At 27.9% G+C, this 144,179-nt stretch overlaps 3 protein-coding genes across 18 annotated transcripts in view; 1 reads left to right on the top strand and 2 right to left on the bottom strand.

Moving 5' to 3' along the window:
- LOC100205121 (uncharacterized) overlaps positions 1-39,483 on the bottom strand; it is a 65,981-nt gene extending 26,498 nt beyond the window's left edge. For 2 of the 13 annotated variants that reach the window (XM_065793638.1, XM_065793644.1), the window contains exons 1-3: positions 37,870-37,998; positions 37,489-37,609; positions 15,118-15,206 (exon numbers count right to left, since the gene is read on the bottom strand). In XM_065793638.1, the coding sequence (XP_065649710.1) occupies positions 15,118-15,206; positions 37,489-37,601 (202 nt within the window). In that variant the 5' untranslated portion in view covers positions 37,602-37,609; positions 37,870-37,998. Of the gene's footprint in view, positions 1-3,479; positions 3,847-15,117; positions 15,207-37,488; positions 37,610-37,679; positions 37,727-37,869; positions 37,999-38,288; positions 38,521-39,364 lie in introns of those variants that run through there. The other 11 variants (XM_065793642.1, XM_065793641.1, XM_065793639.1 and 8 more) reach the window with 11 other exon arrangements.
- A 29,750-nt stretch (positions 39,484-69,233) lies between these two features.
- On the top strand, positions 69,234-107,798 carry LOC105850835 (uncharacterized). Of its 3 annotated transcripts, XM_065793635.1 has the most exons (18): positions 69,246-69,520; positions 69,839-69,996; positions 70,579-70,631; positions 71,584-71,635; positions 79,629-79,660; positions 79,882-80,238; positions 81,816-81,882; positions 83,728-83,856; positions 84,295-84,365; positions 86,954-87,048; positions 94,249-94,318; positions 96,248-96,348; positions 97,654-97,725; positions 97,811-97,998; positions 98,146-98,300; positions 98,392-98,433; positions 101,840-101,897; positions 106,550-107,798. In XM_065793635.1, the coding sequence occupies exons 2-18, from the start codon at positions 69,846-69,848 to the stop codon at positions 107,677-107,679; spliced, it is 2,823 nt and encodes a 940-aa protein (XP_065649707.1). In that variant the 5' UTR covers positions 69,246-69,520; positions 69,839-69,845; the 3' UTR covers positions 107,680-107,798. The 3 variants fall into 3 exon arrangements, with proteins under 3 accessions (XP_065649708.1, XP_065649707.1, XP_065649709.1); XM_065793636.1 differs by lacking the exons at positions 70,579-70,631; positions 71,584-71,635 and having other exon boundaries at positions 69,234-69,520; XM_065793637.1 differs by lacking the exons at positions 70,579-70,631; positions 71,584-71,635; positions 79,629-79,660 and having other exon boundaries at positions 69,839-70,005; positions 79,865-80,238.
- Positions 107,799-115,257: 7,459 nt separating this feature from the next.
- On the bottom strand, positions 115,258-130,078 carry LOC101238403 (myoblast growth factor receptor egl-15). Of its 2 annotated transcripts, none has more exons than XM_065793633.1 (8): positions 129,945-130,078; positions 129,510-129,875; positions 129,185-129,331; positions 128,710-128,860; positions 124,420-124,562; positions 120,041-120,148; positions 115,923-116,153; positions 115,258-115,780 (listed from the first exon to the last, which is right to left on the bottom strand). In XM_065793633.1, the coding sequence occupies exons 2-8, from the start codon at positions 129,583-129,585 to the stop codon at positions 115,584-115,586; spliced, it is 1,053 nt and encodes a 350-aa protein (XP_065649705.1). In that variant the 5' UTR covers positions 129,586-129,875; positions 129,945-130,078; the 3' UTR covers positions 115,258-115,583. The 2 variants fall into 2 exon arrangements, with proteins under 2 accessions (XP_065649705.1, XP_065649706.1); XM_065793634.1 differs by having other exon boundaries at positions 129,510-129,649; positions 129,945-130,049.
- Positions 130,079-144,179: the final 14,101 nt, after the last annotated feature.

The raw sequence follows: 144,179 nt of genomic DNA, 5'->3' as shown, positions 1-144,179 counted from the left end.
TAAAAAAAAAAAACGGAGCTAAACGAAAAACTAATTGTCTAGCTGCTAACTAAGGTAAACTAAAATGTTTTCCAACAACGTTTCAGTAGTGTTTCAGAGTTGACAAACTTTAGAGCTACCATTACTCGAAAAAATCTTACAATTGTATAGATGCTCTCCATTAACTTTGTCAAGAATTTTTTGGCGATTTTTACCTCCCCCTCCCCCCTCCTACTTGTAAACAACTTATCAAACTTCCAGAGATCCCCAACCCCCCTATAAAAAAATTCAATTACACTCTCCTTCCTAAAACTCAAATTTAAATGGATAAAAATAAAGTTATATTTTAAATAAACTAGTTAACAACTGAAACGAAAACGTGATTAAAAGTAAAATGTTTAGAAAAAAAAATTTATTCAAACTTGTGAATATATTTCAAAATTATTTTAACTTATGAACATTTTATATTTTAAAATTACAAATGCTTGCTCTGAAGAAAAAGTGAATAAAAGAAAAAGGTATAGAAAAAAGAATTTTTAAATTTTTAATGTGGGAACATATTTCCAGTTTATTACTACAAAGACTTACTTCGAACAAAAAAAAGATTAAAGGGTTCAAAAAATGTATAGAGTAAAACCGGGTCAAACCGCACACCATATCATTCCGCACACTGATCGAAATTATCAAATAAAAACTAAACGGATATGGCTATGAAAAAAATAAAAATAGATTAAAATACAGAACTATCTCCTCTATTCGAATTGATAAAACTATATGCCAATTTAACTCCATTTTTTTCTTTTTTTATACAACTTTAATGGGGAGTCAAAATTTTTTATATATTTTCGATCCGTTGCGAACAAAATAGCGCTTGAAACGAAACTGATGTAAAAATAATTTTAGCACTATCCTGTTGGAAATTTAAATTTAATTCTGATAGTATAATTTTTATGCAGCTAGAACAAAAAGTTAAATAAAAAATCAAAAAAGTAAAAAAAACTCCCTTTTCTTATAAAACCGCACATTCGATTAATTACTTAGTTTAGTTTTTCGCAAGTGACTAAGCGCCAATCTTTATCTAATTAACTTAATGTTAATTCCGGTTTAATTAAAAATGAACTATAATGTTATTTGTTAATATCAGCTCTTACTCATTAAAATCCAATTATTATATTATTTCTCAATATAATCATCACTCACTCAAAAAACATACAAGAAAGACGATATACAAGCCACATTAACTGATATGAAAGAAAGTAAAATATCACTGAGAAAAGCTGCATTCAAACATGGCGTTCCAGTCTCAAAAGTTCGCATTTTACCGGTTCACAGTTCTAGCTTTGCATTTTACAGAGTAAAAAATATTATTATTTCTGAATTTAATCATTTAAAAAAATCTTTTTTTTCAATTACGTAACCCAATTTTTATTGTCGTCATTGTTAAAGCTTATTTACAATTTAAAATAAATAAATTTTCGATACATCAATTTTGAAACAAATGTACATAAATCGACTGACACAAGGATAGGCTTAAATAAACGTTCCTAGTGTTAGAATCAGGGTTAAGGTTAGGGCTAAATTCAATTAGGGACTAATAGGTTTGGAATGTCCAAAGTTTGCTTTTTATAAGCGAGAAAAACAAGGCTGTTTAAGATTTTAAGTTTTAAAAAAGCGAGCATGCATTTGCATTGCCAAAGAAACACTGTATTGTCCTGAGATAAGGCGCATTATTTTTTTTAAAACCCGATTATCTTATTGATTTTTAATACAATACTTTTTTTTCGTAAAGTTTTAAATTTCATTAAAAAATTTTGTGCAATATTTGTTAAACTGTATCAAGTTAAGTAAGTTGATAGAGTTTGACAAACCTGTCGACTTAGTAAGTTGAAACTTAGTAAGCTTAAGACGGTTCAAAACCAAACAAAAAAAAACAATTTTCCAAATAAATACAACTTTTAAATGTGGGTTACTCAAAGAATTTTAATTAAAATAAGAAAAAATCTTTTTTTTTAAATTAGCTATAATGGTGGACAAGCTATCCAATAAATGCATTTTTAAATTAAATTTAAAACAAGGTATCTTGAGTTAACCATTGTCATGTGACTTAAACTTTTATTTCATTACTATTTTAATCCATCTTGGATTTTTGGATTGGTGGATTTTTTTTAAACTAAACGATGAGTTATGAGTGTCAGATTATAAATTTCAATTTTTTTTTAGATGTTTTATAGAGATCTTAACAAAAAGATTGACATTTGTAGATTATAAACAAAAATCCACAAAAAACCGCACCATGTAAACAAAAATGTCTCAAAGCACCCTTTGCACCATCAATGTCAAAATAATTGAATATGTTCCTATTTCAACTGATGATTTGAAAGCAAAAACACATTTTAATACATGAGCCAAAATAAACCCATTAGATACTTTGTTAGCATCTTGGTTATGCCATATAAGCATTTTGATCATCATTTATCTGAATAATGATTGGCAGAATTGAGCCTGTAATTGTTTTAATTTAGAGCCTAGTACCAACCATAAAATATGGTTGGTACCAACCAGATTTTCTGCGAGGACAAAATGGTTCTGGGTGTGGTAGTCAGACTATTTGGTGAAATAGAAAATTATGGCATAAAGCACTTTCTTTATTGAACGCAAGTTTACCTCTGGGTGGATTCTTTTTCCGCAGATGACCAAAATTAAGAGAATGAAAGTTTACTCGGTATACCTGGTATACCTAAAAATGATTATCGTATATAAACTCTAATATTAATTAATAAAGAACCACATTAATTCCATATTTGGCCGTGTTTTTTTTTCTTCCAGAAACTTGCATATAAATAAAAATAATAATAATAAGGCATTCAAAACGATTATTTTGAAAATATTTAAAATACTCTAAAATTAAATGCTTAACGCTTTTAAGATTCTGAAGCTTTAAAAGTGTAGAAAAAAAACTAGTATGATCTGAGATTTTAAATTAAATTACTTGCAATATTATTTGAAACTTATCCAAAATATAGTAAAAAAAAACCAAATAAAAAAATTACACCATAATTGCCCTATTTATTATTTGTGATTTTCAACATCAAAGTTAAAAATCTTTTTTTATTTTTTTTAACAAATCAAAAATTTGAATATTAATTAAGAATTGATTTCCTAAAACCTTTATAAAATACTAAGAACTTATCACAGTTATTATACGGTATCATTTTAAAATCTAATTGACAAAAAAGTAAACCTATACTTTTTATTAAATTTAAATTTAAAATTTAAAAATTCTTTTTTCTACTTTTTATGTCAATTTTGAATTGGTGTAAACATTTATCACCGAATTTTCAACTATAACAGAACAGAAGACTGTTTTAAAAACCTATTGAATTGAATTTAAATATAAAAATAGAAAAACTTTTATGAAAGAAAAACTATTTAACATTTTTACTACAATTTTTGTTGTTGTTTTTTAAAAAAAAATGAAATTTAAAAAAATCTAAATTAACCTTTACTTCGATACTTCGGCGTAGTAGCCATGGATGTAGAATGAGCGTGTTTTAACAGGGTTGCGTATGTGGCTTATTTAAAAAAAATATCACTTAATGCTTCATAAACAACAATATTCAATATTAAACTTTTAAATTTTTCTTTCCAGCAAAAAAATAAAATTGACTAATCTGAATTAACTTGCTGATAAATGAAAGAAGTATAAACGTAATTCATAACCTAAAGATCGACCTAAAATGACTGTGAAAAGTGTCACAAGCACTGTGAATAAACATTTGAAGGCTCCTTCCCAGGTATTATTTAAAAACATTTTTTGCCGTGACTTAAGTTTTTTATAAGGCTAAAAAACATAAAAAACTACCTAACATATAATTTTAATAATAGGTTAACAACCAAAATGTACACACAAATATTTGCTTGTAATTAGTTGAGTTTCATTGTTTACTAACGATCTAAGCATAAAAATATTTATAATAAATATTTACATTATTATTTATAAAGATATATTAAAAAAATAAAAAAGATAAAGAAAAAAAAAGCAAAAACTATTTTGAACATTTGTCTTTTTTTTTTCCGTTAAACGAAATGTTTGATTGCTTATTTTTTGTAAAATATTGTTTGTATTTCAAAAATGTGGAATTTAAAGTTAAAGAATTGCAAGAAAGCCTCTCACTTGAATTGGCTCAGATTAAAGTTTAAAGTTTAAAGGTAAATACAACAATCGTAATGCGATGAATGTATTTTCATAGTTGGATTGAAAATAGTTAGTGCTTTAAATTGCTATATTACGCGTCACTTTCTCATGTTCAACATCGATATTTGGAAATCGTAACATCAAATAGTAGATAAAACTTTGAAAAGTTAAGAGAAGAAAAATTTCTAAGAGAAGAAGAATTTCTAAAATTTTGGACTGATTATATAATACTAATCTTTTTATGACAATTTTTATTATTTACATTATAAAAATAAACACTTCTCTTCCTTCTCTTATCATAATATTTTTATTTGCATTTATCTTGTAACGTTGGATAACAAAACAGTGTCTTATAAAAGCTTTTTATATACCCCGTTTATCCTAACGTTAAAACAAGTTTTATTTTTAAACATGTTTTATATCTTTAATGCTAAAAACCGTATTAAACAATAAAAAATAGTTGTTACATTAAAAATAATGTAAAAATGCGTAAAAAAGACATGTGTGTGCGTCTATATATATATATATATATATATATATATATATATATATATATATATATATATATATATATATATATATATATATTTTTTTTTTTTTTTTTTTTTTTTTTTTTTTTCAGTTTTGAATACCGGTATTAAATGATTTAAATACCAGTGTTTCGGTATTTTAGTCGTTGTTGTTTTAATCATTATTCTAAACAATATTTGGATTTTTCATTTACTTTTTATATATTAGTTTAACAAAAATTTTATTTAAAGTGAAGCAACATTTATGTAAATATCTATATCTATATGCAGTACACACTGCTTAGTCGCATTTCAAACTATAAATTTCAAAAAGTCGTTTACACTCGTTGGTTATTATTTTTTTTTATTCAATCTAATATTTTAAACTGTTTGCTTGAGTAAAAACCCAAAATAAAAAATAGAAAATTTCAAACTCTGAATTTAACTTATTGATGAAACTCAGAGTTTAAATCATTCCAAAAATCATTACATTTAAAAGTTTAAAATTATTCTTTGATATTTTTTTTAAAATATTTACCGATCAAAATTTTGGCTAGTTTGAAGATTTAATGTATAAAAGTTTTAGATTTAATATTTAAATTCAATTAATTTATATAATAATCATTTATAAATTTTAGTTAAAAATCTAATTGATCCGATGAAGAGTGAGATAAGGAAGTTTATAAATCATTCAAAAGACGGAAATAAAAAATTCGGTTTTGCTTTTTCTTTCTCAAAGAAGCAAAGAGCATAATGCAAAGATAAGAAGTGTGCAAAAATTATAGAAATAGCAAGTAGCACGACAAGCGGCCATTTAAAAACCAAACACTATGTATTATTACGAAAACGACATGCTATTGAACTTCTCGGTAAATTTATTTCAAAATCTGATCCACCTCCCCAAATATTACTGAACATTTTAAAAACACTACAACAGACTAACTAGCAGAATCAAACTAGAATGACAAAAGTTTAGTTTTACTTTCAATGAATGGACTTCTTTAAGTAACTGGCTATACTTAAACGTGAATCGTAGTCGTAGTCAAAGTTTTGTAATTTAGGACTTCTCCGGATAAATGGAAGTTTACCTGTAAAAAAATGCCTCGCAATTTTAAGTAAAAAATTGAATTAGTATGGTTTGTTGTTGAAAAAGAATACCATTAGTTAAAAAACGACAGTGCAAGAGTTATGGAGAAAGTAAGAAAATTAATACCGACTGTTCAGTTTTTTGTTTGTTTCTTGTAGTTCAACTTGCAGTTGCAGATGTTTTATATAAAAAAAAAAAACAACTAAAGACAAATAGGTCAACTTAAATAAATCAACTGACATCGATTCATATTCCAATACAAAATTATTGAAAACTATGTTGCCTTTGAAAAAATTGTAAATACATATAAAGAAGGATTTGTAATGGATTACAAAATACAGGAACGAGGTACAAACATAACACAGTCAAATTAGTCCATTTATACAAAAATTTAAAAAAACTGTGCCAATATTTAAACGTTCGCCGTTTAAAAGTTAGGTACTACAGATTTATGTAAATCTCAAATTTTGCTTAATTGCAGGTAATCAAATTTGCTAAATCATTGCTTAATTGCAGATAATCAGATATTGATTTAAAACTAAGTATACATTTTATTTTGAATCAGTTCTAGCCACTATTGCAGCACTTTTGTTGGTAAAATTAGCCGTTTACTCACTTTGTTGCAAGGATGCTAACTTATTTTAAAAAAAGTTTATGTTTGACAAGCTGAGTAAAATTAAGCTATCACTGTACAAAGAATTTACTGCGTTAAAAGAACCATCAATGCAAAAAGAACGGAGTTAAGATGACATTAAAAACTTAAAAAATTTCAACTTTCCGTGATTATTCTTATTTGACTGTGTGGGTATTGTAAATTCAAAAGGACTCAGGGTTCTCAGGAAATTCTTCACTTTTAGGTTAGTGAAGTTAAGATTGTTTAGAGAGTAAATTCTAAGACGTTAATGAAAAAAAAAGATAAACTAACTCGTTCGTAAATGAACTAGATTGTTGGGAAACAACAAGAACGTGCCGGCAATATAATCAAGTGTCTACAAAAAGAAATGAAGCACTTCAATGATGAAGGTGTGCAAAAAAAATTTCCAACAGGTTTAAAATCTTCTTTTTACAGTTGGGCCAATGAACGTAGAATTTAGTAGAGTTTTTTCTGCTATTGATGTAATTTTAAACAAGTTGCGACGCAAATAGGTGACAAAACTTTGGATGCAGGGGCGGACCCAACATTTGTTGTTGTTTGAGATAGCTAACTTCCAGACATGAAGCAAACTCCAAACATTTATGTGTTTATACTTATATCAAATAAGGATGATTTGCCAAAATTTGTGATAACTAGCTGATTAGTTGTGATTAGATTAGCGAACAAAAAAGCCCTAAAATTTTGGCCGCAACTTCCCCAAATGTGAGAGCAACAAGTTTAGTTAACTTAATTTACATTCATCAATAAATTTTAAATTTCATACAACTATCTTCTAGCGTTCAAACTATGACCTTTTAAAATTTGTAGCCTCAATTTGAGAGGGGGGAGGGATGCGAACTTTATACATTCATAATTACATGAACGCTAAAAGATTAGTCTATGAAATTTAAAATTTATCAATGAATATGAATTAATTTGAAAAAAGTAAAAAAAAATATTTTTTCAACGTGTTGGTAACGTATTTTTTTTATCCACAAAAAATTAAAAAAAATTTGTATCTTAAACAACAAAAAATACTGCATCCGCCCCTGGGATGTAATGTTAACTTTAAAAGCAAACTCTTGAACTTTACTTGAATGCATTTTGAGTTCTGAAACAAAATCAGAACGTAATTCAATTACTCCTAAACAATCATTATTATTTGGTTCAAAGAGTTTTTTTTACTACAATTTCTTTAACATAAAAACAATAGCGCTTTTATGACACATTTCAAAATTAGTCGCCATCTGGGTTTTTCTTTATTGAACACATCTTCATTGAGATAATCCATTTCTGTTCTGTGTTTAATGTTGAAACTTGAAATTTACAAAAATTTGCTATTAGACATTTTTTCACGGCACATTTCTTTGTTTCTTTCTAATAGGTAAGTATCAAACTCACTTAAATATTGCCATTATATTATATTATTGTAATCGATTCTGACAATAATATAAATTATATCATTGTAATCGATTGTTCTGGCAGTTATATTTTCTATCGACAGTATTGTTAATCCTGAAAGTTTTTCCTATGACATTTTCATTTTGTGACAATTTTCAATAATTTTTAGCTTTGAAAAGGATATAATTTCTCACAATTCGCTCACAATAAGCAACAGTAATTTTTTGTTGAAACTATTCGATATATGATACAATAACTCTCTACAATAGCATAACTAATCTTCTAAAATATATCTCAAAATAGAAGGTTAATTATTTGCCTGTTAGTTTAATTTTTTCATTTGGTATACCATCAATATCGTCATATTTCTCATTTGCTTTATTTTTATGGTCTGTATTATAACAAGTCTGCCAATCATTTAAAATCACGCACTCTTCGTTTTGGTAAGGGTAAAGTGGGTACCGACGCTTTTCGTGCTCCTTTTATAATCTGCCCAAAATTATTTTTGAAATCATCAAACGCTAATACCATAGTCTTTGTATTTTGTAATGCAATATTATTAGCCATATATTTTTGCTGAAGCAATTGACTGAAAATGTCACGCTTTGATAACAAATGATAACAAATTGTTTGTGGCAACAAAATCATAAGAGTTTATTTATTTTTCTAAAGATGCAGCAAGAGTTTTGCAATCTGGGTAGTTCTTTTTAACTTTATCTAGCGCAAGACTAATTTCTTTATTCTTATCTATTTTTATACTTTTAAAGCGATTTTCCCATTAAATATTGCTTTGCGTCTTCTTTTTAAATATTTTACTTGATTAGCCCATCGCTTTGTTAATTCAGCAAAGATCTCATATAAATTGTCTAATACAATGAAATAAATTCTGACTTTTAACAGTGATTTAACACTATCATTTATAACTAAACTGATATTATATCTACCACACGGCTTATTCCATTCTTTGTTGTTGACTTCTAAAATTCGACTTTTTACTCCCATATATTCTCCTTTCATATTACTTGCGTTATCATACGACTGACCTCGTCAATCAGCAATTTTGATTCCTAATATTTCTCAATAAGGACGTTTGCTAAACTTTCTCCATATTTTTTTTACAAAGTTTAAGAAACTTTCTTGGGCACTTGGTTTTTGGTCCGCTATTTTACCGAATAATGGTGGACAACAGTTGTTTTTTTCAAAATCCGGTGCAGAGTTTATCGTTATGGAAAAGTATTTCGACGATTTAATATTATTGACTAATATATGTATAACTCTAGAATTTAGTTGTAAGATAATTTCGTTTTAAATTTTCACCGAAAAAAATGATGTAACACTTTTGTCCGTTTCAGTGATTGATTTTAAATGCATTTTGAGTTCTGAAACAAAATCAGAACGTAATTCAATTACTCCTAAACAATCATTATTATTTGGTTCAAAGAGTTTTTTTTACTACAATTTCTTTAACATAAAAACAATAGCGCTTTTATGACACATTTCAAAATTAGTCGCCATCTGGGTTTTTCTTTATTGAACACATCTTCATTGAGATAATCCATTTCTGTTCTGTGTTTAATGTTAAATTCTAGAATTGTCCATTTACACGCTGATTCAAGATGTCCCTTTGAAGATTCATGTTCGGTTATCATGTGATTCATGATAACCGTATTCCTTTATGTGCATAATCATAAAAAAAGGTGTCACTGAAACATCTTTCTTGAGAATTGCTTGTATAATGGGTATTTAAATACTTTTTTTCATCTTCAATATTTACGCTATTGGAAAAAAGTTTTTTTTAATATACAAGGCCTATAAATATAGGGGGCCCAGTGCGATTGCACTTGTTGCACTTGCGGTAGTATGGCTCTGCTCAGAACATTATGAACTTAGGCTCAAAACCGTACCGTCCATTTTCAAAACTGTCGCATTTTCAAAACTATTTTGGAAAAAACTTAAAAAAAAAAGTAAGAAAGTTCAAATACAAAAGAATATATGAAGTTTAAACAATTAATTGACATTACCTTACTCATCAAGACGTTAATCAACGCTGCTTAAGCTTTTTTTTTAAACAGTTTTTTTTAATAGCCAAAATTTTGAATAACTGAAAATCCTTCATAACGTAACCCATTTCAAATTACCATCAAATTTTTAAAAAACTTGGATATAAAAAAGAAAAAGACATTTGAAATAAAATGCTACGCAAGTCTTTTCCTCGTAAAATAACAAACGTTTTATTCACAATAACATAGAGTTATTGTGAATAACATATTGTTATGTTATTGTTGCAATGTTATACACAATAACTAAGCATCATTCAACGAAGTGTTGGTCAAACATCTTTGAAATAAGGCTTACTAAATGTCTAATTTCTCCAATAGTGCTATCAAAGAAGACCTTTTTAGGGGAAACATCGTTTGACTTTATACTAATTAGTCATTATTAATCGGAGACTTATTTACCAAAAAAGAAAAATAGGAGATGCGCGAAAATAATATTTTACTTTTTAAATGCTGAAATATATTTTTTATTAAATATTAAAAAAACTTTAAACTTTGGAAACAATCAAGATATGAAAACTATTTGTCTATTTCAATTAGTTGGAACTTGTATGGTGTGAATGTATTACAAAAGCTGTTTTAAAGTAAATTAAATCATAGTTTTTTTGTAATTTTCTGCGTTTTTAAACAATCTAAGTCATAATTTTTGCAAAAAACTTCCTATATCTGAAAGATTATTTTGTCAAAGAAAACAAAGAAGCCCTTCAAATTAACAAAATTTTGATCGCTGCAAGTTCGAATAACTAAAGGATATTTGCATGTGTTTGTTAAAAAAATCCGCAGAGAAGGAAAGTCGCTTTGAATAAGCAAGTACTTATAAAGAGTTCGATTAACAGGAAGTCTATTGTATCTGTTTTCGTATTTCTTGAAGTTTTTTTTTTTTTTTTTACGTTTTAAAAAAAATTCTCTTTAATTCTTCTACTTCATTTTATATTTGTTTTGTGCAATTTGTTTATTATTTATATTACTATAATATTGATTGTTGTCTTTAAATACATATATTTTTTGTTCTCACAATGTTATTTTTATTGTTATTATTATATTACCATTAGTTTGGTGTCTTTAATGTAAATACAAGTTCTTTTTTCTTCTTAACTAAAGTGAACTTTCCACTCTCCCAAAAAGGTGCTTTAAATTTTACATGGTAAGAACATTCTTACGCTAAAAGATTAGCTGAAATTCGAAACTGGTTGATAAATTTAAGCTAAAAGTAAGATTTATTTATTTACGTGTTTTTTTTTTAGTCAGCAGCACTGGCGTGAACACGTATTTTATTTTTTATTTTATTTTTATTTTATTTTTATTTTATTATTATTTTATTTTTGAAGGAAGGAGAGGGAGGGGGGAGGGGAGATATATGTAGTTTACTTGTGTTACTAAAGAACCAAATATAGGACTTAAAGAGCATTTGAAATAATAATAAGTTCTCAATTAAAACTTCTTTATGACGTCAAAAAATGTTTTTTTTCCTTTTGCGAAAAAGGAAAAAGAGAAACCAGAGAATTGATTCTTAATTCTTAAACTTTGATTTTCTATTGTTTCACTAAAGCCCATTTTCAACAATCCTTATTAAATCAATTATCTCTTACATATTTTGGTTAGTATTAAGAAGCATCAAGTTTTGTAGTCGATCAGTTAGCATTGTAGATCCGAAATAATTTTAATCACTTTTAATATGCTGAATGTTTGTTAATTGACATGACCCTTGGCGCCGCGGGGGCCGTAGAGGCCATGGTTTCCGCAGTTTTACACGAACCTTGAAAAACAATGCCGCTGCGCGGAGAAACAATGCCGCTGCGCGGTACTACCAGAGACGTGGCAGGGATCGAACTCGAGACTTCTCGCTCGTGAAGCGATCGCTCTACCACTACCGCATTCTGTACATGATAATTAAAAAAAATTTTTCCCTTCTGCAAATATTTTTGTGTTCCAGAAGCCCAGATAGTGTACTTATGGGTGCTGGTAATATTGATCTTAATATTTTGTTTATAGTTTGCAAAAGTTTTTTGTACATTTCTGATACAATAAAAGTTTATAAATTAAAAATGCCTTTACAACAATGAATCAACACTAAAAACTCAGAATAAATTCCATTATAATTACGTATTATAGAATTATCACAACCTGGAGAGAATAATTTTATAATTTTTTAAAAACTATCTATAATTTATACAAATTTTATACACTTTTTCAAATGCTCAGAAAATAATAAAAATAGAGTATCTAAAACATTTTTGAGTTCCGATCTGTAAAATGTATCAAATTTCGTCTGAAATTTTTGGATTAAAATCAATGTTTTTGAGCTATAGTCTTTTTCTATAAACTCGTTTAAAACCAGATTTAGGATAAATGGCTAATTGAAGCGCATACTTTATTGCACTTTTAACTAAATTATCCATGGCCAGGTTGTCAACATTAATAATGTTGAAAATCTCAGTTAAACTGTTTAGCAACATATGAGCACCAATTATGTCGTGGTCTTTAAATTCAAAACCTTCAGGTAAGATTTTTATTTTGTGCATGATATTTTTCATAAAATACAAGGATGCGAAGAAGTGTAAACATTTTTTTAAATAATCCTGAATCTTGAGTTCAAGCATTTTTATCTAAATATAGGTCAGTTGACGTTTCTACATGGGTATTTATAATTGATACTAATGAAACTGATACAGATTTTAGTGATTCGGCTCGAATTATTCATCTTATTTTAGATAAACTACTGATTTGTAAAGATTTTTTATTCAGCGATAAACTTTTTTGCAAACGTTTATATCTCTTTATACTGGAAGAAAAAAAAACATAAAATACAATTTAACACATAAAATAAATCTCCAACTGTAATTCTGGCATCGCAGCTGTGTTTAAAGAATGTATTAACCCTATGAAGCTGGCATGGTATAAATGGAATAAGGCGATTGAGAAGATCAGATTAATTTTTTTTTTGTGTACTGTTTGTTTTGCCAGACACATTACTATATGTTTTAAATCATATATACATACATATCATATGCATATATTCTTTTAAAATTATCGTCAAATATGCTATTACATAAAAGACTAACCATTTTTTTCCTTTATTAACAACTTTTACAAAAATCTCAAATCATTAGATAATTTTAATCTTATTGTATATTATATTCAACCAACTAAAATTAAAGCGCCTTTCACCTATCACTTTGATTAATACAAGAATACTTATAAATAATGTAAAATAGAAATAAATATAGGAAAGATTTCTTGTAATCCAATAGAATGAATAAAGTTTATATTATTTAACATTCAACCAATCTTGAATGTCAAAATTTAAACATCACTCCAGAACCTTTTGAAATGTTTCCTGCATTATTTAGTAAAGAAGGTTTAGAAAAGATATCTGCAATTGGCCCCGAATACCTATATATTTATTTCAGAAAAAAATAAAAATAATAAATCTTTTTTTTTTCTCCAACAAACTAACAACTAAAGTATTTTCTTTCTTTCTTCTATTATGGAAACTAATGCTGGGTTGTTAACACCTTATGGAAATTGGTCTAAACTAAAGTCTCAAAGTTTCTTTTTTCACATTTTGGACTCACTTACATTTTGAACTCACTTACATTTTGAACTCACTTACATTTTGGACTCACTTACATTTTGGACTTACTTACATTTTGGACTCACTTACATTTTGAACTCACTTACATTTTGGACTCACTTACATTTTGGACTTACTTACATTTTGGACTCACTTACATTTTGAACTCACTTACATTTTGGACTCACTTACATTTTGAACTCACTTACATTTTGGACTCACTTACATTTTGGACTCACTTACATTTTGGACTCACTTACATTTTGGACTTACTTACATTTTGGACTCACTTACATTTTGAACTCACTTACATTTTGGACTCACTTACATTTTGGACTCACTTACATTTTAGACTCACTTACATTTTGGACTCACTTACATTTTGGACTCACTTACATTTTGGACTCACTTACATTTTGACGGTTAAAACTTGTTGCTCTTGATAGGCTTTTATTTTTTGGTTTGTGCAAAGAAATCTTTTCGTGTCTAAACATAAACTCTTTACCGATTTAATCGCCGCAATTTTAATTTTAGTCTCATAGTTGAGGATATTTTTTTCAAAACATTACCAAATTAATATGCGAAATTTCTAGCTTGGTAATATGTTAACCCATTGTTTATTTTTGATGATCTCAACATATTATTTTATCATTCTAACACAGCTTCCGCTGCATTGGTGAAAAAGTTATCACTTTTTAATTTTTTATTACTTCTAAAAACTTTTATTCTATAGATCAATTTACTTTTAGAAAACCCAAACAGACCTGCAGCTTCTATAAGTATCATTACTTTGTCAAAAGCATTTTTTTCAGCAATTTTTTCTGTTTTAGTCTGCAAAAGTTCCTTCTTTATTAATCTTATTTTATTTTATAACTGCGTACAACTTTTTTTAAACTTAAATGTTATTTGCCGACTGTTTTGAGGCTACTGATGTACTGCTCGTACATCCTAATGTGTAATGAATTTTACGTCACATAGCATATTTCTTTTACAAAAAATGTAAAAAAAAGATTCTTCAAGATAGTAATTTTTTTTAAATGTTTACTTTAAAAATTGAAAAAATTAGAAAAACCATCAAAAATCATAAAAGGTTTGTAGAAAAGCTTGCACTAAATGCCTTGGTAAAAAACCCTGTGACGTTTGCTTATGAAAATAATTTCAATTAACTAATATATTTAACTTAGTTGATGAGTCGGTGTTTTTGAAATTTTTCGCATCGTCCTAAACTATCTCTCAGGCAATTATTGGAATAAAATGAGGGGTTGGGGAGGGGGTGAGGTGGGGAAGGGATGGGGAAGGAATTTTAATTTTTGTTACAAGCTGTCGCTTGCTTATCTAACAACTCTCATTGCTAAATTACTGTATTTTTATGATATGAGCTGTCACGAGCTTATTTTCTCACGGTGCTTAACCAGGGTGTATATATTTTTTTGAAAAAATGCAACAAATATTTTGCACCTTTGACCACTTTGCCTTTTTTTTAAATATTAAAAATAAAACATTTTCTTTATGTACACGGTTTTACGAAAATTTAATGCAAAATTGTTTGTTACTATATCTTAACCTTTACTTTTATTTTTAACTTTTTTCTACTTTAAATATAAAATCAAAACATTTAGTTTAAAGTTAAACTTCTTAAAGCTAACTTTCCCTAATAAAAAATCTTAGTTAAAACTCTGACCTTTCTGGGTTGAATGTGAAACATTAGTGCTGTATTCTAAATTTGTAGGTTCATTTTCTTTTTCAATGATAGACTCTCTTTTACTGCTCCTAAAAGGACAAAGAATTCGGGCTAAATAAAATTTTATATATATATATATATATATATATATATATATATATATATATATATATATATATATATATATATATATATATATATATATATATGTATATATATGCAAATATATATTGATTAGTTTCTCAATTTTTCAACATTTTTTTAACTTGCTTTTATTTTTCGTCGCAAGCGACTTAGGGAGTTATGTTTTTAATAATCAGTTTAAACATGCTAACCTTATTTACTAGTTTACAATTAATAAATATATATAATTAATTAATATGTATAAACAATTTCTATTTTTATATACATATAAATAATATATGCATATACATAAACTATTTTTATTTCTTAATAATCTAATTAATATAAGACACAATTTTTATTGTTAGATCAGTAAACTAAAAGTGCTGTGTCTGAGCCTAAATTTCGTAGTTAGTCAATTTTGTTTTAATTTTAACGTTTATAAAATTTCTACTTGCGTAAGTATTACAAGAAATTTATAAGATTTTTTTTTGGTTTTCACATTTTAGTATTTTTATTTTCTATTTTTGATAAAATAAACAATTTTTGGAAAGTTTTCAAAACCATTATGTTGAGACATTCTTTTGACAAGAGTTTTTAATGGAATGATCTTTATCATACTTTGAAAAATGTCTTTTAATAGAATAGTAATATTTCTTTGACCAGATGAATAAAAACCAATAAAATATTTTACAGACAAAAAAAAAATAATAATAAATAAAGATATTTTACAGACTGAAAAAAAAACACAATAAAGATGTAACCAATCAGGATGTATGTTTAAAAAATTATATATAAAACTTGCATGAGGACAACGAAAATATTTCATAGAAAAAGTGTGTGATAGTGGGGCTTCTTATAACTGAACTGCGCTGAAACCAACTTAAAAGTCATCATTATATACTTTTTAGAACTCATGTTGTGATTATTCAAGTAGCACTATGAATTCCCCAAAACAAACAACATATCTATTCAAACCATTATTCGAGCAGCATTATGAATTTTTTAAAGAAAACAATGTTTAAACCTTTATTCAAGCAGCATTATGAATTCCCCCCAAAAATCAACTGTTTAAACTATTATTCTAGCAGCATTACGAATTCCCCAAAATATACAACTGTTCAAATAATTCTTCGTTTAAGTAAAATTAATGATTTGAAAAAACTTGGATTGATATGCATTAGGCATTTGTGTTTATTATTTTCAGATTCATTTTTATTCATTTTCTTAAAATGATTTATATATTATATCTTACAATGACACTTTAGTAATGTTTAGTTACTAAGTGTTTTAGAATTGCACAATAATAGTTTGTAACAAGTAATTTTTAGTTATTTAATAGTTAATTTAGTAAGTTTTATAGAATTGCATAACAGTTTATAACGAGCATTGGCTTGTTATTAGAATACGTTGTTGTTGTGTTATTAGAAAACGCGAAAAAAATTTCAATAAAATAAACATTGATATTTTATAAGCTACAAGTTAAAGCTGTTTAAACAGCTATTAAATACTAAATATGATAAAACCACAGTCGTTATGTTTATTTTATCCCTAACAACAAAGTAAATAATTAGACATCATTAACACACTGTGTAAAAATTATTTAATTTGGTTTAGTTTATTTTAAAGAAAGTTCTGATTTTAGCCCGTGAATATTGACGGATCCAGTGAACGGGGGTGGTGATGTTGAAATATTTTTGTATTTTTTACCATATTTGCGTCTCTTAAAAAAAAAAAAAGAAGGTCTTCAATTTCTAAGATATTTTAGGACTTTCAAGTTCTGGTGGGGGAGGGGGTAATGCATGGATCAGTCACTGCCCGTGAATGACGTTGCTGTTCCACTTTGCAAAATAATAGATATATGATGTCGATCTTATTCCTTAAGTTAGTGTTTAACATTTAAAGTATGTTTAAATATATACATAAACACACACACACACACACACACACACACACACACACACACACAAACACACACACACACACACACACACACACACACACACACACACACACACACACACACACACACACACACACATTGGTAGCCACTCAAATTGGAAAATGAAATTCCATGACCTTTCCATGATTCTTCATAAACTTTTATGATAAATCACTAGAGTAAAATATTCAGTACTCGGCATGCACTAAGCATAGGTAGAAAGTTCTAAAATCTTGTCTAAAATAACTCTTTTCTTTTATTTCTCTGATAACTTACACGTTATCAGAGAAATAAAAGAAAAAGAGTTTTTTTTGTTTCTCTGATAACGAGTAAGTTATCGGAGTTGTCGTATGTTATGCCTATTTAAAAAAACGTTTTTAAATAGGTATAACATACGACTGTAAATAGAAACCAACAGCTAAAAAAAACATGAGTAAAATATCAATAGAGAAAATAAATAGAACTTTTTTTACTTTTCGTAAAAAAAAAAATTAGTTTCATACAACTAAATATTAAACTCAGCACGGTAACATTCATGAGCGTCAGATTGCTTTAAATAGTTTTTAAAAAACAAAAAACTTCGAAATTTAATAAGTTTCGAGAAAAAGCAAGTAAAACCTTGTACTGTTTGTTTTTAGTAACAAGAAAAAAGCAGCTTGTGCTACTCTTTGTCACTAAAAATAAGTAACCTTTTCTTAAGTTAACGACATTTAACATTTTATCTACTGTACAAATAAACGATACATGAACTAATTTTTGTTTTATAACAATTGCGTTAAAGGATACAAACTATTGTTTTAGTTACAAAAGAGTGCAAAAGCAAAAATGTTTAAAAAATGCAAACTTGTACATGCTCACTGCAGTTTTTAAAAGGTTTTTCAATTAAAGTTATTTTGACTACAAGTTTTTTTAACTACTCTTTCAAGTAGGTTGACATGAGATAAAATTATTGAAAGCAAAATTATTGGCGCAAAAAACCTTTTTAAATTTCCCCATGAAAGACAGAAGCTTAATTTGAGTGGAAAAAAATGTTTCGTTTCCACTGATACACACAAAACTTACATAAACAAATATTATAAATTGTTACAAATAATCTCAAAATTATGATTTAAATTAAGATTTTGTATTCTGTCAATACAAGTAGGGGAAAGAAGACTACATAGTACCACCTAAAAAAAAAAAAGTTAATAAAAACAAAACTAAATGTAAAAAAATGTTTATTTTTAGATAGAAACAATCGTTGATGAAACGAAAATAAAAAAAGATTTAAGGATGTAAATATTAAAATAAAAAGCACACAAATCAAACATAAACAAGTACTTATTACCAACAAGACTGTTCAAACTACTACTAGAGAGGTTAATTAGTACCATAGGGGATCGAGAAAAAAAAAACTCAGCGCTAATAATAAGTAATATATAAAAAAAAGCTGGTTCATTCTACACTTGCGATTACTATCGTGTGATCTATTTTGAGGTTCAGATGATGAGAATAGCACGCAACGATGCTTTACAAATTAAACACTGTATCATATCCTCCTCAATGTTCTCAATAAACACGACGCAGTATAAATCTTGCTCTTTTTTATCTTTTGGGGTTGAACTATTTTGATTTTGCTGCACCTTCAACCTACTTTTACTAGTAATACATTTATTTTTCTTTAAATTTTTCTCATTTGATTTTTGACCTGGTTTCTTTTTGTCATTGCCATTTGTTCTCTAAGTTTTGGGTGTACTCTAAATAAAAGGTAATTTTGTATAGACTGTTAATATCTGAAAGCTTTCTTTTTTTTTCTTTTTGCTTGCGTATTAAATAGCACAGGAATTGATGAAAAGTTTTCATAGGGATAAGACATTCTGCTGCTTTAGAAGTTAGCAGTCATAGCGACCTACTTTTTCCCCAACCTGGTAAAAATAAGCAGGATTACCCAGAGCTTTTATGACGTCCGGGGCAAAGAATCTAGTAGACGTCCCTCTAAGCATGAATAAAATTAAAAAGAATTTAAATTAAAAGCATATGCAATCATGCATATGTATGACTTCATACGCTTATAAAATGATTAATTTTTTAATGATGCATGCAGATGGAAAAATATGCTGTAATTTTGACCCTTTGAATGCATTTGGTTGAGAAGGCTCAAAGAGTTTCCGTAGGCTCAAAGAGTAAAAAGCGAAGACTCCTTCAAACAATTAAGAATTTCTTTCCTAAAGTTTTTTGATATCGTTAGTATAAAATTACGCTAATATACAAGTTTTCATTTCTAAAAAACCTAATTCCTAATTTTTCAACCAGATGAATAAGAATATTAATGAAGCAGTCTTAACAATGTCAAATCTTGATTGAATTTTTTTTTAATAAAATGGTTAAGGGTAAAATTGAAGATATTTATCGCAAATTGTTGTTCAGGGTTCTCGTAACTGAATGCTTCATTTGCAGGTTCATCGTGAAATTGTTTTGCTCAACTCTTTCGTTTTTTCAAAAGGTCAGTTTTAAAGACAAGTGGGCCTGCAATAGCTTTTGCTTTAGCCAAAATATTGATTCATGATGAGAAGATGCGGCCAAGATCACTAATTAACTTTTGAATAAGAATAACTGCGACATTGATAGTTAGTGAAGTTGATAGAAACAAACAACTTCGTGGAAAACTTGAAAAGTTTTGAACCAAAAGGGTAGAAGTACAATAGTTTTGAAAGATTTTAAAAACTTTATCAAGGGCTTAGCTTGATTTAGCATGTCAGTGATAAAGTCAAGATCCTCTATAGCACGATTGAGGAAAGCAATAAATTATCGTGGTTGTTGGTTTATTATCGTATATTTATTATTAAACTATCATGCAATTGGTTTAAAAGTAGTGATCTGAGCTGACCACTATGTATCTGAAAGGTTGTGAAGAGTGATTCCTTTAGATTCTTGAAAAATCTTTTACCTAGCCGGACTGCAGGCAATGAATACATAAAGAGTTTGGATGTTACCGAAAAAAGATCTCAGCGTAAAATTCAACTGCACGTACTCCAGTTTAACTAAGGTTATCGGCGCTAAAAAATACATAAAGTTAATGGATTCTTCTGTAAAATTAGAGCTTGTGTCCCAATATAAATTCCAAACATATTTGAGCCGTTGTCGCAATCTTAGCCAAAGTCTTATTTTATATGCATCACGATTCAGATTGGCAATATGCACTTCATTTCTTTTCTCCGTGTTTTTAATTAAAAGAAGGCGTTCTTTTACCTCCCAGCTTTTTTTTGTTGAAATTAAAGTGTACAAAGCAAAAAGTAAAAGTGATTTGTTCTGTGTGTGATACATCCGACGTTCCATCGGTAATGAACATGAAGTGCTTCACTAATTTCCTTTAAAAGAGCACACTGCACAAATGAAGCACACTCATTTACAAAATCATTCTGCAATTCCCATGGGAAGTAATAGGCCTGCATCCAAATTCCCTATTTTTGGTTATGAGGTTCATTTCCTATACTTGTTTTTTTATATTATAAATGATTTTTTTTTAATGTTTTGAACTCTTGAAATGATATGATATTTCAAGAGCTCCACGAAAATTGCAATTCACTTGCTCTCCTAGAGCAGAAGTTTGACCTGTTGCAATAATAATACATAGATACATAGATTCAATAATAAATAGAAAATAGTTAGCAAATAAAGAATATAGTTGACCTCTAAACGCCATATTTCGTAATTAATGAAATAATGTTATATCTTGAATACACCACAATATTTCACGCCACCTGGCTACCTTAGACTCTAAAGCTTGTTCGATTGCCGAATCAATCTCAATATCATCAGCAAAAGTTGTCAACAAAGTTTTCCAGGTTATATATATAATGGCTTCGGTAGACATGTTCTTCCAGTCGTCTTTGATTCCACTATTCCAACGGGAAAGACATCGATCAAACAACAAGTTCGTAGAATTGAAGTTATTGTTGTGCTCCAGTAATTTTTACTTTCAAAAGTAAGGAGAAAACAAATCATATTCTTCTCTTTAGCATTTATCAAGTTGTTTGACACATTATCCCTTACTACACTTCTACCTTAATACGACTTATGAGTTACCAAATGTTATATGAATAAATCTTTTTTGAAAAAACTGCGGCGTATAAATTCTGCTTGATTATTCATAGATAGCTGATTAATCCACGATAGATTTATAATTGTAAAATACACTTTATTTTGTAAAAAAATTGCTTAAGTTCCTCATCACTACTTCTCTTGTCATAATTGATAACTCTAATTTTAGTAATACCATCATCCCAAAAAAGATTGATAATTTAAATAGGGTTTTATCAAACCTTATTAAAATCATTTAATGGTTAAGAAAACAAATTCCTTGCAAATGTCATCGTTTACTATACACTATTTATTCTTGAAATTGGTATAAGACTAAAAAACCAATTTCTTTATCATCACCAGATAAACATAATATTTATGAGTGTGAAGGCAAGTTAAAGGTAAATGCACTTTTTTTTTTGCAGCAGTATATTTTTCAACATTTTGTTTTTATAATAAATAATCAATATAATCAAACAATAGCAATATACTTTTTAAAATGTCATTTTAAAATTGTGTACATATAAAAAATGTTATCGAAAAACGTTTTAACACTGTTAAGAGACACTGTTGCCATATAAAAATAAAATGAGCTATTTTATTTGTTGTGATAAAGTAACTTTTATTCTTTTTTTTTCGGTCATATTATGACAAACTTGTCATTATAATGATACATTTATATTATTACTATTTTAGAATATACTATTACTATTACTTGAATAACGAGGGTATATATAACCCCTAGAAATATTGTAATTTATTATAAGAAATTTACAAGGATAAGTTTACATACTATACCAGATGTTTCAACTTAATTAATTTTATAAAAGCTTATCTAAGATGTTAACTTTAAAAACTATTTTAGAAATAAACTTTTATATCATAACACCTTAATTTTGAAATTATAATAAAATAAGTGTATAACTTATCTACCAAAAAATTTTTTGTTTTATTGAAGTACAAATAGGAGAAAAAAAGTTATAAATAACTGAGTAGACTTTTTAAAACTGAAAAACAGACTATTATTACTTTAATTAAATTCAGAAGATATTATTTTTTATGCATTTCAAAATTACAATAAAATATTGTGTAAAAATTACGGAACATAACAAACTTTGAGAGCCAAAGATTGGTTCGTATATTTTGTTGCCATTTTACAAAAAGGTTCATTGATAAACTTAACACTGGTATAGAGTATAGACGCTATAAAAAACACATATAAATATATTTTTAAAATATGGTTGCGTTTATTTATTATTTTTTCTTCAGGCGCCCCATATTGCTTGGCGCCCGAGTTCTAATATTTTGCTACCGTCATGGCTCACTTAAAAGTTTAACATTACTGTAGAGTATTGACAAAAAAACTCAGACACTCACAAAATATTTTGAATATATAGTAGCACTTTAATAATTTTTTATTCGTTTTCTGGCGCCTCTAAATCATGGCGCCCGGGGCACGTATGCCCTTTTTTTACTCCTCCCCCTACCTGTGGCTCTGAACATAAGGATAACTGGTAATGAGGATGAAAATTTAATCATACAGCACTTTTATACAGCGCTGTGTTTGGAGTAGTAAACAACTATTGGTCTTTGAATAAGTTTGCTAGTAGAAATAGGTTTTAGCTCTCCAGACGTAGTCGTTGGGTTAAACATGTCTTCAACACTTTCTCAAGTTAATATATTTTTTATGGGGTGGCATGTAAGCGCAGAGAACTTCTTGGTCTAGTTTCTCATAGTCACTGAGATTGTGGCACATTTAGTTTATCACTTGTACACAAGTTAAACACTTTTCTTGGATCATTTGTTGGAAGTCTTTGATTATTCCACTTTTATCCCTGTCAGCTTTTTGAAGTGATTCATTAAGACTTATTGAAACTCTTCTAAAAAAGCATCGACCATTAGATATTAATTAAATGGTTTTAAATGTTTGGTGTGTCAGGTAACGTAGCAGATGTCTTAGTTTGAGCTGTTGGAAGTAAATTAAGTTAAATGGTCAGCGATGTCGCAAGTTCAATGTTTCGTGATGTTTTAAGTTGAAAAGCTTGCAATGTCTCCGGACTAAAAGAGCATGAGATTAAACTTACATTCATAAAAAAACACCAGTGGTTGTAACACCCTTTTCAGTACTGGAAAAAAACTAACTTGGCGAATTCCTTTTGCTGCTATGATTTTGTGTCTGGGCTTAGGAACTCTTATAAAGCTAGTTTTATTTATTTGTAAATGGCTTGAAGTGAAAATATAAATCCAGAACATGTTGTAGCTTTTCATAAATAACCACAGAGAGTTGTATAGTTAAAACCGAACGCTTTAGCAACTAATGTAGGTTCTGACTGCCACAAACTCAGTGCAAGGTGCTTTTTCATAAAAGAGTTGTACCAATCTTTACCATAAAATCTTTCAGTTTAATAACTTTATGTGGCACGTCGTTAGCCTTTGCTATCTGAAAAGCTAACTGCGATAGGTCATTTTTTGTGATGTTAAACATCATTTTTTTAAGCAGCAAGATATGCTTGACTAGATCCTCTTTGACTTCAGGTGGAAGGTGGAAGATTTGTTGACCTGCCTCACTTTTACTCCATGTTTTGTTCTGTCTCAACTTTTTTTTTTGGTTTAGAAAATGACGTTTTAAAGTGGGTTTAGAAATTTCATATATTTTGCATACTCATTTAATCTTTATAAGCAAGCATTATTTTTTTTTTAGATCTTCTTCAGTGCAAGTAGCTGCCAGTCTTCTGAAAACAAAAATGCAAAAACCTTCTTTTAATATCCAAAATGTGCGTCTAAAATTGAAAAAAAGTTCTACAAAATGTAACATAGCAAAAAAAAACAAAAAAACTAGTTAATCAATATTGCATTTTTATTTCTTTCAAAATGAAAATGCAATTAGACTTAGCTAGGTCTAGATAGAGAAGGGGAGGCTCTTAAAAACTAACCAATAATACTAATTAATAATCAAACAGATTTATTAACTCCCATTTAATAGAAAAAACAATGAGGGAAGGATGAGAAAGAGGAATAAAGAAAATAAAATTAAAGAAAAGAAGCAAGCTAGTATAAATATAGCTTACATCTAAATATAAATCTCTTTTAAAAAAGACATAATACTAATGTTAGTTTATATTGTATTTATTCATTAATGTTAGTTTATATTATATTTATTAATTAATGTTAGTTTATATTGTATTTATTTATTAAAGTTAGCTTATATTGTATTTATTTATTAATGTTAGTTTATATTGTATTTATTTATTAATTTTAGTTTATATTGTATTTATTTATTAATGTTAGTTTATATTGTATTTATTTATATTGTGTTTATTTATTATAATTCTACTGGACCTAAATAGTCTAGATAAAAATGGCGCAAAATCAATTGATTTCAATTTAACAACATATAAAAATAATATTTGAAGTGCCTAAAAGTACTACAGGTCTGGTAATTAGTACCACAGGTACTATATTCCTCATCATCGCAGGTACAATTTAGCCGACTTCGACTAAAAATAGTTTTTTTTCTTAAGTGTTTTAATCGATAATATGAATGAGAGAAAAACCTTTATTAATGAAGTAGAATGGGTAGACTAACACCATAAAAATTATAAATAAGTTACATATATCTATCCCTGGAGGCACAATTAGTAGCACAGTGTAATTATTACATCAAATAGTAAGAATAGTTGTAAAAAGACTTACCTGCTTTCATTTATGATTAATTCCGTAATTTTCTGGTCAGTATACATATTTCATTTTCTGCCTTGATTTTATTGCATTTCACCCAACTTTTACCAATCAATGACGCTGGTACGAATTGCACAGCGGTACTAATTACCTCCTCCTTTCCCCCATATTCTTAAAAGTCTTTTTACAACTTCATTGAATTGTTTTTAATAGTTATGGTAACAATAGCTCCTAAATAATATTTTTTTCTAACACAACAAATTTTTTAGTGTCTTGTTTAAATTATTATGCGCTGCTTTAGATATTTTATCTGATATAAAACTGAGAATGATATTCTTAACTTCTAAATAAACGCTTGGGCATCATAGGCATATAGTTTTTATTAAAGCATAACTCAATAAACTTATTTATTTTGCTTTTGTAAGATGTATTAGGTTTTAACAAAATTCAGCCACTAAATCAAACAAAAGCTAACCAAATTTGTGTCTCTTATCATTTTGTAAACTAGAAGTCTGGTCAATTGTTCTTTAGCTGTACAAAATTAAATAAAAAAAATCCTTTACAAAAAAATCTTAAAAGCAAGGGTCCAACAAAACTACCACAATTATAATCATGCCTGATAACAGTTTTCTTTTCAAGAAAATATACCAGATGGTTGTCAGTGAGGACAAGTTCATGAACTTTATTTACATGGTATTTATAGATGTTCATCTGAGGTTGCGGAATCATGTTGACTACTACCTTAGTTAATTCTAATAGACATGGATTAGTGACATTTTTGTTATACTGCATCTGCATATGAGGTTTGTCATCAAATTGATACTTTGCGAACTCATCTTCAAGTAATCCGAAAGTACTTGAAACATTTTTTTTTTGATGCGTTGGCCCGTCGCAATAGCAATATGAATATTTTCTATCGTGACTTTATATAGAAAAAAAACATTTTACTTACTTTTTAAAAATTAGAAAGACTTAGTTTATAACTATCCTGCCCTAAGAAGCAAATAAGAGAAAGCAGTTGTTATCGCTTCATTTATTACAACTTTTTAGCTTGATGAAAAGAATTTAACCAGGAAGTTTTGACAGCATTACTAATAGCTTTATCTTTCTGTTTAAATTATACGTTTATCTTGCAGCTTTCATAAATTTTAGTTATGTACAAACTGAACCTCGGGTTTACAAAAACGCGACAAATATTGAATACCGAAAAACCCCGGAATTATTTCATGCTTTAAAACAAAAAATAAAATTCGTATGTCTATTAATTCAGTACGTTGCAATAAAATAACCTGTACCTAAAATAAATTATTTCATCTTTTGAAAATATGCTTGTAAACTTATATAAAAAACTTATGCAAGCAGTACAAATTTAATTAAGTCAATTTGTCAAGTTAACATAAAACTAATATTTTAAATACACAATTATTACATAGTTACTATTTAATATGTAATTGTACTATCAGTACAATTACATTGTAATAAAAATAATTATTACAAACATTTACATTTCAACTTAAAACCTAAAAGACTTAAATACTAGCACACAACAAACAACATTTTCAAAGCTACAATCGAACTTCTATAATTCAAAAAATTATTTAAATTGAATAAATTGAATTTTTTTTTGAATTCTTTTGTCCTATCAGGAGGTTGTTTGTAGGAGTACTTATATAATTCAAAAACTCTTGTTTTTGAACATATTTTGAAACTTCGTATTTTACTGCAAACTAGCCTTTTTGCGAGAAAGGACCTTTTAACTTTATGCTACGTTAATTAGTTTAATGATCGTTTAAAAATTTTTTTCTTCAAAGTTTGGTTTATAAATTATAAACTTTCTGGAGATTCTGGATCTTCTCTATCTTCTGCAGATTCTTGATTTTTTAAACAATGACACTTTTTCATTACTATACAATTAATGATCTAGGGTTATTCAAATTTCTCACATATTTTTTAAAATGGTCTAACATAACCTTGCTATGTTGTTTAAACCATTATGCACGTATTTTTAAAAACTTCGTCATTTGTAGTGAAGACTTTGTTAAAAACATTTTTTTTTTACTTTATTTCTTTACTTTATTTGGAATTAAGACGTCTTTAATTACTCAATTATCCGCTATAAAAAAAATTTCAATTCCTTCAACATTGCTAACTGATTCGTAACTTTCACTAAATTAAAATTAATTTTCTTAAGATTTAATCAAACCATTAACTTCCTCTGCAAATTGTTTCTTCGTTCGGATTGATGCTGATGTCATAGATAAATCTTAATACCTAATTTCGACGAAATCTCGCAGAATTGTAATTTTTTGTTGAATTTCTTCGTGACAGACTTTTTAGCGTTTTGTTTAATTTCTGAAACAGCCAGACACCCATTTTTTACATATTCAGGTTCTGATGTTTGCTCTAACCAGTACTTTGCAACAATATTAGGTGTGGTTTAAAATTTAAAGAAGTATCGGTTATTAGATCTGTTGTCATTTGATCTATTGGTACATCTTTTTTTTGATCATCTCAAAACTAATTTAGGGTTTACTTTGTTTGGTTCCATTTTATTTAATTGTAAATTTTGTTCCATTTTATTTAATTGTGAAAAAAATTCATCAAATGTACGACATCCCGATAACTTTTGCTTGATTCTTGGCCCATGGTGTGACTTAAGCATTCCTGTCAATTTTACCCAATATTGAAATAGGCATTTAATAAAAACGCTACAAGAAATTCTTAAATGCTTAGTATTTAAAAACAACATAAAAACACATGTAAAATGATATTATAGTATGGTTTTACTTACCTTTTATCCAAAGTTTTACAGCAACAAAAAAACCAAAATGAGTTTAATTTATGTCCGTCGTATTGTATTGCATTATTTAAACTTAATATTATGCGGATATAAAAGTTATATCTGTTCATTCAATATCTGGCTGCAGTATCTGTTAAAATAATTTAAACAATAGTCAACGTGTAACAGGTAAAAGCATTTAATCTAACATGGCAAGTAGGTAATATATTACCTACATGTCTTACAATACTGTTTAACACATACCACATAACACATGCCTTACAATACTTTTTTGAATTTTTTTTTTTAGTTTTAAAGGTGCTCCAAGAAGTTTCAATGGTCTTATCACAAATAAGACCATTGAAATTTATATAAATATTTTAATAGACTTGCGTATTACGATAATAAAGATAATCCATTTTTTACTGTCATTCCTGCATCTTCCTGCAACTTTCGCATTTTTTTTGCCACGGTAAGTTTGCACGTTTTTGCTTAGGGATGTGTACTGAAATGCCTGGCAGTCAATTTTTTTTCTAAATTTTATTCTACTTTGTTGATACTTTATCTTGATGCAAAATAAAATAAAAGAGGTTATCATACTTTTTAAAATCCAGAGATTTTGGGTTTTTAAATCATGCGGCGTCCCGAGATTTCTGAACCTCGGAACTCGGGATTGCAAATCTAGATAAAATTTTTAAACTCTTTTATCAGTTTATTTAATGTTCTTCTTTAAAACTACTCGTCTTATCTAATTGACACAGATCTTGAATCAGATCTGTGTCGATATGAAACAGAAACAGATCCAATAATCAAATAATGTTTTGCTCTTTGCAAGCACATTTTAGTTTTTTTTGTTTTAAACAAAACGTTTTGTTTAACATCAATCAAAGAGAGCCTATAAAAATCAATCAAAGTGAGTCTAAAAACACCAATTAAAATCTAAATTGTTATTTCAACAAGTTGTTTTAGTTTATACAAATTATCAGTCAATAGACGTAATTTATTGAGACAATTTGTAAGAACCTTTTCTAATTAATCTCTAAATAAAAATTAATTTAAGAAAGAGAATAAAATATTTCCTTAAAGAAAGCATCTGCTAATCCCCATTTTGAGGTAAACTATTTTTTGTTTAAACTTAAATTTTTGTTTAAAAACTTTGTAAAAATTTGTTTAATCTTAAAACCTACGCTCATTTAATCTCTAGTATTTTGCTAGATATTTTTTCTAATGCATTTCCAAAATATATTGCTTGATATTTTAAAATGCTGTTTACAGGAAGTAATTCCTTTTAAATGCTTTAGGTCATGTTAGGTTCAGGATTATCTCAATCACCCTGCTACTGGTATCCCAGTACTACCTGCCCCATGCACTGCTGCCTTGTAGAGTTTGCTTTTTAGGCTAGGAAAAATAAACTCTAACTTGAAAATCTCCTGCCTTTGAGCTATTGATTGAATAAAGGCTAGAGATGGTGTCTCGATAAAAATGACAACTGCATTCAGCTACTGCCTTGTAAAAGGCCTCCTAGGCAAAGGCATAAGAAGTAAGCAGAATAATTCTGCAAGCCCGTTTTAAACTCTTTCTTTATCAATTAGAATGATGTAGATGTAAACCTGTGTTACACTGTTTTCTGCCTAAAATGATAAATGCTGGATCTTCTTGTGCCTCCTTGATAGTGGCTATGCAACACTTCTTGTTATCTCCTAATGAGGGTACAGCTCTAAAACTCAATTTAATGATTCTATGGCCGGCTAGTAATGTTTTTCCAAACCCTGTGGTAGCTCAGAGTTTGGGAAACCATTACTTACGGGAAACCAGCTGATTCCATCAACAGCTGTAAAATACTAAAGTATTAACAGTGCCATGTTGCGCATAGATGGTGTTCCTGTTGATGCTTTTGGGCCATGCTCTATCTATTAGTAAAGTTCTCTTTAAACTTAAATCAGGCTAAAAGAAATCCAAAATATTTAACATAAAAAACCATCCCTACCATCTAGCTTTTTTAGTACATCTTTTACAAACGTTTGTGGTCTGCAAAGCAACCTTCCATCAATTGAATCCTACCTCTAACAAAATTCTTCAGACTTGCTTGCTCTTAGAGAGACGAATTTAAATTCCGCTATTCCTTCTTCAGATGTCAGTGTTGATGGGTACTATTCTTTGGTTCACAAAGACCACAATTGTTGCATGCTTGGCTTAGGGTATACATATGCATAAACTAACTTTCACTGTCGTGAAATCAGGTTTGAATCCTTTGACCATTCTTTTATGTGCTTCAAGCACCTCTTCACTCTATCACCTTTCTCTTCGTTGTTTATCGTTCTCTTTCTTCCCAAGACTGCACTCTTAGATGTAATTTCTGATCAAATTAAACATGCCCTTTCTCTTAACTTCTCCGCCAATATTGTTATTATTGATGACTTTAATGCTAATCACATTGAATAATTCTGGCGCTACTGACTCTGCTGACACTAAAGCCTATAACTTCTGCATTTCTCAATCTCTTACTCAGATAGTTAACTTTATGACTAGTTTTCCTGACAACCCTAACCCTTTACCTTCACTCCTTGATTTATGTCTTGCCTCTGACCCTAGCTAATATTTAGTTTCTCCTTTTTCTCCCTTAAGTGTTTCTGACCATGCAATGATCTCTATAAATCTTTCATCTTGTACTACTTTTTTGGACCCAATCATTGCACTACTTACTACTACCCTAAAGCTGACTGGGATTCTAACTGTGATTTTCTTCGTGACGGTCCTTGCTTTGATGTCTTTTCTCTCACAGCTGATAAATGTGCCTCCTATGTAACCTCCTGGATTAAGGCAGGAATAGAAGCTTTTGCTCCTTCTCGTCGGTTTCAATTCAAGTCTCATTATACTCCATGGGTTTCACCTTCTTGTGCAGCTATTATATTTAATTGTAGCCATTACTTTTAAGCTTGAAAAGAATAACTCTCTTGAGAACAAACGGCTATTTATAAATGCAAGAAACTGATTTAAAAGACTGCTGTATGATGCTGAGCTCCATTATTCTTAGTTTACTAAACGTCATATCTCATCTCAGAAGTTAGGATCTAGAGACTTTCGGAAAATCTTCAACAGTGTTATTACCAAGGGTAGGTCTAACATTCCATCTCTTATACATGGAACTGATCTTATTTCCTCTCCCAAGGATAAAAAAGAACTATTTGCAAAGAACTTTTCTTTTAATTATACTTTCGAGTATTATGTCTACTCTCTTCCTTCTATTCCAATTAAACAGTTAAACCTATTTTTAGGCATTCAAATTACTCCTACTTCCGTTGCTAAAGTATTGTCTTAATTTAACTCTTCTACGACTTGTGATCCAGACAACATTCCTGTGAAAATCTTAACTCTCTCCAATTCTCTTTAAACTATTTAATAAGTGCTTGACTGAGTCTTGTTTTCCTGCCTGCTGGAAAATGGCATCTGTTATTCCAAATTTTCAAAAACTCCGGATAACATTCCGACTCTAATTATCATCAGATCAGTCTTCTTTCTGTTATTTGCAAGGTCTTTGAATCTTTGATCAACAAATTTCTCACGTCCCATCTTGAGTCAAATAACTTTCTGTCAGACAATCAATATGGTCTTTGATTCTCTCGCTCTACGGCTGACTTGCTAACTGCTGTAGCTGAAAGATTTTGTTGTGCATTAGATGGAAGCGAAGAGGCCCGGGCTATTGCACTTGACGTATCTAAAGCTTTTAAAAAAGTTTGGCGTGTTGGTCTTCTCCATAAATTTGTTTCATATGGTGTATCTGGAAAAGTTTTTGAGATTATCAAGTTGTTTCTTTCGAACCACTTTATTAAAGTCATCCACGAAGGCCAACACACTTCTTCATTTTGAGTAACTTCTTGGATATTTCAATGTTCTATTCTTGATTCTGTTTTATTTTTTATCTACATTAATTATCTTCCTGACAAACTTACATCTAAGTAGCTCTTTTTGCTGGTGACTCAACTTTATACTCCTGTCTTGACAAATAGTCTTCTCTTTTCGATCGCTTTGAATAGGCAGCCGATCTTAAATCTGATCAACACCAATCTGTAACAGATTGGTACTTGCAGTGGCTTATGACTTTTAACTTTAACAAAACTCAGCTATTTATTGCAAACAAATATCACTATACTGTCAGCATGTCCTGTCCCATATTAACAAATAGCAACCTTCTCAATGAACCGTCTGCTTGGATTACCGTTCATTGCTGGTCTCCCATAGAAGCCATATATAAAATCAGTTGGTGAATTAGCATCTGCTAATATTGCTTCTCTTTATTGTGATCGCCATTTTCTTACTCCTAATTCCATTCTCAACCTCTACAAATCTCATATTCATCCCTGTATGGAATACTGTAATCATACTTGGCTGGTTCTTCAAATGATTCTCTTTTTTTTTCTAGAAAAAGTCCAAAAACGCAAACGTAATTAGACCCGCTCTATCTGCCAAGCTTGAGCCTCTCTCCAATCGTCGTAAAGTTGCATCTCGTTTTTCTTTTCTACAAATACTATCATGGTCGCTGCTCAAAGAAGCTATTATCTCAAGTTCCATCAACTAAAACTCATTTTTGCTTGACTTGTCATTCAGCAAAGCCTCATTCTTTTACTGTATCTGTTCCCGCATGCTCTAAAAACTTTACTCGTCTAGTTTTTTCCCCCACACTTCCACCCTTTCGTACTTTCTCCCATCTTCATATTTTCCTGACTCATACAACCTACAACTTTTGAAGTCTTTCCTTGCTCTATAACTCTATTCTTTTTTATTCTAGTAACTCTCAACTTAATAGTGGTTGCTTGCAGCCTTGTTGGGCGTGAATCAAAATAAAATTAAAAAAAAAGGATTTATAATATAATTTGAAATTTAATTATAAAATTAAACTTCAAATTTTATCAAAACTTATTTTGATAAAGAACTATTCTAGCTTCATTAAAATAATGATAATTTTAATTAGGACTTGCAGATTATAGAAAGATCTATAGAAAATTATAGCGTTAATAAATAAACAATTACACCACATTAATAAGCGCATTATTATTTTTAATGGACATCTGTCCAACCTTAACTACATCATTAAATTTACTAACCATCATTAACTGCATAATAACAATTTTCATTGGATATCTGTTCAAACTTAAATAAACTTTCCCACATATCTTTTATATTTAGTGAATATTATTATTATTGTTATTATTATTAAAATATTCTTCAATAGAAGTTGTTAGCTTTAATGAATTGGACATTCAACAAGGCCCTAGTATAGTATATATACTTTCTTTTGGTGGAGCGACAAAAACCATTTTATTTGTTTTTAAATTCGTTTACAGAATGTGAGGAAACAAGTAGACTCGACATTCCGTTGAGATGCAATTCTATTAGGTTGGAAGTTATGTCTATGTGAGTTATTTGAAATTTCTGTGACAATGGCATGGTTGTGGATATTGTTTCATAAGTTTCCTGCAGGACAATTTGAAAAACAAGCATATGTTATATTTGGTATTAGAAACTTGACTTCATAAAAGTTTTTGTGGATTTTGAAATACTGAATCAAATTGCCTCTCATTCGTCTTTTGGAATGTGTAGTTAATCCCAAATTTGCCAACCAAGATTCGTATTTCATGTTTCTTACTTGAGAAACTAGTTTAGTTGCTCTGCGTTAAATTGTTTTGAGTTTTTCAATATCTTTCTTTAAATATGGGTTCCATACTAGAGCGCAAAAACTCAAGCAGCGAGTATACATAGGTAGTATATAGTTTTAAAAACATAATTGGATTCAAATCAATAAAAGTTCTTTTAAGAATATCAAGCGTCTGGTTAGCTTTTAATGCTTCATTATTTATTCGATCAGATTACTGAAGTTTGTTGTTGAAATAAACTCCTAGCGACATTTAAATATCGACGTTTTTAAAAGGAATAGGAGTGTTTGATGAGTTAAGAATACCAAGAGTAGTCTAAAACATTGAAACCACCATAAAAGCTCATTAATTTGCATTTATTTATATTAAATTTTATGCTCCAAATTTTAGACCAATGTAGTAAGACGCCTATATCCTTTTGGATTTGTTCTAGATCAGATAAGCTTTTGATTTTTGCAATTAATTGAGTGTCATCAGCAAATAACTTACAGAAATTAGATAAAAACTCAGGCATATCAATAATAAAAATTTAGATCAGATCATTTTTAAAATAATCTAGGAGATAATTATAATGAAGAGCGGCTAAATTGGAAAGACACTAAAATAGCAACCATCTATTTTTTATAGTTTTATTTGGACATCTGTCCAAGTTGCGTAAAAACTATACTAATCCTTTGCCTTGTTGTAATTACTTCTATTGTACTTTCTTCAATTTAAATTACCAGTCATTCACATCTGATAAAAATAACTTTTTTTTGATTCTCTACTCTTTAGACAAATTTTTAATATAAATTAAGTAAATACGTTTATCATACGTCAGTTTATTAACTGCGTCAAATTCAGGTTGGTGTGGTTTAAGTATTGTCAACTGGTTTAAGTATCGTCTTTAACTTTAATTTCTAGTCAACCTCAGTTTTGCAAATCGTTATGCACTGAACTTTTTAAAACGACCAAAATTATTCTCCTTAAATCTATTTATAAATAACCAGCTGATATTTTGAAAAAATTTTCTAAGAAATTTTTTAATCGAAACTAACATAACAAGAAAATATGTTTATAAATTAGGATGAATAAAGGTTTACTCAAACTTTCAAATTAAAAATAAAAACTTTATAAAATATATTTAAAACAGAAACCATGTAAAAATGAAATAAACTATAAGAAATTATCAAAATGCTATTAATAGTCTAAAAATATAAAAGTGCAGGTATTTGATAAAATTAGCATGAATGTAGTTAAATCAGTCTTTAATATTATTAAAACGTCACTGTTTCACATTTTTAATCTTTTAAGTATAGTATTGCAATCTTTTATTTAAGTATGGTATTTAAGTATGGTATTGTGCTAAATAAATCAAAAACTTCTGAAATTAAATTACAGACTTCTATCTTGCTTGTCAACAATACTTCTCAAAATTACTGGAGCGTAAAAAATTACGCGTGTCAGATTTTATAGCTATATTTTAGCTGTGAACATTTGCTTTTCAATAAACAATTTGGCTTCAAAAAAAACGTTTTAAACATTTAAAATTCTGAATTTTTTAACGGATCATGCTGAAATCAAACCGGATATTATTTAAAAAAATTTACCTTTTGGTTTGATTTTGATTTTTTTCCCTGCCAAACAGGAAACAATAAATAGTTTATAAAGCAATTAAAACAAATGATCATTATTAAGTGACTCGTGCGCGAATAGTGCACGATACTTTTTTTTTCAATGTCACTTATTCTCACAACTTTATTTATTAAAGAGTTTGTTTTTTTAAAATAAACAAAACTCAAAAAAAAAATTTATTTCGAGTACTATCTTTAGCGCAATAGACTATTTTTTTCATAAAAAACTTTTATTGGTTCTAAAAAGTTTTAAGTACTCATGTGCTTTTCAAAATGATTTTTTAAACTTGTTTTAAATTTACTTGTAAATTTAGATTATGTTTCTGCAATAAAATAATTACATACAGATGACCAATAGGAGACCGATCCTCACAAGATTTCCATCAGTTTTAGAGCTGTACTAAAATGGGAATAAGATTCGAAACAATAGGCTATTGTAGTGAGGTCCAATTATATTGCAATATTGAGTAGTATGGCCTGGAAAAATAAAAAGACGCATTCAAGGAGGTTTGTTGCAAAATAACGCCCATTGTTGAGCGGTGTTAATATAGGGCCCCTCAAAATGTTATTTGCAATACATTCCTAAGAATGGGGGATCATCATATATTCAATACTTTATTCTAATTGGCTATTTATTTTATCTCTACTTCCTCCTATATTCAACGTATTAATACAGTTATATTATATTTATGGTACTGAAATAATATTTAGTCAAGTTAGTTATTATTGTAGGGCGCTGGTGGTAATTTGTTTTATTACTTTTTACGAGCCTATTTAGTTTTTATAAGGCTAGCATAGCACTATTTTATACCATTTATTTTTCTCAACATTTTTATTTTCTATTTATTTATTTTCTTTCTTATTTTTCTTTTGGTTACTCTATCATTTTTGCAATCATATAATCAATCATAAGTTGCATTTTTAATAACTTACGTGTGACCTTAAATTTGTCAATTATTCCACAAATATTTATTTTATCTACAATGTCCTCAAGCAGTTCCTTATTTAATAAGAAAAAATATTACCACTTTTAGTAAATAAAAAATTATTTACATAAATTGTTAAACTTTTTAAGTTGCATTAATTTATCATGAAATTATTTGACTTAAAAGTATTATTTTAAAGGGTTTGGAAAACATTATATTATGTTAATAAGTAAAGTAGTATAGTAAACAGTAGTAAGCAAAAGTACACATTTATGTCTTAAAACTAAACAAAATTTTTATTCTTTTTTTTATTTTCTGACTGTTTTCAATAACTATTTCATTCCCTGATTTTTTCTAACAAATTCAGAAAATAAATTTTTTTTTTGTAAAATGATTTAACTTTTTTTATTGTAAATGTATTGTGGGTGAAGCGCTAAATATTAATATGATGCTCGGCGTTGTATGGAGTATTTATTTCTATCGCGTTTTCTAGCGTCTGAGACTTTTTGCCATTATATAAATATATTAAAATTTTAAATTAAAAAGTTGCTACATGTTGCTGGATGTTGTACTTTTAACTCATTTAAAACTTATCACTAAAGAAAAAGTAGAAAAAAAATTGTATAGATATAAAATAGGTTAAGAAAAAATTATGTAGTTATAAAATAAAATATTTTAAGTTTGGTGTTCAGTCTTATTAAAATAATTTTTTTTGTTAAATTTATTTGTCTATAGGTTCTTGAAATACCACCGAGAGGAGTTGATAATCACGAGGTGATCTTTATTAAAATGATATTTATTGAAAAAGTTTTTGCTGACTTTCTTGTCGACAGCGTTTTAGTCGGGCATCAACTCTAAATGTGGTGTGCATTGATAATAACTCAAAATAAACTAGCTTTAGGGTAACATATACAGTATAATACAGTGATAACATTTGGCAAAAATATAAGTAGGAGTGTGTGAAAAAAGCAATATTTTAAAAAGGCTTTCAAAATGTTTTTAAGATTTTATTTAACGCTTCAACATTTTAAAAGGATGTTTTGTTAAAAATGTAAGAGAGAGAGAGAGAGAGAGAGAGAGAGAGAGAGAGAGAGAGAGAGAGAGAGAGACTGATTGATAGACAAGTAGTAAATGGGAATGGGGAGGGGAAAATAATAAATAATGTGAGTTATATAGGCCGATTCAAGACTCTTCATATTAAAACCTGTAATTAGAAATATTACTTGATAATATAAGTTTATACAATATAAGTTTATACAATATATGATGTATTTTTTTGTCAAGGGGAGATTTTTTACTACACCCCCGGATTAAATGCTAAATTTAGGAGATCTTTTCGTATGTCTTTTATCTGTTTCTTTAAAATAAATATTTGTTCTAGTCAGCATACACAATTTTGTTTCTTTTTGAAAGAAACGTTTATATAGCAAACTGCAATACTTTACATAAAAGTTTTTAGACTTTTAAATGACCAAGCTACTCTATCGTAAAATTTTCAAAAATAAATAATATTTTTAAATAAATAAAACCTTTAAAAACAAATTTGAAGTAATATAGAAAAATTAAACTTAATATTTAAAGTAAAACAACAAAATCATACATGAAACGTTTGCTTCTTCGTATTACATTGCTTAATCTACTTTTAAAACTGCTCTGTGTCGGTTCATCATTCTGAATTTCTTCCTCCAAAATTGTATCTTGATTTGATGTCATGACTTGATCTAAAATCGACAAAGAAATACTAGATAAATGCGAATATATTTTTTTTTAAATAACTATTTCATTGCTTACATATTTCTTAAACTTTTATAAATAAGGTTTTTCTCTCCTCTACTTTATTTCTAACAATAATTCATAATATATATAATTAATAATATATTCACTAGTTTTAATCTTTAAAACCTGTTTAAACTATGTTTTACTAAATTGTTAATACATATTAAAAACTTAATATTTAAAAAAACAAATTCAAAAGTAGAACCTCCTCTTATAGGTTTAACTATATCACAAGCTTTGCGATGAAAGACAATGTAACATAAAAGTAAATTTTTGTACAATCAATAAAGTTTGTAAAGTAAACAAAAAATGCAAAACTTTTTTTTTTTTATTTTTCAATTTTTATCGAGCATATTTATTAAATTCAAAGTTAATACAGAGTTCGAATGTAAAAGAAACAAAACATAACAGTACGCTAAACTATAGGTTATTATTTAGCGTTTTTACTTGTAATTAAAATTAAAGAAAAGTCCAAACTTTTTTCAAAACTATTATTGCTTTAAGCACAAATTACTACAGTAACTACTCGCAAAATAGCTAATAACTATTTTTATTATTATTATCAATATTTGTAAGTAATTGTATAGCACATTTAGAGATTAAAACGTAATGATTATTTTTCACCTAAAAGAAATCTCGAATTACTTCTACCAAAAAGAAAAAAATTACTTTGAGTTTATACGGTTTAGTGGTATACGGAAACCATATCTTAATTTTTAATCATCTAGTTAAATAAACATCTAACAAACCTGATTTTCCGTAGTTACACTTTAAAAGAATTAGAAATTAATACTTTGAATACATACAATTCCCACAGGATAAAACTCTTTTTTATGTTTTTTAACAATTAACTTTACTACTAAAATAATTTAATAAATTGTTTAAGCTGTTTAGATAAAAGTTGTCAATACGCAAGTAACTCCTGAATATACATTTTTTAGTTTAAAGATAAATTATTTTATAGTGATGTACATGCATAAATTGGACAGTATCTGAACGACTGCGATAAAAATTTTATCTGGCGGTTTTTTAAAAATATTTCAAAACATTACCGCAAAATTTATTTTGCGGTGAAAATCGGTAACAGTTCTCTGTATTTTATAGCAATCTTAAAACGTTTTCTTTCAGCATGTTGTTTCAACAACGTTGTTTCAGCACATCTCCACAACTACATTATTTTATATAAAAAAAATTATATTCTTTTAAATCATTGCTTTTATGCAACCAAAACTGGATCAAATCTAATGATCAAGTTTAGCAAATGACTGTCAGCAACATTGCATCTCGGAAAAACCACAGATACACTGCGCCTGATTTTCACATGGGCGTAGACAAAAGGGTGCTTGAATACCCAAGCCCCCTACCTCACACACATAAACTCACACACATGCATAAATACCTGAGAACGCACTTTTGTTTGTTGTGCCCCTAAACTATTTTTTTTTTATATGAACAATTTTTAAATATCTAATAATAGCAAAATTAAATAATTAATGAATAATAAAAACAAAAATGTGCAGATAATTGTAAACGCATCTACAGAATAACATCAAAGAATAATAGTTATATTAATATAAAAACATCAAAGGAACACACTTTGTTAAAATCATTAGAACATTGCATTGCAACTAATAAAAAATTGTTTCCTTTACATAAATTAAATTTATGATTCAACTTATTTCAAATTAAATTATATTTACTCTTCTTGTTTCTTTGTATCGGAGGTTATTCTGAGTCGCTTTCAAGCTTGAAACAAGCTTTATAGAATTTTATTTTTAAAACTATATTTAATTAATTAATATTTTTTATAACAGTTTAATAATTAAAAACTTTAATTATTATGGTTTTTCTAATGTCAAAAGAATTATATTTATGACAAAGTAGTTTTTTGAAAAATATTTTAAATATGCTTACGTTTATAAGAGTCTTAAAGGTAAGCTCGTCCTAAAAGCGCTTGTAATTGCTTTATTTAATGCAATTAAAATCTCGTTTATGCATTCCTTAGTTTGAAATTTGTTTAAAAGAATCTTGTAATAATTGTAGTAACATTACGTAACAATATTTTATTTGTTTTACTCTAAATAACAAAATTTGTCTGGGAAATGTTCCAAACGACAGAAGGAAATTATGGAAAGGACATATAAACTTATCACTAAGGTTTTCTTATGCAAAAACCACCGTACTGTCTCAGAGAGTAATAAAGTGGCAAAAATTCCCAATTTTAAATAATGTAATTTTGCGACATTTTTATTTACAGTTCAAAATGATGTTCAGGCCAAAAAAAAAATATTTTCTCTTAAACTATCGATTATTGGGGATTATTTTATATCTAATAAAAGAACAATTTGAGAAATCATACAAAAAATATTTTTATTTGTATATATAAACCATGATTTAAAGACATGTAAAACTTGAGTTTTTTTATAAACTTCTCTGTTTAAAGTTTAAGTAAACTATAAAAAAAATTCCACGTTATTCTTCGGTGTTTCCAATTTTTTTTTTTTTTTTTCTGTTTACACTAACCAAAAGCAATATAAAAAAATCCAGCTGCACAAAATTGCTCCATTTTGTTTAATTCGCATTTGAAATTTTGACTGATTATTCAAAAAATAAAAAAAAATACAGTTTTTTTCTTCCGAAATACAGGTTTTTTCCTAAAATCCTTAAAAAACCATAGTTCATCTGATGCTACTCCTGCCACTTTTAAAAACTAAACTTTGTTTACCGAGCTATCCAATATAACGCTACGTAACTAATTTTCCGATTTAACATTACGTAACTACGTTTCCGATATAATGCAACGTAACATAAAATCGATTTTTTCTATTTTCTTTTTAACAACTGAGCAACGGTTTATTAAGTTAAACTATTGATTAAGTATTATTGTTAAATGTAGAAATAACAAGCTATACAAATAACCAACAAATAACTATAAAAAATAATCATTTTATGTGTTACCAATTATATGTATATAAAAATACTTAAAAATTTGAAGTTTTATTTTTTAAATAAAAAAACTTATTTAGCATAATTAACATCTTTTATTTTATAAAATATATTCCACAAACCAATGTTATTAAATATAAATGATTTAAATAAACAAGAGGCTCATACAAAAATTCTCTTCATTAATATTTTGTAACATTAAATATCAAAAGCAGACATGATTACTCATTGAACAAATCGTTTTAATAATTCAACAAACATATTATCCATGAATGAAATGAAAGTCATATTAAGTCTTAATACCGGCAAAGCTGAACTCGTTATTTTCAAATCAAGTTAATCTAAAATCTATAAACACCCTAAACTTCAGACATCTGGCCAAAATATTATTCCTGTTGTTTATTTGAATTTCTTGAAATTAAAATTGACACAAATTATTTTTTCTCTTATCTTAAAGACTTCGCAGTAAAACTGTGTGGATCAAATAGGATGCTAGCCAAAATTCGACATTAAGTTACTTATGAAACTTTATTCAATATATACCATGCAATTTTTGGATCACATCTCAGATATGCTTGTCAGGTTTGGGGATTGAAAGCCAGCCACATGCTTTTTTTAAGATTACCTAATCACTAAAGCAAAGCTTTGATAATAATATAGTTTTAACAATATCGTCCTAGTTCTGACATCCTTTAATTTCTATTCAAAAAACTCAAGTCATGTGATTTTGTTCATCTACCAAATTGTCTATTTAATCATAAACAAGTAAACCTACCTTCTTCTTTCTCTAATTTTTTACCATTAAAAAAAATTTCTAATTTCTACCATTATAAAGATTCTAAGATGCAATCAAAATAAGATGCTGTCAAAATGTTTTTATTTATCTCAGCCAGAGTAAAGTAATTGTAATCGAAGGTAACTGTAATACTGCTTTCAAACAACCGCTGAAAAATTGATCTGGGCAAAAAAAAAATTTAAGTAGTCTTTTTTTGTGTAAAAAGATGCTTAAACTTGGATTTCCTCATATTACTGATTCGATTCGTGATTCGATTCGATTTGCGAATCAAGTCCCGCTTCGATTCAAGATTCAATTTGAAACTAAAAATGTCGATTCGCAGGGGCCTATTATATATATATATATACATATATATATATATATATATATGTAATTCATTTTATTTTACGTCGAATAGGTTAAAAACCTGGCTTATTAAGTGTTAAATGATTGATATATTTTCATATTCGAGTTTATTCAGAGATAAATATATATTTGTAACTCTAAATTTACTTTTAATTCACTAGTTTATAAATTTAAAAGCCTTAAATTAATTTTAGGGAATTTAAAAAATCAGATGCACTTACTATTTCTTTTTTGTTTCATCTTTGCAATAATTTGCATCTTTACGCTTTACATGCCCAAATCACCTCAATCTTCTCTGACGCACCCAATCGTTGCACCCAACACTCATTAATCCTAAGAACATTTCTTCTTATTTTGTATTCTATAGTCTCACCACACAACTATCCAATCGGCATTTATTCTATACTTTCAAAACGCTTGATATTATTAATCTTTATTCTCCTTGTTTTACTTCCATAGATCTTAACACTCTGTGCATGTTTTACTGCCATAGAGTTTAACACTCTGTGTATGTTTGGTGTGTATTAATCTCCATTAATCTTTAATATTGCGCCTCTTTTCTGTGTTTTCATTTTCAACTTTTTAATGCATAACCTTTATCTTATTCATGATAAATCTAAGCCCTTTAGCTTCCCATCCATCTTTTTAACACTAAACTATTAGTATAAATTCTACTTTCTCTGCAATCAGTCACAAATCATCTGCATAAAATAGCTCCCATGGAACTCTTTAGAAAGAAGTATAATAAAATACAAAGAACACTAAGCACTGAACCCTGGTGCACGCCAAACTTCACCCTAAAACTTTCAAGCGTTTTTCTTGAGCCCTGCTGTGACATTTAAACATAGCTATGATTGGCATCCCCAACCATTCTTGATCACCTAAATACCACAAATACGTCTCCTCTTATATTATTCTGTCAAAAGCTTTCTCTATATTAACAAACCAACAACTGTCATCCACAGATTTTTTTTTCAAATACCTTTCTTGAACTTACGTCACAATATATTGCATCCGTTGTTCCCTTTCCTGGCCTATAAACAAAATGTTATTTATAAATATATTGTAAGACAATAAAACCAGCATTAAATCAATTTAAACATGTTATCAAAAAATATATTGCACCATATTTTATTTTTAATAAATTATTCCTCAATATGAACCATATTTTGTTGTATCTCCACCTCTTGTATCAATTGCAAAGATTGGAGACTCGGAACAAAAAACCCTTGGATTTCTCCCCCCCCCCTCCCTCCTGCCCCAAAATGTGAAAGTAATAAGTTAATAAAATATTTTTTGTACTCTTTTCAACTAGATTTATATTCATCGATAGATTTCAAGTTTCATAGTATAATCTCTTACCGTTCAAAAATTATGACCATATAAAACTTGTAACCCCTTTAAACTGAGGGGTTCAAACTTTATATGGTCATAATTTTTGATCGCTGAAATATAATGACATTTTTAAAATAATTTTAACTGTAGTTATTATTATTTTGAAAATATTGTACTAAACTTTTATAGTTCAATTCAAAACTTTGAGTTATCAGTTATTCAAGTTTTTAAGAATTCAAGTGAAAATTTGAAAATTAGACTAAATTTAAATCGAGTCTATATTGAGACTGAAGTCATTTATGTAAGACATTTTGTTACTTACAATTTTCTTATTATAATTAAAAATATGCAAAGATGTTTTTCAATATTCTAAGCTAAGAATTAAATTTAGTAAGTGTACTTGATTTTTTAAATTTAGGTGTAATGCAAATATGTTGATAAATTTAGGTGTAATGCAAATATGTTGATAAATTTAGGTGTAATGCAAATATGTTGATAAATTTAGGTGTAATGCAAATATGTTGATAAATTTAGGTGTAATGCAAATATGTTGATAAATTTAGGTGTAATGCAAATATGTTGATAAATTTAGGTGTAATGCAAATATGTTGATAAATTTAGGTGTAATGCAAATATGTTGATAAATTTAGGTGTAATGCAAATATGTTGATAAATTTAGGTGTAATGCAAATATGTTGATAAATTTAGGTGTAATGCAAATATGTTGATAAATTTAGGTGTAATGCAAATATGTTGATAAATTTAGGTGTAATGCAAATATGTTGATAAATTTAGGTGTAATGCAAATATGTTGATAAATTTAGGTGTAATGCAAATATGTTGATAAATTTAGGTGTAATGCAAATATGTTGATAAATTTAGGTGTAATGCAAATATGTTGATAAATTTAGGTGTAATGCAAATATGTTGATAAATTTAGGTGTAATGCAAATATGTTGATAAATTTAGGTGTAATGCAAATATGTTGATAAATTTAGGTGTAATGCAAATATGTTGATAAATTTAGGTGTAATGCAAATATGTTGATAAATTTAGGTGTAATGCAAATATGTTGATAAATTTAGGTGTAATGCAAATATGTTGATAAATTTAGGTGTAATGCAAATATGTTGATAAATTTAGGTGTAATGCAAATATGTTGATAAATTTAGGTGTAATGCAAATATGTTGATAAATTTAGGTGTAATGCAAATATGTTGATAAATTTAGGTGTAATGCAAATATGTTGATAAATTTAGGTGTAATGCAAATATGTTGATAAATTTAGGTGTAATGCAAATATGTTGATAAATTTAGGTGTAATGCAAATATGTTGATAAATTTAGGTGTAATGCAAATATGTTGATAAATTTAGGTGTAATGCAAATATGTTGATAAATTTAGGTGTAATGCAAATATGTTGATAAATTTAGGTGTAATGCAAATATGTTGATAAATTTAGGTGTAATGCAAATATGTTGATAAATTTAGGTGTAATGCAAATATGTTGATAAATTTAGGTGTAATGCAAATATGTTGATAAATTTAGGTGTAATGCAAATATGTTGATAAATTTAGGTGTAATGCAAATATGTTGATAAATTTAGGTGTAATGCAAATATGTTGATAAATTTAGGTGTAATGCAAATATGTTGATAAATTTAGGTGTAATGCAAATATGTTGATAAATTTAGGTGTAATGCAAATATGTTGATAAATTTAGGTGTAATGCAAATATGTTGATAAATTTAGGTGTAATGCAAATATGTTGATAAATTTAGGTGTAATGCAAATATGTTGATAAATTTAGGTGTAATGCAAATATGTTGATAAATTTAGGTGTAATGCAAATATGTTGATAAATTTAGGTGTAATGCAAATATGTTGATAAATTTAGGTGTAATGCAAATATGTTGATAAATTTAGGTGTAATGCAAATATGTTGATAAATTTAGGTGTAATGCAAATATGTTGATAAATTTAGGTGTAATGCAAATATGTTGATAAATTTAGGTGTAATGCAAATATGTTGATAAATTTAGGTGTAATGCAAATATGTTGATAAATTTAGGTGTAATGCAAATATGTTGATAAATTTAGGTGTAATGCAAATATGTTGATAAATTTAGGTGTAATGCAAATATGTTGATAAATTTAGGTGTAATGCAAATATGTTGATAAATTTAGGTGTAATGCAAATATGTTGATAAAAAGTTTTAGAAACAATAAGTATAGTAGTAAATACATAACATATTTAATTATTAAACTTTTCAATATTTATATTTATATATAAAAAAAATGCTTTAAATAATCCATTATCCCCTATTTATTTGTTACTTTAAATAATTATTTATTAATATCATTATAATCTAATTTTACATAGGTGTATTGCAAAGATGAATCCAGAAAAGGAAAGCACAATCAAAATAAAGATAAGCAAAGTACGTTGGAACTCATCCAAAAGTTTTGAGCTTTGTAAACAACCTGGGCCTGTTTGAATGGACGGAATAGCAGTGGCTAAAAACAAGTCGAAATAGATTTTGGATATATTTATTGTTTTGTTACAAATTTTTGTAATATATTAATTACATCAAATAGATTTTCTTTAAACTTTTTTATGTGTTTGGTTATTAAAAAAATATGGTTCTACAAAAAAAAAAGAAATTCGGAAACCGTATATTTTACGGAATCTATTTCGGTTTCCGAATTTCTTTTTTTTGTGGAACCATATTTTTTTAATAACCAAACACATAAAAAATTTAAAGAAAATCTATTTGATGTAATTAATATATTACAAAAATTTGTAACAAAACAATAAATATATCCAAAATCTATTTCGACTTGTTTTTAGCCGCTGCTATTCCGTCCATTCAAACAGGCCTAGGTTGTTTACAAATCTCAAAACTTTTGGATGAGTTCCAACGTACTTTGCTTATCTTTATTTAGATTGAAAGTGCTGTCTTTTTGCTGACTTGCTTTTTTTTTTTTAATTTGTACGGAATAAATTAAATACCGAACCGTGAATTTTACGGATATTGTCTTAACATTGACTGGTTTTCTTCATTGAATTTACGGCTAAATTTTTAACAGTGCAGCATTCTCAGTAAAATTTCTAATATTTGAGGGATTCTGATTATTTGCGATAATCTTTGTTGTATAATCAATATTTACAACTGCTTAGAAATCCCTACATAGAAGAAATACTAAAAAAAGATAGTAAACTGTCATTAATTAAATATATTATCAGTATTTTTTTATCATAGAATTTATTTATTAATCTGTGAGGCAAATATAAATTTAGTTGTTCCGTCTTTGGATTTATTGTTAATAAATGTTATATTCTTGTTTGAAAGTCAAATGTTTGGCCTAGGCATATACTTTTCAAATTTTTTATTTTTTCTGAATAGCTCGTCTATAATACCAATACCTAACTGACACTAAAGTCTAAGAAATTTTACACATAAATATAATTAACTTTCTACCCAGTTTCCAAAAGATCCTACTAAACCCTAAAGAACTAAAAAAAATCTTACTAAATCCATTACTTATTAAATTTTTTCTTTTCCAACCCAAGCTTGAGCTTAATTGCTCCCTATTCATCTATTTTATATCATCTATATTATATCATATATTATCTTCTATATTATATTCTACATTATATTCTTTTTGAGGTAGTTTAAGCTAAGCTTTAATCACATTAAAACTTTTGCAATTTTCTCATTTGTTATATTCCCCATACTTTATATAACAATCTTAAGGCTGACTGGAACTATTTCTATAATTTTATTTGTAATGGTCCATGCTTTCATTGTTATACTGATTAACTACGACAACTTTTAAACTTTTGTAATGGAAGATAAATAATATCACCGAAATGTTTTCTTTCCCAGAGTTTTAGTTCCGAATGATCTTCTTCTCATGAAAATCATTAGGAACTAATATCTATTTTCAGCATCAGCCAAAGAAGAAAAAGTCAAAATATTTTTACAAAAGTAGATAATCTTTAAAAAGAAGAAAATACAACAACCATTTTTTTTTGGCCTGAAAAACTAGCGCCGCATTTTGGATACCAAAAACCACATCGACCACCAACACAGAAACCACATCGACGGTTTCCGAAAAAAAATCTTCTTTTTTTGACTTAAATCATATTGCTACCAGTTCAAAACAGGCTTCACAAGGCAACCAAAAACCATACGTGAAATATAGATTATGCTTCCATTGCGGTGAAGATGGGCATATGATTTGAAACTGGATAAAAGAAATCAAGAAGAAGAGGTTCTGTTTCATGAGTGGAATAGATAACCACATAGCTCTGTTCTGCTTCAAAAATTCAAAAAATCAACAAATAAAATGGCTTTCCTCAAAGCTTATATTTTCCAGTTCTTTGTTTGTGCGTGTGTGAATGGAAGAAAAATAAACACATGTTTAGACTCTGGTTGCTCTAAATCTACTTGTTGCTACAAATTTAATAAGTTACGATATCGTAAATATAAAAAAAATTCAAACCAGCAAGAGAAGAGCAAAAGTTTTCATGATGAATGGAAAGTTAATTGAAGTAAACCACCAAATTGTTGTTGATTTATTGTTAAACGGAACCACCGGTCGTTTGGAATGCCTGGTCGTTGGGGGCGACTGAATTAATGCAAATTTCGTAACAGCGAATCTGCACAAGAGCGAACTGGCATAAATCCAAACTGGCGTAATTGCGAACTTACATTAGTGCAAATCGTAAGAGTAAGAGTAAAGCAGTAGCAAAAACTAGCATAAGTGCGAACTGACATAAGTGCGCCGAAAGAATCTCAAAACATTAGCATAAGTGCGAACTGACATAAGTGCGCCAAAAGAATTTCAAAACATTAGCATAAGTGCAAATCGGCATAAGAGCGAAGCAGTTAAAAAAAACTGGCATACGTGCAAACTGGCCTAACTGCAAAGCATAAATTGACATAAGTGTAAATTAACATATGTACCCCGAAGAAATTTAAAAAAACTGGCTTAAGTACGCCAGAAGAGTTTGAAAACATTGGCATAGGATTCGCACTTATTTTATTATCAGATCAATAAATTAAATTAATTGAATTGATTATAAATAAAAAACAAATTAAAACAAGAATCTATAATGTTTTTAGGAGTTATAATTGATCAAAAGCTCGGTTACCTCACATATAGTACATTGAATCAAAAATAGGCAAAACAATTGGCATGATGTACTTATATAGGCAATATATAAACCAGGGACTACTAAAACAACAAGACCGAAATTTTAAATCAATACTAAAACGACGACAGGGCCAATTGTAAATGACGATGCTAGTTTGATTTAAAAAAGAAGTTATGAAAAACTTGCATTAATCTAATTATATTCACAATTTAGATTACATTAAAGTGATATATATTTATATTTCACATATAATGTATTTAAGTGTAATATAAATATACATCACTTTAATGTAATCTAAATATATGCTGCACTGATAAAATATAGATTAATGCAATAGAAATATTGGAGATATTTACTCAAAAAAACCCTTTTTTTTTTGTGAAAAAGATTGCTATTTTTATTTAAAAATCTAAAGGTTTTTGATTTTTAAAAGTAATAAAATAAAAAAAATTGCATCAAGTAGTTTGTAATTTAAGTAATTTATTTTAAGTTATGAATCTATTAAATGTTACAAAATGTTATATCATACTTATAATAAACAACAATGGTGTTATTATTATTAGTTATAATCAAGTCAAGAAAATGTTTAATAGTTATTGTACTAGAAATTATTTAACATCAAGTTTAGAAGAAAAGCTTCATGTTTACATGTTTCCAAGTGACACACAAAAGTTGCAATATTTATTGTCATCAATTCCAAATACTTTTAAAAAAATGAATTCAAACATGGGTGTGTGTGAAAAACATGTGTGTGATAAATCTTACAATGACTAATCTTATTAATATCTTTTTTTTAGATTCTGACTGATCCCCCACTTATTTTTCCTGTATGCACATCTTCAATGATGCGCCGAACAGCCTCAACACAACCAAGATCTTCAAGTATAAATAAAAAATGTTTAACGTTACGAAATACAATACCTGATGAAATGGATGATTTCAATCAAATTGATTTAATTAGATTTTCTGATGTTGAAATAATTCTGTCTGAAATAAAAAAAAGTAGGATAAAAAGTTTGGAGGATTATTAAGTATGATGGGTTATTAAGATATTAAAGTTTGATGGATTAAGTTGCTCTTGCAATGTTAGAATCATAATTAATCGAAAAGCAACATAATCAAATTTTACCTCTAAGGAGGAGAATATAAAAGACTAGGTTTTAATAAGGTTCCTTGGTAACTGTTAATCTTTAAACTGTTTATCATAACATATTCCTTTATGCTTTGTTATCTGCGCTTTATGCTTCTGTTTCCAAGATTATGGATGTTACTTTCGTAAATTTAACGTTCAAAATATTCCATAATATAATCCTTCTTTTCATTTCTTTCATTTCTTTTCATTTCTTTCTTGTTGTCTACTCCGTTTTTTTATAGAATAAAGAAATCTCAAAATTAGTTTTTGTAATTTTATGTGATTCATCAAGCTTAAGGATAAATAATAAATGGTTTTTTATAAAGTTCAGTCAATTCTCATCAATTCTGAAATATTTATACAGCGGCTGTTAAAGTAAAATCTGAGTTGATATCTTTTTATTATTAAGTAAAACTAAAAGAAACATTAATGATTTCTCCTTGTTTTATGACATTTCTTTGTCTTGATGTAAGGTTTACTTGTTATTAAATCTATGTTAAATATCCTCAATACTTTGCACTCATTGAAAAAAGTCGTATCGTTTGATGTTTCTCAATCATGTCTGTCTGAAACAGTATTTTCTGTTGAAATTAATTGTCATTTACGTCAAGGTAATATTTATTGTAGGCATACAAAAGTTAACTGCTATGACCTGATCAGTTTTTCTCTTTTCTTACTCGCTGGTCACAGCTGAAACTATTGTCAAAAGAGCTTGTATTTTTTATTCAGGACTAGACCTGAAATAAAAAATGAGGTATTGATTACGTCAAATTAAAATTTTGATTAATTAAATTGAAAACAAATACAGTAACACATCTGAAAAAATTAATTTCTTTTTAGAACATTTACGCTTTATCACTTTTTTCTCCAAATGGACGTCGCTTTTCTATTTTATGTATATGTCGTTCACTGTATTTGTATTTGTCCTCCAGATGTTTTTATCGACATTTAAAAAATCTGCTTTGTTTTCCCAATTTAAAGGTTCTCATTTTAAAATTAGGAAGATTAAAAGAAGTTAGAAATGAAAAAGAGTGCAGTAATACAACCAAAGTTGTTTTTGAAAATTTTAATAGTTCTGAAACCTCATTGGATATAGTAAGGACAATCCCACTAAAATTAAAAAAATTTTGTTAGTCTTTATGATTAAACTTATGTTTGGTAAACCTTCCTTTGTTTGTAAAATTGTACTTATATTCAAATTGTCAGTACACTTTCTTTGCAATTTGATCATAAACACAAATAAACAAATAATTGATGCAGGCGGAGAACTATTGTTATTATCTTGTCAGATAATCATCCAACTATAGGGCTTCTCACATTTGAGGTATTCCATAAGGAAGTGGGACAGGCATGTAGACCACCATCTCAGATTTTCTTCATATTTGGTAAAAATGGTCACCTATATAACATAGACTACCTTGACAAATGTTAGCACTGATATCAAATGGAGATATTGTTTCATATCTAAGTGAGATTATAATAAACTATAATTTTTTTGATCACTATAAAAAGTTTTTACCAGCTGCTTACAACTGAACTGACTGTTAATTTGATTCTAGAAAGAAATGGCAAAGCCATTTTTCATTTATTCATGCAAAACCCAGGCTTATTTTTAGCAGTTTTTTTTGTTCGTTTTTTTTTTAGTACTGATCAACTGATTAAGCTGAAAATTAACACCAGTATGTTTTTTAGGACGAGGAATCATAATATGATATTTGTTTTTAATGAAAATATTTAGAATTATATCAATGATAAAAGTTTTATACATTTTATATAAATGTATTTATGCCTGTGCATTTTGTGTTTATTTATAGTTAAATAAAAAATTAAAAGAATAAAATGAAAATGATTTTGTTGGTACTCTATCAAATGATCAATGTCATAAAATGGTGTACACTAAATCCATTGGATTGAAAGGTTTATCAAGCCATTCAAAAAGAGATAGAAATTTATTATTATGGAGATCAATATTAAATCCTAATGTTAAAATCTGTTTACATCATGAGCAACTTTTATTTAACCGGTTTGCTAACTCTCAAAAAAAAATGCATTGACCCATTTAAAAGGCATAAAACTAATGTAAAAGGTAAATTTATATTATCTTTTTACAAAAAATACATCTACTACACTTTTAACTAGTTTGAAAAATTTTAATTTTTTTTAATTTTATTTCTAAAATTATTAAATTATCTAAATTATTATTTTGGCGAATTTTTTTTCATTTATAATATATTTATAGGTGGTGTGCGAGAAATTGATATTCAACTGGCAACGATATGTGTTCAATTGGTATTGAAACAACACCTGGTTTTAAAACGTGTCTTTTATGTCGAAAAGAAGTGGTAAAAAAAAAATAGAAGATTGGTCTACCTTATAGGACCACAATAGTGAAGATGATTTTCTGGAACAAACATTTTTTAAAAAAGATATAGAATTTGCACAAAAAAAAGAACTTGTAAACATCAGTTTTGATAAACTAGATGTACCACCAGTAAAATTTCATGGGGTTCCACAACATGTTAAAATTTCTTTAGGGAAAAGAAAATTAATGCAAACTACTGATGTTATGTCAAAAAAGCTATCAGTTATCCTTACTGTTAACGCAACAGACCTGAAAAATAATGTTACTGAGGATCCCAATGTTAAACATAACAAGAAAGCTTAAGATCTTGATAAATTGATACTTTTAATGCAAGAAAAGCTGAAAACGGCAAACAGAAGAGAAAAGATTCAGATTTTAACATTGGTTTTAGATTCATGATCTTTAAGGAAAGCAGCTGAAGTATTCAATATTTCAAAGTCAACCATACCTAAAGCAAGATAACTTAAATTTGAAAAAGGAGTATTAATCCGATTCAATTCTAACAATGTTATTTTTTTACTTCCAGAAAAAAACTAACATTGTTAGAATTGAATAAGATATCATTGATAAGGTGGAAAGCTTCTATTGTAATAATCAGTTTAGTTGGGAGTGTCCAGGTATAAAAGATTTTGTAAATGTATCCAAAAATAAACATGTATTAAAGCGATTACTTCTTTGCAATTTAAAGGAATTATTTATTGAACTCAAACTAGAGCACCCTCAATCCAAAATAGGATTTTCTAAATTTGCTTAGTTAAAGCCAAAATGGTGCATTTAAGCTGGTCAAAAAGGAACATGCTGTTTGTGCAATACACAAAAACCTAAAGCTTATGCTTAGCGCAGTTAAATTGGAAAAGAGTCACCAAGAACTTATTGAGAAGATTGTTTGTATCAGAGAGTCAAGGGAATGCATGGTCCATAGATGTAATCGTTGCCATGGAATTCAAAGTATTATCAATTATATAACTGCAAATCTATTGCAAAATGAAGTATCATTTGAAGAGAATGACAAAGTTTATGAAGATGAAATAATTGAATACAAAAAGTGGAGTACAACAGATAGAGAAGAAGTTTTAAGTTAAATATCTACAATAGGCAAATTCATTGAAAGTCTTAGTGAAAAACTTGATAGCATAACATCTCACTCTTATATTGCTAAAGCACAAGGTAAATATTTAAATACATTAAAGTCATCTATACCCATAAATGAAATTATTTTTTTGGTTGATTTTGCAAAAAACTTTAAATTTGTCATACAAGACCAAATCCAGAGTAATCCAGAGACACTGCATCCTGTAGTTATTTATGAAAAAAAACTGCTCAATTTGTACAAGAAATGTTTTCAAATACCACAAAAATTCACTATTTCTCTGATGGTTGTGCTGGCCAGTACAAAAATTGCAAACATTCTTTAAATTTATACTATCGTGTCAAAGATTTTGGAATGCAATGTGAATGGAATTTTTTTGCAACATCACATGGAGAGTCACCATCCCCTCCCCTATAACATTTTTAATGTACGTTTCGTATTATAACGTAAACGAGATTCGTTACGTTACGTGCAAAATGTCCGTTATTTTTACGTAACCGAGACGTAACGTTTTACGTAACAATTCGTAACACTGTAACGTAATGTTACATGCAAAATGTCCGTTATTTTTACGTAACAGAGACGTAAAATAACAGTACCTAACACTGTAATGTAACGCTACGTGCAAAATGTTACGTAACAACAAGTAACATTTTGACCTAATGACACGTGACATCGTACCCTTTGAAAACTTTCTATTTATTGTTGTTTTTTTCATGTGTCTATTTATATTTGAACGAAGAGAGAGCCATATATATATATGAAGAAAGCTATATAAAAAGAGTAAGACAGAGTTAAGGGAAAAGCATGACATGGTCGAAGAGTAAAGATATCAGAAAGATGAAAAACAAAGTGTAGACAGATATTGCACAGAAAGTGCAATCTATCATATTGTTGTTTATTTCTCTCCTCCGGCGTCTGCCTTGTAGAGATATTAATAATGAATACAATGGTATTAATTACAAGATGGTCCACTGTTCCATTACTAAGTCACATATAAAACTCACAAGAGGTAAATAAAAAGTGCAATCTATGCACTAACTTAGCTTAAGCTTATTTACGTATATATATACGCAGAAATATACGTAAATAACAATATATCACAAGAAAGGTTGACATTTTATATACATTTTTGCTCGCGGGTTTATAAAAACTCGTAAAGTATTACGCTTGTATTAAGGACTAAAAATAAACGTAATGTAACGTAACAAAATCTAGATATGAGACGTAGTTAAAATACGTCTCAAATATAGATTTTTTTAACGTTAACTTACATTTCAGTTCACACAATTTAAAAGTTGCACTTTTTTAAGTTTAAATAAAATAATTTAGACGTAACTTTGCGAATTGAAACATTTTTTTTGTGACAAATTAGTCACACAAAAAAAAAAAGTAACTAATTAAGAAGAATCTATTTTACAATTAAAATAAACGATGATAATTAGCAGTTTTAAAAAATATATCTTTTAGTTACTTAAATGTCTCGACAAATGCATTAATGCGTTTGTTTTTTCAATAATGAAATCCATATATGGATTTCATTATTGAAAATCCAATAACACCTAATAACTATTGTAATTAAAAAAGATTTTAAAAAATTTACCCACGCTTGTGGGTTAGTTTTTAAATAAGTTTTGAAGCTTTAAAAAAGTTTAAAAAATTTTTTTAAAGCCTTAAAAGTTACGCAACAAAAAACATAAAAAAAGTACCTATAAAAGTTAAAATAACAAACGGTACTTAAGCAATCTAAGCTTAAATTGTAATTGTAATTAAAATACGACTCAAACATAGATTTTTTTAACGTTACGTTACGTTATAATTTGTTATACTTTAAAAAAAAAAAAACGTAATGTAACGTCAAAAAATTTATATTTGTAACGTATTTTAATTACATTTTTATTCTTAAATGTTTTACGTTACGTCTCGATTGGTTATACTTTTAAAGGTATTAAGTACCTTAAGGTACTTAATACCTTTAAAGGTATTATAATACTTTTAAAGGTATTATAATACTTTTAAAGGTATTAAGTACCTTAAGGTACTTAATACCTTTAAAGGTATTAAGTACCTTAAGGTACTTAATACCTTTAAAAGTATAACCAATCGAGACGTAACGTAAAACATTTAAGAATAAAAGTGTAATTAAAATACGTTACAACTATAAATTTTTTTACGTTACAATACGTCTTTTTTTTTTAAAGTGTAACAAATTATAACGTAACGTAACGTTAAAAAAATCTATGTTTGAGTCGTATTTTAATTACATCTCAAATCTAGATTTAGTTACGTTGCGTTAAGTTTCAATTAGTTACACTTTATAAAGTTAAAAAAAAACAAACATTTGAGACGTAACGTTGCGTATTGAGACTATTTTTTTTTTCGTGACAAAGTAACCAATTGAGACGAAGCTATTTTACAATAAAAATAAAATATAAGATAGTATTTAGCAATACGGCAAAGATAAACAAACATATACTGCATTGTCAAGTTTACTATCTTAATATTTGATTAAAAGTTAGAGAATGTAACCTTTTACCAATTGTAACCGATTGAGACGCAACGTAACTTTAAAATGTTATAGGGGCTAGTTTTTTATTTAAAACTTGTATTCATTTAATTTTTTAGACTCAATATATTACATTTATTATGAACTTTTTATTTCAACAATATTTAACAACAATAATGCTTTTATTTTATTATAAACGTTTTCAAAATAAGTAATTTCTTAATAAGTAACAACCGATTGTACATTTTCATTATAATTCGTTTAATTATTTATAAAAAATCCACCTCTCAATTTTGCACCAAAACACATTTTAATATATCTACTTTAATAAAAACAAAAAAAAATCTAAAAAAATTAATGCTACCTGGCCTCCTTTCTGCCTTTGTTAAAATTTCAAAAATAGCTATAAATGAAGTACAATCCCCATATTGATATAGTACTTAATATTTTTATTAAAAACAAATATTATATTCTGATTCCTCGTCCTAAAAACTATACTTGTGCTAATTTTCAGCTTAATCACATGTTTAGTTGAACTGTAACTTGTAAAACGAAAACTATAGTAAAACCAAAATGGCTGCCGAACAAATTAAAATGAAAATAGCTGATTTTAAAGTCACAGTATCTCCAAAACCCATTTGATATTTGTGCTAGAATTTTGAAAAGTAGTCTATGTTTAGGGTGGCCATCAATTATTTTTTCAAAGAAACGGGAAAATTTGCAAAAAATACGGGATTTTTGCTAAAAATACGGGACATTTGCTAAACAAAATTTTTTGCAAATGTATTGAAGCAAAAAATAGTTTTTAATTTATTTTTCGAAATATTTTAAATTTGGTAGTTATATTTGAAAAAAATGCTCAACATTTTCAGATATAATTTATTTCTTAATGAATGACAAAAGTGCATTTAAGTAAAAAAAATTGGGGTTGCACAACCATATTGTACTGCAAACAATTTTTTGTTTTGTTTATTTTAAATTTGAAATTTAATTTAATGGCTAAGAAATTCAGTAATAACTGTGAGATACAGGGTGGGGCAGAGAAACTTGCTTATTTGAAACATATATTATAACAAAAGTATTGAATATATACAAATGAATTTTGTAATAGCATATTCAAGAACAAGTAAATTTTACAATTTGCCAGTTTTAAAGATGTTATTATGCAAATGACGTCCGTTATCGTCAATAGTGTCAGTCGTGTCCGGAGATTGGTGTCGACTCTTTCCAGCATCTCAATAGGAGTGTTGGCGACGGCTTCACGAATGTTATTCTTGAGATGGTTCAGGTTGTTGTGTCTGTCATGGTACACGACGGACTTCAGTTGTCCTCACAAGAAATAATCGCAAGGCGCAAGATCAGGGGGCCTGGCTGGGCACTGAAGATTGTCCCTCAAAGAGATCACCAGGAAAGGCTTCGTTCAAGAAAACCATGGATGCTCTTGATGTATGCGCAGTTGCACCATATTGCTGGAACCAAACATTGTCCAAGCCCATCTTGTTCAGTTTTGTCAGGAAGAAATCCTGTCACATCGTCACGTAACGCTCAGATGTCACCAAAACTGTTCTCTCATTTTTTTTGAAGAATCTGGGACCGATTATTCCAACTCGGGATATTGCGCACCAAACAGTCATACGTTGCGAGTGTAGAAGTTGTAGGTGAAGTTTTCGTGGGTTTTCAGCGCTCCAATACTGCATGTTCTGCTTGTTCACAGCCCCAGAAAGATGGAAATGCGCCTCATCGCTGAAGAACACAAGCGTGTCATCAGGCAAGTTGAGAAGGGCCCTCCACGCAGCCTCACAAGCATCGAAGTCCCAAGGAATCAGTTCCAGGGCGACAACAATCTTGTAGGGATGGAACTTCAATTCCTCATGAAGGATCAGTTTAACAGAACGAGCTGATAACCCAAGAGCTGATGCATGCTTACGGGCAGATTGTCGGGGAGACCTCAAGATGGTTTGCAGCACCGCTTCGATGTTCTGCGAAGATCTTGCAGTCCTTTGGAGACCAGGCTTCTTCTTATTCACATCTCCAGATTCCTTGAAGTTCTTCACCCACGAAACGATTGACTGTCGTCCTGGAACACGGCCACAAGGTTCAACATGGAAGTGCCGACGAAATGCACGTTGTGTGACGATGATTGATTTACCACAAGAAAAATATGCCTCAACCGCAAAAGCATGTTCCACGTTCGTCCATTTCATGACTACTGCAAAGAAAAAAGAAAATAAATTAATGCGGCTCATCATATAAACAAAACTTTACAGTTTGCACTCTTGATTAAACTCCTCCTTAAAGTTATCGTAGCAAATCACACTTCAGGAAGGCTAGTTCAAATAAGCAAGTTCCTCTGCCCCACCCTATATTTTTTTTAAAAATTAAGTTCTAAAAATAAACTTACTTTATTTTGAATATTTTTCTTTTGAAATAACATTAATAAGGAAAGAAACATTATCCTTAATTAGATTATAAAAATGTAGGCATTTAAAGTTTGAATTATATTTAATAGTTGTCAATGAAATTGATTCATTTGCCTCAATATCAAGTCGATTTTTGTTATCATCCCAAATCTGATTAATTATCAAAAACAATCTCTTAACTTCTGCTGATGAGCCAGCCAAAACAAAATGCAAACTCTGTTAATTTTTCTAAAATTGTTAAAGGTGTTGAATTTTCTCTAAAATTTATGAAAATCTTAAACCAAATGCTTTCTGGTGAAAGGTTTAAGTTTGACCAGCTTGATAAATTTTGTATAACACAATCACGCATTAAGCCATATTCATCAAATAGTGAATCAACATTAATAATATTATTGAACTTCTCTCCATATCTAATCTTAACATATTAAGTTGATAATTCAACATTATTCCAATCAGGAAATTTATTCATTATCATCCGTATAAAAACTTGCGAACCGTTTATTGAATTTTCCCATTACTGAATATAATTGGTTATAGTTTCATAAAAATCATTCACTTTGATCATTACTTGATTTTTTGTAGATTCACTTAGCTTTTAAAATTCAGATTTGGAATCAGTAGGTAGAAATTTAAATGCTTTTCTATTTATTATTTTTCCTTTCAATATTTTCATTTGATTTGCTGCTTCAATACTTGTTGTAGATGATGATTCAATAAGTTTTCTTGAATCAATGAAATTTTTAAACTGATTTGTAATAAATGATATCTAAAATTTATTTTTACTGTTGTCAAAAAATGGTTTGATAACTGGTGAACACTTTGTTAACGATGTAAAGTAATCCTTCCAAAGATTGTAAAATTCAATTAACCGAAAAATTGCAGGTTGAAGTGTTAAAAAGCGTGTGCTTGAATGGTTTAACAAAGGTTTATAATATAATCACAAAACTGTTGAATTTTTCTATTCTCAAATTTGTTTTTCTGTTTATAAATTTTAACAACAGTTGCTTCAATATCAATATCAAGCGTATCATATCCTGCATTTGAAGCATTATGTGTCATTCATCCATTTCCAACAATTTCTCTTTTTAAATCGTTTTGAAGCTTACGCTAGACATTATTGACACCATTACGATTGACTCCATTCAAATTTGTTTTGTCAGCTGTGAATGCAACTACTCTTTCCTTTAAATTTTGTTTTTCAATTATTTCTTAAATTAAATTAGAAATTGTTGTTGACTTTTCATTTGGAATTGTTTGGAGTAAAATTTTTTTGTTAAGAACACCAATGACTAGATTAAAGAATCTTGCAATTACAGGCAACATTTTGATGCTCTTATGATTGGAAGTATCTGTTACGAGAGCTATAAAATTAGCCTTTTCTAGTTCACTTTTTGTTATCACATCAATAAACAGTGCAATTACTTGTGTTATGACAGCAGTTGTTTTAGTTTTTCTAAGTGTAAACTTTTTTTCGTACTAATTTTAAAGTACAATCATTAGAACGAAATGACAAATAATGTTTAGCAGTATAATACGCAAATATTGCTTTCTTAGCAGCAATTTCAAGATTATTTGATGCATCTATTTTTTTGAGGAATTCGTTTACTTTCCTGTTCGATGATCCAGCAGCAATTGACGACTTATGCTTTTTAGTATCAATATGTTGAACAATATCACTTCAACCTCCAAATTCAACTAAAAATTCTGCTGAACATAAGTTGCAATATGCTTTACTGTCGTTTCCGACCACTTTTTTAATAAATTCAAATTCAGTTGCATATTTGTCACTATATTCAGTTTTTCGTTTCTTTTTCTTAGACATGATGCTATAAAGTCAAATTACTAATTAAAACAATATTAACTGTATATTTTTTACTTACTATCTTATTTAATATAACTAGTTTATCATATTAATCTTATTTAGGAATCACAAATATAAGTTTAAATATTAAAATAAATAACTTCTTGTCACTTTAAAAAACTTTCAACACAGGTTAAGATAATACGACAAAATTCGAAATTCGAAAGAAATTTGACGGCATCATTAATTGCAAATTTGTTTTTAAAAAAAACGTTAAAGTTTTCATTAAAAATTAAAAATTGAAATTTGTACTAAATAATTCAAAAATACGGGACATATGTGGTCAAATAAAGGACACGGGACATTTTGTAAAAATGCGGGACTGTCCCGGTTAAATACTCGCAGATGGCCACTCAATCTATGTTATATAGTTGACCATTTTTACAAAGTATAAAGAAAATCTGAGATGATAAAAAATTCAATTCGCGGGATTCCGGGACAAAAATGTTTCATTTCCCGGGAAATCCCGGGAATAGGTAACAGGCAAGAATTTATCCAATTAGATGAAAAAATTGTGTAAATTCAAACAAATACACAAAAAAGCATTGTTGATACTATTATCTTTAATAGGAAAAAGATAAAGAAATTAAGTACAAAATAGAAACTAAAACTCTCACAACAACAAAAGTATAAACTTCATTAACATTAAATAACAAAAAAAAAAAAACATATATATATATATTAGTTTTTAAGATAATTTTTTTAAAAACTTAAATAGTCAATAGCGCCATCACTTAACGATTACTGAATTTTCGTAATATAAAGACCTGCCAGCGAAAAAGCTCTTTCCGACTAGATTGATATCGGTGGGATAGTTAATAGAGCACTGTATAATTTGTCTTAATTATTTGTACCCATTTTCGTTCCATCAAAAATACCCGCTGCTTTTGTAATGCTGTTAACGTCATAAAATACATCTTCTGGACTCTCAATTTGACTAACATTCGTAATGGCAGCATCCAATTTTTGAGTAATTATTAATTTAGAAGTAATCGATAAATTTGATTCCACGATGAACAATGTTTCAGTCCCATCATTACTGCATTCTAATTTTTCAATATCAGCTTAAGTACTACCAACATCAATATCCTGATTCTACATTATTATTGCCTTCCATATCAGTTTTTCAAACTACGGCTAAAAATTATTTTCTAAGCTATTTGTTGAGGATAATCTTACACCAACAAATTTTGCAAAAAGTTTAAGAAAAATTTCAAAAATAACTATTCCTGATGATCTGATGCCGAATAACTACTTACTTATTAACAGCCCCCAGAACTAACTAACGTTTTCAAAATTCAATATGAATACAATGTTTTTGGTCTGAAGCCGACTTTTTATGATCTCGGATTTGCTAAGTCTTGAAATCAAATCGATAAGCAAGATGAAGTATGCATTCAAAACAACGAATTCAGGAATGCAAACTTAATAGACCAAGCTAAAGACTGTTTTATTAACTGTTTTTTTAATCTCGCGAAGTGCAAAGTTTATTTACTTCTGTGCTGCAAAACAAATATTGCACTACGCTGAAGATTTTGGAATACATATAGCATTAGCAGCTTTGCCTTCTATCATGGTAAGCACTAGACTATACTTTACTCTTAGTGGAATTAATTATTTTTGTTCATTTGGTACACTTACTATTGTGTCCTTTAATGATGTTATTTGGTTCTGTATACCCTCTTTATAAAAGAAATTTATTCAAAATAGTATTTATAAATAAACTACATATAATTATAAATATTTGTATTTATATTTGATGACAGCATTTATAAATGAATGACATTTATTTATAAATACAATTTATTAATAAAAAACAATAATTGATTTAAATAAAGAAACTCTTGTTTGTTTGTTTGAGTCATCGAGAGAACCCGAAATAGTGCTACAAATAGATGAAGAAGGATGAATAGCACAGTTTCTTGCAGTTATCAATTTTTAGAGTAAAATCGATTAAAAAACCCTTCAGCTAGTTGAACTCGCACATTAAGAAACGGGATCTGCAACGTTTGTATTTGATCACTTTCAATTTGTATTGGTTAATGAAATTAAAAAGACGCACTTCAAAAAGTTGATTTTCTTTTGAGTTAAGATCATATAGGACTTTTGTTTTTCTTTTGTTAGTAAAGTTCTGCATTTTTCAGCAATAACACTTCTTGAAAAACTTATATCATTTTTTATATGTTCAAATATTTCTAAGCAAGTCAATTTTATTAACATTTCTAAAAACTAAATAAGCTACTAAAAACTCTTATTAAAACTCGTTTTTATTAAAAGCAAAGTCATAGAAAAAAAGTCATAAAAGTCATAGAAAATCATTATTTGTATCTTTTTTGCTGTGGTTTCGGGGAAGTGTGCAAAACAAAACGTGTATATTTGGTTAAAATAAAAAAATTGTTTCTATTGAAATTAAAGCGACTCAAAAACCACCAAATGCGTCAACAGTTCTCGACATTAAAATAGAAAAAAATCATTAAAAAAATGCCTTTTTACGAAGACAAAACAAAAAATTTATACTAAGAAATTAAATTTAACCAGGCAAAAGTTACTTGGAAGAAAAAGTATTTGGTTGAAGAAGAAGAGAGTGATAAAGAAGAAGAACCCGATAAGGAAGAAGAGGCAGACGAAGAAGAAAGAGCTTTTTTTAGTGAATTATTACAAGACTTAAAAAATAGTGAAGTTGTTTTCCTGACTTTGATCGACCTCATTGACCTGAAATTTATAAATATTAATTTTGTCTTTGCACCATAATCTTATTCATCTTATATTTTTTGGGATAACTGATCGAAATAGAAAATTCGTTTCTATGGAAATAAATAAAGCGATTCCAATAATACTCAAAAACTTGTTAACAATCGCCAAATGCATCAAAAGTACTCGACTTTAAAATTGTTATAAAAACTATAAAACTTAATAATTTTAGATGCATTTTTTTAAGTGTGTTATATACCATTTGTAGTATAGGAAAATTAAAAAAATGCTTCTTTCCCTCGAGCGGAGTAAATAAAATACAGTCGTCCCCCGGTTAACGAACTTAATTCGGAGTACGAACTAGTTCGTTATCCGAAAAGTTTGTTAACCGAAACGCGTTTTCCCATAGGCCGCCATTAAAAAATTTTTAATTGGTGGATTTTGCCGAAATAATGGGGGAAAAAATTCAAAAAATTGTCCAACTTGATAAATAAAATAGGCAAAGGTGAAATGATTGAAACCTGAGATTTATGCACTTTTAAAAATTGAAACAAATTGAAATTGTGCATGAAAATTGCTTGTCAAAGTTTTAGAAAAAACTAAAAATTGAACATGAACACCAAACTCCTTAGCCAGGTCACTTTGCTTTTCACCTTTTTGCACTCTTTGAATGATTGTCTTTTTCTCTTCAAGAGTGAAAACTTTTCTGCTTTTTTTCGCAGGGTTCGACATTTTGAAAAATTGCAAAATCGAAAAAATCGCAAGTGGGAAAAAAACCTAGAAAAAAGCACAAAAATATTAGTGAAACAAGAAAAGAAAAAAATGAAACAACAAAAGCACACCCAGCACAACCATTCACCTCCCAGGCTTCCATGACACTCACAAAACTGAGGGGGAAATGCTGGACGGCGCGCCCGACCTTCACGCGCGTGCGCACGCCATTTGGCGGTCCCGGTTCGTTAACCGAGTTCCGGTTCGTTAACCGGGGGAGGATTTTGGGCAAACTTTCCGTTCGTTAACCGAAAGTTCGCTAACAGGGGGGTTCGATAACCGGGGGTCGACTGTACATCAAAAAAATACCTTTTTTTAAAAAAATTCACGATAAAAAAAATAACGTATGTAACCATTTAAATCAAAAAAGTAAATCTTTTTAACTTAGCAACATGAATTGGTTAATAGTATTTATAAAAAATTTTAAGTTTTTTGCATTTATGTATATTTTATACCAATTATAAACATTTAGAATATTAGAGCAAAAAAAAAAGGTTGCGTGTTTGTAGCTAAAAATTTATTATTATCCAGGAGTATATGCAGCTGAATTTTTTTAAGAGGTATTACAATAACCAGAACTAAAGATTGAGTTAGATTAGCTTGAGAAGGATGTCTTATAAACGAACAGCGAATTTAGAATTACATAAAGCTGTATTTTTACGCATTTTTTATAGTAATTTTTGAAAGTTTTTTTTTCTTTTAAGTAGGTGAAATCTTTTTGAGTAGAAGTTAAAGTATCTTAAACATACTGACAAAAAAAAAATTAATTTAATGAATAATTTAAAAAAAAATTGAAATTATAACTTCTGTACTTTTTAAATGAAAATTAGAAAAATGACGTCTTTTAAATCCGTTGATAAACATAAATAACAAACTTATATACTTTGAGATAATAAAAGCAGTATAATTCATTAAAAAAGAAAAACAAATTAATTTTTAAAAGGTTTTGAAAAATTCTGAATTATGGCCTATTTTTTGAAGTTTTGCACCACTGTGCAACGGCTCAAATATGGCTGAAATTAATATCAAGGGCAAGCTTCAGGCCCGCCCAGATAGGGGGGGGGGCAATTGAGGTATTTAGCCCCGGGCATCACAGTATATAGGGCATCACTTACTCCTAAAAAGTTTGCCAATAAGTTATAAAAAATTTATAATTTAATAAATTCAAACTCTACCTCGCATGCAAATAATGGTGAAGTTGTTATTTTACAATAAAATGATTGTACTTGTACTGAGAAAATATTGTAAATAAAAAAAAATATTCTAATTTGAAAATTAACAAATTTTTGCGCATTACTTTTTTTCTTTTTAACTTTGTTTACATTTAAAATAGTATAGTTATTACTTTACAATAAACCTTTACAAGGTTTTCATTTAGTTGATTTGAACGCTCGCGTTTTGGTCTTTTGTTTGCATAAAAAAGTGAAGATCGTTAAATTTTTGTTTCTTATTTTACGATTTGCATAAGCGCAACATCTTGTCATCTTTAATTTTTGTGTTTTTTGCTCTGCGATTAATAACACTTAAGTTATTCTAAATTTTTTAATTTTTTTCAATTTAAAATAAAAAATATTTTACGTTCTTTATATTTTCATAAGTTTTAGAATAAATAATCGTAGACCTCCAAGATTGAACCAGTTGTCTGAAGCTGCTGGGAGAAAAAGAGCGATGACGCGGAAAGAAAACGAAAGCAAAAATAGACAAACGCTTAAAGATTGCGTTCGTTGGCCCAAAAATGCAGAAAAAGTCAAGCAGGTAGTTGAATTATTTTTGAATCTTATGAAATTCTATAAAAGGAAAAGGAAAATAATTCTGTTAAATATTTCTTTATAGTTTGATCAAATAGATATCGATATCAATGACTCCAATGAGTTGCCAGTTAATCATAATTCGGAAAAATAATTTTTTGTTGATAACATCGATGAATCGCAAAAAACGTCATCACCTTTAAAACAAAATCACTTGGATGTAGTAGTTAATTGTGAAAATGACGAAAAAATATATACTAATGATCTTGGTACAACAACTATACCAACTTCAAATGATCCTGCTCTATGGAAATCAATATCAGACACTGATCACACAGTATCAGACACTGATCAAACAAATATAACTTTGATGGGACCTTCTCTAAATCCTAGAAATTTTCCAAGAGATCACAAGGAACGCAAATTTTCTACCTGCATCTTTATAGAGGAACAAGGAAACGGAGAAAAAGTTAGAAGAGATTGGCTTGTTTGGAGTAAGGCTGTAGCATCGTTCTTTTGTTTCCCTTGCTCCCTTTTTGGACCACCCAATTTAACTAGACCCGGTGTTCAATCCAGTTTGTTGTCCTGGAATAGAGGTTTACATGAAAATTGGAGAAAGCTTTCAGATTGTATTAAAAGTCATCAACAAAGCGACATTCACCGTAGCTATTTTCTCGAATGAAAAACAGCTATCATTCACTTGAAAAGTTAAAAGTCCATTGATCACCACTTAGAAAAAAAAATTGGAAATAAAACAAAGCGATGGAAAGTATTTTTACAGTGCATTCTAAACGTGACAATTTTTCTAGCTTCCAGAAATTTAGCTTTTAGGGGTGAGAATATTGCTATCGAATTTTAAACTATATTTGTCATTAATTTATTTGTATTTAAAAATCAAAACTGTAAGTTATAATGGGATATAAATATAGATTACTATTTTTATTATCTTTTGTTGCTCTAAGGATCCAATCAAAAGTTATAAAAAATGGGATCATTTGCATCTTGTTGCTACACACCAAGAAGAAGAAAAGCGCATGCAAGCTCATTACTTATCCTGGAGATCATAGAATGAATTTATCGAGGAGTGCGGCAAATTAGTTTTTGGAGAAGTTGTTCAAGAAATCAATATATTTCACCATCATTACTGACAGCACTCCCGATTCTTCCCATAGCAAGCAAATTACTTTCGTTTTTAGATTTTTGCATTTCAGTAATAATCAGCAGTGGAGATCAAAGAAAGGTTCTTTAAGCTAGAAAACCTTAAAAAGAAAAAGGGAGTTGATATAGCAAATTAAAATTGCTATAAGCTTGACATAAAAATTTGGGGTCAAGGTTACGACGATGGCACTAATACGGCAGGTGTCTACAATGGAGTTCAAGCTTTGATTAGACAGAATAATCCACAAGCAATTTTCATTCCTTGCTCTGCTCACAGTTTAAACTTATGTGGTGTACGCTGTTGAATCATCAGCTCTTGTGGAATCCTATTTTTGAAATATCCAAAAGCTATACAATCTTTTGAGCTGCAGCCCAGTTCGTTGAAAAAATCTTCTGGAGGAGACAGGGATATCATTACATAAACTTTCTGCTACACAATGGAGCTCAAGGATAGAAGCAGTCAAATCACTTGCGAAAAAGCCGATAGAGATCTTAAAATCATTACATCGTCTTAAGGACTTGGACCTTCCAGGCGAAAGTAGTAACGAAGTTCATTACCTAATTAAATTAATGAATTCTTTTAAACTTATTGTTTTCACCACTTTTTGGCTTAAATATTTGATGGCAGTTGACAAGGTGAGTCTTCTGCTTCAATCCACTCAATTTGCTCTTGATGATGAATTGAAGATTTTAAATGGTCTATTGATAGATCTGGATATAATTCGTTTATTTTAGGACAAAATTTTGGTAGAGGCAACAGAAGTTGCAAAGAATTTTAAATTCGATGAGACTATGTTTGCTACGAAGAGAATGCGAAAACGGAAGAATTTCCTCGATGAAACTGATGGTTACAACCATGAAGAAGCTTCAAAAAGCTTTGAATGTAATGTGTTCAATGTTGCACTCGACAATTTAACTAGTCAAATTAGATCAAGATTTAAAGTAATCAAAGATGAGTGTAACAAGTTTTCCTTTCTTTGATCTGGACAGAAATCTCTAACAGGCGAGGAATTGCAATTAAAAGCTGAAGGTTTGGCAATGCTTTACCCAGAAGACTTAAGTAATAATGAATTTTCTGGTGAAGTTCAGCACTTTTTTACTGCAAAAAAAAAAAAACTCTGACGAGTCTATTGATTTTAAATGAAGTTTATGCTAAGGGTTTGCATTCGGTATTTCCCCAAGTGTGTGTTTCACTTAGAATCTTTCTAACATTGCCTGTTTCAACATCTGAAGGTGAAAGATCTTTCAGCAAGTTAACTATCATCAAAGAGCATCTCCGTTCTACAATGGGCCAGGAGCGATTGTGCTATTTAATGATTCTTTCCATTGAATCCGATTTAACCAATAATGTTTCATATGATGAAGTCGTTTCAATTTTTGCCACTAAGAAGGCCCCGGAAATGTGTTCGTCGATTAAGACTTGATGTTATAGTTATTTTGTTTACGATTTCAACTAACTTATTTGCTGTATTTGATTTTAAGACTCAGAATAAGATAGGGCATTGTTTATATTTTAGGACCAGGCCATCACAAAACCTCTAGGCGGGCTTGGCGAGCTCTAATTTTACAGAAGAATCTATTGCCTCAATACATTTTTTGTTAGGCCCATAGCTTTAATTAGGATGGAGTACATGCAGTTTAATCTTGCGCTGAGATCAAGACTATAAAAGATTTTGACCTTACCGCTGATAAGTTAATCTAGCTAAATCTTTGATAAGGATTTTCAAATCGTTTGAAACTATTGCACTTGTAACCTTTCGGTACAAAACTCTCCAAATTGTTGACGAAGTAAGTTTGTCTCAGTTCACTAACTATCGATGATTATTCTCATTCAATAGCTAGTTAGTGATCTTAGCCGTATCCTCTCATCATGGATCAATATTTCGACTCGGCCGAGAGCAGTTCTCTTGGTTTCAAAAATAAATTTTTGACAAAACGATAGAAGAGATCATATCAAAACAGACGATTTTATGAAAGAGATTATGCATTTTTATCGTTTGAAGGATTCTTCGTTTTTTACTCGTAGAAACTCTTTGAAACTTCTTAACAAAATACATTCTTTGCAACAGTTAAAATGATTCTTGCACAGCAAAGTCCTCACTTAAAAATAGCATTCATGAAATTAAGATTTTACAGGTCTGTATCGAAATTCGTCACAATTATATTTTGACCATATTACTATGCAGAAAGATGCATAAAGCATATAACCCGATACTATTTTTATGATCATAATTTTGAATTTATTGAATAATGTTTTACTTAAAAATATATCCCTAATCAGAATGTTTTAAATTGTGAAATTAATATTTATTTTGATGTTTAAATTTAAGCATAAAAGTTTTGCTTATGTCCTTAATACACAGGAGGGGACGTTTATTAATTTTAATAATAATAAAATAATTTTTTTTTATTATAATAAAAGCAAAATATTTCAATCATAAAATTGTGAGATAATAAAGTTTTGCCATTTGCTATATGAAAACAAATAAAATGAGCTATTTTATTTGTGGTGGTATGGCACTTTTTTTGTCATTTTATTTTTGTCATATATTAATTTAATTTTGATATTGTAATAAGATAAATGTACCACTTATCTGTAAGAAAACCTTTGTATTATTTAATAATAAACAAAAGTAAAAAAAAGTTATAAATAAATGTATATAAAAAGTATATGGTAGTGTTTTGATAAGTTTTTCTTCATTTTGTGGCGCCCCAAATAACTTGACGCAAACTGACTGAGCAAAATCCTGAAGAAGTTTAACAAGAGACTATAGTCTTAAATTGTATAAACAAAAAAAAACTTAAAGAATTTTTTTTAAAACACAAACAGAAGTAGTTGAATTAAACAAAAATAAACTTTCATTAACTTCATTTTATTTAAAACCTAAGCTATAGACAGGGGCGGGTTTTGTCACTCAATAAGGAGGGGGCTAAAAGGGTTTAAACTAAAAAGGTCCGCATATAATTATTATATCATTTAAAATTAACTTTCTTTTTTAATTTTTGTACTTTAGTATGATAATCAAGTTCATATACCTACGTATATGAACTTGAATTACGTATAACATTATACAGAATGGGACTATTATTCAACATAATAGTCCCATTCTGTATAATAGTCAATTTACAAAAGAATATTTCTGAAAAAAAAGTCTCAAATGGGCTACTACGCCCATACCCCCCTCCCTTAAAACCCGCCGCTAGTTACAGATTGTCAAAAGATGAGATTTTTATAAAAACCTTCGATTTTAGTTTTACGAATTCGCTTTTACATTGTACAAGTTGCAAAAGTGGGTTGCGGAACTGAGTAATCTTGAAGAACTAATTTATAAATTCACGCTGGCCTTAAATTATTATTTTTTTCTTAAAAATTTTTAATTAGCTTAAAAAGAAAACACTTTAATCTATGTTCTTAATTATTTTGGGTATATATACTTAGAGTAACCAAATTCTTCATCAATTTGAATAGTTCAAAACGATTAAAAGTTTTATTATATAAAGAAAGGAAAATATTTAAAAAAAACATTCACGGTTCGTTAAAATTATAGACTATAATACTTAAAATTACTTATTATACTTAAAATTAAATATTTAAAGTTAATTAAAATTACTTATTATACTTAAAATTAAATATTTAAAGATAGTGCATCGAAATTTGAAGATAGTGCATTGAAATTTATAGATAGTGCATTGAAATTTAATATATTAATACTATAATATAGTATTAATATATTAAATTTCAATGCACTATCTTTAAATTTCAATGCACTATCTATAAATTTCAATGCACTATCTTCAAATTTCGATGCACTATCTTTAAATATTTAATTTTAAGTATCATACATTTAGCATCAAAATGGAATTTGGACGAGGAAGAGGATTATTTAAAAGAATTTTGTCTGATTCACCACCAAAAAATGTTGGCTACACAGATCTAAAAAATAATTTAGGCTTTATAAACTCTGGTTCTTTGCATGAAAATTATGAGTCTGAAAAAAACTTATTAAGTAAGTTAGGTATTTAATTTTAATAATTTTAAATTTAATTTTAAATTACAGGTTAATTATTAAATATAAAAGTGCTTTTAATAAAGCGATCTAAGTTTAATTAAGTTCTTTTGCGAATAATCTCTATTACTTATATGAAATAAGTTTTATTGCTACTTAAATTACTTAAATTTACATGGAGATGATAATATATTGTTTCATTGATAAATATTTAGTATGGTTTTTACATACCATTTACATCAAAAATCATTTTTATTTTAATTAATTTTACATTAAAATTTTGCATTATCATGTATAATAAAATAATTTTTACATTCGATAAACTTTGATGTTAATATCATGTTATTTTTTCAGTATTTAGTTTTTTGTTGACTTTTTTTCTCAATAAATATCATAAATGACAAAAGTTTATTTTTGGTAGTTGTAAATAGTATACAGTTGTAAAAAGTATACTGAAAAAATTGATCATCATTTATTTAAAATGTTTAAAAAGTCTTCAAATTATTCACACAATAGATTGATTCATTAACCAAAATATCATAATCAAATAAGTTTTTAATTTTTTTTTTGAATTTTCATTAGTTTGGTACCCACTAAAGCTTATAGACATTGGATACCAAATGGCTCTTTATCAAGTATGTATAAGGGAACCTTTTTTAATGGAAAGTTACTGCATATATAAAATTTTTTCCATGAAGTTCAATGACAATGTTACCTCTTGATAAATATTTATACAAACAGATCTTCTTACATATTAAATAATCATTGGATAATTTAGTTTCAATTTTTTTTACTTTGCATCTTAAACTATATTAATATAAGGTATTATATTAGTTATAATACATTAAAATGCATCAAATAAGAATTAAATTTAAGGGGTTAGTTTTTAATTTTTTTTGATATTTTATTATTAGTTATAACATGGTTTTAAAGATTATAGTTATAAAAGTTTTCTCAATAAGTCTAATTTTAAACATATTTAAACTTATATGATAGCTGAGAACAAATATTTCGTGTGAGTTAAAAATTATTTAACATGGACACTTATTTCAATTTTTAAAATTACTTAAATAATTTAAAGCAGGGATGTGAAGTTGGAGTACAGACTCAATAGTTGCTAGATGATATTTTCCTGGACTTTTTTGTTTGAAGTTAGGGAAGTCAAGCGAATAAAAGAGTAGAAAATATTCATATATTTTTAAATATGTAGATATTTTTTAAAATCAGTTACAATAATGTGGATAAACTTTATCTTATGTAGAAATTAGTTATAAAATGAATACTGATGTCACTGGACTAATGCTTGCTAAAATGATGAAAATAATTTAAAAAAAAAAGGAATAAATTTATTTTTTATAAAACAAGGTTACATATTCAAACCTCCTCCCCCCCCCTACCCAAGTGTGCTAGATAGATTCAATATTAAGTTTTCTTTCTGAAAATTTACCACAAACAGTCATCTGTTTAATTCTTGTTGAGACATCTTTGAAACATATTTTGAAAAAAAGTTTGTTCTTGATTATTTTTCTATTGACACAACATGGTAATCATGGAGTGTATTTGTATGCCTTATGTCATTGGTTTTAGGTCATTTCAATGGCTAAACTGTCTCCTGAAATGCTTTGTAAAGGCTATCCAGGTAATCCATTAAAAGAAATGAAATATAGTTTTAGAAAGCATTTTAATTATGATATAAAAACAATTTTTTTCTTTACAAAAATAACATAAAATAAATATTAAATTTGTTTTATACAATTGGTTTTATCTCTTTTAGTTCCATGGTATTTGATATTATTATAAAATATGTTTTAGTTCCATGTGTATTTGATATTATTATAAAACATGTTTTTTATCTTGAAAAAATGACCACTTAAATGACTAAACTTTACCGAAATTTACAAAGGTTTTCATAAGAGGGGGCTAGAATCTCCTTTCACAAATTCTTTCCTTATCATTGAATCTAAATCTAAAGTTTTTTAATAACAGCATTACAAAATTTTATTCCATTAGTATTTTTAGTTTATAAATAGCCATAATAACAATTTTCTCAACTTTGTTTTTATAGATTGTTATAGAATATACAGGGCCGACACTAGAGTATTTGGAACCCTAGGCGAATCTGACACACTGCGCCCCTACCCCCTACCCAACTTACTTTCACAATGGAATGCTTAAGTTATGTTATTACATTTTGTATTTACATTCGGAAGAATACATACATGCATAATCATAAAGAAGTGTATATTAGTGTAAATTTATAATATATTAATAAATAATTTCAAAACTTCTCTTTTCGCGCCCTTGTTTTTGCAAATGTAGAAACAAGTTCCGTCAGGGTAATGTTTATAGCAATATTATGTTCACTTGACAGAGTAGCTAATTTAGCAAGTCTTTCTACTGCATAGGCGTTCTCAAAAATGTTTCTATCAGTTTGAGTTTTGAGAAGCTTCGCTCACCGTTAGCCACAGAAACTAGAAGTGTCAAGAGGATTTTAAAAGCTTTAACAGTGTTGGGGACACAATCTGTTAGATTATTTTTTAATATAAAATTTAGTAAATCTAGTGAAATTGATTTCAGTTCACTACATAGATCAACTGTAACGATATCTTTGGAGTCTCCATGTTGCAAAGTTTTCTCAAGATTCAACCAATGTTCCATAACTTCTTTGCTAGTTACACTGTAAACATCATAGAGAAAACCAACAACGAACTTATTGTTTGTGTAAGAGTAAATCTTTCTTCAACCAATGGTATTGCTGTGTCAAGAATAGCAAAGTCAAAGTTTATTTTGAATTTTTCTTTTGGGTCTTGAATAGGTTCGTCATCTCCTTGATATGTAAATTGTTTATTTCTTTTTTCTGATACGGGTTGATTCGGGTTTAAAAAGTGCAGGTATCTTTAAACTGACAGCAATTTCAACTGCATCTGCTAGTATTTTCTTAAACTCCATTTTATTTCTGCAATTTACAAGAAATTTCTTTTTTTTTTTTTAAGATTTATGTCGCCATGCATATGTAATTCTTTTGCCTGAAGTTGCTTACTTGTCATATTAATCTCAAACAACACGTCGTACCACACAACCAGAGAAATGACAAACTTAAAACTAGAAGTAGCGTTTGCAATAAACCGTGCATCTACCGTGAATTACCAGATGCTCCAGTTAAATTTGTGTTGTTCACAATCTCTGCCAAGCATTGTAGATATCACAAAGTTTATAGCAGAGAGGTTTTAAAGCATCAATTTGGCTTTCCCACCTTGTTTCACTCTGTGGTTTAACTGTGAAATTAGAAACATGTTGCGTTAAAACTTCACAGCGACGAGTTGATGCAGAAAAGAATACACATACATGTTGCAGCAGATCAAAGAAGGCTGTTGCTTCTAAGCAACATTTAACAGCATCATTAACAGCCAAATTCAATGTATGGGCACAGCAAGGAATAAACAATGCTCGGGGATTGACATCTAAAATTCTTTGCTGGACGCCCTTATTTTTCCCCTCACATTTCTGCCATTGTCATATCCTTGACCACGTAAGTTTTCCATAGATAAAGACATTTTGCCTAACTGCTTAATGATAGTTTCAGCCATACCAGCACCAGTTGTCTCTTTTAGAGGCACAAAATCTAAGAAATATTTCATTATAGATGCTATTGCTGCAATGCCATTTTCTGGTTTTGAAATCACATCCAAAAAGCGAATGATCATATGTTTAACATGACCTGCATCAGGTGTGCAATCTATAATTATTGAAAAGTAATTAGCATCACAAGCAGATGTTATAATTTTTTGTTTGATTGCATTGGATAAAAGATGAATTAATTCATTTGGTAGTTCTTTTCCTTGGTAATGTACACGTGTTTCATTGTCTTTAATCTTTCAAAGATGCTCATCCATAAGTGGATCAAACAAAGCTAAAAATTCCACAAATTTCAGAAAGTTTCCGTTATCAGCAGTGTTCAGTTTCTCATGTGTTCCACAAAAAGCAAAATTTTGCATACCAAGAACTCTAACTAAAGCTATCATGCGTTTTAAGATTTGCAGCCAATACTGTTCTTTATTTTTAACAAAACGCAAATGTTCGGCATCAATTGTTTTATCGTTTCGCAGTCGCAGCTCAAACTCTTTCCATGACTGAAAATTTGCTAGATGTTCACAACTTTTCTCATGCCCTGACAGAATTGCGGACATGTTTTTCCAATCATGTGAACCATTTAAAGAAAGGGATGGCGCAGCTATTGTGCATCTGGTAAACAGTTTGCAGCAGAAGCAATGCACAGAGTTATTACTTACAGAATACTGCAGCCAATGTCTGCGAACTTCATCTCCATTGACAAGCCGGCGGTTGTTTTGATTTTTTGAAAATTTTCTTTCCATTCTGTCCTTACGAAAGTGAAACTGATCGACTTGTTTTGGTCCATGTTCTATCAAAAGTTGTCACATTTCATCATCAAATACGACCCAAGTAGCCGGATCGCTATAGTTAGCATATAGATCAGAGAATTTATCAATTTTATGCACTTAAGATTCTTTGTGTGTTACGTGTATTACATTATGTAATTCATTATGTAACTCTTCTGATACTTTCATCTCATCGGCTTCCCTGTCTGCTTCAACTTGATTTTTTAACTCATCTGTGCCATTTTTATTTCTCTGCGGTGAACATAGATACTTTAACAAAGAACCAGCCTGTTTTGTTACAAACCCTTCCTTTGCAGCCCGTCATTTACGATATTGCACAATTTTTTTCTCTCTGCCATCGTGGATTGAAATAACAAAGAAAACTGCTAAAAATAGTAAAGATGATCACCTCGTGCATCTATAATATCTTTAAATTAAAATATTATTTTAACTTCTTTATAAAAGTTTTAAAGATACGTTTTAAAACTTTTAAAGCTCCATAAATATAAATAATAACGCTCTATTAGTATAAAAGCACAATATAAATCAGTTAATTTGTTACTATACTACTTCGTAATTGCTATCATAAAATATTTAATTAAAATTAGTTTCTTACTATTTCTGAATTAACACGCCAGCAAAAACATATTTCTCAATAAAGTTAAACGTACTAAAATTTTCTATAAATGAGTAATGAAAACTTTGCATTGTATTAATTGCTTAAAAATTTCATGCATAAAAAGTATAAAAAGAAAAAGGAAATCCCGTCAAATGAAACAAAAGTATCAAAGTTGATTCTTTTGTTTTATTTAACGTGATTTAAAAGAGTATTTCTTCAAATTTCCAAAATTTAATTCAAAGAGATTTGAAAAAGATTTTAGCAATGTTTTTAATATAATTATTTTTTATGTAGCTAGTTTTAGTGCCACCCTAGAAAACCTGCCGCCCTAGGCAGCCGCCTAGTTCGCCTAGTTGTTAAACCAGCCCTAAGAATGTCTGTAATTTTAGTAAATGTATATAACAAAAAGTAAATATTTTACATATTTACAACTATTTGCATCAAAATGTTTCTGGTGTATATTTATTTACAATTTAACTTTGTCAATAGCAAATACAAAACTTATTTACAAATATTTTGATTGTACAATTAAAATTGTGAGTATGCTTTAAAAATATTGAAAAAATATTAAAAAAATATCTTACCTAAAAAAGGCAAAAGTAACAAATTGTGCGGGGAAGAGATCTCCTAAAATCTTGCTTAAGCAACCTGATACAGTACTTATCTAAAAAACACACTAAATTAAGGGAACCTTAGATACACGTTTAGCGCAAACAGTAAGCGTTTGAGGGTAGTTTAGTTGAGGGTAGGGTAGTTTAATATATGTATAATATAAGGTAACTTTAAAAAGTTTTTTAACTATTATAAGTTTTTTGTGCTTAAACTGATTTGTTTTGTATTTTAAAAAACAGCAAGATTGAAAAAAAAACCCAAAATTTTCTAACTTTGGCGGATTTGATCGCAAGGAAATGTGAGGATGTTAGCACTGAGACAGTGCACTTAACCACTGAGCTACTGAAGGTGTATGTCATGTCAAAAAACAAACCATTTTATAAATTTTTTATACCTTTTGTGCACTTTATAAGCAGATACTCTATATAAGTGCATCTATATTGCATAGCAGGTATTATATATAAGAAAAATATTTGAAAACTACAATACTTTTTTGGAAAAAAAAAAAACACTAATAAAAAAATTAAATTTTTAAATAGAATTAATTTTTTATTGAATTTTTATTTTTATTTTTTATTCCATTATAATATCGGTTTTATTTGAATGGATATCTGTCTGCTTTCTATATAATATCTTCGTAACTTGTCTTTTTCTGACTTCCACTCTACTATCCTTTGTTCTTCCCTAAACTCTTTTACTCATTGTCCATCAAAGCGGGTTATGATGCTCTTTAGTGAGCTGAACTCATCTTCGCAGGCCTTGGTATTTAGCCTCTATATGGCGATTAGCCGGAGGAGTATAAACCACAATACCATATCTGTATTTTATTTCTAGAAAATAAAGAACTACAAGTAAAAACATCATATAGTTTATATTTAAATGAAATTCAAATCATTCTATAAAAATTAATATATTTATTACAAATTGCATCATTTTTAAAAAAAGAAAATTTATTAATGCAGAGTCACAAGGAAAAACATCACATTTTTTAAATGAAATTGATATTTTTGTATAGAACATCATATTGTTTCAGTGTGGAAAATAAGGCGATCAATTCGACCGTCAAACTTAAGGAATTGATTGCTTTTATTGTTTAAATCTTAGTAATAGTTCTTCTTGAGTAAACTTTATAAATACAAAAATAAGTTAATGCTAGAAGAGTAATAAATTCATATTATTTTAATAATAACAGTTTTAAATAAAATCAATGCATTTTTTAAAAGCTCAAACAGGCAATTAATAATTTTTAATTTATTTAAGAATAGTTCATTTCATTGCAATGACTTTGCAAACAATGGGAAATGCTACGAAAAAAATAATAGAAAATATTGAATGAAAGTACAGTTGAAATTCTGTTCTTAATTACATACAATAGTTTCGAATAATAATGAAATAAGAACTTCTCTGAAGTTAAAGAAGAAAAGCTAGTGTGCATTTTATATTTCTTGCTCATCAAAATCATTTCAAAAACTGCTAATGTTAATTAGGCAATTATGTTATTAGCTCTCCTTTGCAGATACTATTTTAACTGAATATTTAATACTAAGAAGACGATTGTTTAATGAAACACTACTATGAAAATTACTTAAAAGTTACATAAAATGAGGTTTTTACTAAATCCTATTATAATCTTATTCAAAAAATTGCAAGCGCGTAATTAGTAATTTTTAAATCATCTATAAATTATTCATTTAATTGCAATTTTTGGCAAAACTTTTGAGAAAATAAATAAAAATATTTAGAGAAAAATAAAAGAAATTGACTAAGTGCAGATGAAAGAAAAAATATTCATAGTTAGATACGTAATTTATTATATATTATTACATTATTATTAAAATAGTAATAAAATAAGAACTTCAATCATTTAAGAAAAAAGGATTTTCACTATCAGTAAAATGAAATTAGTTTAAATAAGTGAAGCAAAAAAACCTAATAAATAGTTTATTTAGTGTATAATACATTTGTCAAGGAAACGAATTCATATGTTCAAGGTTGCTAAAGCAGAATATATATTGGTTTCTATTAATATGCAATAATTATTAAATAAAAGTTTTAACAACGATAAATTTAATATATACTTGAATATATTTCAAGTAATAGAATTAATAATATAAAATTATTAATAAATTGTAATAAAATTATATAAAATTGTAATAATAATAAAAAGTTATTATTAATGTAAAATAAATATAAAAATTATTAATAAATTAAAAATTAAATTTTAATTTATTAATAATTTAAATCAATTATATTGATTAAAATTAAGTTGTTAATTTTTTATTATTGAATTATATTGATAAAAAGTAAATTTAATGGAAAGTTTTTAAACAAAGATTAAAACCAGGTAGTATTGAAAAATAAACGGAAATAAGAAAAAAGTTAGCATTAACTTCTTTTCGCTTTCAAACTTTTTACTTTAACGACCCGGTAACAATTAAAGTTGGGTATCATAATCAAGAAAACTATTTTAAACGCTTTTTTTTTTTTAAATTTAAATGATTTTATGAAATTTTAGTATATGTATTTTCCAAATAACATCCTAATTATTGGTCAAACCTTGCTTTTAAATCCCTGATTTTTTTTTCACCTGGTGATTTCAACTATGGCCGGCAAGAATTCCTTTAGGAAGATTAGAATAGCATTTTTAGTAATTTCAGATAGTCGTTGACTGTTGACTGGCCGTTATTTTTCATGTTGGCATTATTTATAGGGTAAGATTGGGTAATGGGAATTGTAAAATTTGCAATAATTTAGATCTTCCTATATTTATGAACGGTTATGTACTCAATGAGTCATCTACCCTTCATCTTCTAGGATTAACTCTTACTTTCGATCTTTCTTTGAAACCATATATCAAATCAATTGCAAAATTAGTATCTGCTAAAGTTGCATCTCTATCGTGCTTGGCACTTTCTTACTCAGGATTCCATTCTTTATCTCTATAAATCTTTTTTATAATTACTATAATGGGCACTGCTCTAAAGAGCTAGTGTCTCTTGTGCCATCTACTAAATTCATTCCTGTGTTACTTGTTATTCTATTAAGTCTCATCTTTTTACTGTGACTGTTCCTAAGTGCTCCAAAAATTCTTATTCGTCTAATTTTTTTTCTCGAAGCTCAGTTCTTTGGAATTTGCTTCCTTCATCTTGTTTTCCTGATTCATATAATTTGCAATCTTTTAAGTTGTCTGTTAGTCGTTATCATGCTCTATAAACTTCATCTTTTCTTTTCCAGTAACTTCCAACTCTAGTAGTGGTTGCTTGCAGCCTTTTTGGAAGTGAAGATGTTAAAAAAAGAAAAATAAATAAATATTAAGAGAATAAATTTCTTTAAAAAACAAATTATTCAGATAATTTATTTAGAGAACAATTTTATAAGGAGAATAAAAAAAATATAATTAAAAATCAGTATAAATAGTATAAATAAATAAAATTGAATAGATAAAGTATAATAAAAACTAGATTAACTTATAAACACTGGATTATTGGTTTTATGTTGTAATAATAACACAGATAAACAGTAAATCTTTTTTTTAATTTAATTTTTCTGTTTAAATTAAAAAAGTTATTACATAATAACTTTTTTTTTTTTAATTATAAAACGTTTTCTTAAAGCTTTCTAATTTTGTGTTTTCTAACTAAACAAAGAAATAGTGCTTTGAAATTACTATTTATCCTAAGATTAAAGGAAATGTTTATAATAAATTGTAAAAGGGTACTTCCAGTTAACAGGGTTTTGTTAGGGATAAAAAAAATTTTATAGTTAAAAAAGATTTAGTAAAAAATTGCTGACTGATTTTTGACTTTTCAGGAGAAGTATTAATTTTTAAAAAATTGATTGTTGGCTGAAATAATTTATTTTCCATTTTATAAGATTTGCATTAACCCATACTACTGCTTTACACAATCAGTATGTGACATCATGTATTTAAGAAATTAACAAATAAACAACTGCAAACATAAAAGTATGCATAATTCATTAATATTTATCTTTTTATTTTTAAGATCAGTTACACCAATTCCATTTACAAACTGAGGTAAATTTAAATTTTTTTATAAATATTATTGTTATATTACTTTATTAAATTAAAATAATTTTGTTTTGAAATTATATTATTATTTTATAAAATGTTAGTCTTTTTCTCTTCTAATATCATTTTCAAAATAATTCAGTTATTCACAATTAATCTATTATTTAATTCAAAAGTTTATAAATTTAGATAAATATTTAATTACAATAGTTACTCTTTATGTGCAGCTTTTAAATAATGGTTTCAAGAACAAAGAAAATGATGGTATTCCAGTATTGAACAATTTTCATAGTTCCAATGGCTTTGAAATTAATACTGTAAGAAAAGAAATTGACAATGAAATAAACAAAGATTCAAGTAAAAATGAAGTAGTTACAAATTCAGAAATAAAAAAATATCCAAAAATTAATAATGGTTTCTTGTTTCAAAATGCTGAAAGTATTTTAAATGTTGATCAAACTGAAGAAGTTACCATTAAACAAGAAGTAGTTGACCATAACAATGATAAAGCAACAGTTGATGACAAAACTATCAAAGCAGAAGAAGAGTGGCATCTTTTTAAATGTGATCGCAGAATCAATAAGGTAATATAAAAATATATTTTATACAAAAGTTTTATATTTTAGATTTACACAGTTATTTACTACTTAGTTCAATTAAAGTTTTACCGCTCAAATGCTAAACTTTTTTTTACTAAATTTAAAGTTCCTTTAATTTCCATTTCAGCACAGGATTAGACTTTTAAAAAAGAATTCTCTAAAAATATTGTCAACATTAATCTTTAAATAACACATGTATTGTTGATTACTATATTTCAGAAGTAACTTTGACTACCATTGTTATTTGAAACAAGTTTAGTTTATGTTTGTTTTATTTGTGTTGCGTTTTTTCATCATAGAACATATTAAAATTATAATCGATCAAGCATACTTAAAAAATAAGTTAACCAAATTAAAAAAATTAGACAACTACCACAACTAAAGTTTATCTAACATTTTTATTTTTAAATTCTCTGGTGTTACTATTATTATTATTTTTCATTCCCAAAATTACCATGGTAATTGATCCTGTTACTGTGTCACTCTATAATTGGTTCACATGAAAATTAATGTGAATCTTATTATATGAATTGCAACCCTCTCACTGAGTCGTTTTCTTTATGCCTTATTGGATTATTGTTTGCTACTGACCTTTCATGAAAACCATATATACAATCAATTGCTAACTTAGCATCTGCTAAGATTGCTTCTCTTTGTTGTGCTTGCTATTTTCTTACTCCTGATTCCATTCTTTATTCTCTACAAATCTTTTATTCGTCCCTATATGGAATACTGTTGTCATATTAGGGCTAGTTCTTCTAATGATGCTCTTTCTTTTCTAGACAAGGTTCAAAAATGCATTGTAAATATAGTTGGACCAGCTCTATCTGCTTAGCTTGAGCCTTTCTCCCATCATCATAAAATTGCATCTCTTTCTCTTTTCTACAAATACTATCATGAACGCTACTATCATCTCTAGTTCCATCAACTAAAACTCATTCTTGTTTGAATCATCATTTAGTAAAGTCTCATTCTTTTACTGCGTCTGTCCCTGCATGCTCTATAAAACTTTTACTTGTCTAGTTTTTATTCCCGGCACTTCAACTCTTTAGAACTCTCTCCCATCTTCATGTTTTCCATACTCATACAACCTTCAACTTTTGAATTCTTCTGTCAATCATTTTCTTGCTCTATAACTGTATTCTGTCAATCATTTCCTTGCTCTTCAACTGTATTCTTTTTCTACTAACTCCCAACTTAGTAGTGATTGCTTGCAGCCTTGTTGGGAGTGAATCAGAACTAAAAAAATAAAAATATCTACATTTTATTTTAAAAATTAAATTAAAGTGATAGTTTTTGCAATAATTAAAAAACTTTTAAACCCAAACAACAAATGTTTGTCAAGCTTTGTGTAATTATTTATATTATAATATAATGTGTACACATTTCCAACTTCTTTTAAAGGGAAAGGTATTAAGATGCCGAGGACTAAAGTTATGTCATTTTTACACCATGTTTTTTAGACTTAATTAAGGTTTAAGATATACCAAAAAAATAATAAAAGTGTTTTTAATCTCATTTTAGTGAAAGTTTTTTTTTACCTTTTTAATAATTTTTTTTAGATTTTATCAGAAGTTACAGAAAATAACATAGCAACTGTTTTTGTTGAATTGGAACATTTGATTGAAGGTATGTGGTTGAAAAAGTGCGGTTAAAACAGTACAACTATTATTAACTACAATAAACTGTAATATAATACAACTATAGTAAAAGCAAATCTATGAATAAAAAAAAGTCAAAAGTCTCTCTAAAAAACTCTAGAGATTGTTTTAAATATTACCCAATCTAGTATTGTTGCTTTGTTACTAATGCAATATTGTTACTATGTTAACAATGTAGTATTGTTGCTAGTATGAGTAAAGTCTTTGAATCTTTAATTAACATCTAATATCTCATCTTGATTCTAACAACTTACTCTCTGACAATCAATTTTAATTCTGTTGTTTTACTACTGACTCGTGTTACAATTGTTAAAATAGATCTAAAAAACTATCTATTGTGCATTAGATGGAATGCTAAGGCTGTTGTTCTCAACATATCAAAGGCTTTTGTTAAGTCTTGCATGGCGGGCTTCTCAAGTTTTTTTATGTAGTGGTATTTAATAGTTTTTTTTCTGTATTAAAACTATTGTTTTTCTATAAAAAATTTTCTTTATTATTTATCAGTATTAAATTTGTTTTTGATGGACAACACTCATCTTCATTTTCAGTAATTTATGGTGTACCGCAAGTTTTTATTCTGTGTTTCTTATCTATTTTAAAATAATATCTGCTAATAATATCTTTCTGATAATCTTATCTTTAAGGTGACTTCTTTTGACGATGACACAACTCTCAAATCTAGTCTTGACAAAAAGTTGTCTCTATAAAAGAATATATAAAGATAAAAGAATATATATAAGATAAAAGAAAGTGATGTGTCAGCTGAGGGCTTGCAGTGGCTAGTAAATTTTGACACAAACAAGACTCAGTTGTACTAATAGTTATCGCAATATTTTTTGTTGGTATTTTTATAATGATAAAGAGCGACATATTTACTAAGTTGTTTTCTTTCTTCTAAGATTATTTTTCAATACTGACCTTATATGGAAGCAATATATTGAATCTATTGCATCTGTTAATTTTTTCTTCTTTTTTTATCCTCAAGCATTTGCAATCCCTGGCATAAATACAATCATGCATAAGTGTAAATTGGCACAGTGCTGAAGGACAAAATATTTTTATAACCAGACTTCAATTATAAAAAATTATGAATTTTTTTTGAAAATTATGAAAATTGTTAATTGTTTCGTTGAAGGAGTGCAGTAAAAGTAGGAGTTTTTTTTGTTTTGTTTTTTAATAGTCAAATGTAGGTAAAAAAATGTAGGTAAATCAACTAGCAAAATCACTCTGATTGAGGCAATAGTTAATTTATGGGAACACAATCATGAAATTAAAGAATCATGCTAAAAACCTGTAAGGGGTTGTCCATAAATTAGGTCACACTCTAATGGGGGGAGGTGTCTGTGGTTTTGTGTTCACTTGTATTGGACTTGTTACTAAAGAGTTACAATTTTTTTATGATGACCCCTAAATTTTAGAATACCCCTAAATGACATGCTAAAACATGTTTAATTAAAGCATTTAATTAAAGGCATCAGTTAGTCTTAAGTCTTAGTTACAGGTTAGACATGGTAAAGTCTTAGAGATTATCTTTTGTTTATTTGGCATGGTGGAGTCATAGTTAGAGGTTAGACATGGTGGAGACTTAGAGGTTAACTTTTGTTTATTAGACATGGTGGAGTCTTATTTAACACTTCTATTTAATTACTACTCAGTCCTTTAGTAAGAAACACTAGACTTATTAATAGGATTTGACATTTTACTTTAAAAATTAAAATCAACAAATTTATTTAGCCAAACAAAATTATATAGCCAAATATTAAATATATTTACTAATTCTCTTTTTAAATAAGCTTAAAATTTTATTTCACAGAGGGTCCATTGTCATCACGATATGTCAACTGTAGTGAAGTTAAGCAGTTAATTGATGTTTTGATAAAAAAAAGTATTCAAAATGAAGATTTTTTGCCATATGGACCATGTTTACTAAAGTTAGTGTCAGGTAAATCATTATAATCTATTGTAAATTTCTTCTAATATGTTATCAATATGTTATATGCATATACCTCAGCTGAATATATAGTAAATTAATATGATATTACTCATGCTTGATGATTAAAAACTTGGAAGATAAAATTCGGCAGACATTAAAAAAAATAAAGTCTTAAATTAACCAGTATATAAAACTAGATGATTTGTACCACATTTTTAGTATTTTTAAATATTTTTAATAGCTACTTGAAAATTCTTTATTGACTTTTCTTTTCTTTTTTTTTTCATTTTGTTTTATTTTTATACACTACTTGTTTTTAACAGTGTTTTATGCATTTTTTAGAGCACTAGTTTTGTTAGCAGTGTTTTTTTACTAATTTTTTTAATGTTTTTTTAGTTTTCTTTGTGCTCAAATATTGTTTTAACAATTTTTTCTGAATTTTTTTAGAACACAGTATGATAGAGTTTCAAAAGTACTTTCCAGACATTATACATGCACATAGAAAAGAAAATATAACAGTAAATTTTTGTCATTTACATGCTCTTGTTAAATAATGTAGTTGTAGATATATTCATATTAATAAGCTTAATGTCTGTTACTGATCTCTGTACATTTGTTATCCTTTAAGTAACTTGGTTAAATTTACATTATGGACACTAAAATCATGGACTTTTAAAATAAGGCATACAATCTGTGCATTAATTACTATTTATTGCTAGTTAGTGTTTTAAAACAGATTATAATGTAGCATAAATTTTGTATTCATAATATATGTAAATTGCAATCAACTTCTTTAGAAATTTAACATAGACTACATAAAAATTGATCTTCTTGTGAAGATGATATCATCATATGGAGACATTAGTGTGGGTTTTTATGAGGTATCTTATATGGAGACATGCTATATAGCTTGACTCTTTCACACCTATTTTTCTAGAAAAAAGATTTTGCAAAAAAAAGCAAATAAATCAAAATAAGTTTTAAAATAAAGGTTCAAAAAATTTACAAGAGTTTCATTAGATTTTCTAGTTTTTCTAAAAAGTTGTCTTTTGTTAAGAAGTGATATTTGTTTTACATTCGTCTTGTGCTGCTTCAAATATTATCAAAAAATGGTTTTGTTATGTTATTTAACTTTTTTTTGCTATGAATTCCTATAATGTTATTTTATTAATATTTGAAATAATCTATTAATTTAATAAATCTTACAACTTACCTAGTATCAACTTGTTTTTACAGAGCAGTATACTGAGTGTTTTTATTGTAGCATTACTGTTAAAAAGATTATTTATCAACATTCACACCACTAAATATTGCATATATGATTTCTTGGTTGAAATCATGTTTGCGATAAAACTGTGTATAGTTATTAGATATATATTCAATAAAGTCTAGCACAATCTATAAAAGTCATATAAGTTTTGATATTACAAAGTAACTTGTCAATAAGTATATAAAAGTTGTGAGCAGCTGCTATTAAAGTTAAGAGTTATTAGGAAAATAAAAATTAAAAAAAAAGAACAGTTCATAGAAAAGTAAAAGAAAGTTTGTAGAAAAGTTGAAAGAATTAAAAACAAAAAATTTAAAAAATAATTAAATATGATGAAAATTATATAAATCATAAAATTATGACAGAATGAGAGAATTTCATTACACTGATGTGCTCAAAAAAAAGCTAGATAAACAAGATTTGAAGTTTAAATAATCTGTGATTTTATTTTACTAATTATGAAGATAAAGTTTTATTAAGCGGAACAAGAGGTGAAAAATGCAGGTCTTGTGTTGAATAAAAAATACTTAACGCATTTGCATAATGGAGTTTTTGACATTATAAAACTATTTTTATTTGCTTTTCATATTTATCAACATGAACTTTTTTTGAACTATTGAACAATTTACTAAATTACCGCAAAACTAGTTGAACTAAATAGCTCAAAAGAATATAGAAATATTATTGAATTTTTTCTAAGGTTCTGGCTTTTTCAAAAATAGAAACATTTGTTATAAATATTTTCTTGACATTTGACAGAGTCATGTTTTGTCTATAACTGAATGAAGAAAAAAGATTTAGTTTTATTTCTTAAATATTTTTGCAAATAACAAATCAGCGAGTAATAAACTAAAAATTTTAGATTTTGCAAATGTGGCCAGAATTCACTTTTACTAGACAAATAATCAATTTAATATTAGAACTATATTCACTGAAATTAGCATGAGTACTAATATGATGTCTGCACTTCTTATAAAGGTGTTATTTTTTATTTTGTTGCTATGGATACCTAAAGTAATAAAGTCTTTAAATTAAGTCATGTCAATGTATCAGTACTTTGTGCACAGATTGAGCCATGTAATACCATGGCTAAAGATAAACACACATATATGTTTTCTGTTAACCCCCAACTTAATTGTAGTTGCTTGCTGACTTGTTAAAAATGATTATTTTTTTTAATGCAATGATGCGATAAAATAAAATTAAACATTTATTATTTTGGGTGTTATTTATGAAACAACATATTCATATTTATAAAATATTCATTAGGGTGGTTCAAAAAACAACTTTTTTTAAAAGAGTCTGCTGCACTTAACTAAATGTGTTCTAAATAATACAAAAACACTAGGTTTAAAATTTTTTTGAATAAAAAATATGTTTAGGGGTGCCTCAAGACCCTTAAAAACTTGACAGGTCCCTAATATTTTTTAAAAAAAAAGAAGTTTTTCTAAAGTATGTCAACCTGGTACTCAAAAGAAGCAAAATTTTATAAAAACTTCAAAAATAATAATTAATTTACATTAAAATATTTTTTTTAGATATAATTACCTAAAAACTATTGTTTTACCTAAAAACTGTTTACCTGTTTATTGTTATAAAAACTGTTTATTGTTTACCTAAAAACTATTGTTACCTAAAAACTATTGTTTTTAGGATGAAAATAAAAAAAGTCAATATTTTTAAGTTTTGTCAAAATAATTTTTTTTAAACATGTTTTTTTATTATTTGTTTTTGTATTATATAGAACACATTTAGTTAAGTGCAGCAGACTGTTTTAAAAAAAGTTGTTTTTTGAATACATAAAAATATTTTCAGTTAAATAGAAAATGCTTAATATAGATATGCTCCACAGACAACATGCTATCAACATGTGGCAAACACTTCTGTCAATTACTTGGACATATGCTTTCATTGCCTCGACAAACTTGTACTTTGTAAGTTACTTTTTTGATTAAACAATAACAATGATAAATGATACGATTCAATGTAAAAAAAATAATTGCCAAAACATTTTGTAATTTTTCTCTGCCTCCCAAATATGCCTCTCCTCCCAAATATGCCTCTCCTCCCACTCGCTCTGCCTATTTTATTGTAGAGTTAAAGTTTAAACTATGAAAAACTATTGCCAATAATAGTGATTATGTTATGTATAATAAGATATGTTTTATACAGCATTTTGTGATTAGTTTTACTTTATCATAATATCTGTTTTTTTTTCTTTTTTTGTTTTTTTTTCTATTTTTGTCAATATCATTGTATATCATATTTTTTTTTTTTGTGTGCAATTAAGATCATCTATAAAAAGAATAAACTAATCCAAAGTATACACCACAATAACATCAATGTCATATCTAACATATAAACTTTTTTCACAAAAATATATCTCAAGAATAAGTTAACACGTGCAAAAAACAATCCCAAGTTGCATTTGCTTTTTGCACTTTTTTAAAATGTGATCTTTGCACCACCTGTGAGCTGTGAAAATTCATGAATTCCAAGGTTTCTAAATTTAACTTTATCAATACTGGGATCATTACCAATCTCATAAATTTTGATAGAACTGAATTATTTATGACATTTTTGATTTAATATCAATATCTTTTAAATTTATTGGTAGATTTCTGAATCCCATATCAGTTTGTTGTACATAAGTCTTTAAAAGAATAAATAAAATTAGATTAAAGTCGCATCACATACTTTTAGACAAGTATGGCTGGGTAGGATTTTTTTGGGTTCCAAATCAAAAGTATATAATAGAGCTTTAGGTTTCTTTAAATAATTTAAGTAATTAAATAAGTTACATGTTATATATTTTAATTAAATAAGTAAAAATATAAACTAATATAGATATCTTTTTCAAACTTTTATTTTATATTGAAATAATACTTTTTGGATGCAATATAAAAGGTACAGTTTATGGTGTTAGAATATTGTATTATGTTCAATACTATATTCTAACACCCTATTTATTTATATTTAATTTGCATAAGTTATAAGGAATTAGCAAAATGTCTTAACAGTGTATTTTCTACAGATTTTTTAAAACATTTTTCTGATTTTTGCATTATTACATCATTAACTTTAAAGTTACAACTACAACATTAATTTTAAAACTTAAAAATCTATAATTAAAAAGTACAATTATAAAAAAAAGTGCAACTTTATTATGTGAAGATTTTTTCTTTCTAAACCTCAGTAATATAACAGTGAAAATGTAAATTAAGAGTTTTAAAATAACAATATTAATAATAGATTGATGTTATTAGTAATATAAATAATAAGTTTATTTAAGATATATAAAGTATTGCAATTAAAATATAAAAAATATATTAAAATATATTTAAAAAAAAAATAAGTGTACATAAAGTAATAATTTATATTATTATTATATTATTGAAAATAATTATAGCAATATTATTATATTATTAAAAATAGTATTATTTATTGATCATATTATTTAAAAAAAAACTTAATTTGTTGTTTGATTTTTTACTTTTTGAATAAGTTATCCAACATTAAATTTCAGAAGGATAAATAAAATTATTTTTCATAAATATAATAAAGTTGTCGGATGCAAAATAGAATATGTAGTACAATTTTGAGCGTTATATTACAATATTTTATGTTCTAGTTATGGGTCATTAAAAAATTGAAAAAAAAAAGGTTGATTTTTTTTAAAAAAATTGGAAGAACTTTGAAGCTTAAGTCTAAATAATACTAATCACAACTATCGGAGATGTTTTTTTTTTAACTTAAAACTATCAGAGATGTTTTTTAAACTTAAAACTATCAGAGATGTTTTTTTTTTAACTTTAAACAATCAGAGATGTTTGTTTTTTAACTTAAAACTATCGGAGATATTTTTTTTTTTTTAACTTAAACTCAGAGATGTTTTTTTTTTTGCAACAACAAAAATAAAAAAACCAATAGAGTGCTCAAACACCTGAAAATCCTCAAGATTTTAAAAATTTGGAACCATATCTCCCTGTTGAAATATGTACATTTGTTAATATCCTTTTTAATACCCTTTTAACAAGTAAAAATGTTAAAATTTCAAAAAAACAAACATAAAATAGGGATTTTTTCTTTAAATTGTGTATACATACTATTATATTTTACACCTATTTCTCACCCTCATACATTTAAGTACGCATTTGCAGAATCCCCTTTTCCTTTTATGTAACACAAATTTTAGTGACTCATGTAAAATTTTTTTACCTCGCTAATTTAGAACATAAAGTTATTATTTAAAACATGAACACCGTTTAATTAGCTGCGATAAATGCAACAGATAAAAGGTCAAACAAAAAAATGTTGAGTATGCAATAAGAAAACTATTTGCAAAAAATTGAAAACAACATGTTTGTCACCTTTAGCCATGTTGCCCATGTTGAATATTTATTGTAGTTTGTTTTGTTCGCATGGGTAGACTAAATTTTATTTTTCTTACAATTAATTTTTTGTTTTATATTACAAATTTTATAATTAAAATAAATTTATAATTAAATTTTTAAATATTTGTTTGTCAGATATTTTAGTAAAAAAGCGGTTGTCAAAGAGATATTCAATATTTTATGGATATTTGCTTCTTGTTTTAATCAATGCAAGGTTTTAAACTATTTTAGTCAGAAATAATTTTGAGTTTGGAAAATGCAGTGCAAATTGTGCAAGGAGTGAAAGGGTTAAGATATTGGCAGACACCCAGTTATTTATCTAATCATGATTTTTTGTTTGTTTGTGCATTCTATATTTTTATGTCACTCCATTTTATTAATATAGTCTTAATGGTGTTTTTCTTTTATAGTGTTACTGTTTCTTTTATAGTGTTGTTGTTTCTTTTATAGTGTTGTTGTTTCTTTTATAGTGTTGTTGTTAGTAAGCGACTTGGGCCAGGGCCAGGTCTGCAAAAACATACATCCTAAAGTATATTTTTTTAATTCAAAATTCATGTTATATTTTTTATATATAAACATCATTATGATCAACATGATCATTATAATCATCATTACCGTCATCATCATGATCATTTTCTGATCATCTTTACTTTTGGCAAATACTACACCACATAAATACTAATGTTTATATAAATATGTAAGGATATTGTATGCCACCATCTAAATAAATGGCAAGCATATTTATTTATATCCATAATATGTATGCATATAGCCCATCCCGGAAACTTTTTCATTCGGGAATAAAAGTTTGAAAGCTTTTATTCCTTGTCTTTAATTTTAAATCAAGACTCATTCTACTCCACATTTTTCACCATCTTGGGCAGTTGCTTTAAAAAACTTTAATCATTTTTACATCTTTTTTACAAGAACATTTCTCTTGAAAACAAATGTCCTAATTATTCTAAGAAGCCAATGTAAAAAGCTCCTGCCTGATGTTAAGTTCTGTTTTCTCAGTTTAATTAATCTTGTATCTTATCTCAGTTGTTAGGTTTTAGAGACTTTTGGTTAGTCTTCAACAGTGTCATTAACTAAGTAAGTCTAACATTAAACTCTAATTCATGGGTCTGATTTTTTTACTTCTCCCCAGAATAAAGCAGAGTTTTTTGCTTAGAAATCTTACTCTAATTTGACTATTGAATCTAATGGCCATACTCTTCCTGCCAGTTAAACAGATTAACCCATTGTTAAACATCCAAATCACTCTGGCTTCCAATTCTAAAGGTCTTCTAATTCTCGATTAAATTCTTTTACAGTTTGTGCTTCAAACAAGATTTCCATCATAGTCTAAAAAAAGTGTTCTCCAAAACTCTTTTCAATTTTTGGTAAATTTTTAAAAAGTACTAAATAAGTGGTTCAACAAATCGTTTTATTTTTAATAAATATCGACATTCGTATCTTTATTTATTGACGAACGTCTAGTTTAAGAGGTATATGTCAAATAAGGAAGTTTTATTTTAAAATAATTTTTTATACAAATTATAAAGAAGATTTATTTTCAAATAACTTTTATTCTGTTTAATGAATTATTAGATATATCAAACATGCTTTTGAATTTATTCAAGTTTTTATTATTTCAATACAATGTTTTATGCATTTGCAAAATGTGTGCAAATTAATGTTAATTAAAGGTTGTTTTCCACAAAAAGAAAAAAATCGCACAAAGCAAATTTTTTCGTCATGAAAAAATGTCATTTTGATTTACAACCTTATTTTTTGCGCTAATATTTTCGTTATCAATAAAAAATGGCAGCTATAAGTTTACACTGTATGCTTTTGAAAAAAATATATTTAAATATTAAAAATTGTTTTTGATATATATCTGTATTGTATTTTTTTTTTAAATGTTTAAGAAAATAAATGCTAACTTCTCATAGGAACATTTCTATTGAAAAACTGTTACTACAAGAAGTAATAGATGGTTCATTTCTGAAAGAAGATAAACCTTGTGAAGTGAAACTTTCGGAATTGACAGCATTAGTAAATTCATTTTTATTTGATGGGTTTGCCAATGCTTGCCAATTTTCAGAGTGAGGTCGAAGTAAATAAGAACATCAAGTTGAGCATTTTGTTTATTGTTTCAGAGTGAGGTCGAAGTAAATAAGTACATCAAGTTGAGCATTTTGTTTATTGTTTCAGAGTGAGGCCGAAGTAAATAAGAACATCAAGTTGAGCATTTTGTTTATTGTTGTTGTTTTTCATTGTTATTGTTGCCATTTTAAAGAAACAACGTGCTTTCGCTTTTTTTTAATGTTGACTTTATGTGATTTACTATTTAAATATGATTTTCCCACATAACCATCTTTGCTGCAGCAAATTGATTGACCAGCAATATTAGCAGAAAAGTTTTATCTGGGAATGCCTATCAATGAAAAAATCTTGTCTTGTTGAAAACGGCTTTAATAATCTGCAATAACTTAATGATTGCAAACGGTTTTCTATTAATACAAAATAGTGAATTTTTCTTAATTCAGTTCGTTAAATTTATTTACTCATAAAAAAAATGTATTAACTTGAGGAAATTAAAATAAAAGGGAACTAAAAATAAAATAGAAGTTATATTTACTTTTCTTTTTTTAAACCTTTAAAGATAATGTTATTATATTAAGTTATTACTAAACACGTAATATGAAATTATTATATAATTTTATTTATAATATGAATTATTTAATATTAAGAGTATGATAATACTACTATAATAATAAATTAAATTATATTAAACAAAAAAAAAATTTTTCAAACTTTTAACAGTGTTTTTAATATGCAAATGAACATTACTTCACTTAAATGATAAATAAATTTTTAAAAAAGGCACGCTTTTGAATAAAGCAATTTAGTTTCTTTTAAAGTAATAGCAAATGCATTTGTTTAAGTATTGGTTTGCAGGTTTTTGTAAATGGATGTAAAAACCACGCTAAAACAAAATTACTTTCTTTAATAGCATACATGTTATTTAACTTAAAAGTAACACTATTAAAAAAAGTAATCCTGTTTTAGCTTGGTTTCTTTTAAAGTTGTTGAAAATGCGTTTTAAATTTTAGTAACTATTTGTTTTTTTATTAAAAATAAAAAAATATCAATGAATTGGAAAAAAAGTTGCTAAATTTATGCGTTTGTTTTAAATTTTGATCAAACGTTTGCTTTAGTAAAAGTTAAGAAACGTGACATTCATTTTTCTGTCTTTTTTTTAACAAATGTTCGCACATTTGTCGATTTGTCGCACCCTGATCTAAAATAGCTCTATTTTTGATTGCTTAGAACAAGCAGCCAATTTTTATCTGATCTCTCTTCTGTAAGAGCCTAAGGCTTGCAGTGGCTTATGAATTTAAATTTGGACTTAAAATCCATGATTTTTGTTTAGCAACAAAACTCATTTATTTACTGCAAAAAAATATTGCAATAATGTTGGCATTTCTATATTGATGAATAACAACCCTTTTACTTTTAGACAAAGTCTAAAAGTAAATGTAATTAGACCTGCTTTATCTGTAAAGCTTAAGCCATTCTCCCATTGTTGTAAGGTTGGATTTCTTTCTTTTTTTCTACAAGTTCTACAATGGTCAATGTTCAAATGAGCTATCTTTATTACGATAAATCAAAACTCATTCTTATTTGGCTTCTTATTCAACAAGCTGCATCCTTTTACTGTATCTGTAAAACTTATATGCGGTAGTGGTGTAGTGTTAATGGTTCCGAGTTCGACCTCTACCACATCCCTGGTAGTACCGTGCTCAACTTGTTTCTTCGCGCAGTGGTCTTGTTCGTCAATTATAAAGGTTATAACCACATATAAGTAGCTTCCTTGTCTGTAGTGGCCTTCTCTACCTTGAGGTAACAAAATTAAAAAAATCTGTTCCTTCATGCTATAAAAACTTTTATTAATTCAATTTTTTTCCTCGCTCATCAATAAAACCTTACCTTTCTTTATGTTTTCCTTTTTTATACAGCCTACAACTTTTTAAGTCTCCAGTTAACTGTTTCCTAGTATTTTAACTTATTCTCTATTAAAAGTAACTCATAACTTAATAGTGGTTGCTTGCAATCTTGTTAGAAGTTATAATATATAAATGCCAGTATTTAATAAATAGTAAATGTAAGAATAAAATTTTAATATATAAAGTATTTATAAAATTTTTTTCTAGCTCCAGCTATCAACTCCTGCTAAATCTTATAACTTTGCTAGGGCCGGGGCCAGAACCAGGTTTACAAAAAGTCCCATTTTCAGCCAGGGTTGGGGCCCCAGTCACTTACTAGTTGCTGTTTCTTTTATAGTGTTGCTGTTTCTTTTATAGTGTTGCTGTTTCTTTTATAGTGTTGCTGTTTCTTTTATAGTGTTGCTGTTTCTTTTATAGTGTTGCTGTTTCTTTTATAGTGTTGCTGTTTCTTTTATAGTGTTGCTGTTTCTTTTATAGTGTTGCTGTTTCTTTTATAGTGTTGCTGTTTCTTTTATAGTGTTGCTGTTTCTTTTATAGTGCTGCATTTTTTTTATTTTAAACAAGCTGTCTCTATTGCATGCATTTCTTTCTTCATTTTTTTCAGTCAGTTTCTCTTTTTTTATGTCTAAAAAGTTAAAAATAAATAGTACTAAAGTTTAAAGCTTTATTTTTATATAAAAATAAAGCTTTTGAAACTTTCTAATTTATTAAAAATAAATTTTGAAACATTCTAATCTATGAAAAATAGATTCTACGAAACAGTTTCATCGGTTGTTGAGGAGTGTATCGAAAGATGGAGTTATCCTAATTCAGACGAGGTTAACATTTATAAACTTATTTATTATAATTTTAGTATTAAAATTTTTTATTTGTTTTTTTATTTGTTTATTTTGTATGTTGTGTTTTTTATTGTTTTGGTTGTGATTAGCATATGGGCAATTCCACAGCAGAAAATGAAAAAGTAGTCAAATTTTATTCTCTTTTTTTTGTTGACTTTTAGCAAATGAATATTGATGTAGATGCATAAAAGTTTATTTAAAATATGCCTTTAGTACTAAAGTTAATTTATTTAAGTCATTTTTATGCTTCCGAAAGTTACAGTTTTTCTAATTGTTGCATGATATATAATTGTCGCATCATTGTAAAATGTTATTTTAATCATGAGTTTATTTAGTGTGGAAATGGAGCTAACATGTTCAATTTGTTGTTGGTCAGATTTTATACTTTAAATAATATATATATATATATATATATATATATATATATATATATATATATATATATATATATATATATATATATATATATATATATATATATATATATATATATATATATATATATATATATTGAGAAAATAACAAAATAACTTTTCCAATTTTCATGTAACATTAACAAAAACATGATAAAGTTTTGTTTTTTCTAAAATTTAGTTAAAAAATTTAAATTTTTTAATAATATATGTGTAAGAATATTAAATGTTACATTTTTACGTTAAAGTTTTGAATAATGATGCTTAGTTAAGCACATTTTAATTTTAAATTTGTATAACATAAGTTAAAACTATATGCATTTACTAAAGTTCTGACACTTTTTTTGTAAAGATTTTGTTACTTTTAAAATAAACACTTAGGTTTTTATGTAATTCTTATTTAGTAATATTTTTGTTTTAGTAAACAAATCATTTGTAAATGCAATTAAGGGGGTCGTTCATAAAATGTCACCTTATATTTGTCAATTTTTGACCCCTTTCCTCCAGTCACAAACTTTCACATTTACATGCACCTTGTAAATGTAAACCTTCTTCCTCCTAAACTGTAATATCAGTTTTTACCTTTAAATATTAAAAAAAATTTAAATGAAAGTACTTTGCAGCATTTTAAAAACTCAATCTAATTAAAATACGGCAATACGCACAAACATGAGAGGTTTAAGTAAAATTTTTGACAAACTAAAGATTTTCTTGTTTAAATGACTTAATAAGTATTAATAAAGTTGTCATAACTAAATTTTTAAAGTTGCTCTTGGTCTTGCGGAAAAAAATGTTTTTCATTTAATAACTTTCATAAATGTTATAAAAAATCACTCAGGAGGAGAGTGCCACTTGTTACGAAAAATCAGAGTGCCACTAGTTTTTTAAAATTGACTTAGTTAATTACTTTTGATGAATGAGTTTAATACTTTTGCAATTCTTTTGTTATGTAACTTTAAAGAATCTAACTCTAAAAATAGATATAAAAAATCCATGATAATAATTGCTCGCTAATGTAAGTGATATAACATAAGTTAAATATATAGTATTAAAAAAGCAAGTGTATTTACCTTAGCCGGTCATGTCTGATGAATTTATATCTTTTTTTTTAGTATAGAATTCTCAACATCTTGCAAAAATTTCCAATACAATCCTCTTTACTGATTCACAGAAATTTGACCTAAAAGTTGAAACTATTTTTTTACCTTAATTTCTGCCTAGTGTAAGTTAAGTGGCATTTTCAGTAATAAGTTTGCCCTCTTTTGGCCAGACTCGAAACTTTTTAGCTTATTTTATTCTTCAAACTAACAGCTTTCATACAAAATAGCTAAAAATTTGATTTACAGTTTAAATAGGCGAATGTTTGATAAAGTTGTTGCATGTGTAATGTAAGTTAAAAATGGAGTTGCCCATATATTGACTAAAAATATAATTTTTTTTTTAATTTTTATTTGCATAAATTCTATGTTTCAAGCATGTATTCTTTGGTGTCTAGGCAGAACTAAATGGTTACCATGAAAATTTAGCAATTGTGTTTGGATTATCTATTAAGTGTTTGCTTTTAGAGATAATTAAAAGAATGATTTCTTGTGACAAGTATTTTATTTTTATATTGTTTTTATAATTTTTTGATCTTCTTTGTTATTTTTCCAGCTGTTGTCTAAATTTGAAAATTGAAAAAAAAAACTTTTTGTTCTATTTACTAATGGGTCAGTTCATTATATTTTAATCAACTTAAAGAAAACTTTGTATCACAAGTATCACATTTAAACTATAATGAAGGCCTCTAAATAGTTAATACCTCTTTATTTGTGCCACCATCCACTATAAAGTTTAGGTGAAGGAGGGGGAAACCAACCATATCTTTCTTTTTGTTAAAAAATGACATAGTTGGTTGCACCCCTCACACGGGCTAGTAGACAGGTTAAGAGGGCATTGGTTTCCAAAAATGCATTCAACAATTTTTTAATAAATAACAGGCTTATTTAAAAATCTTAATTAAATAATTGGCTTATTTAAAAATGCTGGTATTCTTGGTGTGAACGTGACAAGTTTATAATGCTTTCATTTTTAAATAGTTAGGTCTAATGATCTTAATTGCTGGTAATCTTAGATCAAAACAAAGTGATAGAAAAATTTACAAGCATCTCAAAATGGCTGAAAATTGGACATTTTAGATTTATTTGAGTTAATCTGAACTGCAACAAGCTGCTAATATTTTGTCCATTTTTTGCAGAGACTAGTAGATAATCAGAAAACTTACTTGTAGAGACTTGTGAATGAATACAAAAATACTACAGTTAACTTTATTTTAGCGATTTTCAGATTTTTTTAAAATTGATTTAGTCATAATTTTTTTTTATAATATGATGCAAGTTAATAAAAATCACTTTTTTAAAGAGAGAACTATCCAGACAATAGTTCTAGAAAAAATAAGACTATTCTAACTATTTTCTTTCTTTAAAATGTGAGAAAATAGTTACAAAGTTTTAAAGTAGTCTGTTTTGACTATTTGTAAATCAAGGGGGGCCACTGTGTTGTGTTTATAAATTTCTAAACTGTTGCACCGGGAAGTCTGAAATTTCAAATTTAAACTATTTACATGATTCACTTAAAAATCAGGAAATTCTGAGATGGTGTCCCATAAGCTAGTGGTTAAAATATAATGAACTGACCCTAATATGATGTTACTCATGTTAGTAAAAAGAGCAAAACTCATGTTCTCTTTAATAGACCATGTCTAGATTTTTGTGAAGTTTTAATAAACAATATCTACAACAAAGACTATGCATGGCTTTTTTTGAATTTAACATTAAAGATTTCTTTAACTAAGAAAAAGCATGGTTATTTAAGAATTTGCCATCAAAAAAAATTAGTTTATATATTTTTTTATAATTTCAGAGTGATTTCTAAACAGATGAAAAAGTTTGTATGGTTTTTACGCGAGAGCATACTCAATAAAATTTTATCTAGGTGTCAATAATTATTTTAATCTTTTTTTTCTTTTTTTCTTTTTTTTGTGAAGTTTTTTTATATTAATTTTATTTCATTTTTATAGAAACGTTCGTGAGGTTTTTTTGGATGCCCTGATTGAAGTTGAAGTACACAGTTTTAAAAAACATTTTGGTGAAAATGGAAGTAGCGAAGATGTAGAAAAACTGGAGATTGGAGATGAAGCAAGACATGATGGAGATAAAGCTAGACATGAAACAAGACATAATGAAGATAAAACAAAACATGACAAAGGTAAAGGATTTGTTGAAAGTTTACAAAACATTAATAAAAGTAAAACTTTAAATAAAGAAAATATAGATTTAAATAGATGAAATATATTTTTGAGGATTCTAATTTTTCAAGTCTTTTTAAAATTTAAATTTTTAGTTTTATTTTTAGCTACCATCAGTGCATCTTCTGAAAAGTTTTTATCAAAAAAAGATGATATTTTTCATTCAACTAGTACATTTGATCAATTTTTATGTGTCAAACAACTCCTCAGAGAGCAAGATGTTTCCGAATTGATCCCAATATTTATAAAACATGGGCTTGACGTAAAGTTTTTTGCTTTCTATATTTTTACATTATAAAAAGCAGGGGTTGCTAATTCAAATGTTTTTTTGCTTTTTTATATTGTTTATGTAGGATTATGCTATAATGTTACCTACAATCAAAGCCCGTATGGAGGTTAGTTACTTTTTTTACATACTTTTTTTTTGAGAAAGGTTCTGCAAAAATAGGTTTAAAACAAGTTTCACAAATTGTAACAGAAATATATTTTTGATTGCATAAAAATAAGTCAATAAGTGTAAAAACTGAATTTATTAATTTTATAATAATCAAATTTGGTATATTTTTTTGTATCATTATTTTGTTTATTGAATTTGAATGACAAAATATTTTTGTATTGCTTTTTTTTTATAAAATTGAGATTATTGTTATTTCTTAGAGATTATTGTTATTTCTTTTTTATGTTAATAAAAGATTAAATGACAAAACATTCAAATAATTTTATAAGTTAAAGCAGAGACCTTGTAAGAAAACAAACAAACATAATAATAATCTAATGGTATAAATTAAAAAAACAAAAAACTAATAATAAAAGTATAACAGACAAACACAACACAGCGATTAAAGGAACAAAAATAAAGCCATCTATATATAATAATAACATTAATAATGATAATAATAACTGATTAAAATAATGAAATAGGAAATAATGATATTTAATAGTATGAATAGTAGGAGAAAAAAAAAGAAATAAGGATAACCTCAAATTTATAAAAAAAAGGCAATAAAAAAATATTTTGTCATTCATGTTCAATAAACAATTAATGATACAAAAAATATACCAAATTTGCTTATTATAAAATTAATAAATTCAGTTTTACAAAAAAAAAAATGACAAAAAAGTTATTGAATAAAATAAGATAATAGGATGAAGAAATAATACTAATACTAACTAAATATATAATATAAATACTAATAAATATAAATATAATCATAAATACTAAATATAGAAATAATAATTAAATGAAATGTAGACATTAAGTATAGTAATGATACTATTTTATTTTATGAGTAGCTGTCAAGATAGCTTTGTTTAATTTTACTTAAAAAAGCAGATCTTGAATTCAAGTTTATAGTTTTTATGGATTGGGGGAGATTGTTCCACTCGTTGGTGGATTAATGCTTTTTAGAGTTTTTGCCATATTTTATTGTGCGTTCAACAAATATATTTTTGAATGATGAGGATCTAAGTTGATAAGAGTGTTTGCTACTTGTTTGGAAGAAGAAGGAAGTAAAAGCATTTGGGAATCTGCCATGCAGGTACATACTAAGGTACGATTCATAAGTTTGATGTTGTCATGTAGTTTTGAAACCTGTGATAATTTGTATAACAAAGAGACATTGTAAAAACGGTCATTCTGAAAGTGGGTATTTCAATGGCTTTATTTTGTTAGTAAAAAATTTTTTTTTAACAATTGATTTTTATTTCTACTACTGCTTTTCGATTAACATTTTTGTAAAGTGAATAAGACCATAGGTAGTTCAATGCGTGTCACATAGCTCAACCTACAAAAACTTACACCTACAAACTTGATCTGCAAAATAAAACATCTACTAAAAAGTGTAAATAATTTTTAGATGTTCTACTGAAGCCTAAATTGTTTTCAACCTATTATAGTCCTTTTATAATTCAACAGATTTATGACCCCCCCCCCCCCTCTCCCCTCCAGATAACCTTTGCAACTTTTAAAAAATTTGGGAAGAATCTTGTTATAAATGAGTTATTTATTATTTTACAAATGGGTTCTGCTATAATTTTATTGGATAGCTATAAATTATAGTAGGGATACTATTTGGGTCTCTTTTTGTATACGCTCTAGAGATATAAGTTTCGATCTCCTTTGTTGTTACTCCTGGAAGAAAAAAAGAGCTTTAATTTGGGTCCTTAAGAAACTCATCAAATTTACTTTTAGAAGTTTTTATATTTTGAACAAGATTATTGGCCATGTTTGAAAAGTAGTTATTTAAAAGAGTTAGCAACAATTTTATCATCACTAACTAAATTATTAGCAATATTGAAATTTTTTATTTGACTTCTAGGCACAGAATTGTTTATTTTTATTAGTTCCTTAATTTCTTTCTATGTGTTTTTTAAATTGTATTTAAAAAAGATATAATTTAAAAAATAATATCTAAATTGTAATCTAAAAAATGTTGTATAATAGTTTTTTATTTACTGATTTTTAATGCTGATTTTATTTCTCTACATTTTGAATAAATGAAACGTTTTATCTTTTAATGGAGTTGATGGACGAGTTAAAAAACTTTCATATAATTTATCCTTTACTTTTATAGACTTCAGAATTCCTTGGGTTATCCAAGGCTTATTTTCACTTGTTTTTAGTAAGAGGTTTAAATGGAACATGTTTATCTAGAATTTTCTAAACATTTTCTAAAAGTATGGTTGTTGATTGGTTATGATCATCAGTATCTTTGGTTATGTGGGATCAGTTTTTTTAAGATCATTTAGAAAGTTATTACTGTTGAAATTATTGTAGCACCTTCTATATATTTTTTCTGTTTTATTTTGTGAGTTTGAGTTAGAGATGAATTGAGCCAAATTGTCTGATATAGAAATAGTTAATAGTATTATAAGATAAAACATATATTTTGAGTTAACTCTTATTTAACTGTTTCTTAATATGTTATTAGTAATTGCTCATGTAGATAAGAAACAAAACAGGACTAAGAATAGAACCTTGAGGTACCCCAGAAGTTGGCCTTCAAGGATGACTTTAACAAAGCGGTTAGAAAAAAATAATTTGATAATCTCAAATATTTTCCCAGATACACCATATAGAGTAACTTTATGGAAAAAATCAGGATACTAGACTTTGTTGAAAGCTTTAGATATGTCAAGAGCAATAGCCCTAGCCTCTCCGAAATTGAGACTCAAGTCAAGCACTTATTAAATAGTTTTGAGAGTTCTGGAGAGTAGTTTTATAAGACTATGACAATTTTATAAGAGTTTAATTGAGATATGACAAGATGACATCATAAGCTGGAGTGATTTAAATATCTCACAATGGGTTAGCTCATTTAATTGGAATGGAAGGAAGAGAATGACCATAAAATTCAAGAGTTGAATTAAAAGAAAACTTATGCCTTTATAGTTTATTGTAAACCTTAATGATAGATAAATATTTTTGAATTTGAAATTTGTCTCAATTTGATGGCTTCGATATATAGTGAACATGCAAAAATGCTTTTATAAAAAAAATGCAAAAATATTTGCATTTTTTTTATTAAAACTTTTTCTTTTAAAAACTTTTTTAAGAGATTTCATAATTTGTTTTAATGTTTTAAATAATTTTACTTATGAGTGTGTGTATGATGTCTTGATACTAACTAAGATAAATTTAGGGGCACAATTTATTGCTAACCACACCTTTATGTATAATAAAGTATGTTTATACCACATATTTATGTATAATAAAATATATTTTACCACGCGTTTTTGTATAATAAAATGTCTTTCTTAGCGTATAAACCTCATATAATGTACTTTTTGTAATTTTTTTAGGCAGCCAATATAAAAAGATTAACAGCATTTCAAATTGACACTGTCATAAAAAAAACAAGTAAAAGTTTTTAATATTTTTGATTTTGTATTTTGAACATTTTTCTGAGTATTTATTTTTATGTTATTAAATTATTATGAAAGAAGCTTTTAAGACATTTTTCATTTTAGATTTCATCAGATAGTAAAATCTAACTATTTTATTATCTGATGAAATCTCAAATGAGAGAAACATTGAGCTGGTATTCATACATTGAGTGGGTATCTATTTATTAATCAGGTTGACCCAATATAGAAACAATAACCCAATTATAACCTGAATAACCTCTAATCTAAATAAGATATATCATGCTTAAAATAGTAAGCAAACTTTTATAAAGAAGGAAATGCTTTTAATTGAACTCAGTTAAATAACTTTAATTACTTAGTGATTAGTTTTTTTATATACACAGTTTTTACATCAAATAATTAGTCTCACACAGTTTTTACATCAAATAATTAGTCACACATAGTTTTTACATCAAATAATTAGTTACACACAGTTTTTATATCAAATAATCACAGAATAAACATAATTAATTTTTCACAAATACTAAAGCGATCCACAACGAATAATTGGAAGTATACACACAAAAAAAACATTTATATTTTCAAACTAACATCAGGATAAAAATCATTCCTATAAAGTACTAGTATCACATGTTTTCTTATAAGTTTTAATTATCAACCTGGTGCTAATCTATACCCTTTTCAACAGTTTTTTTTTGGGCAAAAATGATATATGCGGCAATGTTTTTGCCAAATTTCCTTACAGCAGGTGCCAAAATATTTTCCTAGAATAGCTGCTTTCAACCAAAAATTCCACAATAATTCAATCGCAATAAGCAACAGTCATTAAATATTCAGATGCACTATGCCAACATTAAAATTCAATGATCAAGTTCTTAAATCCTCCAAAGATGGCACACTCAAGTAAAAGCGTTAAACTATTAAAACAAATAAAAAGATGGCACATTAAAATTAAAAAAATTATTAAAACAATTAAAGCAGAAAATAAGTATGCAGATTAGCTTCTAATACTTTCTCAATTTTTTTCTGTGCTGCCAATAAAAATCTGAGCTTTAAACAACATTACACGACACCTTAAATCGATTACAAACACTTCTTAAAGAAAATAAATAAGCAATTTTGTAAAATAACTTCAAGAAGTCACAAATCCTTTTAACTTTATTTCTATTTTTTTAATTGACGATTTTTGTTATTTGAACTGCAACTAAAAACTGCACTAAAACTGCAAATGAAGAAATACAGTAGCATTAGTTGAATTACTTATTGTTTCCATTTTCTTATCTATGGGTACTTTTGCTTTCTACTTTGTGACCCCTTCGCATATTTTTCCGGGTCTCTTTATCAGAATCATCTTTCTCTTTCAATTTTTCTTGAACATTAAGGTATGAGCACAACAAAGAGTATAAAACAATTTGTCATCGCATAATAATACATCTTTCAATGTAAGCTGGCTTTTCAACTTACAGGTACATTATTTTTTGAAGCATTGTCATGTGTATTATAATTGTTTTTTCTTTTCTATACGCTATTCAATCAGCAATGTATGAATCTCATATATAAGCTTTCCATTGTGAAAGGTTGGCATTGCAGAAAAGTTTAGAATTTTCTTTTGTAATACTGAATTTTCTGAGTGAGGCATCATCCGTAGTTATAGGTGTTCACAAATTAAATGTTAAGCATTTTTTTCCTGGAATGGATTGCATTAAGTCTTTGAATTTGTGTTTCACTTTTTATACATTCTTAAATCATATACCTGACAATCTGTTTATGTGGTGGTATCAAGCTATTATCATGTTTGATACCATTTCATGCATAGTTTTTTTTTTAAACAAGTTCACTCCTAACATGTCTCCAAGCAACCACTAATTAAGTTTGAAGTTAACAAATCTCCTAGCAACCACTAATTAAATTTGAAGTTAACAAATCTCCAAGCAACTACTAATTTAGTTAGAAGTTAACAAATCTCCAAGCAACCACTAGTTAAGTTTGAAGTTAACTGAAAGCAAAGAAGAGAGTTAAAGAGCAAGAATGACAAAAAAATTAAAATCTGTATGAGTCAGGGAAAAATTAAAATCTGTAAGAGTCAGGGAAAAATTAAAATCTGTATGAGTCAGGACAAAATTAAAATCTGTATGAGTCAGGGAAAAATTAAAATCTGTATGAGTCAGGAAAAAATTATGACAGGAGAAAATTTTGATGTACCGATGTATACTACGCAGCACCTATGAAACAAAGTATTTTAAAAAACGTTAGAAATACTGATTAGTCAGTTAAAATAATAATCACCTTGAATTGGTTAAAAATTAAAATATCTGAAATCAGTCAAAAAAACAAACAAATAAAATCTAACAAATAAAAATTTATAAATGAAATCAGTCAAAAAAATTTTTCTTATAAAAACTTCATATATCGAAAATAAAAATCAATGTAATTAATCAATGCGATTCTTCATAAAATATATATTGACATGGCAATTTATGCTTAAGAATCATTAATGATATGGGTCAGAGTAACAACATTAGTTTTTACCATGTCTAATAACATCTGTCCAACAATATCTGTAAATATAATGAAGTATAATAACATCTGTCCGACAAAATCTAAAATTTCATTGATGTCTAAATAACATATGTTCAAAAATTAAATGAATATTACAGATGTAGTTACATCTTTTAAATTAATTATTTTTAAATTATTAAGTATACAGCATCTGTTCAACTACATCTGGAAATTCTACAGATGTAGTTGAACATCCATAGCATCCATATCCAAGGTTTTGATTTGAGTATGACTTGGTTTTTGGTCATTTCTTTTGTACGGGAAACGACAATCAAGAATTGTATTAGGGTCTTTAAAAAGAAGTTCATAGATTTATTGACAGTATCAAAAATAATCAAGTTATTTAACTCAAAAGTTAGTTTCCAACCTCCATCAAAATATTCTACTTATTATTTTTTAATAATTGCAAAATTATGCAACTGAAATACTATTATGCATTCCAGTTTTTAATTTTTTTTTCCATCCGTCTCAGATACTTAACCGTGTATTATTAAAAAGTAACCGTCTCAGATACTTAACCGTGCATTATTAAAAAGTAACCGTCTCAGATACTTAACCATGCATTATTAAAAAGTAACTGTCTCAGATACTTAACCGTGCATTATTAAAAAGTAACCGTCTCAGATACTTAACCGTGTATTATTAAAAAGTGCATTAAAAAACTAAGCTAGTTTTACTAGTTGCATATTATTCCATTGTCAACAAAATAATATTTTTTTTAACTTTCATTGCTTAATATCGACAATACAATATTTCATAATTTTTCAACAACAAAACTTTCAACAACTAAACTTTCAACAACAAAACTTTCAAAAACTAATTTTTTTAAAAGTATTAAACCAATTAAATCGCAATAACTAAAAAATACTGAAAAGTTTTTTCTTGCATAGTCATTTTTTTTTCAAATAACAAAATGATAATAAATAATGATAAAATTAGGCTATATTTTTTCTCATCTTTTAAACCATGAAAGTGTAATAACATCTGTGCAACTACATCTGTGGATTTTACAGATGTAGTATGCAGAAAAATACTAACTATTAACGCATTATTTTAACCAGATGTTGTTACATATAGGAATTTTTTCGGATGTAACTACATCTGGAGAAAATTCTTCCAGATGTTATTATTCTTGGGGAAAAGTTACCAGATGTAGTTACATCTTTCTAAAGATGTATTAGGGGTCGTTGAATTTTCAGATGATATTGGACAGATGTTGTTAGAGTAAAAGAAAAATACAGGTGATCTTGGACAAAGGTGTATATTATTATTATTATTATTATATGATATTAGACTACTCCACATATGTTGTTAAACAGATGTAGTAATCTTTTACCATTGATACCAATTTTTTTTTTTTAAGATTTTTTGAGATTAAAATTAGAAACTTGTTAAAACATAGTTTCTTTGGTTTTGCAAGAAGAAGTTGACATCTTTAGTTTTCAACTTTGCATATACATAAGCATATGACGTTTCATATTTCCAGTGTCATATTTTTGTGTATGTATCATACATGCATAAAAATATGGCACTGGAAATATGAAACGTCATATGCTTATATATATGGAAAGTTTAAGTCCCTTTTTGGGACTCTGCATCCTTGACATACATTGTATGTCGAGGATGCAGAATCCCAAAAAGGACTACGGATTTAAGTCACAAATAACTACTTCTTCCTAGTTTTTGGTATCCAGAAGTTCTAGAAATATAAAAAAGCCTGTGAACTACTAATGAAAAAATTAAGACTTTTATGTTAGAGGAACAATCAATTTTTCAACCCGGAGTACTTAGATATAACGACGGCAAGGACTCCGGGACTCCAAGCTTAAAAACAGTACGTTCCAAGTCATTAAATCTCATCAATTTTTTTTTTATAGCAGATCAACCAACATATTTAGAGCTTCTGGATACCAGAGACCAGGAAAAAATAGAGATATAAAGTCGGAATCCTTTTGGGACTCCGCATCCTTGATGTATTTGTATTAAATTGGTTCTTAAAATATTTATAAAAAAGGTTGTTTTAAGCAAATAATGCACAAAATTTGTTCTATAATAATCAGCAATAATTTATGTATATTTATATAGATTTTCAAAAACTTCGTGAACGAGCAGTTTCGTCAATTACAACAAGTTTACCACATTCTCCAGATAATCTCGATCCGGCTAAAGTTTCATTTGATTCCAATATAATATCCGATCGGAATAAATTATCATTCGACCAAACTAAAATATCATCCGATTCGAATAAATTATCGTGTGATCCGATGAAATTATCACCCGGTTCGAATAATTTATCATGTGATCCGATGAAATTAACATCTGATCTGACCAAATTATCACCAAGAAAGCAAGAGAATTTAGAAACTTCAGATACATTAATTCCTTGTTTAGTAAATGACGGTAATAGTGCATTGTTAAACAAAACAGCATTAACTTGTAATTCCACTCGAAAAATTGCAATGAACTTTTATAAATCCTTATGTAAACCATCAGATACATTGTCTTCTGATTTGAGTGAGTTGAACTCACCCAATACCGTGAATGAAAACGCAAATGATGCAGAGTCTTGTTTTATTAATAAAGAAGTATGCGCAGAAATAAAAGTTTCAAATGTGTTTAAAAATGTAAATGCAATCCAAAATATTAATGACAATTTTCCAATAAGTAGTACTTCAGCTAATATCGATGAGAATAATGACGATGAACCTGATGTTGTCATTGAAGATGAACAATATGAAAATAGTTGTTTGGATAACTCAACAGTTAATAGAAATATAATGGGGGTCAGCCATTCGCAGTACGACATAATAGGTCGTGGTTTTATAAAACGACCAGAGGTAAGCACGAGTCCTTCTATTCATCAAAATAAATATGTCAATGGTTCTAATTATAATGTGTATCGTGGAAACCCAAGAGATCGATATTTACATAAAGGACAAAGAGGATTTAATAGAAGCAAAGGAAGCCGAGGATACAATAAAGACTTTCAAAAACCAACAAACAGTTATAATAAGAGATTAATGAATAAAGATATTGATAAAAAATTTACTTTATTTGAAAGAAAGTTTGAAAGTGAAAGTGATAACTTTGAACCTAATATTGAACATAGTCAGCCATTTGCGTTTGGAATGCGTCGACCTAGGGCATGTTTAAGATGTCAGTCAAACTCTCATCAATCAGATGATTGTAATGTCAACAACCCCTTTTTTACATAAGGATATTGTAAAGTAAAGCGTTTTTTCGATTTTTTCTTGCAAGGAAATAAGGTGACAACGAGATACTATTTCTCTTTTATTGTATTCTTTTATAAAAAAATATAAAAAAATTTGTTAAATTTTTGTTGAATTTTTTTTTTATACAGGAAATGTTCTACTCATGAAGACGTGCTGTTTTAATAACTCTTAATTTTTCAAATTTGTTTACACATGTATTTTTTAAGATTATTATTTTCTTAATCTTTATGATTATTTATATCTGAATTATATTGGGTTGGGGAATATATTCGTAGCGTTTTTATCAAAGACTTTTATTTAAGGGAAATCTTTACTTATAATAATAAATTAATCGATTATGTATTCGCCATCGCTGTTTACGACCTCCTCCCACCTCTCGACCAATTTGTCAATGCCTTTCCGCCAAAAATCGCCCGGTCTAGTATCGAAGAAGTTACTGACCCAGTTTTTAAGGTCCTCTTCATTATCGAAGGTAACGCCCCTCATATGGTTCGACAGAATCGGAAAAGATCTGTGGGTGCAAGATCCGGAGAATACGGTGGATGCTGAAGGACCTCCCATTCGAGCTCTTGGAGTGTGGCTTTGACGACTTGTGAATATGGGGTCTGGCGTTGTCGTGAAGGAGTATGGTTTGGCCTTGTCGATGAGGTCTTTTCAGTTGAATAGCTTCATTTACGTGGCATAGCTGGGCTATGTAGAGCTCCTTGGTGATCGTGACATTCCTATCGAGCATTTCCTAGTGCACCATGCCTTCCCAGTCCCACCAAACACATATCATGATCTTCTTTGGATGAAGGTCACGCTTGACTCTGGGCTTTGGCGTATCTCCTGGTGCCACCCATTCCTTCCTTTGCTTCATATTAATGTATAGACACCATTTCTCATCTCCCGTGACGATTCGATACAAAATGCGCTGTTTATGACCACGTGTTGCTCGATGGCGGGCGGGACGTTAAGAAGCAATTTGAAGGCGATTTTCTTTGTTTACTTCGCTCAACTCGTGATGTACCCAGGCTCCCAATTTTTCAGCAAATCCCATTGAATAAAGATGGTTGAGAATTGTTTAATGATCACAGTTCATTTTTTCGGCCAATTCACGACTTGTTTGGTGACCGTCCTCTTTTAAAAGTGCTTTGAGACGCTCTTCGTCAAAGTTAGAAGGTCTCCCGCTGCGAGGTGTATCGTCGATGTCAAAACCGCCATTTTTAAACTTTGCAAACCATTTTCGTGCAGTGGACTCACCTATGACACCGTCTCCGTATACGTTGCAAATGTCCCGGGTGCTTCAGCAGCCTTTTGGCCTCGATGAAAAGCGAAGAAAAGTAGGTGTCGAAAATGTTGCTTTTTACCTCCTGGATATTCCATTTTTAAGCCTTAAAAGTAAAAAAAAATTAAATTATTCCAAAAGAAGATTAGGACAGTTTTGTAGAGCAGAAAGAGCTCTATCGAATGAATATTTTCATTTTGTCAAACAGAAACAAATCGTTGTAAAATAAAATATAAAAACGCTACGAATATATTCCCCAACCCAATATCAAGAGTTTATTACAAGAGTCTCATGCGGGTCGGTAGTTTTTCAAACCTATGAGACAATGCAAGTCAATATTTGCTAGAGTTGACGTAATAGCAATTGGTAAACGAACCTTGCGTACAAACCCAAATATTTTCAAACCTCGTGGATATGGATAGAGAGATACTGGCAAAACTTGCGTTTTATTGAATGCTCACTCCACCTCAAAAAATGTTTTGCAGTTAACTTTTTTTGCGTGCTGAAAGTCATAATTTAAAACACGCGTTTATTTTTGGAACTGCACAAATTGAGTTGTAGGGCCTTGTGTAGTTATTTAACTCGTAAAAACATAATTGATTGGAATGATGTTTTAACTCAATATTGCTCGATTTACTCCAATGCAAGTTCAAGCTTTTCTAAAACTTAATATGTATTTTTTGTCGATTTAAAAATGTAGCGGATGATTTAAACTTGATTTAAAAAATGGCAGAACGACGTCCCACCTCAATTTGAAAACGAAAAAGCACAATTTGTCCGTGATATACGTGACTTCATCAAATTAGACCTTCGAGCTAATTGGTTTTTTTAAGTTGAAATTTTAATAAATTTTTTATGATTTCTTCAGAATGCTGAACCTGCCGTTATAGTATATTTTTCTTTATATCGCGACGTCATCAGTACCCTTACTGCCCATAATTTGACCTTTAATCGTTTTCAAAAAAACCTGGTAATTTTTTATGATTCAGGACGTCAATCTTAATCTATTAAGTCTAAACAGCTAAAATTAAATACGTTAACTAACAGTTCTTTAATAGAATAAATTAAAGTTTGATAAAATTATTTAAATTAAAATGGGTTATATTATGTTTTGATACATAAAGATTACATTAAGTAGAGTTTTTCAGAATTTAACTCTATAAAAACTACGTATAGTTTTCTAAACAAATACATGTTTTATGTCTCTACCAATTTACGAGCGTAAGTAGGCCTGTAAATCGAGCCGAACGAGCCAAGCTTGCCAGGGCTCGGCTTGGCTCGTTTACATATTAAGAGTGTTCAGGCTCGGCTCGAGCTAGGGTTGAGCTTTTACCGCAAATTTACCGGTAAATCGGTAAAATTGTATTACCGATTTACCGGTAAAATGATGTCAGTAAATTTCGGCAAATATTGTTTTTTTAATAACGTTGAAGGATGCTTGAAAATGTTTTAGAATGCTTGAAATGGCTCAACCAATAAATTAAAAATTTAATTTTCATTTTCCTGTCAACAAAGCTGTTGTTTGTTATGCTTGAAAAGTGATTTTGTTGGTTTAGTTTTGTCTATACACTTTAAGAAAAACGTTTTTACTTTCTTGAGACTTATTTATCAATCAATGTATTTTGGAAAACGATATTACATCCACGGTCATTTACAAATAGTTATAAACTAATATTAAGTAAATACTTATAAGTTGATATAAAAAAATAATTTTTAACACAAATAATAATAAAATGATGAACAATGAATTAATCTAAATATTAATACGCTAATGAATATTATTAGTGCGCATAGTTACGCATAGTTTCGCCTATTGTTCGTATTGTTACTTACGGTTCTGTATTCTGTAAAATACACTATTTCTTAGTTTTTAAAAAGTTTCTAGACTTTTTATGCGGCGTTACATATGAGACATGCGGTTATTCGAGTCAGGTCAGCAAGCCAATTAGAGCTGTTACACTTTTATATTTAAGAAGAATTGATATTGTTCATTGTTTAAAATAAAAATTCAAATAATCGTTTGTTTATTGTTGTTTGTTTTTATTTTTCTAATTTTTATAGCCTGTTTTCATTTTTTAGAAGAAGTTAGATTACTTATAGATTAAGATTATTTTTTGTAGAAAGAATAATAAGAATAAAATATCTATGTATTTAATATGAAAAGTTAAATAAAATAAGACTGTTGTTTGTGGTCATGTAAGTTTATATAAATAAGTTTGCGTTTATTTCAACCTATTTTATATTTCTCTCTATCTATACGTATATTTTATATTCTTAGGAAAAATAATGAGGAATAGAAAAATTTTAATAAATTCTTCTGGAATTTGTCAAAAGAATGTTGTGTTATGCTTCATTTTAAGGTATCTGTATTTTTATTTATTAGAAATTTTTGATTTTGTTCTTTAATGGTTTCATCTTTTTCCTTCAAATGTTGTGAATTGTAGTCTGCATTCTTTGTTAAATTAAAAATAATTGATGCTAATAAATGTTGTTTTATAGTTGTTAAAGGTTTGCATATATGTTTTTGATAAATACGTGTATGTGATGATATATGTTACATAGTTGTTTTATAAGTGTGTTTATATAAATGTTTTTATAATAGTATGAAATGTATTTTATCTAATGTGTACATGATTGTTAAATGAGGTGTTTTTATATGTTATATAAAACTAAAAAAAATATTGTGTTTTATAGTTTGTATAACTACAAAACACAATATATTTGAGATTTAGATCTAGAGCAAGATTCGTCAACCTTACCAGTCAAGCAGTGTTACTGCTTTAGGTCTAAGTGTAGTCTAGCAGTAAGCAATTCATAAAGTCATGACCTTTTATGGTACGAGTAAAAACCTGTAAAGAAGTCATGACCTTTTATGGTACAAGTTTAAAATGTTTAAGTAGACATAAGGTAGATAATGTTTAGTAGCTTGAAATGATAGGTAATATAAAATCTTTTTAAATATTATTAAGTAATTCGTTTATTGTAATCTTTTTTTAAATTGTACTTTTAAATTTAAAGCTTTGTGTTATAGATGTTAATATTGAAAATATAAGTTTCTATAATTATTATATGGGGTCTAGCGTTAAAAGATATTTATGAGTAGTTTCTTGCTTTCACATGCTTTTAAAAATCGGGATAAAAGCCATGACAATATTTTGTTATAAATAAAATTTATCTATAGTTTTGTTAAAACCTTTGCTCTTTGAAAAAAATGTTTCTGGATTTTCAATAAATGTATAAAAATTTCTCTTGCATGATTTTAATAAAGAACTTTCTAGGCTTTTCTAAAAGCATTTCTTTACTCCACGTGGTCTTTCAAGCAAGGCGATTAGAGCTGATACATTTTTAGTTACAAGTTGAGTTGATGTTGTTCATAGTTTAATTTTACAATAAAAATTTAAATAAATGTTAGTTTGTTGTTATTTGTGGACATGTAAGTGTATTTACATAAATTTGAGTATATTTCAGTATATTTTATATTTCTCTGTATCTATATGTATATTTTCTTTAGATAAAAAAAAATAAGGTATAGAAAATAGAAAAAGTAGTAGAAAGTAAAAAAAAATTATGTTATTATATATTATGAAGTTGTCAAAAGAATGTTGTGCTTTGCTTCTTTTTAAGGTATCCAAATATATATTTAGACTTTTAAATTTGTTCTTAAATGTTTCCATTTTTTTTACTTTAGATAAAAATATACTAACTGACATTGTCATATATGTTTAGAACATATATATCATATATGTTCTAAAGTAATTGCATTTGATTTTTTTTAAATACATTGCTTAACATGAGGCATTTTGATTTTGTTTTTTGTTTTTTTTTTCTCTTTTAAGTTGTTGAATAAAATTGTTTTATAGATAGAAACTAAGTAAGATTCAACATTGTGTTTTTGTTTTTATTACCAAATAATATCTTTGTTATTAGGATTTCAGGTTTTTGTTGATTTTTCTTTTTGTAGATATGTTTACTACTTTGTAGATATGTTTACCACTTTAGACTATTTTTGTAATTTTTATTTAATTATCATTGCCAGCCAAGAGATCTTACTAAGTTGTGATATTTCTTGGCACTATATAGTGCTGGGTGGTCTTGATTTATGTTAATTATTTTTTAATATCAGTATCAAAATATAAATACTAGAATTTGTTAAGCTACATATCTTTTTCTTTTTTTTTTTCTTTCAAAGTTACCAATTATAATTTCTTAGACCCATCAGATAAGTACTATAATTTATATTTTAATTAAAATTCAACCTTATGTAAATCTACTTTTTATTATACTCAACTTTGTTTCTCAATAATTTCAGATATTTTACGATGTCACAACTGATAAGGTAAAAATTATAATAACTTTTTTTATGACTGTAAAAAATTAGACTATTATCAGATCTGTTATATATATTTTAGTTCTAACATTAGTCACCGCATTTTTTTACGAATAAAATTTTATTATATTTTCAAATAATTGGTTATGATTATCCTAAAATTAAATGATTTTATATATTTTTTGAAGTTCAAACATAATTGTATTTTTTTTTTTTTTAGTTGTCATTGCTTTATCAGTTTACTTACTGTTGAAACATGGTTTTAATTTAGTAAATTCATATGATATGAAATTTACTGTGTTAATCATTATTCACAGTTAAGAAGAAGTTGGGATTCTAAACTATTGAGGTAAAAAAATTTGTTTAGTGATAACATTAAGAAGCCTTTTTTTTTTAATGGTTAATTGTGCTATAGCTATTTTGGGGTATTATTTTTTGCCGATGCCATTAAAAACAATAACTAATTTATTAATATAATAACTTATTAAAACTTTTTTTCAACACAGTATTCTCCCTCTGTTTAAAGGAAGTTTATTAATAAAGGACATCACTATTGGAACACTCTGATATTACTAAGCTCTAATGTTTTTTTTGTTACCATAATTGATTTTGACCATGCTTAACAAATGTTCTACGAGTCGCTAATTCATGAACACAATTATAAATCTGTAAAATAATGCTTTTGTAGTTTGAGATAATCTTTTTTTTTTCCTTTGGTATTGGTAAGTTGTACTTGGCTTTTCTTTTCTGGTGCTTGCTGTTATTAAAAACAACCTAATATTTAAAGTTACGCGGTCTTTACTAAATGCCAAGACCAATATAAGCTTAAGGCTGCTATTGTCCCTATTTTTACGGAGGAGAGCACAATGCTAAACTAATTAAAACTTTTATAGCGTTCTTCAGTGAAAAAACCGGGACAATGGCAGCCCAAATAGATGAATTTGTATTATATTTTTCAGATAATATATCAAGTCAAATTGTTATTTATTTATTACTAACCCGTATTACGGGTTGCTTACTCATAAAAAATAAAATTACAAAAAATTATTATAAACAACAACAAAAAAAACAAACAAGTGTCGAATCTGAGCGTGTCTTTTCTGCCGCTGGATTATTTGTGACAAAAATTCGATCCAAAATGAGTGACGACTTACTTGATACACTTTGTTTTCTCAAAGCTCATTTTTTATCCAAAAATAAATCTTTTTTTATGTTTTACATGTTGCTCGAGCTCGACTGGTTTAAAACTCGAAATAATTATTGTAACCTGTTAGTTTAAAGCTCGTTAAAACAAGTTAAAAAATGGCTCCTTCAACAAAATCATTGTGAAAAGAGTTTAAAAAAAGTTTTATATATTTACTTTTCTGTTTTGCATAATTTGTACACTCTTAAACCCATTAAAAATGGTCTAAAACATATTGGGCCTATTGGCAAATGACAATAGTCAATAGCAGCCTCACGTAATTAAATTGTTTATATTAATCAATTATTTAGTGTAATAAGAGTTATATGGGTCATATCTCATATGGTTACACTAACACTATATTTTTATTATATGCTAATATATATAGTATCACAATTTTATTTATTACATATATATTATTATAATATAAATATATATATATAAATATATATATATATATATAAATATATATATATATATAAATATATATATATATATATATATATATATATATATATATATATATATATATATATATATATATATATATATATATATATTCGAGCTTTAATTGAGCCTATATGAACGAGCCTATGATGTTCAAGCTCGGCTCGTTTAATAAACGAGCCTAATTTTTTGTTCAAGCCCGGCTCGTTTACCATTCGAGCCGAACATGAACGAGCCCTTGTCGAGCCGTTCACAAGTCAGGATTTACAGCCCTAAGCGTAAGTAGAATCACTCACTTATTTAATATTCAATGTTCAATATTAATATTCGAAGTATAAACTGAAATCTTGAAAACTTTATTCTTCTTAAGCTTGAATTAAATCAAAGTTTTAAAATAATTTGTTTTTCAGAGAGTTAATGTAAATACGACAAACATAATTTACAATTTAAATTAACATATGACATAAAAACTCCATTAACCACGAAACTTTCCGTACTGTAAACAAACCTTATATTTGCTCCATAACTAAACATCGAAAAAACGCTAGAGAATTTAGTTAAACAAAAACTTTTTCCACTAATAAAATGGAAGCGTTAATGTTAGTCTAATCATAAATATTTTTGATTTAATATCATAATTAAAGCAAACTTCGTTTCGAAACTCATGATTTTGGCATCAGTGTATCAATATTATGCCCTTCATAATGAATCGAGTGCGACCGCCTTTTTGATAACTTTTTTTTTCTTAAACGAGTAACTATTATAACGATCACCACTAAAACCACTACAATTATGCAAAAAAATGTAATCAGTGTAATATAGATGCTCGATAGCGTTGCTGATGATGGTTTGCCTCTTTCTAAAATAAAACTTTGCTTGTAAGCGATGATTATAGTAAAAATTAGTTTAATAATTTTTAAATTTTGTCTTCAATATCTACTTTGTTCTTATTTAAATGAATGTGTTTTACTTTGTTTGTATACAAAGACAATGTAGTTTACCTCTCACTGCAACAATTGCACTTTTAGTTGCAAATGTATTTTTATTAAAAACAATGCATACGTATTCACCAACATTTGAAGCGTTTGCTTGAAATACCTTTAATACACTTTTACCCCTGCACGCATCAATTTTGAGTGTTATCACGTGATATTTTACACCTTTATGATTAGTCCAGTTAGTGGTATCATTGCTTAGGCGTCTATGATCCCAGCGAAAAAACATGGGTTGATCTGCAACATAATAGTTTTATATTATACCCTTCAAATCAATTTTTTAATTTGGTAAAAAAAATCGGGCATTTTATAATATTATATTTATGTGTTTATATATATACATATACACAAATAGATATACATTTATACAAATATATATATATATATATATATATATATATATATATATATATATATATATATATATATATATATATATATATATATATATATATATACACATAGAGGCGATTTTACGGAGGTGGGTGAGGTGGGGGGTGCGCTTTTTTCAAGTTGTAATTGTTTTTTTTACAAATTTAGTCGGCTAGCCGGGTATTAAACACGATTCAGTCGGGTAAACTTTTGCTTTGAGGATTTTTTTTATAAGCGAGTTGTTACTGTTTGAGGATTCACCTCCCCTCAACTTTTTCTTAGAATAGTCTTTTTCTCTCTCTCTCTCTCTCTCTCTCTCTCTCTCTCTCTCTCTCTCTCTCTCTCTCTCTCTCTCACCTCTCTCCTCTCTCTCTCCTCTCTCTCTCTCTCTCTCTCTCTCTCTCTCTCTCTATATATATATATATATATTTATATATATATATATATATATATATATATATATATATATGTATACAGTGGCGACAACATAAATAGCACACTTTCATGACCAGTTGGTTTTACTTTTCGATGCCAACATTTTTGTATTTATAGCAATTGCTGTTATTTTCTATAGCATCAATAATGTTCACCTTTTGGAACGGAAGTACTCATTTGACATTTATAGCTGTCAAAATTGCTTGTTTTGAGCATTTAAGCGGTTGTGTTTACCTTTTGACGGTCATTTTAAATAGCACACATTTACTTTTTATTTAAAAAAAACTTAAATTCTTTTATTATATCAAAAGATAATCATTTTATTCAGTATTTAAAGAATATTCTTGTAATTCATTTGGCAAAAAAAAAAAAATTCATTATCTATCAACTATGGGACGAGGTAAACATGAAACAGATGTCTTTCGAGGATAAGTACAGGCATTTTGAGATCTAGGATTGAACAATTCTGAAATAGCTCAAAGATTGGGTTGTTCTCGTAAGAAAGTTATCAATGCTATTAATTTATTTAACGATACTGGTTCATTAAGCAACAAAAAACGCAAGTCTCGCGAACGAAAGACAACCCCCAGAGAAGACGCAGACATTGACCGTATTGCTAAGCTGAATCATTTTGTTGGCGCACCAAAATTTTCAAGAACAAATTGCTCAAAATTTAAAACTTGATCTGTTTGTCGGCACTGTTAAAAGTCGCTTACGCGAAAACGTCTCAAAACGTAATCTCGTCAGCCGTTTGAAGTTTGCAAAACAGCACGTACACAAAGATTTAAGATTTTGGCAAAATGTGCTTTGGACTGACAATTCTAAGTTTAATCGCTTTGGATCCGACGGAAAACAATATGTTCGTCGTCCCCAAAACCAAGAACTCAGCCCTCGCTATACTCTTGAGACCGTAAAACATGGTGGTGGCAATGTGATAGTTTGGGGCAGTTTTTCATGGTGTGGTGTGGGCCCGTTGCATAGAATTCAAGGGACTATTGATCAACATATGTACAAGGAAATACTTGAAAACGTCATGTTGCCATATGCCGAGGAAAATCTCCCTTTGGTTTGGAAATTCCAATAAGACAATGACCCTAAGCACACTGCCAAAAGTGTTAAAATGTGGTTTAACGCTAAGACGATTAATGTATTGGAGTGGCCCGCACAGTCACCAGACCTAAAATGATAAAAAATTTGTGGGAGGAAGTTGACAGAAACATAAACCGGTCAACTGCAACAAATTTAGACCGACTTTGGATCGAAATAAAGGCTGCTTGGGACGCCATTACGCATGAACGATGCCAAAAGTTGATCTCGTCAATGGGCTGTCGTTGTCAAGCAGTTATTGACTCAAAAAGATACCCCACTAAATATTAATTTACCTCTAATAAAGTTTTCTAAACTATTTATACAAAGAACCTCCATGATTTTGGTAGCAAAAGGACGAAATGATAGTTTTGTACAGGGTGTGCTATTTAAATTGCCCCCTTATTCTGTACTTCTTAATCATTTATACGATTGTACTTTTTTTTAATGAAGTTACTCTCTTTTCTTACTCAGTAATGTTATCTTCTAAAAATAATATTATATTTGGCTGAAAAAGTTTAGATCTCAAAAAGTCAGATCTCTTGAAAACATATCATTACATATTGAACATCAATCTGTGCTATTTATTTTGTCGCCACTGTATATATATATATATATATATATATATATATATATATATATATATATATATATATATATATATATATATATATATATATATATATATATACAGCGGTGGCCAAAAATTAAAGACCACTCATTTTTTTTTCAAAATTTATTTTTAACCTTAGTATAATTTTATTTTGGAATAAGGTATCAAAAAAAGAAAAACATTTTTAGAAAGAATTTTTATTGTATTTCATATTTATTATAAAAGAATTTATAATTTTTTTACAAAATAATGTTAAAAAATTAAAAAACTTACTAGTAAAAAATATAAATGGGAAAAAAAATTGGACAAAATTTTAAGACCAGTTTCAAAAATATTTCAAAAAGCAATAAAAAAATAATTTAGAAACGTGTTGTTCCTCCATTTGTTTTCAAGCACTCTTGTACTCATTCTGGCATTGAATTCATTAAAGTTTTGATTACTTCATCAGGCACATTTTTCAAATGATGAGAGAGATTTCAAATTTTCCAAATTATAGAGTTGTTTTTTACCAAGCTTTTGATCAAGCCACGACCATAAATTCTCTATTGGATTCAAGTCTGGATCCATGGCAGGCCATGGAAACACTTGAATTTTATTAGAATTGAACCAATCGCTAACAACATACGCTTTATGACACGGTGCATTATCTTGCTGGAAAATAAATCTATCTTGCAACTGCCATAAATCAATGCTAGGAATAAGCGAGTTTTACAAAGTTTCGATGTACCTTTCTTTGTTGAGTCTACCATCGAATAAATGAAAAACGCCAACTCCACAGGCACTCATACAGGCCCAAATGCCTACTGAACCACTGCCTTGTTTTGTTCGTTTCAAAATGCATGATTCATCGAACCGTTCGCTTGGAAGTCTACGCAACATTATGCGACCTTTTCTGTTGTCTACCTCAACGTTCATTTCATCACTAATGACCACACGGCTCCACTGATCTGTTGACCAATTTTTATGTAGTTTGCACCACTCTTTCCTGGCAAATTTTTGTTTTTTATTTAAGCGTGGTTTTTTTGCAGCAGCACGCCATGAATAATTTAAATTGTGGAGGACCCTTCGCACAGTTCTAGGGCTTGCTTTCAGACCGTTTGACAGTGTCCATTTCGTAGACAAGTCTGTCGATGATGCTTGTCTGTTTTCTTTCATTAATCAATGTCAATTAGAATCTTCTTAATTTTAATTTAAAGATTAAGAAACCAACTAAAAAATGAGTGGTCTTTAATTTTTGGCCACCGCTGTATATATATATATATATATATATATATATATATATATATATATATATATATATATATATATATATATATATATATATATATATATATATATATATATATATATATATATATATATATATATATATGTATATATATATATATATATATATATATATATATATATATATATATATATATATATATATATATATATATATATATATATATAACTAATGTATATATATATATATATATATGTATATATATATATATACATATATATATATATATATATATATATATATATATATATATATATATATATATATATATATATATATATATATATATATATATATATATATATATATAACTAATGCTAAAAAACAAACCTTCGTCACCAGCCGCTGTACAAGTAATCTTAAAGTGTTCTCCATTATTGACGGATAACTGATTTGGAATGAGAGATGTGATATGCAAGATCTCAAAACGATGACGTTCTACAAATAGATAATATTATGTGCACTATATATTATAATACTATGCATGAGGGAAAAGTCACTCTTCTTCGTCCAAAAATCAAACCTCTTGTCACATTTTCTTTTTTTTTTTCTTCCTATTTAGTAATTGAATAGAATGATCTTAAGGTATCAAAATAAAGCATGACGACATTGCTTTACGCTAAAAAAAATAAAGTGAAAATTTTTTCGTGATTTTATTATTTACACATTTTATTTGTCACTTTATTTCTTCTATGAGTTACTTTATTAGGCCTAAAATTGTTTTTGTTAATTCAAAAGTTGATCATGTAGCTTATATTATTTTTGTGTGAGGTATAAAAAAAACTTTGTTTATTTATGTAAGCTAATTTTTATTGATTAAAAATTAAATACACAACAAAGAATTTTCGATTTTAGATCTTTTTAGCAAAATATTTTCTTCATATATGAATCACGTTATTTATCTAACTTTTCTAGGCCAAATTTCAGTTTCTTAATAGTATTTATTCTTTACCTTTGCATTTTATTTTAAGAAACCTTTTTTTTACAGGTTTTTTTAGAATTTGCAGCACAATTTTAGTGGATTTTTGGGAAATATGTTTTAAATTTGATACTAGAAAATATTCTTTTTACTATATTAAATTTACTTGAATTTCAATCGATTAATCAAAAGTAGCGTTCGAAGTTTCACATTCCAGCATTTTCACATTCCAGCATATTGATTCTCAAATCTGTCGGCTTTGTAGAAACATTATAAATCAATATTTTAATAATTATCAATTCTCTGCTTAGGTCAAATGATCCGCTCCTAAAGTACAATTCATACGTATATTCTCGACATCAAGAGGAGATATTCCGGTTTCATTGAAACCGTTTTGAATGAATTCTTCTGAGAAAACATTGTCTGAGAAAACTTTGAGCAATTTTGCAAATGCTGGGTAATTGAGTGTCTGATTGGTCAATCCCTTTCCATCTGTTAATTTTTTTTTGCTTTTACGTGCAACACTTTATTGTAATCAAAAAAAGTTTCGATTATCTGCCATCCTTTTTCCGCGTGTTTTGCTTTGGCTTGTAAAAAATATTCAATATAAATAAACCATATATGGTTTATTTATTTATATATTACCGCGAAAAAGAATATAAATGCCATAATTAAACACAAAAACAAACTTAAAATTAGCAACAAAAGATGATTCTTATTGGTAAAAAATCACCACTAAGAGACATCATGCAAATTACAATAAGATGATTTAAAATATGATATGCAATGTTATTTTTCGTCCGTTTTCACCAAAAGAATAAGTCACCGTTAACAAATACTTTGAATTGGTATTTTCAATCTGGTATACAGTTTTTGCACTTTTTTCTGCAAAACTTTCTTCGGCGTAGTATTTAATGGGTAACACTTCTTGTCTATGTTGTACCAAGAATTATAGTGTTTCATTATGTTAGCCATTTCATTGCTCTCAAAGTGCGTATGTAATCGATTAAAAAACACCTCAATATTCTGATCAAAAACTCTTGATCCAGCTTGATTTATTGCTTCCGCTGTGCGAAAACCTATATTTTGATGTCTCTGCATAAATTTAAAAACCTATGTATGCGAAAAAATTTCATTTGCATACACAGCAAGTTGTTTTCAAAATAAAATAGTTTCACCTTAATGTTACTTCAAAAAAGTGATACTGACATTTTTTCAAGTATTAAGTTTTCAAGTATTGACGCTTTGCTACTATAAGTTTTGAACTTTTGTTTCTCTAATACAAATTTTTTCTGAAAGACTTGAGCTGTAACTTTATACTGTCCTGATAAGAAAGATTAAAGAAACTTAATTTTCAATATAATTTTATTTTTGGATAATACTATTCATTATTATTTTCTTGACCTGGTGTGTAAATAAACACACCGTATGTGATATCTTAGTCTCTGTTTTAGATGTTGTAATTTGACAGTATCTGCAGGAAATATAGCCAAACTTCGTAAGGAAACAGTAATTGTGCAAAATGGATATTTTGCAGATACTGTGTTTTTTTTAATCAGCGCAGTATAAATATCTTATACAATTAGCTCAAATACTGTCTCCAACTGAATGAGAAAAAAATCTAAAAAAAAAAAAAAATATATATATATATATATATATATATATATATATATATATATATATATATATATATATATATATATATATATATATATATATATATACATATACTGCAAGCGGACATCGACAGCGTTTTAAATTAGTTCCACATCTGTCTTGTGGATTTCAACATTGAGAAGTGCAAAGTAATGCAATTTGATTGTCGAAAAACTAACTAATAAAGCCATGGTTGACATTGGCGTTAACGAACGTAATTTAATTCCAACATTAATTAAGCGTGACCTTGGAGCACTAATATTTAACAACCTCAAAGTACGTGTAGAAGCAGTAGCTTGGTGGCAGCCAAACGCTTGGTTGTCTCAAGAAGTCATTTCGGTGTCGGAGCTTTCAAGCTATAGAAAAAACTGTACCAGCGGTACATTAAGCCGCATCTAGAGTTTTGTATTTTGTAAATTGCTCTACTTAAACGTGTCCAACAACGCGCGATATCACTGATTAAACATTTTAGTTATAATTAAAAACTAAAATACTCGGTTTAACTGCACTCCAAAAACGCAGTGAACTCATACTGCAATACAAAACTGTTTATTATTTACAAACATAATTGGGACTGTAAAAACTTGTTCTTTAAGATTCTCATTCTTCTAGTTGAAAGATAAAGAACCGGTAAAAATTTAAAAAAAAACTTTTTAAATAAAAGACAGTTTTATGAAAGATAATTTGCATTCTAATAGCTTGAAGGAGTCTTCATTTTTCACTTGTGGAAACACTTTTGACTTTCTTAATTAAATATTCTCAAAGGGTTTATAGTCTATTTTTCAGTTTTTATGCATTCTAATTCGAATTTTTAAACGCATTGCCAGCACTTGTAGCAGAAGGTGAACGACGTTTAAATAAACTAAAATTGAGTTTTAAAAAAATGATTTTAGGGTCACAATAGAAGAGGAATTTCTATCGGAGATAAAACTCTATTGGAAGATGAAATAAAAATAATATTGATTTTGGCTGGTAAAAAAGCAAGGAAAAAGTGTTTTCAATATTAATTTCAAAGAATCTGTTTATTAATCCTAATCAGTGAATGTGTTGTGTATGTGTTATTTAATCCAGATGCGGTTCTTGAAAATATGGATGTAAATTAACAGTATTACAAATAAAAAAGAGTCATTAATTTGTATAGCTAAAAGATTGATTTCTGAAAACGAACTATATTTATATTCTAATATTTAGTCTTAGCACCTTTCAATAGTAGAACAGCAATGCATCGACATTGAATTGAAGAAACCATGCGTTGAAGTAGACTGTTATCAATTTCGTTCCAAGCTTTTTTAACTAAAATAGTCAGTTGTTTCTCAATCCAAATTGCTTCCCAGAGGCGTAAACCTTTCGAACAATGATCCCCACAGATTCTCAATGGGATTCAGTCAGGGAATTTAGATGGCTAGTCGATTATTTCAGTATTCGTTTCTTCAAGACACTCTTTCGTTACTGATGAGGAATATATGCTTGCTTTATCCTGCTGGAAAAAGAACTCAACACAATAGTTTAAATGAGCAAAGGGTTGCAAATACTCAGAAAAAAATATCAATTTACTTTTCCTTCTGCGCAAAAACCACCCCAAACTCTGATTGGAAGAAACTGCTTTTTTTGCCTTAAATCGTGCCAATAGCTTTGTAGTCCATCTGGACCGAACAAATTAAACTTTTTTGTCCAAAAAGATAACTTTGCCCTGCTTTTAATTGTCCTAGGTTGCATGTTTTTTTGCCACTCAAGACGGTTCAATTTATGGGTCTGAGTGAGTATCTGAGTGAGCATCTGAGATTGCCTAAATGGCTGCTAAAACTAAAACTTTTCTTTTAAAGCGTTTCAAAAATCTGCTTTGGTAAAAGACTGTTGTGAAAGTCTTTTTTCAAAATGGATTGTATCTCAAGTTTCTTTTCGCAAGTCATTGTTATGGAATTTAAATTTTTTTAACTTTTGTAAAACGCTTTACGGAAGGTGAATTTTCGCAAATGTAAATTCCGTAATAGCATTTGAAATACAGTAGATAAAGATGCAAACTTTTTGCAAGTCTTGTATTTCGCCGAAAAACCCTACACTTAATACTGATGGGAATACTTAATAGTGTAAAGTACTGTTAAAAAACCAATACAATAACAAGTAAAAAAGTTACCTTCCACTTTTAACGAGAACAACTTTGAAATTTGTGTTTCATTTTTTTCACCCACTACGCATTTATAGTTTCCATTATCAGTAATCAGTAAAGAATCAAAGTTTAAGATGTATAAATGTTCAAAATCCAATTCGTAAAAAAATCTATTGATTAAAAAAATCATAATAATAGCTATTCTACAGATATTTCAATTTTAACACATTATTATTATTAGCTATTTTAAATTCAGATTTTTTTAGCCCACAATCTAGCAGGTCCACATGATATAAAAAAACGTTGAAAATGAATTAAAAACCGCATCTTTTTTATTTTTTGACCTTTTTACTAAAAAATAAAACCTTCAAAAAATGAAGGGTTCCTTTACTTTATGTGGCTGTATCTTTTGAGTACCAAAACATATTTTGATAAAAAATGAAACCTAATTATAATTTATAATTGGATTTAAGATAATGATTTTTTTTTAATTAATTTTGCCCAACAAGGAGAAATCACGTGTTTTGTGCTCAAACCAAAATTATTTTTAGAAATTTAATACAAATAAACTAAAAACAAACTAATGGCATAAATACGACAAAACCTTGGCAAATTAGTCTCAATAAATTACGTCAATCATCTGTTAATTTTTTTAAACTAAACAATTTGTAAGAATACTGATTTATCATAAAAAAATAATCCTAATACAAAAAATACTAAACAAAAACGTTTTGATACAAAATGATCATTTTTTATTTCTCCTATTATCTGAATAAAATCTTGCTTTTTGCAGACTCGAGTCTGCAAAAAGCAAGATTTGATTCAGATAATAGGAGATAAACTTATTTATATTATGTTTTTTATATTGTTTTGTATTGTGTATGATAAACGTGTCGATTAAGACAAAAAATGTCTATCTTTGGAGAATAATAGTTTATTGACTCAATAAACTATTATTCTCCAAAGAATTTTTTTTTTTATCTTTCGCTTAATTTATTACAAATACAATCGGCAGGACTTCCTGAAGATGATATGATCTTATCATGAAGTTCATTACAATATTAAGTATAATAAAAGATAATCAAAATAAATCAATAAAAATGAGCCAACATAAACAATATATATCAGTGTATACAAAAAGTGTATATAGGGAAGTTCGTATGCCTAGGGCCGGATTTTTTTAATGCCCAAAATTTGGTTTTTATTATACGCAATATTTTAAATTGTTTAAAAAAGTGTTTAGTTCTTCAAGGTCAATAACAGCTTCGTACAATGTTTTTAGATTTTTTGTTTATAATTTTAATTTTTAAAAACTCTTGAACTCCATCAGAAACACTCATATCGCGTCTAATATTAAAAGGATATTTTCTTTTATATAAAAAGAAACTCTTCCTCCTCGCTTATTAATTTTTTTCTGAAAAAATTTTTAATTAAAACCTGGGAGATTCTTTAGAACACCACATTTCCATAAAGCAAATTATTTTTAAAAAACTATCTGTTTCGCAAAATATCGGATTCATCTTCTAAATTTAAATAGCTACATTGAAAAATTTTGAGTGTTTTTTTCAAAGTTATTGTTATTAATTTTAGCTGTCTTCGTGACCAATTATTTTGGATAAAATAGAAAAGTAATATATCCTTTTAGGATTTTGTGATTACTTTATTGTAAACTACTTTAACGTATTTACATATATATATTAATGTATACATATTCGTTACAGAGTTTCACTTTTTTGCATTTTTAAAGAATATGTTTACGGCAATTGAAGTTCAGAAATTTCACGACAATGGTTCATTTCCTTAGATTTTTCTTTCCCGTTATATTATTTTCCTGTACGGTGTTCTCTTTCGATTTCGATGGTATACTTCTTGTTTAATATCAGTTTTTTTCAAATATATAATTTTTAATATTGTCTCATTTTTTCCATATCTCACATTCAATTTTGTCAATATTATTTTTAGAAGAGACAGTTGGCACTTTTAAAAGATTTTGAAGGACCTTCCATGTCGTTTTGTTTCTAAAATTGCCACCTGGATCATGAATTGAATTTGAAACCAAATTCTTATCTTTTTGGTATTTCCGGAAGCTGCAAAATAAAGTTATATTAAAAAGATAAGAGGTAAAATTATCAGTGATAGTGTGGAGACTTTCTTCATTTTTCAAAATTCATTTTATTTAGAATGCTGTCAAACTGTTGCTCCTGGTATTCGTCATCCTCGTAACAACTGTTACTGTTAACTGTTATAACTAAAATAACTGTTAACTGTTGTAACTAAAATAACTGTTCAAAATCTACACGCCTTATTTACTTCAAAAAACAAAAATTTTGCTCACAAAGTTGTTTCTTGTTCGCTAAAAGAAATATCTGTGGTTGATGATTGTAAAAATATAAAATTCTAACTGTGCAGTGCTAGGAGCAATAAAAGAGATAAAAAAAGGTATTGGAAGATCTAGAATACAGGAGAACACCTTTGAGTAGGTTTTACAATTTGATAAGATGTTAATTTAAAAACGATTTAAAAATTTGTAAAAAAGATATAGTTTATATTACTGATCTATCTATGCTGGGAACTGAAATTTGTTCCTTTAGAAAATTGTATATTTTTAATTCTGTCGTACGTGTTGGTATTGATAGAGGACAAAGATCTCTAAAAATTATTATAAATGTGTTTGACCCATCAGCATTAGATTTATAACCAAGGAAACTGAAGTACACTGGTGTTAACAAAGCGATCATACTCGGCATCGTATAACCCTATCTTAGGATTACCAATAGCTACCTTTAATCGTTACCAGAAACCATGATGCAATGTAAATTTTAAATTAGCAATTCCTAAAAGTTTTTCATAAAATATAAAATCACGGTAAAAAATACTAACGATGTTGTTGTGAAGAGCCAATTGACGAAAAAAGAGCTCAAAGAACTTTATTATTTAAAATACTGTTTGTAGCATTTCATTTGTCTGAATTTATTATCGGAGATTTATTTATGTTTTACGTGAAAATATTTTGCATTCCAAATAGTTTTTTGAAAAGATGAAAACTGCATTAAAAACATTGAAGTCATAACATTTTGGAAAAAAATTCCCGAGCACAGGAGCAGGAATACCCTTAAACAAATCCTCATTGCATCTCCCTGACTGAGGGAAATTAGTTTTTGAAAAAAATTAATCCAATTGAATCCAATCATAATAATTATAATTTGAAACCTAATTAATTATAATTAGGTATAAATTTTATCAAAACATCTTTAAAGCATTCAAGAGATACGGCCACATAAAGTTTAGAACCTTTTCATTCTTTCTAGGTTTTTAATTTTTTGAAAAATGGTTAAAAAATAAAAAAAGTGGTTTTTAATTTGTTTTTAAGGCTTGCTATTTTATTTGATCCTGCTCGAAAGAGCGGTTAAAAAAAGACTGAAGTAAAAATAACTTTAATTGAAAAACTCTACTCTTTTACGGGTGGGGGTGGGGTGGGGGGTGTTACACCCCTCCCCTCCCCCTAAGAAGGTAATTTTCAAGTTATAGTCGGTTTTTTACAAATTTAGTCGGCTAGTCGGATATTTGACACAATTCAGCCGGTTAAATTTTCGTTTTGAGGATTTTTTTTTTTAGAAGCCAGCTGGTACTTTTTTAGGATTCACCCCCCTTATTTTATTGGTCAAAGTATTGAAGTATTATTTGGTATTATTTAAAGTACAATCTAGTAAAACTATTATTGATAATTTATTAATTTTGATTACTTATTCTTTTCAAAATAAACTAAAAAGCAAAACATACAAAACATTTAAAAAATAGTTAAAGCATAGCAAAATAAAAAGCAAGATTATTTTTATCGAGTAGTTTTATTGAATAATTTTATCGAGTAGTTTTATTAAATAATTTCATTGATTAATTAATTTTAGTAATTTTAAAAAATTTTAATTAAAAATTTTTTTTATCGAGTATGTTATTATAAAAGTTATTTTATTAAAATTTTGTAAAAACTTTATTTTCAATGAAAACTTTGTTTAATTTTCATTATTTAACACAACCAATATATCGAACAGAAGAAAGATTTAATTCTTTAATTAAACCTCTTTAAATAGAATCCGGTCATTTTTCTTGACAATGATGTTATTCTATTACCTGTCATTCCAATCAAATTGAAATTATCTGATCCGAAATAAAACAAAATATAATCGATTAGTTTAATCAATGTTTAAGAAAAATTATTTGCAAAGTATTGCAAGGTTTTGTTTTGTATTTAGCTTTTAGAAACTATAAAGTATTTAGATGTTCTTATACCTTGATTTATTTGTATATAGTGTATTATACCTGTAACTTCTTTCTTTTAAAATTTTATCATCTTTAAACCATGTAATAGTTGGCTTCTCATTTGTAGTTATTTCGCAATTTAAATAGACGCTTTCCCCAATATCACCATTAATTTGATATTTGCTTTCACGGCTGAAGTACTTGAATGAATCTATTCAAACACGATGAAATATTTTAACAAACTTATATCTTTAGAAGTTTTAAATTTTAAAAAATAGTGAATTTATTTGATAGTTAAACGTATTTCCTACAAAATGTTTTGGCGCAATGAAGCGACACAATTTTTCTTATTATGAAATTTATGATATTAGCTATATAAAAATCAAAAAACTGTGTTGTTCTTTGGCTTATATTTACACTTAAATTATTCTGTTTATATTCATATATGAATAATGTTTTAAGATCTTTTTTATATATAAATATCTTTTTAATTTAAAAAATTAAACAAAAAATTTAAAGAAAAAGCAGAAAATACATTTAATGTTCACTTTTTCGGTTTGAGTTTCAGCGTATGACGGAACTGGCGAGATACCGATACTTGAGTGTGAGATATTGATAGGTGTCAATGTAAAAAAATTTTGCGAATTATATGCTTCAAGAGGTGTGGAGTTTGTAAAAATTGCTAAAAAACATTTTAAATATATATATTTTTATTTATATCTATAAAATATTTATACCTTTAATAAATATTTATACTTTTATTCTTTTAATGCTGTAGTTTTTTTTCCTTAAAAAAGTTTTGCCTAAAAATAAAAAAATAATTTAATAGCCGTGAAAACCCAACACAATGTTTTACTTACTAGGTTTCCAATTACTGCAAAATATTGTAAAACCAAATACCAAAGTGTTAAGTGATTCAAACATTGTTAGCAACATAAATTGTTTTGACTTGAAAAATGATTGCAGAGATTTTTTGCTCACGTAAGGTCTGCAAGTGGTTCTGTATAAACAACGGTTACAAAACTATTATTGACTTTACGAATAAAATTTTGAAAAAACGAAGTTTAAAAAACGTTTCAACAATCTATTGATAATATCAAAATCAACGATTCTACTTATCTTAGACCATCAGTAGTTTAATTTTTTGTGTGCAAGTAGCAAAGATATTTTTTGACAGAAAGTGTTGTTGACTATTGCGTCACTATTCAAACCAACCAATTTCAAGACTAAGAAATTATTATTATGTCAAGATTTTCCTATTCAGACAAAAACTTTATTAAATCAATTAAACTCACCACTTATAAATCGCTAAGATATTAGGGATTCATTAATGTGTTTTTTGTAGGTTTTCTCAGCAATAGGTGTATTCTAATTTATATTAAAAAATTCTTAATTTCTATAAAAAATTATTATTTACATTTTTAGAACTGTTACTAAATTTTTGGTTCAAAATTTAATTTAATATTGTATTTTCAACAAGCTGTGATAAATACATAATCTTGTTTAAATATATGTAATATAGATTTTTTAGCAAAAATATTTGAAAATAAATTTAGAGAGAAATTCAATCTTATAAAATACGTTTGCCTTTTTTTTTTAATGTTAAATAAAAAAAAAAAAAACATTAAAAAAAAAATTGCTTGTTCAGTTAAATATCTTAAAACTTGTTTATTTATTATCGGTTTAAAAATAAAGCAATCAGATCGTTGCGATAAATAACTAATCATTTTTAAGGGTTCTGAACCCTTTTTTACTAAAAAGTTTTTTTCGTCTTTATATATCAAGTTTCATATTCGGAATTTAAGCAACGAAAAATATGAGTATGAAAAAAAAAAAACACTTTTTAAAAAAAAAAAAATGACATTCTAACGCAAACACGATCAAGTTGTTCACTGAACAACTGAACAATGCTGAACAATGTTCAGCTTAAACCTTTGCTCAATCTTACTAGCGTTTCCTCTATATAATTCTTAACAAGTCAAAAAAACTATTCAAAAATAAATTTTATCAGATGAAAATCTTAGATAATAAGTTATGATATCTATTTTATTATTTTATTTTTTTTTACACTAAAATATATTCACTTAAGAATTAAAAAATGTTATTTTAAAATTCCACTTAAACCTATTTCTAATTTAATATTTTAAACGTTTGTTTGTTTTACTAAAAAGTGTTTTGATGAATTTGTCTATAAAGTGTTTTTGTGTTTGTTCTTGAGGTCATTAAAGAGTAACCAAATCAGTCGTAAGCGTACGTTAATGAGTATTAAAAGCTTATCAACACTCCCCCCCCCCCCCCACCCCTTCCTCAAAATTTAAGCATTTCAAATTTTTTTTTTAACTACGTACATTCGCAATACTTGTTTTAGTAGTATCATTACCAAGGTATGTCTATTTAAAATTTGTGTAATTTTTACTACCTCCATTTCCTAGATATTGAAAATATCTTAACAGGCATTTGTTAATAGAACTTTCCAATGCACGTTTTGCCTAATTTGTCCCATACCTCAAACAGAACCTTGGTAATTGTATTTGCAAATTTTTGTTGTGTATCAGACTTTTTTTACACTTTTTATGCTCTAAAAATCAGATATTTAAAATATCGTAACTTCCTGTTACGATATTTTCAATATCTAGGTAATAGAGGTAGTAGTAGTTACATAAATTTTAAGGATACATACCCTTGTATAGAAAACGGTAAAGTTGAGTTGCGTTGGTCATTACTAAAAAAGAGTTGAAACTCGGCTGCAAACTTTAAAAAAAAAAATTAAAGGTGGTAGATGACAACTTACAGATGCATCAATTTATTTTTCACAAATTGTTTTTCAGATAAAAATTAGAAAGAAATGAAGTAATTATAATAAACATCATTATTTCATCATCAAGAAACATGGCGATTCCCACAATATCCCTCTGGCGGTTCCCACACGATCTCTCTGGTGTAGAAGGCTGGTACAAATACAATGCTGATAAAATAAATGAAACAACAACGTATAAAATAAATGAAACAACAATGTATAATACAGGACCTAATTTAACGGTCTATGTTGTTATTGATTAAGGCATATTTGAGGAGTTAAAAACGCAATAGATTTTGTGGCGAACAGACGTTTTCCAAAAATATTGTTTTCTAAATCAAATTTTAAAATATATAATAAAAGTTGTTATCAATTGTTAATATGGGGTAAACACTTGGGAAGTTAGAACTATTCTCAAGGAAATGTTTTTTAAGTACAAAAAAGACATAGAAATATTAATAAAACAACAAAAAGAAAATGCCCTCAAACTTATTAGTGCAAACGCACTAATAAGTTTTTTTTAGATAAAAATGTCATTCTCAGTGAAGGTGTCAATGACTGATCATTTAAATCAACAAATATTTGCAAGTCAATAATATACAGTTTTTAAATCTTTTCATTTTCTTCATAAAAAAGGAAAACATTTTTTCATTTTTAAACATTATTATTCAAAGATTAAATCATTATGCACTAAATTAATAAATAAAACAGCAAAAATATTATAATAATAATTATAAACGCAACATATAGACCACTATTTGTTACTTTTAAAATAATCTTTAACATATATCAATAAAACACAGTCATGTCTACTTAGTTACCTGAACGTATTTAGATATCTGTACATTGACCTAAAAAACCATGCCTAAATAAATGCTAAAAATTTTATTAACACTCTTCTTAAAAATAATTTAAATCCGACAATAAGCAAACCAATGAGAGTGGCTAACAATTCCTCTACACTTTGTTTTTAGTTGTTTAGGTGCTCCAAGAAGTCCTATCACAAAGCACCACGGAATAGCATTTAATCAGGAAGTTTAGGCCTCCTTCCTTACCAATGATGCACAAATGGCCAGAACTAACGTTGAACATTAGAAATGCAGTTCTGAAGCCACTACTCACTGAATCACTGCTGCTAAAAATCGCGGAAACTCAGTCGAATCGCGGAAGATGAGGTCTTGTCACCAAAAGCCCCAAACAATATTTTCATGTATAAAACAAAGATAGATTTATCTCTTATAATATTTTAATTCTAAATTAACAAAATAGTTCACAAAAACGCAACATAATTTTTAGATAATAACTTTTTTGTCCTTAAATTTCAAAATAAACCTCATATTCCTCTACACTTAGACCAAAAACAATGGCCTAAAAATATTAGTACTCAGGTAAAATTTGAAGAAACTGAAATAAGATATATATATATATATATATATATATATATATATATATATATATATATATATATATGTAAACAGCAGCTGACACTGGAAAACGGCTTCTTTTATTTGCTTCCGCCTGATTGAGTATAATGGGTGGGGGAGCCTACCAACGGCTACATATATGTATAAATTTTATTTATAAATAATTGCTGATTTCTGCTTCATTTTTGTGATATAAGAAAAATACAGGTGAGTTCCGGCACATTTTTTTCTAGAAAAAAAGCACTGTATATATATATATATATATATATATATATATATATATATATATATATATATATATATATATATATATATACATACAGTGAGAACAGAATTTAATCGTTCAAAGTAATTTTTGCATTTTATTTTGCTGAAACTTGCTTTTATCTTGATTAATAATGAAAATAACTAAACCAATTTTTTTAAATTTATTATGGCTATTTCTTATTTATAATTAATCAGTAAAAATATAAGAAAATGTATTTGTTATACAGCTTTTGATTTTTTACTTACACAGGTATTAATTTGCGTGAACAAAAATTAATTGTACGAAACTGTTTTATTATCTGTTATGAATTTTTATGGTTTTTTAATTTATAAAATATCAATTTTATTATTGAATTTATAATGCTAGAATATTATTTTTAGCAATTAATAACATTTTTGATAAAAAAAAAAGTCATTTAAACCTCTGTTCATCAAACATTATGGCACCCAAAAATAAATATTTAAATACTACTCAACGAAAACTTGTTATAGACTTGGTTAAACAAGGAAATACTTATAGAAAAGTTGAAGAACTAACAAATATTCTATTTACAACAGTTGGAGCCATAGTAAATAAATACAAACAATATGAAACGTTTTAAATTCGTACTGGACGAGGACGAAAGCTGAAGTCAACCTCACGAGATGATAGAGAAATTTTAAAAATGAATTACAAAAACTGGTTTGAGAGTGCAAAAAATATAGCAAATCATCTGAGATTCTTAACAGGAAACACAATTTCACTAACATCAATTAGAAATCGCATTCATAAAGCAGGGTTTAAAGGATGTATAGCTCGGAAAAAACCGTTTTTAACAAAAAATCATATGTAGAGAAGAATGAATTTTGAATAAAAGTATTATTTAATACCAGCAACAATATTTTGAAAAAAGTACTTTAGACTGATGAATTCAAGTTTAATTTAAAAAAATCTGATGGTGCACAGAGAGTAAGGGGTGAAGCATTTAATTTGAGCTGCACGAGAGGAACAGTTAAACATGGTGGTGAAAGTGTGATGTTATGGGGTTGTATGGCATGGAATAGTGTTGGTAAACTAGAATTTATTGATGAAACTATGAATGCTGATTTGTATAAAAATATATTGAAGCGAAATTTTAAATCTTCTGCTAAAAGAATTAGATTGGTTTATTAAACAGTTTTTTGTTTCAACAAGACAATGATCCAAAACATACTGCTAAAAAAACCTTTTTTCATAAAAATGGCATGAACGTTTTCGAATGGTCTTCACAGAGCACAAATTTGAACTTAATAGAGTATTTATGGACTTTATTAGATAGAAAAATAGGTTATAGAGCATTTACGAAAAAAGAAGATTTGAAGAAAGTTGTTGTTAAATCATGGTCTATCATTGACAATAATCAAATCAAATGTCTAGTAGAATCAATGCCAAAACGCTTGTTAGATGTATTTAAAGCAAAAGGAGGACCAACTAAATATTAAAGTATATTAATAAAATACAAAAACTTGAAACTGTTTCTCAGTTATTTTAATATAATGGTAATTTTTCTTAGCCTGGTAATTTTTCTTAACCTATAAAGTTTTTCTTGTACAATTATTTTATGTGCAAGTGTTTGTCCCCTTCGTTTTGTTTTAAATTCTTAACCATGTAATTCAAAAGCATAAAGTCAATTTTAACAATTTTTTAGATTGTTTTTTACCAAATGAATAATTGGAGAAAAAAAAAGTTCTTTAAGATTACTGCATGATACAGTATTTTATTCAATGATGTTAATTTTATTGAAAAATTACTTTGTACGAATAAATTTTGTTCTCACTGTATAATACGAATTCTCTCAATACTAAATAATTTATTTGAAATTTTCGCCGGATTATAGGCACCGGCATCATCAGCATATAATATAATATAATTACAAAAATTGTGACCGTTAAATTACAACAACAAAAATTTTTTTTTTAATTTTGACGTCACCTTTATAATGGCTTCTTTTACTTAAGTATGAAAAAAATGAAGTCCAAAAATTTGTTTTAACATATTGTCCATTGTCCAAATTAATACCACCATATATTGGAGAACATTGATGTTTTTGTCTCCAACGCTTCACGGACTTTTCTTTCAAATTTTTTATCCTTAACTTTAAGTGTTTCTGCCATATCCCATTCAATATCCTCATCGCAATTTACTTTATTCAAAGCTAATGCAGACTGGTTTAACTTGCCTTCAGTCAAAAATTTTTGGTGTTGTTGAACTCTTGTTCTTATTTGAAGTTTCGATTCACCGACATACACTTTGGAGCATTTGCACTTAATTAAATAGGTTTCAGGTTGGCTGTTGCGTGGTAATTTTGATTTGTTTCTAGACGTTAATAGTGTTTTTAGGTTAGCATTTGACTTAAAAACAGTTCTATAACCAGCTTTCTGAATATTCTTCTAAGTCTGGGAGATATTATTGGTATCCATCGTAAAGAAATTGTAAGAAGGTTATTAGAGTTTGATAGAGTTTCATTTTTATTTGCTAAACGTTTTTTTCGAAAGTGATAAGAAATATATTTAAGCATTTTTTCATCGTACCCATTTTCAGTAAACACTTGAATTAAAAAATTTATCTCTTTTAAATGGTTTTCGCTGCATATTGAGTATGCTCTGTGTATATATCCGTTGAATATTGCTTTTAAAATTTTGGGATCGTGATTAGAATGAGGTTTAATTTGGATATTGGTTATAGCATCTTTCCTGTAAACCTTGAACTCATATTTTCCATATGTATTATTAATAACAGTTATATCCAAAAAGTTAAGTATCTTATTTTTGTTTTCAACTTCAATAGTATATTTTAAAGAAGGTTGTTGTCTATTAAGGATTGTTTGTAACTGTTCCGCTTGCTTTAAGTTAGAAAACCTAGCGTGGCTATCATCTACATATCTATAAAAGGATTTAATATCAATTGAAGGAATCATTGTTATTGCCATTTTTATTGCCTTTTCCTCATCGTATTGTAAAAAAGATTCAGACAAAACAACCATAAAAGGCAATCCGATTGGGCCTGAATTCACCAACTCATGAATCTCACCGTTTCACAAGAAATAACAACGAAACAAACAAAGTTCAATTAGTTGTTTTGTTTCATTTAAAGTAAGCTTAGTTGAGTTTTTGTAAGAAACGCTTTTATTTAATTGATCCAAAAGTGCTAAAGTTGCTTCTTTTAATGGTATTGATGGGTATAAGTTCACAATATCAAAGTATACCTGTATTTCATCTTTGTCAATTAACCACGACTTAGTTTTGTTAATAAAGTCTTTTGAATTTTTTAACCTAATAGGATTTTCATTTAAGACCTGTTGTATTCTTCTAACCAAGTAGTTCGAAATTCCATAACAAAGTGTGCCCATAGTTGATACAACGACTTTCATCGGATAAGATTTGCCTTGTTTATGAGCTTTAATTAGCCCATACAAACGTGGTGGAACAGGATCACTCGGATATATGCTTTCATATTCGTCTTTAGAAAAATGTTGCTTTTTGTTAAGCTTTGAAAGGAAAGACTTTATTTTAATTGCATAACTTTGAGTGGGATCAATACTAATAATTTTTGTTGGGCCAATCTGTTCTCTAAATTTTTCAATTGCTTTATCATGTTCTATTCTCACGAATCCTATTCCTTTATCAAATGGTTAAATATCAATTTTCTTGTCTTGATGAATTTCTTTAAATGCTTTTCTTTGATCTCTCGTTAGATAATGAATTATTTTTTTGCCCATTTTAAGTTCTCTCAGTACATTTTCTTTAAGGCTTGCGCTTTTTCAACTTCTTTATTATATTCGAGTTTTAAGGCAGACGATCAGTTGTTGTACCAATAATATCTTCCAGACTTAGAAGAATATTCAGAAAAGCTGGTTATAGAACCATTTTTGAAGTCAAATGCTAACCTAAAAACACTATTAACGCAAATGCTCCAAAGTGTCGGTGAATCGAAACTTCAAATAAGAACAAGAGTTCAACAACACAAAAAAAATTTTGACTGAAGGCAAGTTAAACCAGTTTACTTTATGCAAAGCTAATGCAGACTGCATTAGCTTTGCATAAAGTAAATTGCGATTAGGATATTGAATGGGACGTGGCAGAAACACTTAAAGTTGAGGATAAAAAATTTGAAAGAAAAGTCCGTGAAGCCTTGGAGATACAAAAACATCAATGTTCTCCAATATACGGTGGTATTAATTTGGACAATGGACAATATGTTAAAACAAAATTTTGGACTTTATTTTTTTCATACTTGAGTAAAAGAAGCCATTATAAAGATGACGTCAAAATTAAAAAAAAAATTTTTTTGTTGTTATTTAACGGTCACAATTTTTGTAATTATATTATATTATATGCTGATGATGCCGGTGCCTATAATCCGGCGAAAATTTCAAATAAATTATTTAGTATTGAGAGAATTCGTATTATCTGATGTTTTAAATTAGTAGTTTTTTAATTTTATATATATATATATATATATATATATATATATATATATATATATATATATATATATATATATATATAAACTAGTAAAAAACACATATCCAACTTTTTTCTTCTACTTGAAGTTTCACCATTGCTGGATCATATATATATATATATATATATATATATATATATATATATATATATATATATATATATATATATATATATATATATATATATATATATATATATATATATATATATATATATATATATATATATATATATATATATATATATATATATATATATATATATATATATATATATATATATATATATATATATATACAGTGCCGGTATTAACACTACCAGCGCCCTGGGCGAGATTTCTACGGCGCCCCTAGCTCAATTTAACCCCATTCAAAAAAAAGGCAAAGGGTAAAATAACCAATTAGTTTCGCCCCTTTATATTCGGCGCCCTGGGTCATCGCCCAACCAGGCCTTACCCTAACGCCGCCACTGCATATATATATATATATATGTATTTATATATATATATATATATACATATATATATATATATATATATATATATATATACATATAAATATATACATATATATATATATATATATATATACATACATATATATATATATATATATATATATATATATATATATATATATATATATATATATATATATATATATATATATATGTATATATATATATATATATATATATATATATATATATATATATATATACATATATATATATATATATATGTATACATATATATACAGGCCCTATCAGAGGGGGGGCCACACAAGCCATTTGGCCTAGGCCTCGACCTAAATAAGGGCCTCCAAATTTTTTCGGAAATTTAATATATTTTTATTAAATTGTGATAACATGAGCAATTACATAAAATTTTAATCAATGTTGAGACAATATTTTAATATACTTAATTAGTTGATTATTAATACACATAATTATTATTTTAATTAAATTATTTGTGTTGTATTAAGTTTGTTCTGATATTTATTTTAATTCAGTCATTAATAATTGTTGTTTGCAGCAAGATCGAAAACTTTTAAAACTAATGTTAGTTTAAACATGAAGAGAAAATTTGAAAGTGGTGCATCCAAAAAGCGAAAAAGACAAAAAATTGAAGAAGAAACAAAGAGCCTAAAGTCAATAACATCATTTCTAAGACCACTGGAAAATCAAGCCAACCCAACACACGGTAAATCAGATATTGAAACATCCAGAACTACATCTTCTGAAAAATCAATGTTACAACAAAACAAAAATCCCCAGATAAATACAAATGTGCAAGACATCTCAAATACAACTTGTGTCTCTGAATCTGGAATTACAGGTTTAGAAAGCTTGGAATCAAATTGTGAAAATTCATTGATTCACCAAAGCAACAGTCAGCAGAGGGAAACAAATTTGCAAGCCATCTCAAATGATAATTGCATCTCTGATTCTGAAATTTCATATTCAGAAAGTTTGGACCAAAAATGTGAATCAGATTGTTCTAATATATCAAAATTGATTGTGTCTGACATTGGCACTGTTGACAAACGAAATATTACTCAAATGCAAGAAAGTTTCCAAACAAACTTTTTAATTCCAAACAATATTCCACGAGATTCTTACAATCACGCCTTTCCTACTCGTCTGAGATCAAAAATTCTTCCCAATGGTGAGATATGCACAAGAGATTGGCTTTGCTGGAGTGATGTGCAACAGTCATTCTATTGTGCACCCTGCTTTCTTTTGAACAAAAGTGATTCCAAGGTATCCACCTTTTCAGAACAGTTAGGTTGGAATATCACCAGGGGTTGGAGAAAGTTGAAAGACCAAATACCAGCACATAAAATGTCTGTATTACACAAACAAAACTATGTCAAATGGAAATCAGCCAGTAGAGCAGCCATCAGAAAAAGTTCTATTGATAATATACTAATAACAGAATTGTCAACTGAAACCAGTAATTGGACAAAACTTCTTGAGCGCCTTTTGAACGTCATTCTTTTTCTTTCTGAACGTGGGCTTGCTTTATTTGGTTCCAGTTAACACATTTATGACCCTGACAATGGAAACTTTCTCGGAATAATTGAGCTCCTCAGCAAATATGATCCAATTTTATCAGAGCATGTGAAAAAGGTCCATGAATCTCAACTGAACAAAAAGCGCTTACAAGTTCATTATCTGTCCACCCGGATTCAAAATGAATTTATTGAACTCTGTGGATCTTTTGTTCAAACCAAAATTATTGAAGAGATTCAAAACACCAAATATTTTTCAATTGTTGTTGATGCAACACCAGACTGCTCTCACAAGGAGCAAACAACTTTCATTATCCGTTATATAAAAATTGATGGATCTAAATTTTCCATTGAAGAACGGTTTCTCTATTTTGACGATTACTCAAAAAAAAACTGGAAAAGAAATTGCAGCAAGGATTCTTCACGTTCTAACTTTGTTGAACATAGATTTTAAACTGTGTACTGGTCAGGCATACGACAATGGTCCAAACATGGCTGGAAAATACAAATGTGTGCAAGCAGTTTTGCTAGAAGAAAACCCAAACTGTGTGTTTGCCAGCTGTGGAAATCACACTTTAAACCTTGTTGGTGTTGACTGTGCTGAATCATGCAAAGAAGCAATTCTTTACTTTGGAATTGTGCAGCAAATGTACAATTTCTTCAGCAGTAGTCCACAAAGGTGGGAAATTCTCAAGCAACATGTACCTGCTTCTCTACATGGTATTTCCAAGACCCGATGGTCAGCAAGGATTGAAGCAGTAAAACCAGTTGCCCGTCACTTGAATTCACTGAGAACAGCTTTAAAAGAGCTGCAATCTCTCAATCTCACAGTATCAGCTCAGTCAGAACTTCAGTCCATTCAAAAGTATTTGTCAAAATTTGAATGCATTGTAATGTCATCTTTATGGATAAGGCTCCTCACAATGACTCACCAAACCAATCTTATAATTGAGGCAAGAAATGCAACTTTAGATGTTGAAATGGAAAACATTAAAAATCTCATGGACAGCATTCAACAGATTCGTGAAAAATGGGATGCAGTTCTGAGTGAGTCAAAATTAATTGCAATGAATATTGACATTTCACCAGAATTTTCTACCACTCGAAAGTTGAAAACATAATTTGATTCAGAACAGCACTATAAAATCAATGTATTTTATGTAATAATCGGCTCTATTCTAGCAGGTCTTAAACGTTGATTTGAGTCACAACAACAAATTTGTAGTATTTTTGGATTTCTTTGGCACTTCAACAAGATGAGCAATGAAGAACTACTCAGTGCCACAACAAACTTTCAAAAAAGTACAACAAGGAAATACTGTCTGATATTTCTGATGAGTTAATCTTTCTGAAACAAATTTACTCCACAAAGTTTTCATCAGATTGCAAACCAAAAGATATATATATATCATATATATATATATATATATATATATATATATATATATATATATCATATATATATATATATATATATATATATATATATATATAAATATATATTTATATACAGGCCCTTTCAGAGACTGAGGCCCGGGCCATTTACAAATTTTGAGGCCCTTACCATAAAATAACTGCCATTGCATAATAAATAAAAAAACCGCAAATTAGTAATAATTTTTATTTTAAAAATGCTTTTCTTGCTTTTGCTTTTGCAAATGCACTGACAACTGTTGAAAAACCGAGTTTTCTTGCAATATCACAGTTAATATTCAACATCGCAAGTCCATTCCCATGGTTGAACGGTGATAGTTCTTTACTTGTTTCAACACATTGAAAAACCTTTCTCCTGAAGCCACTGAGACAGGCAAACTGATAAAAATTCACAAAGCAATTGATATGTTAGGAAAAACACCAGACAGTCCAAGTTCTAATATTTCTTGAAACAATTCTTTTGGTTTGCAATCTGATGAAAACTTTGTGGAGTAAATTTGTTTCAGAAAGATTATCTCATCAGAAATATCAGACAGTATTTCCTTGTTGTACTTTTTTGAAAGTTTGTTGTGGCACTGAGTAGTTCTTCATTGCTCATCTTGTTGAAGTGCCAAAGAAATCCAAAAATACTACAAATTTGTTGTTGTGACTCAAATCAACGTTTAAGACCTGCTAGAATAGAGCCGATTATTACATAAAATACATTGATTTTATAGTGCTGTTCTGAATCAAATTATGTTTTCAACTTTCGAGTGGTAGAAAATTCTGGTGAAATGTCAATATTCATTGCAATTAATTTTGACTCACTCAGAACTGCATCCCATTTTTCACGAATCTGTTGAATGCTGTCCATGAGATTTTTAATGTTTTCCATTTCAACATCTAAAGTTGCATTTCTTGCCTCAATTATAAGATTGGTTTGGTGAGTCATTGTGAGGAGCCTTATCCATAAAGATGACATTACAATGCATTCAAATTTTGACAAATACTTTTGAATGGACTGAAGTTCTGACTGAGCTGATACTGTGAGATTGAGAGATTGCAGCTCTTTTAAAGCTGTTCTCAGTGAATTCAAGTGACGGGCAACTGGTTTTACTGCTTCAATCCTTGCTGACCATCGGGTCTTGGAAATACCATGTAGAGAAGCAGGTACATGTTGCTTGAGAATTTCCCACCTTTGTGGACTACTGCTGAAGAAATTGTACATTTGCTGCACAATTCCAAAGTAAAGAATTGCTTCTTTGCATGATTCAGCACAGTCAACACCAACAAGGTTTAAAGTGTGATTTCCACAGCTGGCAAACACACAGTTTGGGTTTTCTTCTAGCAAAACTGCTTGCACACATTTGTATTTTCCAGCCATGTTTGGACCATTGTCGTATGCCTGACCAGTACACAGTTTAAAATCTATGTTCAACAAAGTTAGAACGTGAAGAATCCTTGCTGCAATTTCTTTTCCAGTTTTTTTTTGAGTAATCGTCAAAATAGAGAAACCGTTCTTCAATGGAAAATTTAGATCCATCAATTTTTATATAACGGATAATGAAAGTTGTTTGCTCCTTGTGAGAGCAGTCTGGTGTTGCATCAACAACAATTGAAAAATATTTGGTGTTTTGAATCTCTTCAATAATTTTGGTTTGAACAAAAGATCCACAGAGTTCAATAAATTCATTTTGAATCCGGGTGGACAGATAATGAACTTGTAAGCGCTTTTTGTTCAGTTGAGATTCATGGACCTTTTTCACATGCTCTGATAAAATTGGATCATATTTGCTGAGGAGCTCAATTATTCCGAGAAAGTTTCCATTGTCAGGGTCATAAATGTGTTAACTGGAACCAAATAAAGCAAGCCCACGTTCAGAAAGAAAAAGAATGACGTTCAAAAGGCGCTCAAGAAGTTTTGTCCAATTACTGGTTTCAGTTGACAATTCTGTTATTAGTATATTATCAATAGAACTTTTTCTGATGGCTGCTCTACTGGCTGATTTCCATTTGACATAGTTTTGTTTGTGTAATACAGACATTTTATGTGCTGGTATTTGGTCTTTCAACTTTCTCCAACCCCTGGTGATATTCCAACCTAACTGTTCTGAAAAGGTGGATACCTTGGAATCACTTTTGTTCAAAAGAAAGCAGGGTGCACAATAGAATGACTGTTGCACATCACTCCAGCAAAGCCAATCTCTTGTGCATATCTCACCATTGGGAAGAATTTTTGATCTCAGACGAGTAGGAAAGGCGTGATTGTAAGAATCTCGTGGAATATTGTTTGGAATTAAAAAGTTTGTTTGGAAACTTTCTTGCATTTGAGTAATATTTCGTTTGTCAACAGTGCCAATGTCAGACACAATCAATTTTGATATATTAGAACAATCTGATTCACATTTTTGGTCCAAACTTTCTGAATATGAAATTTCAGAATCAGAGATGCAATTATCATTTGAGATGGCTTGCAAATTTGTTTCCCTCTGCTGACTGTTGCTTTGGTGAATCAATGAATTTTCACAATTTGATTCCAAGCTTTCTAAACCTGTAATTCCAGATTCAGAGACACAAGTTGTATTTGAGATGTCTTGCACATTTGTATTTATCTGGGGATTTTTGTTTTGTTGTAACATTGATTTTTCAGAAGATGTAGTTCTGGATGTTTCAATATCTGATTTACCGTGTGTTGGGTTGGCTTGATTTTCCAGTGGTCTTAGAAATGATGTTATTGACTTTAGGCTCTTTGTTTCTTCTTCAATTTTTTGTCTTTTTCGCTTTTTGGATGCACCACTTTCAAATTTTCTCTTCATGTTTAAACTAACATTAGTTTTAAAAGTTTTCGATCTTGCTGCAAACAACAATTATTAATGACTGAATTAAAATAAATATCAGAACAAACTTAATACAACACAAATAATTTAATTAAAATAATAATTATGTGTATTAATAATCAACTAATTAAGTATATTAAAATATTGTCTCAACATTGATTAAAATTTTATGTAATTGCTCATGTTATCACAATTTAATAAAAATATATTAAATTTCCGAAAAAATTTGGAGGCCCTTATTTAGGTCGAGGCCTAGGCCAAATGGCTTGTGTGGCCCCCCCTCTGATAGGGCCTG

The sequence above is a fragment of the Hydra vulgaris genome, chromosome 03, assembly GCF_038396675.1.
Source record: "Hydra vulgaris chromosome 03, alternate assembly HydraT2T_AEP".
Taxonomy (NCBI): Eukaryota; Metazoa; Cnidaria; class Hydrozoa; order Anthoathecata; family Hydridae; genus Hydra; species Hydra vulgaris.
This window is presented reverse-complemented; position numbering and strand designations above follow the sequence as displayed.

Excerpts from the sequence above, each read along its gene's own strand:
- LOC105850835 (XM_065793635.1), top strand. The coding sequence starts at position 69,846 with ATGGAATTTGGACGAGGAAGAGGATTATTTAAAAGAATTTTGTCTGAT. Across the intron at positions 69,997-70,578 it reads GTCTGAAAAAAACTTATTAA|TTTGGTACCCACTAAAGCTT; the intron begins GTAAGTTAGGTA and ends AATTTTCATTAG. Across the intron at positions 98,301-98,391 it reads TTATAAAACATGGGCTTGAC|GATTATGCTATAATGTTACC; the intron begins GTAAAGTTTTTT and ends TTGTTTATGTAG.
- LOC101238403 (XM_065793633.1), bottom strand. The coding sequence starts at position 129,585 with ATGTTGCTAACAATGTTTGAATCACTTAACACTTTGGTATTTGGTTTT. Across the intron at positions 120,149-124,419 it reads GTTCTCGTTAAAAGTGGAAG|AACGTCATCGTTTTGAGATC; the intron begins GTAACTTTTTTA and ends ATCTATTTGTAG. Across the intron at positions 115,781-115,922 it reads TGCAATTGTTGCAGTGAGAG|AAAGAGGCAAACCATCATCA; the intron begins GTAAACTACATT and ends GTTTTATTTTAG.